Raw genomic sequence first — 144,179 nt, 5'->3', positions numbered from 1 at the left:
ACACACACATTAATTAACAGTAAAAGTGAAGCATACTTTTCATGGACTGTATGCTTCAATGTACCCAACACAATAAGAGTATAACGTGCGGCGCCGCTGTCCTGATCCGTAGTGTTCCTGCTGTCACAGGGCACGCAACGGCCACTATGACTGTGGCCACAGGAAGTTTTTCTGATGCTGAAACCAATTACCATAAAAGTCGGTATCCTGGATAATTTACTGCATTATGTCGCTACCGGGCCTCTTTACTGCATTCTACTATATGTCACTACAGGGCCTCTTTACTGCATTCTACTATATGTCACTACCGGGCCTCTTTACTGCATTCTGCTATATGTCACTACAGGGCCTCTTTACTGCATTCTGCTATATGTCACTACAGGGCCTCTTTACTGCATTTTGCTATATGTCACTACAGGGCCGCTTTACTGCATTCTGTTATATGTCACTGCAGGGCCTCTTTACTGCATTCTGCTACATGTCACTACAGGGCCTCTTTACTGCATTCTGCAATATGTCACTACAGGGCCTCTTTACTGCATTCTGCTATATGTCACTACAGGGCCTCTTTACTGCATTCTCCTATATGACACTACAGGGCCTCTTTACTACATTCTACTATATATCACTACAGGGCCTCTTTACTGCATTCTGCTATATGTCACTACAGGGCCTCTTTACTGCATCCTGCTATATGTCACTACAGGGCCTCTTTACTGCATTCTGCTATATGTCACTGCAGGGCCTCTTTACTGCATTCTGCTATATGTCACTACAGGGCCTCTTTACTGCATTCTACTATATGTCCCTACAGGGCCTCTTTACTGCATTCTGATATATGTCACTACAGGCCCTCTTTACTGCATTCTCCTATATGTCACTGCAGGCCCTCTTTACTGCATTCTCCTATATGTCACTACAGGGCCTCTTTACTGCATTCTGCTATATGTCACTACAGGGCCTCTTTACTGCATTCTGCTATATGTCACTACAGGCCCTCTTTACTGCATTCTCCTATATGTCACTACAGGGCCTCTTTACTGCATTCTCCTATATGTCACTACAGGGCCTCTTTACTGCATTCTGCTATATGTCACTACAGGGCCTCTTTACTGCATTCTGCTATAGGTCACTACAGGGCCTCTGTACTGCATTCTGCTATATGTCACTACAGGGCCTCTGTACTGCATTCTCCTATATGTCACTACAGGGCCTCTTTACTGCATTCTCCTATATGTCACTACAGGGCCTCTTTACTGCATTCTGCTATAGGTCACTACAGGGCCTCTGTACTGCATTCTGCTATATGTCACTACAGGGCCTCTGTACTGCATTCTGCTATATGTCACTACAGGGCCTCTTTACTGCATTCTCCTATATGTCACTACAGGGCCTCTTTACTGCATTCTGCTATAGGTCACTACAGGGCCTCTGTACTGCATTCTGCTATATGTCACTACAGGGCCTCTTTACTGCATTCTGCTATATATCACTACAGGGCCTCTATAAATTGTGTATAGACAGATAAAGTGACAATGGCCGCAATTCACTAAGCTCGTCTCCTGTCTTTAATAATGATTCTAAGATGTTTTTACTGTTATCACCATGGTGATAAAGCATGTAGTATTCACTAAGCAATGTACCTCATACAAACCTTAAAATAAGGATTATGTTCTTAAGTTAAGGAGTGATTTCTAAAGGTAAGGTTTTGATACTTAAAATAATGACCAAATTCCAAAGTTAAAGACAGGATGTCAATTCGGAAGAGAGAAATGCAAGTGATAACAACTGTAAAGTGTGTGAGGAATTATCACCTGGCCTTAGCTGTCATTATGGAGTGTTACTACAGTTACAATGTAAAGTGAAGCATTCTGAGCTGTCTGCTTTATTTTTACTAGTTTATGCAGAAGGGAACACACACACACACACACACACACACACACACACACACACACACACACACACACACACACACACACACACACACACACACACGCAGCACACAAACACAACAGCAGCCTCTCTCTCCTTTCCTGGCTGTCCTACACAGGCTAACTGTAATCATCCTGGCAGCAGGAGGGGTGGAACTACATCTTGCCTGTGTGTGTGTTCCTCCCCTCCCTATCTACTGCATGTGAGAACAACTACAGAGGTGATGACTTAAAGAGAGTCTGAAGTGAAAAAAATTGCTAAATTTACCTTTTCATTCGCTTCAGAACTCTCACCAGCGCATCCCCAGTGAAAAACGAGGGCTGCAGACCCCCCAAATCCCACTGGTGCTTCCTGGAAGGGGCAGAGCTCTCTGCTGCAGCTCTGCCTCTTCTAATGCCAATTGCGGCGGATTCTTCACAGAGAGGGGCGGGGAGAGGCGGTGATCTGCGCGGCGATTGACAGCAGGAGAGGCAGAGCTACAGCTCATAGCTCAGCCTCTCAGGGATGTTTGCCCGGGGATTTGTGGGGTCTGCAGCACTAGTTTTTCGGCGGGGATGCGGCGGTTTGCCAATGATGAGACTTCTGAAGCGAATTTAAAGATAAATATAGCAAAAAAAATTGCTTCAGAGTCTCTTTAAGGACTGGAGAGATAAGACAACACTCTCGCCATGAAAACTTATCACTACTTGTAATAAAGCAAGCTTCTTTAGTAAATTAAAGGGGCCCATACACTGGTCGATTTCAGCCATCGATCAATCGATTTGCGGCCAATTTCGATAGATTTCCAATGATTTGATCTATCTGACAGGATGGAAAATCTAGGTTGATCTGCTGCTGGCAGCAGATCGATAGCCCGTAGAGTTGCATTGGATCTAATGGTGCAATAATGCATTTAGATCAATTTCCAATAGATTTCCAATAAATTTAATTCTGAAATCTATTGGAAATCTATTGGAAATCTTTACCTAGTGTGTGGCACACATCAGATAGATTCCTGCCAGATTCGACTTGACAGGCATCTGACAGAAATCTATCTGATGGTCGACTCTGCTGCACATCTATAAGTGTATGGCCACCTTAACGCTTAAAATACCGATTGATGTGTGGTGATAAGTTTTGTCTTGCCTTATTATCTCCAGCATGATCTTAATGAATTGTGGCCAATAGAACTAGAATCCTTTACAGCAGACAGTGACAACGCTGTCGGCCGTTTAGCAACTTCTCTCATTTCTGTTAAAGTAATAAGGAAAACCCACTGCGTTCCGTAGCTACTGCCATCATCCTCAGAGTTATACTTGTAAGATGACACCTATAAACCGCCAGTCCGCCGTTTAGCGAGCACGGCCCCGTCACGGAAATCAGCCCGCTCTCTCCTTCAGCGATAAGTGTTCCGGGGAGAGGTGAATTCTGGATGATAACAGGCTGGAAGATTTTCTGGCTGGAACAGGAAAGTGCTGCAGTATAATTAGCCTCCTCCGCTCCGCAAGACCCAACCGAGAGGAAATTGCATTGTAAAAATGGCAAAACAGTCCGCCGGGACCGCGTCCAGCCGGCTGAGGTTATCTCCGCCGCATCAGAAGAAAATTAAGGCAACGTGCGGCCGCTGTGACGAGCGGAATCAGGGACGCCGGCGCGCCACCGAAACGCTTCCTACCTTAATGCAGAGAGTGTTAAGATTGCAGGTGATTACGGGTTCCGTCTCCAGCCGTACAGTCACTTATAATGAGTCTGTAATTAAGGGAAATTGCTCCTCTGGATATAACACACACACGTATAAAGATCAGTCCATGTTATTTAACGTGGAGCCAAACAAAGAACTTCCTCTCTGCTCTAAAAGATTAGCCATGGCTTGAGAACCTTTTATGGAAAACAAAATCTTTATAATTTATGGAAATCCTAAAAAAACCCTGAAGTTTTACTTGGTTTCACTTTGCTGGGAGCACTGAAAGGGTTAAAGGATAACTGTAGAGAGAAGAATATGGAGGCTGCCATATTTATTTCCCATTAACCCTTTCCCTGCCAAGCACGCACTAGGAACGTTTATTGGCAATTTGACCCCCGGCAAGTAGCGGGGAGGGGGCCGACATCATTTCTCCCTCCACATGGGGTCCCCCTCCTCTGCCTCCCTGTATGCCTGGAGCAGCGGTCGGAGTGTAATTACACACCCGATTGCTGGCTCCATGTTTCATGTGCAAATATTTCCTATCTCAATTGGAAAAAAACATGTGCATTGATAGTGTCCCTTTAAATGCTTCTGGGATGGAGCGGATGGAGATTTCCTGATTGGGTGTGGCAGGGAGTTCCAAAGTGTAGGGGCAGCATGACAGAAGGCTCTGTCTCTAAAGGTTTTGGGGTGGGCTCTGGGGGGGGGGTGACCAAGTTATTATATTCGTTTGATCTAAGATTGTGGGGGGTGTGATGCAGTTGCAACAAATCCTAGAGGCTGGGAGCACACTAGGCAAAGCAGCAGAAACCATGTGTTTTCTGCACTGTGTGTTTTTAATTCTTTTGGTGCGCTTTTGTGTGTTTTTGAATGCGTTTGTAATTGCGTTTCGTTTGCGTTTTACTGCAAGTCTTTATTAAGTTCTAAAGAATAGCAATTACACACAATGACTTAGAGTAATTAAACTGGTTTTCATATACAAATTATGCAAAGAAGAAGAAACATCCAGATATTTATGCAGTTATCTGAAGAAAAAGAGATATTGTTCAGTGAGAGAACAGCAGTGTAAGGTCATAACCGTAAGGCCCCGTTCACACTTTCGGTTCGAGTCCGCAAGTGTCCGGGGGGCCGGGTCCGGGGGCCGCAAAGAGACCGTACGGGTCTCTGCAGTGGCCACAAGTTGCCACCAGTTGCGGATCCGGAATGTATCAGTTCCGGCTACAATAAAGTAGCCGGAACTAGATACATTGCAGTGCCAGAAAGGCACCGCAAGCATGGGGGATACCGGCGTGTAGTCCGGGCCCCCCAAGTGGCATAGGACCGGTGCTGGAAGCATCCGGTCCTATTGCCAGTGTGATGAGAAATATCAGTTTCTCATTGCACAGCATGGCCGCATGTTTGGGTCAGGATCCGGTCCGGGTGCGTGGGCCGGATGATCCGGACCGAAAAATAGCGCATGTTGGAAAACTGTCCGGAGTCCGGATCCGATCTGGCTCCGTTCTGTACGGAACGGACGCATGTGAACGTCCGCATAGACTTTGCATTGCTATGCGGAACGTACGTCCTGTTTGTACAGTATACGGTCCGGATCCGAGCAGGCGAATCCGGGCAGCGAACGCTAATGTGATCCAGGCCTTAGGCCGTATTTCCTGGAGTCATGAGACCTTGGCATCAGCTTAGACTGAAGTAGCAATACAGACCAAGTATTTACTGAGGTTGGTAAAGCTAAGTCTTGTATAACATTATTTTTAAGTCATTAAAAACTATTAAACAGAGCTGAAACGAATAAAACATGCTCAGGGGGTTCACAAATTATCCACTTACTGGAAAATAATAAACACCCGAAGTGAGGTTATCCAAAACCACAGGAGGCTTTACCCACCCTGGCGTTCTATTAAGATCGCCAGGGCAGCTGCGGGAGGGTTTTTTTTAAATAAAAAAAAAACTATTACATGCAGCCAACTGAAAGTTGGCTGCATGAAAACCCACTAGAGGGCGCTCCTGAAGCGTAATTCCGATCGCCTCTGGTAATCAGAATTAACAAGGAAGGCTGCAATGAGCGGCCTTCCTTGTTTTGCTTGCCTCGTCGCCATGGCGTCAGCCGCCTCCGATCCAGCCCTTAGCGCTGGCCGGAACTATTTGTTCCGGCTGCGCTGGGCTCCGGCGGCTGGGGGGACCCTCTTTCGCCGCTGCACGCGGCGGATCGTCGCGCTGCGGCGGCGATCAGGTAGCACACGTGGCTGGCAAAGTGCCGGCTGCATGTGCTGCTTTTTATTTGAAGAAAATCGGCCCAGCAGGGCCTGAGCGGCAGCCTCCGGCGGTAATGGACGAGCTGAGCTCGTCCATACCGCCAGGATGGTTAAAGGGAATCTGAAGTGAAAATAAACTTATGATATAATGCATTCTATGTGTAGTACAGCTAAGAAATAAAACATTGTTAGCACAGGTATGAGTCTCCTATTGTTTCCAGTGCAGGAAGAGTTAAGAAACGTCAGTGGTTATCTATGCAAAAGAGCTTCTCTGAGCTCTCCGACCCAACTTGGGTATGAGACAGTCCTGTTTTCTGAAGAACTTATACATCAAAGAAGCAGTGACACACGGCTTCAGATAAGCTTTTACTGCAGGGGTCATTAGCTCTGCTCTCTTTAATAGTTTAAAACCTAGGTTCTCAACGTGTGGTACACACACCCCAGGGGGTACTTCCGATGGTTCAAGGGAGTACCCGGGATTGATATACTTAACTAAGAATAACACAGTTAGGGCTTGATTCACAAAGCCGTGCTAACACTTAGCAGTTAGCATGGCAGTGGAAAGCCGCTTTGCACGTGCTAACATGCGCGCAAAGGTTTGCATGCATAAAGTTTTGCGCATAAAGTATAGTGATCTGCAGTGACTTCACATGATAATGATACTTAGCTCACAAAGTCACTGCAGATCACGCGAGCGGAATGTATATCTTCATTTATTACTGTATATATTTCATTTTGCAACGCGCATAAGACTTTGCGCACGCCGTGTTACAGTACCGCACATGTTAATGTAAGCAGCATTCATAACTTCATTACCAAACTCTATTTACTGAGCGGGCGAAGCGCCATTGATTTCAATGGCATACCGCACTTAGCAACGCCGTTCGCGCGTTAAAACTAAAACGGCATAAACTTTGCACATGCAAACTACTTAGCACGCTGGTTTGCACATGCAAACTACTTAGCACGCTGGTTTGCACATGCAAAGCCATAACACCTGATAACTGCATTATCACGGTTTGGTGAATGAAGCCCTTAGAGTTTTAGCAAGTGATAAATCTTATTTAAACAACACTAAATTAGTGTTTTAGCTCATTAAAAGCAATAATAAATGCTTGGAAATTGTTTAGAACCAATTATTATGTACTACGATTAAATATACAGTGGTGTGAAAAACTATTTGCCCCCTTCCTGATTTCTTATTCTTTTGCATGTTTGTCACACTTAAATGTTTCTGCTCATCAAAAACCGTTAACTATTAGACAAAGATAACATAATTGAACACAAAATGCAGTTTTAAATGATGGTTTTTATTATTTAGTGAGAAAAAAAACTCCAAATCTACACGGTCCTGTGTGAAAAAGTGATTGCCCCCCTTGTTTAAATAACTTAAATAACACCTGAGTTCAATTTCTGTAGTCACCCCCAGGCCTGATTACTGCCACACCTGTTTCAATCAAGAAATCACTTAAATATGAGCTATCTGACATAGAGAAGTAGACCAAAAGCACCTCAAAAGCTAGACATCATGCCAAGATCCAAAGAAATTCAGGAACAAATGAGAACAAAAGTACTGTAATTGAGATCTATCAGTCTGGAAAAGGTTATAAAGCCATTGGGACTCCAGCGAACCACAGTGAGAGCCATTATCCACAAATGGCAAAAACATGGAACAGTGATGAACCTTCCCAGGAGTGGCCGGCCGACCAAAATTACCCCAAGAGCGCAGAGAAAACTCATCCGAGAGGCCACAAAAGACCCCAGGACAACATCTAAAGAACTGCAGGCCTCACTTGCCTCAATTAAGGTCAGTGTTCGCGACTCCACCATAAGAAAGAGACTGGGCAAAAACGGTCTGCATGGCAGATATCCAAGGCACAAACCACTTTTAAGCAAAAAGAACATTAAGGCTCGTCTCAATTTTGCTAAAAAACATCTCAATGATTGCCAAGACTTTTGACAAAATACCTTATGGACCGACGAGACAAAAGTTGAACTTTTTGGAAGGTGTGTGTCCCGTTACATCTGGCGTAGAAGTAACACAGCATTTCAGCAAAAGAACATCATACCAATAGTAAAATATGGTGGTGGTAGTGTGATGGTCTGGGGTTGTTTTGCTGCTTCAGGACCTGGAAGGCTTGCTGTGATAGATGGAACCATGAATTCTACTGTCTACCAAAAAATCCTGAAGGAGTATGTCCGGCCTTCTGTTTGTCAACTCAAGCTGAAGCGATCTTGGGTGCTGCAGCAGGACAATGACCCAAAACACACCAGCAAATCCACCTCTGAATGGCTGAAGAAAAACAAAATGAAGACTTTGGAGTGGCCTAGTCAAAGACCTGACCTGAATCCTATTGAGATGTTGTGGCATGACCTTAAAAAGGCGGTTCATGCTAGAAAACCCTCAAATAAATCTGAATTACAACAATTCTGCAAAGATGAGTGGGCCAAAATTCCTCCATAGCGCTGTAAAAGACTCGTTGCAAGTTATCGCAAACGCTTGATTGCAGTTATTGCTGCTAAGGGTGGCCCAACCAGTTATTAGGTTCAGGGGGCAATTTCTTTTTCACACAGGGCCATGTAGGTTTTGAGTTTTTTTTCTTACTAAATAATAAAAACCATCATTTAAAACTGCATTTTGTGTTCAATTATGTTATCTTTGACTAATAGTTAACGGTTTTTGATGAGCAGAAACATTTAAGTGTGACAAACATGCAAAAGAATAAGAAATCAGGAAGGGGGCAAATAGTTTTTCACACCACTGTATATTTGTCAAGGGGTACTTGTGATAATGTTTAGTATCCTAGGGGCTACTTGGTGAGTACAGGGTTTACAAGGGGTACATACCACTAAAATGTTGAGAAACACTGGTTTAAAATACAGTGTGTGGTTTGTAATCGCAAATACGACAGAATGACGCAATGTTATAAAAAAAGCTATATAACTGAAAATAAAAAATATGAGACTCTTTTCTTTGCTTCTAATGTTCTATTAATAATCCGTACAATTCATTTATATCATACTTTTTTTTTTTGCTGTTTTTTTTTTTGTTTTTGTTTCTGTTTTTGCTTTAGTGTCACTTTAATTCAGGGGTGATTCAAAGTGAAAGGTGAGAGGGAGGGGCCTTGATACAAAGGAGGGAGTATTTCCTGGCTGGTGGTGATGTCATTAATTTCTTAGCAGGAGGCGGGGCCAGGACACAGAGAGCTGCGGAATCTCATGCTTTGAAAAGTGTGGTCACACTCGCTACTCCCCGCAGCACAGCCACTATGGGACAGTACAAACCATGTGCATCATGTTAAACAACCTTCATCGAGAAAGAACAAAATAAGTGAATATTTGAACCTTCTGACTTTTCTTTTACAGTTGTTTTCCTTGTGCTATTCTCCTCTGTGTCCTGTGGCGGTCCCCCCAATCACAATACAGCAGCTGTAATATGTTTTTATGGCGTACGTATATCTTGCGTTTACGGCCGGCGTTTTATGGGCAGCTCTGGCGGGAAGGAGGAGGAAGACGTGGAAGATTTTAGTTGGGAGATACATGGAATGCAATCCTGGACTCTGCCTCATTCGCTCTCCCCCACAGGGCCTGCAAGCAAGACACGCCATTGTGAGGACACAATAAACCCACAAGTGCTCTCCAGATATGATTTCAGAAGGTCAAACCATGTTTATGCAAGCCGGGCGAGCTCAGCGATACAGCCGCAGAATATGAAAGTCTGAGAAATAAAAAAAAGGGAATATAGCAAGAGAAAAAAACAGACATCAAACAGGAGGACGGCAACAAAAGACTGCAGAGCTGAGAAGCAGGGAAGATGGGGGGGGAAGGCAGCAGAGAGTTGGGTGGAGATGGTGGACGATAGGTGAAGGCGAGGCATGGGGGGAAATACATATGACTGGAGGGATGGGGATGAAAGGTGGTAATTTCATGTAGGGCTGATTAATGCCACAGTGGAAAGAGCTACGTATTTGTAATTAACAGACTTAAATGTCAATTAAACCTCCGGGGATGGAGCTGTCCAGAATGAGGAGATCCATGATGTGGGCCCGGGGTGTCCAGCTCTAGTCCTTGGGAGCCCAGGTTCAACTCCTAACACATTTTTGGCACAGCTCACTGAATCAGGAAAGGTGTGGAACACCAAGTACTACACATTTCTCCATTTCTCTAGCCCAGGGCCGGTGCTTCAATAGAGGTAAAGGAGGCCCCAGTGCCTGGAGGGCCCCCCGAAGTGTCCCCCAACACAACTTAAAGAGAACCCGAGGCGGCATATTGAAATTCTAATAGTCCGTGGCTCCTCTGTCAGTCTGTGGCTCCTCTGTCAGTATGTGGCTCCTCGGTCAGTCCGTGGCTCCTCTGTCAGTCTGTGGCTCCTCTGTCAGTCCGTAGCTCCTCTGTCAGTCCGTGGCTCCTCTGTCAGTCCATGGTTCCTCTGTCAGTCCGTGGCTCCTCTGTCAGTCCGTGGCTCCTCTGTCAGTCTGTGACTTCTCTGTCAGTCTGTGGCTCCTCGGTCAGTCCGTGGCTCCTCTGTCAGTCTGTGGCTCCTCTGTCAGTCCGTAGCTCCTCTGTCAGTCTGTGGCTCCTCTGTCAGTCCATGGTTCCTCTGTCAGTCCGTGGCTCCTCTGTCAGTCCGTGGCTCCTCTGTCAGTCTGTGGCTCCTCTGTCAGTCTGTGGCTCCTCTGTCAGTCTGTGGCTCCTCTGTCAGTCCGTGGCTCCTCTGTCAGTCTGTGGCTCCTCTGTCAGTCCGTAGCTCCTCTGTCAGTCTGTGGCTCCTCTGTCAGTCTGTGGCTCCTCTTTCAGTCCATGGCTCCTCTATCAATCTTTGGCTTCTCTATCAGTCTGTGGCTCCTCTGTCAGTCCGTGGCTCCTCTGTCAGTCTGTGGCTCCTCTGTCAGTCCGTAGCTCCTCTGTCAGTCTGTGGCTCCTCTTTCAGTCCGTGGCTCCTCTATCTATCTTTGGCTTCTCTATCAGTCTGTGGCTTCTCTGTTAGTCCGTGGCTCCTCCATAAATGTTGTTTTCAGAAAAAAAGAAGAAATAAGAACAGCATGGGGGACCCCTTTAATATTCCCACCAGCCCCTTATCCAGGCATGCAGCCTGGGTGGCCAAGTAAAAGAGTGGGCAGCAAATGTGTGTGTCCTCCAACCCCTAAACCAACAGTCACAGCTCTTACGACTTTAGGACAGCCCCGACTTTGAGGTCCTGTCACTCGAGTTTGTGTTCAAATTTGGGAAATATAGTTCGGAAACCCAAATTTTCCCGCACACCACATTTCAGCACCCGAAGAAGTGGACAGGGTCACATGGAAGTCACTCACGCCGTGCTTCATGTGGCTCTGATGCCTCCTCCTTCCAAGCCAGAAGGAGGAAGCATTGGGTTCATGTGAAGTGTGGCATGAGTGACCTCCTCGTGAACTTGTCAGTATAGAAGAGAAAAAGGAAAAACCCGCAGGGTACCAGGAGCCCTCTTGGTGTATTATCCTCAGATAAGGAAGTTAAAATTTATGAATAAATATACTCACAAGTGTGGGTTGCTTGAAGGCAACCACTTGTATCGGCATGTGGGGAAGTCCCGTCCCCACTCGGTCTTTACATTCGCTGGTCGCTGCTCCTCAGAAAAAGGCTTCGCTTCTTGTAAGTCACGAAGAACCCCACAAGTGTGGTATACGAGATCGTTTTCCAACAGGAATAGGAGGCGCCCGTGTGGTGTATTGGGTGTTCTCTTTGTACAAAGAGACTCCACTCGATAAAAAGTTACGAAGGTTTATTTTAGCACAAAAGACAACGCGTTTCGCGGTCCAAGCCGCTTCCTCAGGTCAATAACAGGTGCCTGAATGGCTTTCCATATATTGATTCTCCCCCTGTACCAGTGCCTGTTGGATCACCACCCTGAACAATGAATTCAGGTACAACTCTGTGGAAAATTGTATTATCATAATAACCTTCCAAGCAAAGTTGGACAAAGTTGCGGCAAGCTCTGGGGGCTTCTTTAGACCACAATTCAATATCAATTTCTCCAGCTGTCGTCTTCAGTAAAACCTTGCCGTTAGTGGGCGGCTCCTGGATGGCTTGGACCGCGAAACGCGTTGTCTTTTGTGCTAAAATAAACCTTCGTAACTTTTTATCGAGTGGAGTCTCTTTGTACAAAGAGAACACCCAATACACCACACGGGCGCCTCCTATTCCTGTTGGAAAACATCCTCGTGAACTTGTCCACTTCTTCGGGGGTGTCCTCGTGGGACCATCCCGCAATAAGGCGCCTACTGTGGGCCTCAATGAGATCTAGTACCTCGTTGTTCTACCTGTGCCCTTCATGGTCTAAATCTGTTTTGCTATGGATGAGGAGGGGGCTTCCCCGCTGATAATTATATAAATAAGCACACTTTTATTGTCACTTTTAGTGATTTTTTTGCTTTTCCCCTTACAGAAAAAGTAATTAGTCCGTGTCAATTAATAATGTCAGCGACAGCTGCAAAAATAGCGACACCTACAGGCTATGAATAAATTAAAAAACCGGGTGAAAAGATAACCTGTCCTGATAATTACAGCGGTGCTTTAATCAGGGCAGATTTATGATGTGTGCTTTTGGGCACCTAAAGGATAATGAAATCAAGTCCAGGGAGCATGGATACTTTTATTCGCTTAAAAAAAAATTGTGACTAATTGGGATCGCGCCCTTCCCCCGCTGGCGCGCTGATCTTTCCACATGGGGGAGGACGCGGTGATTGTGCCCCAGAGGTGCAGCTCGTACCTCTCTTCCGAGACGTCCAGAGCGCCACCCGCCACCGCCGGGACTCTACCGGAAGAAGAAGACAGGGCCTCTAAAAATAATTAAGCTGGGAAAGTAATTGCGCCCTTCAGCTACTCGGCAGAGGTGTTGCTGTAACATTTCTGAGACCTACAGGAGGGGAGAGAGAGAGAGAAAAAAAAAGTCATTTTCCCAGAGAAGAACCCGTCAATTTTCCGTAGGATCATGAACTTTCTCCGCATGGTGCGCTCCAGGCCACTCCGCGATATCCAGGATCGCAGATGGCACTATAAATACCGTTCACGACTTTTTACACAGACAGGAAAAGACACCTTGCAACTTCACAGACGCTTACAAACTTTGCTTGTTTTAAGGCTCAACTCCTCCGGAAGGAACTTTTTATCGTAGCTCAGAATAGAAGGAATGGGATCAGGTCGGCCTTTGGATCTTTATTGCTGTTTTTGTCCCTCTCATTTCCTGTCTTGATGATAAATAATGTGTTTTCTCTGGCTTATTACCGGTAGTGTTGTCCGGATCATGAACGATTCGGATCTTTGAGCCGAATCTATTTTATGAGTCGATAATCCGAATCATCAAAATGAGTGATTCGGATCGCAAAAGGGGCGGGGCCAGGAGCGACACGCCCCCTCTCAGCGGGCAGCGGGGTCCTGGAAGCAGAGCAGGGATGGATCGCTCTGTTGGAAGGGAGGCAGCCTTGCAGGGAGACAGGTAGATGAGAGAGAGGGGACATGGGTGCCACTGCCAGATATGTGTAGAGCCCACATACTGGCTGCAATGTGCTGCCCATTATAGGCTGGCTGTTCCGTAGTGCTGCTCAGTGAACACATTGGAAGCTTTTGGCTCAGCACAGCTCAGTAACTTTGCAGACAGTGTGATTGAAAGGCAATATAATCCTCCTGCACTGGCACTAAACAGCTGCACTTATCTTCTGGGAATGCTTTCTTTCACTGTGCGACCTTTTCTTTCAAAGTGTACAGATGAACATATAGGTGAAATATATGTAAAGCATATGACTTCAGCATGTGGGTATTACGTGCAAACATTTCTGCTCTCTGCTCGTCCCTCCTCCCTTCCCTGTCCACTCCCTGCCCTCTGTCCATCTTCCCCCCTTCTCTGTGTGTCCACCCCCCTCCCCTTCTCCTGTCCACAGACCTGTCCTGCTGTTCATTTCACCCCCGAATGCTTCCGGTAGTAAAAAGATCCGGATCTCTTCAATGATCCGATTCGAATCATCCGGATCATTGAAAAGATCCGAACTTCCCATCTCTAATTACCGGTACAATGACACTTAGAAAGCCTCTGGTCCATTCTGTGGTGCTGGAAGGCAATGGGATGGGATAAATCTGCCCGGTAACCAATAAGCAGTAACCATGTCTTATTATTCCCAGCACAAACCCCCAGCAGGGCTTCTCTGTGAATGATGACGCTTATAGTTACTGCTGTTACCCAGCTCTCCACCTGCCCAGTCCACCAAGGGACCCCAGTGTAGTCAGGGCCCCTTAGCAATAGTCTGCTAGGTCCATAGCTTCATCCCGGGTTAGACTTCAGCTCCATTTTCTAGTGAAAAGTTACAGAACAGAAGACTTGTAATCACCGAAAGGGCCGCAGCGACAGGACTCAGCAGTCTCCCTCCCATTCACCGAAATTAAACAGATGTAAAATCTTTAATGGCAGCTACTTAATGTTAGAATTCCGTGGATTAAATGCAGACAGGGCTCTTAGCTGATATTAAGTATTAAACATGCCCGTCTGACACAGCACCGCGCGGCCCTCCCCCCTCATTTGCATGGGCCTGCGGGGAATTAGCCGCTGCGCTTAATACGCATCAATTCATTGGCTATGTAATGGCACAGATTAAAGAGTAATCTTTCTCATCGGAGGACCCAGACCGCCGTAATACCTGCCACCGCTCAGGTTTAAAGGCAAAATCGTGATAGCTGACAAGATGGCGGAACCATCGCTCAGACTTGGGCGCTTTCATGTCGTCTGAAGTCCGTGGCAAAACTTATTACCCAAAATCCCTTTCAGCCGAGATGTCGTACAGGCAGGGCTGAGAGACAAACGCACTTATCTTAAGAGGAAATTCAGGTACCGAGATGGAATCAGCTTTCGCGTCACGTGCGAACGACGCGGCCGGATTGTCGTAATCTGAATCCTCTGTCTTACCTGTCGCCGGAGATAGGATGGGGGAGGGGGAGATCGACGTTCACCATTTAATTTTCTTGTTAAATCTCTTTAATTGCCGATTCACACAGATGACTGCCAGAACCTCGTATAGCCGATGTCAAACGCTGTTCTACTACTGAGCAAAGTAGCGGTCGTCATAATTTCCCAATAATGTGTCCAGGTGTCACATTTTGGCGTACTTATTAGTTCACCGCCGGTGAGCTGGGCGCAGGGTTAGCCAAATGACTGCTCTCCTGCTGCCGCTCAAAGCCCCGGTGGCAATAAATACTATTCCCCCTCCAAAGCCTAGATACTTAGAGAGAGATGTAATTTGGGGTCCAGCCGAGCAATCACCAGAACTCCGTATTACCTTTACGCACTCTGCGCACTATATCATTACTGCTATTGTGGTGCCTAGTCTTGGCGCTCGGCGCTGGATGACGTGTGCCGAAACCTAATGCTTCAACATTTTTTTGAGCCCCTAGGGGTACATGGAACCAGTGTCATCCAGAGGGTCCATAAGTGGAGGGTGCTCAAATTTATAAAATTGGGTGTCATGTGGGTTTTAAATGCAGGTACTTTGGGTGCGGGTACTGGTTAAGAGGATGCTTGGTGCAGATAGTGGGGGCCATGTGGAGGCTGTGTGCAGGTGTGAGTACTGGGTGCAATGTCAGGCCTGGGTAAACGTACTTGGTGTTATGTGAGTGTGAGTACTAGGTGCCAGCTATGGGGGGTGTGGGTTAATGTTGAGAGAAGTAGAGGTCAGTGAGTAGGTGCTGCAGGAAGGGGAAGTCATTGGGGGTGCTGGTGGGGGGAGAGGTCAGTATAGATGCTGGGGGAGGTCACTTTGGGAGCTGCTGGACATAGGAAGGGTGCTGCTGGGGGAGGGAAAGGTCAATGTGGGTGCTGGGGGAGGGAGAAGTCAGTGTGGGTACTGGGAGGAGCAGGCTCACTGCAGTGCTAATGCCAGGGAGGGAGAGGTCAGTATGGGTCCTAGGTGGAGGTCACTATGAATGCTGGGGGGTGGGGAGGGTCACTGCTGTTAGTGAGACACCATCTTACCTGCTCCCACACCGCTGTGGGGATGGTTATACTAGGATTCCTGTATGGCACCTCTTTACTCCAAAGTGTCCTAGATAGGGGAGGAGCTTCCAGTGTGTGGTGGGCGAGGCTTCTCACATGCAGTGGGTGGAGATTATTGCGGCCAGGGTTGGAGCTTCCTTTTCGCAGCCAAAGGGGCCTTTTTATAAAAATTTGAAAAAGAGGGGGTTCTTGGGCACCCAGAGCCCCCCCTTCCACCTCCCCCCTTTTAATACATACAAACAAAGTTCTCTCCATGTACTAATTATACATGACTGTTTTTGTTATCACATATTTTTGTTGCTCTAGAACGTTCTAATTCTCAAAACGATAATTATTACGCACCCAATTTTTCTGCTTATTGCCGATATTTGCATTTGCGCCTACGCCGCGCCCAAATTGTCCATTAGCTGCGGGCTTCCAAATATCACGCTCCAGTTTAAGGGTGCGCAATCTCAGTAAATGTCATAAGTCAAAAACGGTCAACTCCGGGACTCCCTGAAAGGAGAACATTTTTTCTTTCTTGTGGAGAAATATTTTATAGGCACAGTAACCATACACATATTACAACATTTGGTCATATAAAGGCATTTCAACCGGTTCTATGCCATTTTGAAAAATAAGCAGCTAAATAGTTGAGCTTAAAGAGAGTCTGAAGCGAGAATAAATCTCGCTTCAGACCTCAGAGTTAGCAGGGGCACGTGTGCCCCTGCTAAAACGCCGCTATAGCGCGGCTTAACGGGGGTCCCTTCACCCCCAAATCCCCCTCGATACACCCGGGGAGCGCTTCCTGGTTGGGGCAGGGCTAACCGCCGCAGCCCTGCCCCACGCGCGTCTGTCAGCGCGTATCTCCGCCTCTCCCCCGCCCCTCTCAGTCTTCCTTCACTGAGAGGGGCGGGGGAGAGGCGGCGATGCGCCGCTGACAGACGCGACTGGAGGCAGGGCTGCAGCCGTTAGCCCTGCCTCCAGGAAGGGAAATTCTGCGACCTTTCTACGACACACTTTTGCGGGGGGTGGGTTGGGGGTGAAGGGACCCCCGTTTAGCGGCGCTATAGCGGCGGTTTAGCAGGGGCACACGTGCCCCTGCTATTTATGAGCTCTGAAGCGAGATTTATTCTCGCTTCAGAGTCTCTTTAATAGTTAATAGTTGGATGCAAATAGTGAAATATATCACATCAGATTATTAATGCTTAAACTTAATTATATTAACAAACAGAATAGAATAAACAAAAAAACAAACAAACAAAAATAGTTAGAACATTCATTTGCATTATGAAACATTCCTCATATTTTTTGTAATATCCAATTTAAGTTCCCGTTCCTATGTTCCGGGCTGTAGTGTGCCATAATACTGATGTTCTATTCTATCTAGCCGAACATTTTAACAAATTTGTGGAATGGCCGGAGAACAGCACAGAAAAAGTAGCCATGTCCTCCTTATGCTGGACGCCTGGTCACCCTAACTCAGCCTTTCTCAAACTTATTACCCCGGAGGAACCCTGCAAATAACTTTTGGATCTCAAGGAACCCTTGCAAACATTTTTTGGATCTCAAGGAACTCCTGCATTCATTCAGGTCTTTAAAAGTAGTTGTGGCTGTTTATTTCACTACCCCCTATTACAGCTGCCACTCAATATACTGCTTCCTTATCCTAGTGCTTGTTAATAATGTACTCGTTATTATTCTGACCTCCAATTTAGTGCGGATTTTTACAGTACCTCCTATTATAGTGTGCTCTATAATACTTCCTCACCGATGGGGGAAAATGCAGAGTTCTCAAGGAACCCCTGCAGAGTTGCGGGGGAACCCTGGTTGAGAAAGCCTGCCCTAACCCTTCCATGCCATAAACACAAGACTATATCAGAGCTGAGATTTTCTGTGGTCATAAATGTCAAACATGGAGGCTGAATAGATACAAAACCTGATCTTATGACATCACACGGACCCGCGTCTTGGTGAGTGAGGCCTGAGGGTATGGAAGAGCGGATCCCAAACACACGAGCAGATGTGCTGCATCCATCGAATGCTACGGTCTTCCTGCGCAGTATGTAATCTCTACACACCCCATGGTAGGAATGTTGGACTTGGCAATAACTGCGAGAGATTAGATCTCTATCCATAATAATAATAATAATCTGCCAACAGGAGACAGAATGTATTCATTACTCAGGAAGACCAGATTTTAATTAATAAGAAAAAAAGAGACACATGGAGCAGCTGTCGTCAGTACAGAGAGGAGAACGCTGCAGCCTGATCCTTATTACACAACGTACAGAACACACATCATCCGCCGAGGGGGGAGGCCTGGGAGACAGAGACTTCCAGACCGCTGCCGTCCACACACTGAGAGCTACGGTGCAACCACTGTGCAGGACTAAAGTGTGAGCTCCTCTGAGGACAGTCAGTGACATGACTATGTACTCTTTAAAGTGCTGCAGAATATATCAGTGCTATATAAATACATAATAATAATATGGTAGGACATGACTATGACTATGGTAGGATTAGAGTGTGAGCTCCTCTGAGGACAGTCAGTGACATGACTATGTACTCTGTTATGTGCTGTAGAAGATGTCAGTGCTATATAAATAATTACATAATTATAATATGGTAGGACATTAGACTGTGACTATGGTAGGATTAGATTGTGAGCTCCTCTGAGGACAGTCAGTGACATGACTATGTACTCTGTAATGTGCTGCAGAAGATGTCAGTGCTATATAAATACATAATAATAATATGGTAGGACATTAGACTATGACTATGGTGGGATTAGAGTGTGAGCTCCTCTGAGGACAGTCAGTGACATGACTATGTACTCTGTTATGTGCTGTAGAAGATGTCAGTGCTATATAAATAATTACATAATTATAATATGGTAGGCCATTAGACTATGACTATGGTAGAATTAGATTGTGAGCTCCTCTGAGTACAGTCAGTGACATGACTATGTACTCTGTAATGTGCTGCAGGAGATGTCAGTGCTATATAAATACATAATAATAATATGGTAGGACATTAGATTATGATTATGGTAGGATTAGATTGGGAGCTCCTCTGAGGACAGTCAGTGACATGACTATGTACTCTGTAAAGTGCTGCAGAAGATGCCAGTACCATATAAATACATAATAATAATATGGCAGGACATTACACTATGACTATGATAGGATAAGATTGTGAGCTCCTCTGAGGACAGTCAGTGACATGACTATGTACTCTGTAAAGTGTTGCAGAAGATGCCAGTACCATATAAATACATAATAATAATATGATAGGACATTAGACTATGACTATGGTAGGATTAGAGTGTGAGCTCCTCTGAGGACAGTCAGTGACATGACTATGTATGCTGTACAGTGCTGCAGAAGGTGTCAGTGCTATATAAACACATAATAATAATATGGTAGGACATTACACTACGACTATGGTAGGATTAGAGTGTGAGCTCCTCTGAGGACGGTCAGTGACATGACTATGTACTCTGTAAGGTGCTGCAGGAGATGTCAGTGCTATATAAATACATAATAATAATATGGTGGGACATTAGACTATGACTATGGTAGGATTAGATTGTGAGCTGCTCTGAGGACAGTCAGTGACATGACTATGTACTCTGTAATGTGCTGCAGAAGTTGTCAGTGCTATATAAGTACATAATAATAATATGGTAGGACATTAGACTATGACTATGGTAGGATTAGAGTGTGAGCTCTGAGGACAGTCAGTGACATGACTATGTACTCTGTAATGTGCTGCAGAAGATGCCAGTACCATATAAATACATAATAATAATATGCTATGACATTAGACTATGACTATGGTAGGATTAGAGTGTGAGCTTCTCTGAGGACAGTCAGTGACATGACTATGTACTCTGTAAAGTGTTGCAGAAGATGCCAGTACCATATAAATACATAATAATAATATGATAGGACATTAGACTAGGACTATGGTAGGATTAGAGTGTTAGCTCCTCTGAGGACAGTCAGTGACGTGACTATGTACTCTGTACAGTGCTGCAGAAGATGTCAGTGCTATATAAATACATAATAATAATATGGTAAGACATTAGACTGTGACTATGGTAGGATTAGAGTGTGAGCTCCTCTGAGGACAGTCAGTGACATGACTATGTACTCTGTACAGTGCTGCAGAAGATGTCAGTGCTATATAAATACATAATAATAATATGGTAGGACATTAGACTATGACTATGGTAGGATTAGATTGTGAGCTCCTCTGAGGACAGTCAGTGACAGGACTATGTAGTCTGTAAAGTGCTTTACATCAGACTTGTGTCCAGCGTGTGCCTGTAAGTTATTCCTATATCTCTTACTAGCAGAGGGACAGTGTGCTGTAGAGATGGAACTCTCCTCTCGCCTCCCGTTTGTGAGCTGCGCCAAGCAGATTGCATTCCTGTAATTTCTCACAAATCACAATTTAATTTGTTTAGATAGAATTTCGGCGTTTCCTTGGAGTGGAGCGGCCTGTGAGGGGTGAGGAGGGGGTCAGGCCGTGTTTTCAGCCGGCAGCTGGCCCGGCGCAGGACTTAACTAATGTTCAGATCTCAGTGCTCCTTCTTCTTAACTCCCAACATTACTACCGGAAACAGCAGTAGAGCGATCGTCCGCGAGAACGCAACGCCGCGCCAAAGATGTACCGGAGGCCGTTACCAGCTTTATCATCCCAACTACTAATGTCAGAACGCCGGGTGTCTGCAGCAATAAGGGGAAGTTATGGAAATGTTCATTCCATTTCACAGATTTACCGCGCATCCTGAAAACATGTAGTATATTGAAGGGAAAAGTCCTCCAGCAGCACAGAGTATATCAGGAGAGGAGAGTCCTCCAGCAGTACAGAGTATATCAGGAGAGGAGAGTAAGATATAGGAAGGAGCAGAGTCCTCCAGCAGCACAGAATATATCAGGAGAGGAGGGTTAGAGGAAGGAGCAGAGTCCTCCAGCAGCACAGAGTATATCAGGAGAGGAGAGTTAGAGGGAGGAGCAGAGTCCTCCAGCAGCACAGAGTATATCAGAAGAGGAGAGTTAGAGGGAGGAGCAGAGTCCTCCAGCAGCACAGAGGATATCAGGAGAGGAGAGTTAGATAGAGGAAGGAGCAGATTCCTCCAGCAGCAGAGAATATATCAGGAGAGGAGAGTTAGAGGAAGGAGCAGAGTCCTCCAGCAGCACAGAGTATATCAGGAGAGGAGAGTTAGAGGAAGGAGCAGAGTCCTCCAGCAGCACAGAGTATATCAGGAGAGGAGAGTTAAAGGAAGGAGCAGAGTCCTCCAGCAGCACAGAGTATATCAGGAGAGGAGAGTCCTCCAGCAGCACAGAGTATATCAGGAGAGGAGAGTTAGAGGGAGGAGCAGAGTCCTCCATCAGCACAGAATATATCAGGAGAGGAGGTTTAGATAGAGGAAGGAGCAGAGTCCTCCAGCAGCACAGAGTATATCAGGAGAGGAGGGTTAGATGGAGGACGAAGCAGAGTCCTCCAGCAGCACAGAGTATATCAGGAGAGGAGAGTTAGAGGGAGGAGCAGAGTCCTCCAGCAGCACAGAGTATATCAGGAGAGGAGAGTTAGAGGGAGGAGCAGAGTCCTCCAGCAGCACAGAGTATATCAGGAGAGGAGAGTTAGAGGGAGGAGCAGAGTCCTCCAGCAGCACAGAGTATATCAGGAGAGGAAAGTTAGATAGAGGAAGGAGCAGAGCCCTCCAGCAGCACAGAGTATATCAGGAGAGGAGAGTTAGAGGAAGGAGCAGAGTCCTCCAGCAGCACACAGTATATCAGGAGAGGAGAGTTAGAGGAAGGAGCAGAGTCCTCCAGCAGCACAGAGTATATCAGAAGAGGAGAGTTAGATAGAGGACGAAGCAGAGTCCTCCAGCAGCACAGAGTATATCAGGAGGGGAGTTAGAGGAAGGAGCAGAGTCCTCCAGCAGCACAGAGTATATCAGGAGAGGAGAGTTAGATAGAGGGAGGAGCAGAGTCCTCCAGCAGCACAGAGTATATCAGGAGAGGAGAGTTAGAGGGAGGAGCAGAGTCCTCCAGCAGCACAGAGTATATCAGGAGAGGAGAGTTAGAGGGAGGAGCAGAGTCCTCCAGCAGCACAGAGTATATCAGGAGAGGAAAGTTAGATAGAGGAAAGAGCAGAGCCCTCCAGCAGCACAGAGTATATCAGGAGAGGAGAGTTAGAGGAAGGAGCAGAGTCCTCCAGCAGCACAAAGTATATCAGGAGAGGAGAGTTAGAGGAAGGAGCAGAGTCCTCCAGCAGCACAGAGTATATCAGGAGAGGAGAGTTAGAGGAAGAAGCAGAGTCCTCCAGCAGCACAAAGTATATCAGGAGAGGAGAGTTAGAGGAAGGAGCAGAGTCCTCCAGCAGCACAGAGTATATCAGGAGAGAAGAGTCAGATAGAGGAAGGAGCAGAGTCCTCCAGCAGCACAGAGTATATCAGGAGAGGAGAGTTAGATAGAGGAAGGAGCAGAGCCCTCCAGCAGCACAGAGTATATCAGGAGACGAGAGTTAGAGGGAAGAGCAGAGTCCTCCAGCAGCACAGAGGATATCAGGAGAGAAGAGTTAGAGGAAGGAGCAGAGTCCTCCAGCAGCACAGAGTATATCAGGAGAGGAGAGTTAGAGGAAGGAGCAGAGTCCTCCAGCAGCACAGAGTATATCAGGAGAGGAGAGTTAAAGGAAAGAGCAGATCCTCCAGCAGCACAGAGTATAACAGGAGAGGAGAGGCGGATAGAGGAAGGAGCAGTGTCCTCCAGCAGGACAGAGTATATCAGGAGAGGAGAGTTAGAGGAAGGAGCAGAGTCCTCCAGCAGCACAGAGTATATCAGGAAAGGAGAGTTAGAGGAAGGAGCAGAGTCCTCCAGCAGCACAGAGGATATCAGGAGAGGAGAGTTAGAGGAAAGAGCAGAGTCCTCCAGCAGCACAGAGTATATCAGGAGAGGAGAGTTAGAGGAAGGAGCAGAGTCCTCCAGCAGCACAGAGTATATCAGGAGAGGAGAGTTAAAGGAAAGAGCAGATCCTCCAGCAGCACAGAGTATAACAGGAGAGGAGAGGCGGATAGAGGAAGGAGCAGAGTCCTCCAGCAGCACAGAGTATATCAGGAAAGGAGAGTTAGAGGAAGGAGCAGAGTCCTCCAGCAGCACAGAGTATATCAGGAGAGGAGGGTTAGATAGAGGAAAGAGCAGAGTCCTCCAGCAGCACAGAGTATATCAGGAGAGGAGGGTTAGATAGAGGAAAGAGCAGATCCTCCAGCAGCACAGAGTATATCAGGAGAGACTTATGATTGACTTCCTGCTTAGTATTTATCTGTCACAGTTGTATTCCCATAATTAGTGGATATGAGAGGAGCAGGACTCCCTTGTTATGCCCCCCCCCCCCTCCCCAAGGGTCACGCGGGGTTCCGGCTGCTGCGATTGATGAGCGCTATGGACATGAGTGATGGCGCTCTGGGAGTCGCAGGCTGGTAATTAGCGGATGGGAGAAGCTGTAATTGGGAGACATAACTCACCTCTCCTTCCCTAATCTGCTCTCCCTCCCGACACCCCATTACATTTACATAACTAGCGGGACTTATGAGCCTCTCAGAACCTCGCGGAGTCAAAGAGGACCTGTCTATAAAAGGCAGGAGGTCTCCCGGGACACAAGCCCCCCTGTCTGGTGCCGTTAGCCCCGTGTTTGTGGCCGGTGATTCCCATAGATATCACCCGCGCCCTGACATGCCAGCCAATGCGACTTGTGTGGGGCTCATAACAGAAGGGAGTCAGATCTGCACCGGTATCTGAGGGCAGCACTGCCACCTGCTTGTGGGCACCTCACTGGGCACTGCTGAGGGGAACGACTGAATAAAGGGCACTTGGCAAAGCAAAACAATTAGGATGCCCATTACAGTGGCAGATGGGGCAGCAAATTCGATCGTCAGATAGATGGAATCTGATCAGAGCAGGCTGTATTGATGCCACACACTGCGCACAGATTTTTAATAAATGTCAGCATCAGGATGGGTACTGTGTGTGTGGGGGGGGGGGGGGGGCGGTTAGGGTTAGGCATCAGGAAGGGTGTTTGTGCATGGGGGGGGGGGGTGTATGTACACTTTAAAATCTAAGCATATCAGTAGATATTAACAAAATCAGGTACCCATTTTTCCTCGTGCCCCTATTTCATGCACGCCTGCCAGTGTTGTATACAGCCATAAAAATAAAGGTACCAACGGTACAATCTCCCGACCGATCAGCCACCCGATCCAATTGTTACAATCAAACAGAAATGATCATCAAGGTCCATTAACAGAGCTTAAATGATGAGCAATCCGATTGGATTTTTACAAAATTTGGATCAATGGAATAATTGATAAAACAAACTTTTGTTGTCGATTGACAACATTAACGGTATTCAAACAGTTGTATGGTTTATTGTTTTATTGTTTGAGATATTGCACAGTTAATGGGCACCTTGAGATTTGATAGAGGAGCAGTTTAAGGGTTAATTTATCTCATTGTTTCCTTTAAACAGACTGAAGTTAACTGGAACACAGTAGGAGGCAGAAGAGTAACAAATGACCACTCAGCGTCTTGGCTCCATCTCTGTTCACACTCGATACTGGAAAAAGGAGGTCAGTGATTTCTGCCAGATTTATCTGTGACTAATTGTCTAGGAGGATGACACATGAATGAGTGCAGAGTCAAGACACGGGCCTGAGAAGTGATTGCCAAGTCTGACTCCTGCCAGTTCCAATTTATGTCCAAGATAATCGCTGTCAGTAGACCCCCTGATTACGATGACAAATCCCTCCATCGAAAAACCGCAGCCCACTCCGCCAATTAGCCAACAGGTAGCTGAGGAACATCTGAAGAATGCCAGGCTTGAAGGTGACCCACACCTTGGAGGAGTCTGGAGTCTTGAGAACAAGCAGACCCTCACGAGGGGCTCTGGGAATGCCTGACCAGACTGGCAAAGGAAGGGCGGCCCTTGGTACAAAGTGGTACCACTGCATCACGAAGCTACCTCGAGATGTTTCCAACATTCCTTTTCCCACCCAAAGAGCAGAGGAGGATCCAGAGCAGACCACATGGCTGACAAGCTTAAATCCTACAAATGTGATTCGGGTTGCCGTTTCTCAGAGATGTGAGAAGAATATACAGTGGTGTGAAAAACTATTTGCCCCCTTCCTGATTTCTTATTCTTTTGCATGTTTGTCACACTTAAATGTTTCTGCTCATCAAAAACCGTTAACTATTAGTCAAAGATAACATAATTGAACACAAAATGCAGTTTTAAATGATGGTTTTTATTATTTAGTGAGAAGAAAAACTCAAAATCTACATGGCCCTGTGTGAAAAAGTGATTGCCCCCCTTGTTAAAAAATAACTTAACTGTGGTTTATCACACCTGAGTTCAATTTCTGTAGTCACCCCCAGGCCTGATTACTGCCACACCTGTTTCAATCAAGAAATCACTTAAATAGGAGCTATCTGACACAGAGAAGTAGACCAAAAGCACCTCAAAAGCTAGACATCATGCCAAGATCCAAAGAAATTCAGGAACAAATGAGAACAAAAGTACTGTAATTGAGATCTATCAGTCTGGTAAAGGTTATAAAGCCATTTCTAAAGCTTTGGGACTCCAGCGAACCACAGTGAGAGCCATTATCCACAAATGGCAAAAACATGGAACAGTGATGAACCTTCCCAGGAGTGGACGGCCAACCAAAATTACCCCAAGAGCGCAGAGAAAACTCATCCGAGAGGCCACAAAAGACCCCAGGACAACATCTAAAGAACTGCAGGCCTCACTTGCCTCAATTAAGTTCAGTGTTCACGACTCCACCATAAGAAAGAGACTGGGCAAAAACGGACTGCATGGCAGATATCCAAGGTGCAAACCACTTTTAAGCCAAAAGAACATTAAGGCTCGTCTCAATTTTGCTAAAAAACATCTTAATGATTGCCAAGACTTTGGGGAAAATACCTTGTGGACCGACGAGACAAAAGTTGAACTTTTTAGAAGGTGCGTGTCCCGTTACATCTGGCGTAGAAGTAACACAGCATTTCAGCAAAAGAACATCATACCAGCAGTAAAATATGGTGGTGGTAGTGTTATGGTCTGGGGTTGTTTTGCTGCTTCAGGACCTGGAAGGCTTGCTGTGATAGATGGAACCATGAATTCTACTGTCTACCAAAAAATCCAGAAGGAGAATGTCCGGCCATCTGTTCGTCAACTCAAGCTGAAGCGATCTTGGGTGCTGCAGCAGGACAATGACCCAAAACACACCAGCAAATCCACCTCTGAATGGCTGAAGAAAAACAAAATGAAGACTTTGGAGTGGCCTAGTCAAAGTCCTGACCTGAATCCTATTGAGATGTTGTGGCAGGACCTTAAAAAGGCGGTTCATGCTAGAAAACCCTCAAATAAAGCTGAATTACAACAATTCTGCAAAGATGAGTGGGCCAAAATTCCTCCAGAGCGCTGTAAAAGACTTGTTGCAAGTTATCGCAAATGCTTGATTGCAGTTATTGCTGCTAAGGGTGGCCCAACCAGTTATTAGGTTCAGGGGGCAATTTCTTTTTCACACAGGGCCATGTAGATTTTGAGCTTTTTTTTCTCACTAAATAATAAAAACCATCATTTAAAACTGCATTTTGTGTTCAATTATGTTATCTTTGACTAATAGGTAACGGTTTTTGATGAGCAGAAACATTTAAGTGTGACAAACATGCAAAAGAATAAGAAATCAAGAAGGGGGCAAATAGTTTTTCACACCACTGTATATATATTTTTAAAATGAGAAGAAACTTTTAAGGCCCGAATGCCAGAGCACTGAGTAAGTTGGAAATTCACCGCGAACAGTCTATTGTCAGACTGATTAAGCTGCTCATTCCCGTTCCGTAGCTTCGTCGCGGAGGGAGTTGGGTTCTCTTCGGGGCATGCAAAGAAAACGAAGTAATGAAGCTCTTGTGAAGTTGGTCGCCTCTCTCAGTCGTTAAACATCTCACTTGCGGGAAAGAAACTTTGAGAACTGTGAAGCTACACTGTTCCTCCAAATTGCTGCCACTTTCTCTCTTCTTTTCTTTTCTTGCTTCTCTTTTTTTTTGGCAGTTGCTTTGGAGTAAACAACAAGTTTAAGAGACGGTGTTCAGAAAGTCGCGCGTCGGTTGTGTTCGCGAGTCGCGGTTTATCCTAATGATGGAGAATCTCACCAGACAAAGAAGGATGATTGCTTCTTCGTCATATCAGTAACCGCAATTTATTGTTAAATACCTGCTATCCACCATGACAAAGCGAGGGGGATAGAAGGAAAAACAATTGCAAGAGTCTGTCCTCAGATGAAACCATCCAGCAGTGTGGATCGCGGGCGTAACCAGTCCTGGATTTACATCACAGAAGCCTATAGGCACAGATGTCCATGTCCTGGCACCTTAGGGCCTGTTCAGACTATGCGCTTTCCTAGACGTTTTCAGGGAATGTGTCTGGGTACCAAAAACGCATAGAAACGGCTCCTAATGCTTTTGAATGGGGTAGTTCACATGTATGCGTATGAGACGCATATGTTTCTTATCCGCATTGCTGCACGCAGTTCTGTGCGATACGCATAGAAACGGACGCAATGAAAGTCTATGGACGCGTATCAAAAACGCGTACTATTGCGTTTTTAGCGTCCGTTTCCCTCTGCGGTTCTCATAATTCTTTTTTTTCCCCTGGGTCACGTGTGTGTGCAAAACGCAATAGAATACGCATTAGAACGCAAGAAAAACGCATGCGTTTTTCAACTTGCGTTTCTTTGATTTTAAACGCGTGCTTCATACGCTGACAGTCTGAACAGGCCCTTAGACTGCATGAACCTACAACCCCCTGCCAAACTGCACCACAAGTGTGCTGGCTGGCCCAGCTGTCACCTCTCCCTTACGTCCCTTGCCCATCATAGGTAACTACAGCAGGTGTCCCTAAGTATTAGGTAACAAGAAGTACCCTCAGTATTAAGTAGCTAGAGGTGCCCTTAAAGTATAAGTTAGCTAGAGGAACCTCAATATTAAGTACCTAGAGGTGCCACGACTGAAGGGAGATCTTATCAGTGGAATGCTGAGAGTCTGCTCAGAACTCTGCAAAGGGAAGGAGGGAGGGAGGCACTCAAGGAGCAGAGTGAGCCGCCTTTCTGTTATCAGATGCCTGTAGGCACGTGCCTTATGGTAAATCCGGTCCTGGGCATAACAATGGCTGGGGGGCCCTGGGATTCTTCCATTCCTGTCACATGAGGGTGCAGGGACGTAAGTCACATGATTGGCTTTACAGTGCTTGAACACTGAAAAGGGCTAAAGAGGACCTGTTCAAACAGGGGAGGGAGGTAATGTATAATGCTCTGATCTGCGTTACCTATAGGAGCAGGCTCTCCTAGCGCCTGGTGATGGGGGGGGGGGGGGGGGGGACAGACAGACTGGAAGACAGATCTCAGTGAGGGGCGGGGCCCAGTCCATTGTAGTGACTCCCCTAAACCTGATGCATCGGGGCGCCATATACATGCGAGATTCTCACCAGAGGTTGTCCCCAAATGGCTTCCTTGACTGAGGAGCATCTAGTGGGTGTGAATCCTCAAAGTGCACCTCAAGTGAAAAATGTTATAAAAGTCACATACTTACTATGGGGGAGTTTTTCTAATGACTATTATAGATTTCAGTGAAGCAGTGTAACTCAACTCATCCTGCTCCCATGTGATCACTGCTGACTCCTCCCTCCTGATCACTCACACTGTCTTCTCTCCACCCAGACAGCGTGAGTCATCACTCAGAAGGGCGCAGGGGAACGAGGGTCACATGGCAGACAACAGCAGTCAGGCTAGACTGAGCTACATAGGAGGCAGGCTGGACTATCACAATAGAAACTAGTGATCGTGCTTTTTATACCTGAGTCTCATGACATAACTGTGAATTCTAATGCCTGGACTCAATACAGGTTCACTTTAAACTGGACCTGAACTCAGAACTTCCTCTCTGCTCTAAAACATATGCTTAATGACCTTTAAAGAAAAACCTCTCTTTGTTACATTTGATATAAATATTGCAATAAGTCTGATGTGTATCTACTTCCTGCTTTATTGGAAGCAGACATAGGGTTAACATCCTGCGTTTACAAATTAGCTGCTCTGCCATGGCAGCCAGCTGACCCAGCTGAGGGATCAAATTACACTTGCGACTAGGCACAGATGAGGGGGAATGACACGGGCTAAACTCTCTAAATACTTACAAGGTGCATTTCTCTATGTTTTCCTACTGTCCTATGCTAGAGTTCAGGTACACTTTAAGCCTGTATGGATAGGTGCACAGCTGCAGGCAAGCAGAGCTACACTAGCAGAGCTTTTAATTTTAAAATGTAATTTCCAAGGTTATAACTTATAATTGACGCTAGTCGATTGCCCTGAGAGTTTGTCTTGCTTGGTTTTGGGTTAAGTGGGGATTTTTAGTCACAACCACCTTCTCCAGCGCCTTGCCTCTGTCTCGAGTCGGGGTAATTATGTCAGACGTGACTCCGATAATCAGGAACAGAATAGGGCAGACGGGGGGAGCCGTTAAATTGACTCGGGGAACGGGGGCTACGGAAGGTAGAGCCAGACGACAAACCTATTTCCTGCTAAATGTCAAGCTGGAGAGACAAGAATAGACGCGGCGTTCTCCTAGCAGTCTGGCAGTTCCGTCCCACCGCTGGTGGCGGGGTGAGATCAGCGGATTCTATCCTCAGACAAAATCCACCGACTACGCCAACGCTATGCGAATCATTCTATATAGAGCTACAGAGGCAAACCGCACTTATCTGTTACTGCCGCGACACCTCTCTATCCCTTTGCCAAAGAGAACCTTTCCCTTGTTACTTATCTGTACCAATATCTCAATTTACCTTTTCTCCCTTCATAGCTTAAAGCTTACTGCTTTACTACTTAATTAGCCAATAAATGGTAACATCCTGATACAAAACTTCTTGCTTTTACTACATGGCTAACACGGTACAATACTGTACTGCTTCTCCCTTCCCTATGATAAGAATAAAGAGGCACTGCACTGACATTTTAGCAATTTTGCTCCGCCCCCCCTGCTCAGTAACATACAGTTTAAACTTGAGCCTATTTTTTTAATGCAATCTTGTTAAGCATTATATCCTAAGTGCCGCAATCCCACACCGCAAAACAAGAAAAAGCCCTGCAAAGTTCCTGGCCTTGCAGGGCTTTACTTCCTGGAAGAGGCAGAGCTTTGAGCTGTAGCTCTGCCTCCTCAGCAGTCAATTTCTGCCGATCTCCACCTCTCCCCGCCTCTCTTAGTCTTCTTTCAGGGAGGAGGCGGAGATTGGCGGAGATTGATTGCGAAGAGGCAGAGCTACAGCTCAAAGCTCTGCCTCTCCAGGGCAGCACAATCTGCGACATGCAAAGTTGTGGAACTTTGCAGATTGTTTTCTCTATTAAAAACACTCGTTTTGCGTCGGGATTGCGGCAATTCCACTTAGGATATAATGCTTAAAGATTAAATGAAAAAAAAAAACAGGGAAAAAATGAGACTTCACAGTCTCTTTAAAGAAAACCTGTAACGAAAAAAAACTCCCCTGGGGGGTACTCACCTGGGGTGGGGGAAGCCTCTGGATCCTATTGAGGCTTCCCCCGCCCTCCTCGGTCCCACGGTGGTGGCGATAAAGCTCCCCGAACAGCGGGGATGTAAATATTTACCTTCCCGGCTCCAGCACAGGCGCAGAAAGGTGGAAATAGCCGATCGCTATCAGGCCGCAAGTCTCCTGTGCCTGCGCAGTAGAGCGGACCCGACAGAGATCGACTATTTTTGCCCATCTCCGTGCTGAGAGCTGCAACAGCCAGGAAAGGTAAATAAATCAGCGCTTGTCAGGCTTGTCAGGGGAGGATTCCGGGACACTTCGGGGGAGCCAGCGCTGGACTGCCTGCAGCTACAGGGGAGGGGGAAGCCTCATTGGGACCCTGACGCTTCCCCCTCCTGATTTAAGTACCCCCCAAGGGAACTTTTTTTTGTTACAGGTTCTCTTTAACTGTTTCCAAGCTCCAGTAGCATACATTGAACAGGATAGGGTCTGTAAAAAAGTCTCCATGCCAGCCTCTGAGTCTATGCAGGTGTGAAGGAAACCAAAGGTCTTATCTATTTGCTACAAATACATCACAATCCTTGCAAGATCCCTTGTAATTAATGTATCTGATTGACACTTATTTTTGCAAAAACAAACAAACAAACAAACAAACAAACAAACAAACCCTTCTCTTGACCTCCTTCTGATTGTATGTTCTAACATTGTCAGTCAACAGGAAGAGCCTGAAGAAGGCTTACTAACTAAAAGCTTACTGGTTTTCTTTTAAATTAGCCAATAACTGGTATTATCTAGATTCAAAACTTCCTGTCTGTACAATGCAAGCTCTAGTTTGCAGCAATGCTTAACTACTAAGATAAGGAATTACACACACAGTGTTTCCCTCACTTCTGCCTCTTTCCCCTCCCCTTGCTTGTAGAGTTGCCAGACACAGGCTGGGGGCTGGAATGATTTGTCTGTGATCTGTCCACACAGGAGCAGCTTGCTAGCACGTAAGGATTAAAGCATGCCAGCAAACTAGCCAAGTACATCTGTAGGTAACATTTCTTCCATAATAGCACCATTATCTGGACAATCTGCTCTGCTCAAAAGCCTCTGAGTTCTGTCTGTGATGTTTACATTTGGTTCCTATCATTACTGAACTAGTTAGCATTCATGTTATCACCTGAGTTAGGCAAAATATATATCTAAAGCTCGCCATACAAACATCAGTTTTGATCACCCAAATGAGCCACACCAGCCAGCCAGCCAGCCATCGTGTCCCCCCCAAAAAAGTGAAGCTGGAGCCGCCACTGAACACAAAGGACTCTGGGTTATAGGAGGGTGGTCATGCTGCTCCAAGTAAGTCTTGCCTTCTGGAATTTGATTATATAATTACTCAACACCACCTCACTGTTATCAGTATTTGGCAATTATTAGAATAACCCCCAGGCAGTGCCAGTGACACCTCTCGCTCAGCGATCTCCAGTCTTCACCTCCAGCCCGTTACTTTGTTTGCTTTCCCGATAATATTTCAGCACCTCCAGACACCATTGACCTCCGGAGTTTATCTGAAGGAGGTGTGAGAGAGGCATGACAAGGGGTCAGCGTCAGGCGTCTGATTCTATTACACGTGAGCGCAAATACATTCCAAACAAATGAACAGAATAAAGAAACGAGGAGAGCCAGCGCTCGGGATTCTGGGAAGTGCGCTCTGAGCTGTCACCCGTAGAACCAGAACCCACCCAAGACGTTAGATTACTCCTGAAAAACTGTTGTTTATTTATTTCCAGTATTTCTATAGCGCAATGGAATTCCTCAACGCTTTACGGGGTGCATAGAATTACCCGCACCTGTCACCTTCACTGAAAGGGCTCAGAATATAGCATCCCGGTCATATAAACATGTGCTACAGGCAATCTGGTCATTCGCCAATTACTCTACCGGCGTGTTTTTTTAAGGAAGCCTTTCAGTTCACTCAGCCAAACACGAGGAGAACGCGGAACAGTCGTATACGTTTCAGATTGTACATCAGAATGGGCAAGCACTGACTAAATCATTTATAAATTAACATTGTAAAACATATAAGTAATTTTACTCATTACTTTATTTTCACCACAGGTCCTCTTTAAAGTAAAACTGAAGCGAAAAAAGAAAGTTAGATACTCACCTGAGAAAGGGGAAGACTCAGGATTCCATAGAGCGCCCCTCTCTCCAAGTCCTCATTCCACCGCAGTCTGCCCAGTAAAGTTCTTCTACCGGCTTGGTGGAATATACGTCCTCAGGCAGACTTTGGGAGTACCGAAGTCCCCAAATGTATGAGCAGCTCTGTACTGTGTGAAGCCCTGGGAGTACTCAGGGACACAGGTGGGCATAAGCCATCGTTATTACATGCCTTTTAGTATTCCCTGCTATTACTGGATATGACCCCGATAATGGTTGTACCTGCTGTCCACCCAGGGCCGGTTGTAGACTTTTTTCCCCCTTAAAGGAACTCTATCAAACCAAGTGTTCTAAAAGGACAATGTACAAATAATATCTAAGTAGCTGTGTAAACATTTTCCTACTTTTCATGTTAAATATCAGAGGCAAAAGCTTTAATTCATTGTGTGTAGATTTTAGCTACGATTGGAATGTCTCATTTGCAGAGGTGAATCTCTGCAGTCTGACATGCTAAGAACAGTGTAATATTGAAGCAGAGTTATATGAAACAAAAGCCTGTCAGGTATCAGGTTTCACACACTTCAGTCTTACAGATGTTTATGTTGCACATTAGATACATTTCCTCTGCTCTCTGTGAGAGAAAACTCTGCCTGTCTCTGACTGAGCTCTCTGCACACACAGGGTTAACAGATGCACTGTGAGGGAAGTCCCCCCTCCCCTCATGGCTGAGCCTGCCTTCAAAATTTCAGCAGACTGCCCAGAAAAGTGTGAAAGGGATTAGATAACAGTAAACAGAGAGATAAGGATTCAGATGTATACACCAACACTTAGCAGCACTTCCTAAACATTTCCTATCTCAATTGAAAAAAACATGTCAATCGATAGTGTCCCTTTAAGCAACTCATTGTGAGGACGCTCTTTCCTCCCATCCCCGAAGTGTGTGCAAAGCCGGACCAGAGAGGAGAGACACATCGGGCTGCGCATTGCAGGCCTCCCGCTGCTTCCTCCAAGACCTCCTCTCCTTCCTGCTAGCCCGCAGCATCTGATCCCCAGGATGCCAGGTATCTGCTGTACCCGCTTTCAGCAGATTAACGATGAGATCACCGGCCACACATGATGTCCAGCTTCCTCCCTGACTACAGCAGCGCCTCATGTGACCCGGCAGCATGTAACAGGTCACATGAGGCACCGCTGTAGCCATTGATACAGGACGCTGGATGGGCAGATGGAGATACCATCACTGGAATGCTGAAGGCAGATGAGAGAGAGGTAGACAGGGAGTGCGAAGGGGGAGACATTTTGGGAGGGAAGGGAAGCCACCTCTTGCTGCCCTCAAATTGTTGCCACTCTGTAGCACGTGATTCATGTTGCTTCATGGAAAAATTGCCCCTGTTGCCACCTAATAGCAGATGAAAATAATCCAGTCCAGGGTTCTGTCTCACACAGGTTCTGGATGGAACGCGTGGACCGGAGTCTCTGAAAGGACTGGACTTTTCTGCTCCAAAGATTTCGGCAGGAGAATTTTCACCAAGAAATCTTCACTAACGAGGGTTTAATCTGACATTCAAAATGCCGAACGCGATTCCAGCCGACACGACAGAAGATGGGAAGAAAAAAAAAACGATATTCCAGAGACAATTTGGATGTGAGAAGTTGTGCAGAGCCCCCCGCCGAGCCGGCACTTATATTTATGAAAGTAAACTTGTAGGAAGTTTGGAAGTGAGTTTCACGCTGCGGAGGACTAATTTCACCCCACCGCATGCAAATGAACATGATGCATTTTTTAATATTTGTTGGCGGGGCGGCACAAACCTTTAGAAGCCCGGAGAGGGAGATGGAGCACTCGACGCCTTCATTAAGAAGATCCTCTCCCCATGAACTCCAGATAATGATATTTTTTACGACGCTTTGACAAATACGAACCTGTGTTTTATAGAAAGTAATAACCGTCTTGCTTCCAGAGGAGGAGGGCGGGAAAAGCCGCGTTATCGGGACAATGGATGTGGAGAGGAGGGGCGAGGAGACTAGCGAGGGATTAATCACAACCTGATGGAACTCACGTGTACCCACCGGAGACTGAAGATCCGGCTTAGACTCAATCACCAGCCGGCAAACACACAATTAGAATTATTACCAGATTTTCTCAACTCTTCAGATACAAAAGCCTTTTTTCCACACGTTTGTACTACGTGAAACTCTGATACTTAGAGTAAGGCTCTTGTTAGGATTAATGGGGCATATTATTTCAAGCGGCTTACCTTTTATAATAAATTCACTAAATCACAATTCACCAGACGATCTACTTCAAGTTCCTAAGTCTAACCTACAAAGCTCTCCACAACTTCTCTCCCCCGTACAACTTGTACATCTCCTTAGTCCTCACCAGTTTCCAGAGATCACCCCAACTACAACCTCCACTACAATCTCCACTCTGCACATGGCCTTCTTCTGTCCTCCTCTAGAATCACCTCCTCACATTCACCTATACAGGACTTTTCACGAGTGTCTCCTATCCTCTGGAATACCTTTCCGAAGCACAGCAGTCACTCCCCAACCGTTGGAACCTCTAAAGGCTGATACACACCATACTAAATTCACTTCAGATCCAACTGTAACTGGTTTGGATATCTGGAATAGTTTGGATCCTCTAATGCTGTGAATTGATTTAGGATTTAGTATAATCTGTTTGGGCTTGTTCCCACCTAGGGCGTTTTCGTTTTTTTTTTTTTAAGTGCCGGCAATTTTGAAAATCACCCTAAAAATTATTGTGCAATGATTCCTTAGGAGGGAGTTCACATATGAGCGGTTCAATTTCGATCCGCTCCCCGAAGCACTGCCTGTACCATTTTCTGAGCGCTTTGGCTCAATGGCAGGTATAGGGAAATCGCTGAGCGCTTGAAAAAGCACTTTGAGTAGTGATTTCACCAGCGCTTTTCAGAATAAATACATTGTATTTATTCTTTTCCAGGTCAAAGAGTTCACTTCCTGACTGACATCAGGAAGTGAAAAAACGTACTTGTGTACGGTGGGCGGCACTGCAGGAAGAGATGAGCAGTGGAATGCAGCGCTGGAACATGGAAGGAGGTGAGTCATCTCTTCCCCGCCCGCTGCCTGATATTTGTACACTGCGCTAATAGCTGAAGGGAGCGCAGACGGGGGGACCCAGGTGAGGGAGGGGGGGGTCCGACCCCCACCGCGGTTCCTGCTGCCTCCCTTCCTGGCTGCTATCCCATCCAGCCTACCAGAGGTGCTCAGATACCCCCAATCACGTATTTGAGTGATCACGAATTTGACTCCGCCCACTTACGAATTGACTCGTGACGTGATCACGAGTAGAAAGGGATATCCGACTCGATTGCGGTTTTGAGTCGAATAACTACATGTAATCACTAATCACTAATCGGTATTCCTGATTAGCGAGGAGAGCGCCAGCGCATACCAATAAGGCTGCATCTGAAATGACAACCAGTTCATGTGTGCAGCACCTCTAATAGGCTTTCTGCACACTTCGCATTCAATTCAGATGCAAATCCTAGTGTAATAAATGTTAGCACTTGTTTTGGACGCAGGGCATGCATCTTTCAGTCTAATAGAGGCGCTGTATGCCTATGCGACTAACCATTCAATTGCAGCATGTGTTGAGGGATGCGCAGCCTTCCCCCCACTTTTTCTTAACTCTGCAGGTATTCCTGATTAACCTATTGCCGGCCGCGTCAAGGCCACGGCTGTGGCCGTGGCAGCAGCCCCAGGACCGCCTAACACCGTAAAGTCCTGGGGCTTGCTTTTGCAGGAGATCGTGCGCACGTTGCGCGCACATCTCCGCTTGGTAGGCGGAGCTGAGGTCCGCCTTCAGTCTCCCAGCGGCAATCGCCACTCGGAGACTATTAGATGGCGAAACCGCTGTCTAATTACCATGCACATCGCTGCCCCTCTGTAGGCAGGGACATGATTGGCTGTCATAGGCTGAATCCTATGACAGCTATACACACTGATTGGCTGGCGGGGGAGGGAGGGGGATTTAAGAAATAAATAAAACAGAAAGCTCTTTTGGTGGGGAGAAGGGTGGGGGGGAGGGTAAGGAAATCACTTGTTTGCTGTGTAGTGCGGCCCTGCAGCTAGGACGTAAAGCTGCAGTGGCCTATTTTACAAAAAATGGCCTGGTCTTAACACTGTGGTCCTCAAGAGGTTAAAACCCCACCGACTTTATCGGTTAATAGCAAAGCCCCCTTACATGCTAGAAACACCAAATTTGCCAGATGTGTTAAGGAGAACAGTGGGAACGAGAAGAACATTTTTTTTCAAAAAGACCTTATAGTTTTTGAGAAAATCGATTTTAAAGTTTCAAAGGAAAAAAGTATACATTTAAATGCGGTAAATGACAGTTAATGTATTTACTGCATTTAAATGTTTACTTTTTTCAAGTCGGCGGGTTTTGAATACTGACTCGTGATCACAAGCTTGTGATGAGCAGCACTGCTGTGCCTGCTGCCCCCCTTTCTGGCTGCTACCCCCCTCCAGGCTACCTATACTCGGGGCAATTATACTACCTACCGGTTCATCAACAACCCCAGAGGCCCTAGCATGGCCGATCTCAATGACATTTTAAATCTCCTCCAACCGATTAAAGCCGCTCTGTCTTCACCGATTGCTGTACCCCCCCCCCCCCCCCCCCCCCCCCCCCCCCCCCAGGCTACAGAAGACATCTGATAGTTTCCTCAATCCCCAATGGACAGGAATTCTTGCATGTGTGTATTTGGCTTCAGTCCTGCTCTACTCTATAGTTTAATTGTGTGTACATAGCGTTAAAGAGACACTGAAGTGAAAAAAATGATGATATAATGAATTGGTTGTGTAGTGTGGATAATTACTAGATCATTAGTAGCAAAGAAAATATTGTCACATTTTTATTTTCAGTTATATAGTGTTTTTATAACATTGCATCATTCTCTAATATTTGCAGTTTACACAACACTCAGCATTCTAAATGATTTTACAGAGCAGGCCAGTGAACGTTTGAGCTGTCCTCTGCAGAGAAAAAGAAAATACGACTGACACTTGAGATAATAAGCTTCAGAAGACAGAGCTCTCTGCCACCTTTAGGGCTCTTTCACAGTGCGATGCTAAAGTCGCACGTTAGAAAATGTTTTAACACAGACTAACGCACAGCAATACTAAGTCTGTGCGACACTCACAGTGCACACGTTGCGTTTGTGTATAACGTGTAGTGTTATTAGAGAGTGCTGCATGCAGTGCGTTATACACGTTATTAGCTGCGTTGGACTGTTTGCACATGCTCAGTAATGACCTGGAAGCATACTTGTCATTGCCTGTATGCTCTACTGTATGCGACCATAACAGGGCATAGAGTTGTGTTGTGTATAACGTGTAGTGTTATTAGAGAGTGCTGCATGCAGTGTGTTATACACGTTATTAGCTGCGGTGGACTGTTTGCACATGCTCAGTAATGACCTGGAAGCATACTTGTCATTGCCTGTATGCTCTACTGTATGCGACCATAACAGGGCATAGAGTTGTGTTGTGTGTAACGTGTAGTGTTATTAGAGAGTGCTGCATGCAGTGCGTTATACACGTTATTAGCTGCGGTGGACTGTTTGCACATGCTCAGTAATGACCTGGAAGCATACTTGTCATTGCCTGTATGCCCTACTGTATGCAACTGTAACGGGGTATTAAGTTGCGTCACGACTTTTTGGGGCGTTGCGTTTTAATTTGCGTTGTGACTTTAACGTTGCATCAAAACGCAACGTCCTACTTTGAAAGAGGCCTTAAAGTCGTAGAGCTCAATGGCTATTTGCGTAGATAACAACTGGAGTTTCTTAACTCTTCCTGTACTGGAAACAATATTAGACTTAGGTCTCTGCTCCTAATGTCTTATTTCTTAGCTGAACTACACATACAAATCATCATATCATCATTTCTATTTCGCTTCAGTGTCTCTTTAATAAACACTATGGCTATTAAGGTGTGTTTAGCCTGTAGGTATTTATATAATCCCTTCAAGTCCTTATGTTGTTGTTCATCTTGGCAAGTTCTACTGGAAGCTGCCAGCATAACTGTTAAACAACTGCCCATTACTTCTTCACTCTACAGACTGGTGACCTCGCGTACGTTAAAAAAGGGCGCCGGGAAAAAAGGGCGCAGGGTTTTAAACGATAAGCATGAATAACGTTAAAAAAAATTGTATTATATTTTGCTTAAAAATAATCTATATATATAAAATCGGATGTGTGTATGTGTGTGTGTGTGTGTGTGTGTGTGTGTGTGTGTGTGTGTGTGTGTGTGTGTGTGTGTGTGTGTGTGTGTGTGTGTGTATGTGCCGCGATCACGCGAAAACGGCTTGAGCGATTTGAACGAAACTTGGTATACAGATCCCTTACTACCTGGGATGATATGTTCTGGGGGTCTCGCGGCCCCCCTGCACACCTGGGCGGAGCTACAAACAGCAAATCAGATTCCACCCATTCATGTCAATGGGAAAAATGTAAAAGGCTGCCATTCTCACAGTAATCAAGTCAGAGTCCCCACACTTGGCACAGGCGGTCACTTGGTGACCGAGGTTACAAATCCAGGAAAAGTGGGCGGAGCATAAAACAGCCAATCACATTTCAGCCGTTCATTTTAAATGGGAAAATGTAAACTGCAGCCATTCTTAGACCGTTAATCGCAGGGTTCTCAAACTTGGTACACTTGGTCACTGGGTGAATGTGATTAAGATTCAAGAAAATGGGTGGAGCCTACAACAGCCAATCAAAATTCACCTATTGATTTTCAAGGGGGAATATTGAAACTACTGCTATTCTTACACTTTTAATGGCAGAGGCTTCAAACTTGCTACAGTCGGTCATTGGGTGACTGGGGTCCAAATTCACTAAAGAGGCGGGGCCGCATACAGCCAATCAGATTTCCTTGGTGGATAAACACATTTTTTTATGCCAGGAACCTGAAAGCTCCCAAACTTGGTAATTGAGTGACTGTGTGTCCAGGTTACAAAATGTGGGCGGAGCCAAAACAACTTTTACATAGAAAATATAAACTGCAGCCATTCTTACACCGTTAATGGCAGGGTTCTCAAACTTTGCACAAATGGTTATTGGGTGACTGAGATTAAGATTTTGGAAGGTGGGTGGAGCCTACAACAGCCAATAAAAATTCCCCTTTTGATTTTCAAAGGGAATATTACATCTGCTACCATTCTCTTATACTGTTAATAGCAGATGCCTCAAACCTGGTACAGTTGGTCACTGGGTGACTGGGGCCCAAATTCAGGAAGGGGGCAGAGCCACAAACAGCCAGATGTGTTTATTTTTCAATGGGAATATACAAAGTATTGATACCAAGGACCCCAAAGCTGATAAACTTGATAATTGAGTGACTGTATGTCAAGGTTAGAAAAAGTGGGCGGTGCCAACAACTTCATTTTTAACATGGCAGGGTTCTCATACTTTACACAATTGGCCACTGGGTCACTGGGATAAATATTCAGAAATGTGGGTGGAGCCTACAACAGCCAATCAAAATGTACCTATTGATTTTCAAGGGGAATATTCACATTGCTACCATTCTTACACTGTTAGTGGCAGAGGCCTCAAACCTGATACAGTCAGTCATTGGGTGACTGGGGTCCAAATTCACTAAAGGGGTGGAGCCACAAGCAGCCAATTAGATTTGTTAGATTGATTTCAGCCATTCTGTTATTGGCAGGGTTCTCAAACGTGACACAGTTGGCCACTGGGTGACTGGGACTAATATTCAGAAAAGTGGGTGGAGCCTACAGCAGCCAATCAAAATTCACCTTTTGATTTTCAAGGGAAATATTTACATTGCTGCCATTCATGCACTCTTAATGGCAGAGGCCTAAAATCTGCTACAGTCAGTCACTGGGAGACTGGGGTTTAAATTCTGAAGGGAGCGGGCCAAAAACAGCCAATCAGATTTGTTTAATTTTAATGGTAAAGTGCAACTTATTGATGCCAAAGACCCCAAAGCTCATAAACTTGGTCATTGAGTGACTGTATGTCAAGATTAGAAATAGTGGGCAGAGCCAGAAACAACCAACATTTTGCCTGGGAAAATGTAAACTGCAGCTTTTCTTACACTGTTAATGGCAGGGTTCTCAAACTTCACACAGTTGGTCACTGGGTGACTAGGATTAATATTCGGAAAAGCAGGTGGAGCCTACAAGAGCCAATCAAAATTCACCTATTGATTTTCAAGGGGAATATTGAAACTGCAGCCATTCTCACACTGTTAATAGCCGAGGCCTCAAACCTGCTACAGTCGGTCGTTAAGTGTCTGGGGTTCAAATTCAGTAAAGGGGCGGAGCCAAAAACAGCCAGATTTCTTTGCTGGATAAACTGCTTCCATTAGCACAATTTTGATGCCAGGAACCCAAAACCTCACAAACTTGGTCATTGAGTAGTGACTGTGTGTCAAGGTTACAAAAAGTGGGTGGAGTTAAAAACAGATTTTTCTGGGAAATTGTAAACTGCAGCCCTTCTTCACTGTTAATGGCAGAGTTCTCAAACTTAGCATAGCTGGTTACTGGGTGACTGGGATTAATATTCAGAAAAGTGGGTGGAGCCTACAAATGCCAATCAAAAATCACATGTCACTTTTCAAGGAGAATATTAAAATTGCTGCCATTCTTGCACTGTTAATGGCACAAGCCTCAAGCCTGGTACAGTCGGTCATTGGGTCACTGGGGATCAAATTCAGAAGAGTGGACAGAGCCACAAACAGTGAATCTGATTTGTTTCATTTCATGGGAGAATACAAATTATTGATGCCAAGGACCCCAAAGCTCACAAACTTGGGCATTGAGTAGTGACTTTGTGTCCAGGTTACAAAAAGTGGGCGGAGCCAAACCATTTTTTTACTGGGAAAGTAAAAAATGGCAGGGTTCCCAAACTTTGCCCAGGTGGTCACTGAGTGACTGAGATTAATATTCAGGGAAGTGGGTGGAGACTATAATAGCCAATCAAAATTCACCTGTTGATTTTCAAGTGGAATATTTAAATTGCTGCCATTTTTACACTGTTAATAGCAGATGCCTCAAACCTGCTACAGTTGGTCATTGGGTGACTGGGGTTTAAATGCTGGAGAGGGGCGGAGCCACAAACAGCCTATCTGATTTGTTTAATTTCTATGGGAGTATACAAATTATTGATGCCAAGGACCCCAAAGCTCACAAACTTGGTCATTGAATGTTTGTGTGTTAGGGTTAAAAAGTGGGCGGAGCCCACACCAGTCAAATACATACCCGGGCAACGCCGGGTCATCAGTGGGTGGAGACAAATACAAATTTTACTGGGAAAATGTAAACTGCAGCCATTCTTACACTGTTAATGGCAGTGTTTTTAACTTTGCACAGTTGGTCACTGGGTGACTGGGATTAATATTCAGAAAAGTGGGTGGAGCCTACAAAAGTGAATCAAACTTCACCTATTGCTTTTCAAGGGGAATATTTAATTGCTACCATTCTTGAACTGTTAATGGCACAGGCCTCAAACCTGGTACAGTTGGTCACTGGATAACTGGGGTTCAAATTCAGAATAGGGTGTGGAGCCACAAACAGCCAATCAGTTTTTTTCATTTCAATGCAAATTATTGATACCAAAGACCGCAAAGCTCACAAACTTGGTCATTGAGTAATTGTGTGTTAGGATTAGAAAAAGTATGCAGAGCCAACACCAGCCAAATACTGTACATACCCGGGCAACGCCAGGCAATCAGCTAGTGTTTTATAAAGTTATAAATCATTAAATAATGTGTATGAAATCAGCAATTGTAAAAACGTTAATCTTCCCTGTTTAAAAAGTGAAATGTATAATAACGTTTTATAAAAGATTAAGAATTTTACTAAAACTATACCTAACCCTACTCTCACACAGAACCCTCCCTGTACCTACCCCTAAAACCTAGACCCCCCTGGTGGTGCCTAACCCTAAGACCCCCCTGGTGGTGCCTAACCCTAAGACCCCCCTGGTGGTGCCTAAACCTAAGACCCCCCTGGTGGTGCCTAAACCTAAGACCCCCCTGGTGGTGCCTAACCCTAAGACCCCCCTGATAGTGCCTAAACCTAAGACCCCCCTGGTGGTGCCTAACCCTAAGCCCCCCTGGTGGTGCCTAACCCTAAGACCCCCTTGGTGGTGCCTAACCCTAAGACCCCCCTGGTGGTGCCTAAACCTAAGAGCCCCCTGGTGGTGCCTAACCCTAAGACCCCCCTGGTGGTGCCTAAACCTAAGACTCCCCTGGTGGTGCCTAACCCTAAGACCCCCTGGTGGTGCCTAACCCTAAGACCCCCCTGGTGGTGCCTAACCCTAAGACCCCCCTGGTGGTGCCTAACCCTAACCACCCCCCTGGTGGTGCCTAACCCTAACCACCCCCCTGTGATAAGCATTAATAACGTTTGTAAAAAAAATAGTGTGCTGTTTTACGTTTAAAAATAATGTTTAAAAAATTATAAATCATTAAATAATGTGTAATCATGAGAAGCAGTTATAAAACATTAAAAGTCTCCGGGCGCCGCTTGTAAAACGTTATTTTTCTCCGGTGCCCTTTTTTCCTGTTGGGCGCCCATTAAATGATATCTATTATGGGAGTGAATGGCGGCGCCCTTTTTGTCCACCTGCCTCATGTGCCCAAATTTCCTGCTTCCAGTGACCTCTGTGTCATCCGGTGGCTGAGCAGCCGACTCCCCCTGGTGGTTATGCCTTAAAGAGAACCCGAGGTGGGTTTGAAGAATGTTATCTGCATACAGAGGCTGGATCTGCCTATACAGCCCCGCCTCTGTTGCTATCCCAAACCCCCCTAAGGTCCCCTTGCACTCTGCAATCCCTCATAAATCACAGCCACGCTGCTGACAAACAGCTTGTCAGAGCTGGCTGTGTTTATCTCTATAGTGTCAGTCTGCTGCTCTCCCCGCCTCCTGCAGAACTCCAGTCCTTCTGATTGGAGGGAAGGGACGGGGGCAGGGACCGGAGCTCTGCAGGAGGCGGGGGAGCAGCTGAGACTGACACTACAGATGTAAACACAGCCTCACAGCACGGCTGGGATTTATGGGGGATTGCAGAGTGCAGGGGGACCTTAGGGGGGTTTGGGATAGCAACAGAGGCTGGGCTGTATAGGCAGATCCAGCCTCTGTATGCAGATAACATTCTTTACACACACCTCGGGTTCTCTTTAACCATACAGCTGTGCCTATACCGCACCATGAAATCGACCAATCCCAGAGCTCAACAAGAGAACCTGTCTTCATAGCATTCAGAGCCAGTAAATGAGAGATTGTGAACAGAAATGGTCAATTAGATGCCAATAATCCTGTCTTCCATGATACACATTTCATGCAACCTGTACACAGCTTACCACTGGGCCAATCGCGTGAACTTCCTGCCAGTTTTGATTGGCCCAGTCCCAGACTGCATACCATTTGCATTACATTTGTATGCAAACCAACATTATTAGCATCTGTTTGTAAAATATCTAATTTTTATGTTTTTCACAGTAAAATAAGATATTAAAGAGGGATTATCAGCCACAAAATCAAATTCCATTTACTCTGTACTCTGTGTTCATTATGCAGCCTGGAAACTTACCCTGCAGTGCAAGCACTCCAATCTATTCAGAAATGTTTCTGCTGTAATAAATCATATCTCAGTCAGACTGGCTCTATTTTTGACATTGCCAGGAAGAAGGAAGCTTGTCATCTCCACTCCCACTGTCCTGCTCCTCACTGATTGGCCGAGGGCAGTTCACTGTGACATGAGGCTGTAATCTGATCTATGCTGTGCGTGAGTGTTTACAAAGCAAGCTAGCTATGACAGTGCAGAGTCTAGGAGAAGAAAAAGTAAAGGGAGGAAATGATATCAGGATTGGTGTCAGTCAGAGGGAATCAAGATGGCAAATTCCAGGAATAGAATTCTCTTTATTTACTATATAAAATTCACTGAAATCAAACGTGGACAGTGCAATACATGTGTTATGTAACTAGAACAAGTTGTTATCTGCTTATATATGTGTGTTTTTCCCCTGGGATAGTATGGCTGCTCCTGGTGCTTTAAGAATGTTCAGAGACAATATCTGCAATTCCGAATCCCCCAATCGTCCCGCCGATTCGGTTGGCAAGACTCGTATGTGAAATATGTTGCCGGGATGAAGGATGAGCTATTAGACGGAATGTTATGAACGCTGAACGTTCCTCGTTTTCTGCATATCTCCCGGCCTTCGGAGTTAACTTCATGAAAGAAAGATATTCCACATAAGCCTCCGATTGCTTCGGGAGATAAACTGACGCCCATTAACAATATGATCTGCTTTACGCCGTCCGCAGCGGCAGCCGCTAAGTCTCCATCTCCTCCCTCGTAGAAGGGAACGCAGCGCGGACGACCTTGCTCTCACCGCCGTGCGAAACGCCTTTTATCACCGGCATAAAAGTCTCTACACAGCTGCACTCTGCTATGTGTGGCCCCAGAAAACTCATTTAGAACAGAGCCAATAAATATCTGTAATGTGGGGGCACTAAAATGAGAGAAAAAAAAAACGTAAGAAGGAGAGAGAAGCCGTTTGCGGAATAATCTCGTCTCCTCCAGCGCCGGAATTAGGAGACGTCGTAAAAGTTTACAGTATTGTGATGTGAGTCACACAGAGGCGCGATGAGTTTGCTTTGCATTAATGGCGGGGGGCTGTATGCAGAGAGGATGTAATTTATAACAGCAGTTTACGTGAAAATGGCGGCTTGGCTGCTACGCGGGCGTCACCTGCATCATCGCGAGCTGGAAACGCTGGCGTGCCAGTCACTCGTTGTTCTCATATGATTACATCTCTGCAGGATCCGGGCTAGTCAAGTATTCTCTCACTCCTCTGCACTAAATGGGAAGTTCTGGAATTAAATAAATCTGAAACTTTGAGATCTGTTATTAAAGGGAAACTTAACTGAGAGGGATATGGATGTTTCTTTTTAAACAATACCAGTTGCCTGGCAGTCCTGCTGAGCTCTTTGCCTGCAGTAGTGGCTGAATCACACACCTGAAACAAGCATGCAGCTCATCCAGTGTGACTTCAGTCAGAGCACCTGATCTGCATGCTTGTTCAGGGGCTGTGGTTACAAGTATTAGAGACACAGGATCAGCAGGAGAGCCGGGCAACTGGTATTATTTTAAAAGGAAAAATCCATAGTCTTCTCCGTTTAGGTTCCCTTTAAAGCAGCATGATCAGCCATACTATCCCAGAAAAACACATATAAAAAATTAGATAAATACTTGTTCTGCTTACAAAACACATGTATTGTACTGTCCACGTTTTCATTTCAGTGAATTTTATATTGTAAATAAAGAGAAAACTGTTCCAGGCATTTTCATCTTTGCTTCCTCTGACTGAAGCCAATCCTGATGTCATTTCCTCCCTTACCTCCCCTCCCCGCCCTAAAAACTGCACTGTCATATCTAGCTTGCGTTGTAGACACATGTGAGCACTAGAGATGTCGCGAACATCACATTTTCCGTTTGCGAACTGCAAACGTGAAATTCTGCAAATGTTCGCAAACATACAAACTCAGTGAACCGCTATAGACGTCAATGGGCAGGCGAATTTTAAAACCTACAAAGACTGTTTCTGGTCATAAATTGATGGAAAAGTTGTTTCAAGGGGTCTAACACCTGGACTGTGGCATGCGGGGGGGAGATCCATGGCAAAAGTCCCACCAACAATTATGGAGTTGACACAGTCGGGTTTGAATCACTAATGGGCAGAAATCACATTACATTCCTACAAATAATGCACTGGAGCACTCTGACACATACAAAGATAAATAAACACTCCTTCAAGCCTATGAGCATTTCAGTGCATGCTTTTCACCCTTCTCTTTGTATAACTAGGGTTATACAGGTGGCAGCCATTAGCAATTCCTCCTTTGCTGGACACCTCCTACTCCACCAGTGTGCCGGATTCTGTCCCGACAATATGAAAGGAAGGGAGGGGTTCCTCCAATAAATGTAAAATATTTTATATTTGTCATCATGCAGCTGAAAAAAGGCTGCTATTTATTATTATAATTTAGAAAATAGATTTCATTTCTGAAATATTGCATTTTTAATTTGGGTCCTGTAACGATTGTGGAATTCTCTCCATGATCAGCGCACAGGACATGCGCTGACACTGCGGAAATCCTCCACAAGCGTGTAATTTGAGGGAACCCAGCAAAAGGTGCAACGCACCTGTAGAGGGGAATTCCTGTCGGCAGGTGGAGCTGTGGAGTGCAGAGGAACAGATCCTCTGCCCTGCCACAGATGCCAGACAGGAATTGTACGAAGGGAAGAAACGCAGGGCAAGATAGCCCTGAAAGAGAGAGATCAAAGCGACAGAGGGTATGTGTGTCCACCAATCTAGTCGCCACCCTGCGACCATGAACACACAACCATGAATATCAGGTGAGAAGGCAATCGCCAGAGATGGCGATTGCTAACAGCGACACAAGACCGAATAAGCACAGATGAGGAATGTATGTATGTCCACCAATCTAGCTGCCAACCTGCGACGGCGGACACACAACGGAGGAAATCAAGTGAGAACGCAATCGCAAGAGAAGCGATTGCGAAAGAGAATGAGCACAGGGACAGAATGTATGTATGTGCCCCAATCTAGTCGCCAACCCGCGACGGTGCACACACAACAGCAGAAACGAAGTATGAACGCAATCGCGAGAGAGGCGATTGCCAGAGGTGACACAAGGCTTAAGCAAGACAGGGCATGAGAGTAGCAAAGGCACAGCAATCATGCAATGAGAAGATAAGGAAAATAACAAACGCTAACTAAACGCGAACACCGCACTCATTCGCAACAGCGAACGCGTTTACTGCGCGGTCTCCACGTGCTAAGCACAACAGAGACAAGCACGCCTAACTAACCACCGACAGACAAACATGAAACAGAGGACGCGAGCGCTTGCTTAACGGTTACTTCACCGAGCCTCCAGCAAGCGTTCGTAGCAGACAAGACAGATACACGAAAACAGGAATAAGTGAGAGATCCGATCCACTGCTCTTTCCGCCAGACCAAGTGCGATCCAAGTATAGAAACAGAGCGAGCCGGATCCACTGCTCTTTCCGTCAGAGCAAGTGCGATCCAAGTACAGCAAGAGAGTTGCAGACCAGAAGGATCCACAGCCGCTACTGCTAGAGGCTAGTGTGATCCAAGCACGACAGACAGACAGAACAGGCAATACAAATAATACAATCCTGACTGCTCTAGCAAGGATGCCTAGTGCAGTCCCAGGAATTACTCTAAGCTAATCTTCAAACAATAAGCATGGCTGACACTCCAGGAGTGTTTCACAGGACAACCCTTATGACCAGCGAAGGTCTGTGATATCACATGGTATATATAGAGCAAGCCTACAAAGGATGTGGCTAGGCAATTTGCATGACAAACGTATGCAAATTCCTCAGCAGCAGCAAGCTGCAAAACTGACAAAAGGTTTCTCTTCCAGAGACCTGCAGAATGCAGACCTGAACAGTGGTCAAAAAGCTGCCTGCCTGCGCAGGCAGCTGAGCGGATCATTACAGGTCCACTTTAATGTGGCCACAATAGAAGTAGTGTGCACAGCTCTGGGTGTCAGTGGGCTGTGGAGTGTCACACAGAGAGAAATGCAATCTATCTATATATATAAAATCGGATGTATGTGTGTGTGTGTGTATGTGTGTATGTGCCGCGATCACGCAAAAACGGCTTGACCGATTTAAACGAAACTTGGTATGCAGATCCCTTACTACCTGGGATGATACGTTCTGGGGGTCTCGGGTCCCCCCTGCACACCTGGGCGGAGCTACAAACAGCAAATCAGATTCCACCCATTCAAGTCAATGGAAAAATGTAAAAGGCTGCCATTCTCACAGTAATCAAGCCAGAGTCCCCACACTTGGCACAGTTGGTCACTTGGTGACCGAGGTTACAAATCCAGGAAAAGTGGGCGGAGCATAAAACAGCCAATCAAATTTCAGCCATTCATTTTAAATGGGAAAATCTCAACTGCAGCCATTCTTACACTCGCAGGGTTTTCAAACTTGGCACACTTGGTCACTGGGTGACTGGGATTAATATTCAGGAAAGTGGGTGGAGCCTACAACAGCCAATCAAAAGTCACCTATTGATTTTCAAGGGGAATATTTAAACTGCTGCTATTCTTACACTTTTAATGGCAGAGGCTTCAAACTTGCTACAGTCGGTCATTGGGTGACTGGGGTCCAAATTCACTAAAGGGGCGGGGCCACATACAGCCAATCAGATTTTTCCTTGGTGGATAAACTGCTTCCATTCACACAAATTTGATGTCAGGAACCTGACAGCTCACAAACTTGGTCATTGAGTGACTGTGTGTTGAGGTTACAAAATGTGGGCGGAGCCAAAACAACTTTTACTGGGAAAATGTAAACTGCAGCCATTCTTACACCGTTAATGGCAGGGTTCTCAAACTTTGCACAGTTGGTCATTGGGTGACAGATTAAGATTTTGGAAGGTGGGTGGAGCCTACAACAGCCAATAAAAATTCACCTTTTGATTTTCAAAGGGAATATTTCATCTGCTACCATTCTCTTATACTGGTAATAGCAGATGCCTCAAACCTGGTACAGTTGGTCACTGGGTGACTAGGGTCCAAATTCAGGAAGGGGGCGGAGCCACAAACAGCCAGATTTGTTTATTTTTCAATGGGAATATAGAAAGTATTGATACCAAGGACCCCAAAGTTGATAAACTTGATAATTGAGTGACTGTATGTCAAGGTTAGAAAAAGTGGGCGGTGCCAATTTCATTTTTTACATTGCAGGGTTCCCAAACTTTACACAATTGGCCACTGGGTGACTGGGATGAATATTCAGAAATGTGGGTGGAGCCTACAACGGCCAATCAAAATGTACCTATTGATTTTCAAGGGGAATATGCACATTGCTACCATTCTTACACTGTTAGTGGCAGAGGCCTAACATCTGCTACAGTCAGTCACTGGGAGACTGGGGTTTAAATTCTGAAGGGAGCGGGCCAAAAACAGCCAATCAGATTTGTTTAGTTTCAATGGTAAAATGCAACTTATTGATGCCAAAGATCCCAAAGCTCATAAACTTGGTCATTAAGTGACTGTATGTCAAGATTAGAAATAGTGGGCGGAGTCAAAAACAACAAAAAATTTTTACATGGGGAAATGTAAACTGCAGCTTTTCTTACACTGTTAATGGCAGGGTTCTCAAACTTCACACAGTTGGTCACTGGGTGACTAGGATTAATATTCGGAAAAGTAGGTGGAGCCTACAAGAGCCAATCAAAATTCACCTATTGATTTTCAAGGGGAATATCGAAACTGCAGCCATTCTCACACTGTTAATAGCAGAGGCCTCAAACCTGCTACAGTCGGTCGTTAAGTGTTTGAGGTTCAAATTCAGTAAAGGGGCGGAGCCAAAAACAGCCAGATTTCTTTGCTGGATAAACTGCTTCCATTAGCACAATTTTGATGCCAGGAACCCAAAAGCTCACTAACTTGGCCATTGAGTAGTTACTGTGTTTCAAGGTTACAAAAAGTGGGTGGAGTTAAATACAGATTTTTCTGGGAAATTTTAAACTGCAGCCCTTCTTCACTGTTAATGGCAGGGTTCTCAAACTTAGCATAGCTGGTTACTGGGTGACTGGGATTAATATTCAGGAAAGTGGGTGGAGCCTAAAAATGCCAATCAAAAATCACATGCCACTTTTCAAGGAGAATATTAAAATTGCTGCCATTCTTGCACTGTTAATGGCACAAGCCTCAAACCTGGTACAGTTGGTCATTGGGTCACTGGGGTTCAAATTCAGAAAAGGGACAGAACCACAAACAGTTAATCAGATTTGTTTCATTTCATGGGAAAATACAAATTATTGATGCCAAGGACCCCAAAACTCACAAACTTGGGCATTGAGTAGTGACTTTGTGTCCAGGTTACAAAAAGTGGGCGGAGCCAAAAAAACAAATTTCACTGGGAAAGTGTAAACTGCAGCCCTTCTTACACTGTTTATTTCAGGGTTCCCAAACTTTGCCCAGATGGTCACTGAGTGACTGAGATTAATATTCAGGGAAGTGGGTGGAGACTATAATAGCCAATCAAAACTAACCTTTTGATTTTTAAGTGGAATATTTAAATTGCTGCCATTTTTACACTGTTAATAGCAGATGCCTCAAACCTGCTACAGTTGGTCATTGGGTGACTGGGGTTCAAATGCTGGAGAGGGGTGGAGCCTCAAACAGCCTATCTGATTTGTTTAATTTCTATGGGTGTATACAAATTATTGATGCCAAGGACCCCAAAGCTCACAAACTTGGTCATTGAGTGTTTGTGCGTTAGGGTTAGAAAGTGAGCGGAGCCAACACCAGTCAAATACATACCCGGGCAACACCGGGTCATCAGTGGGTGGAGACAAATACAAATTTCACTGGGAAAATGTAAACTGCAGCCATTCTGTTAATGGCGGGGTTTTTAAACTTTGCACAGTTGGTCACTGGGTGACTGGGATTAATATTCAGAAAAGTGGGTGGAGCCTACAAAAGTGAATCAAACTTCACCTGTTGCTTTTCAAGGGGAATATTTAATTGCTACCATTCTTGAACTGTTAATGACACAGGCCTCAAACCTGGTACAGTTGGTTATTGGGTGACTGAAGTTCAAATTCAGAAAAGGGGGTGGAGCCACACACAGCCAATCAGATTTGTTTCATTTCAATGCAGATTATTGATACCAAAGACCGCAAAGCTCACAAACTTGGTCATTGAGGCAGGGAGCACACTTGACTTTCAGTTTTCCGCGCGCGTTTTTCTGCATACTTTTTCTGCACACCAAGTGTGTTTCCATGTAGGAAAACGCGCGCGTTTTTTCACAGCAGCTGATGTAAATGATAGAGGAAACTGCCAAAATGTGCAGAGTCATCATGCAGAATGTCAGTTTATTTTCTGTGTGCGAACAACATATTAAGTGTGTACTAGCACATTGATTAACATCAGTTCTCAGTTTTTCTATGCAGCACGAAAACAGTCAAGTGTGTTCCCTGCCTGAGTGTTTGTGTGTTAGGGTTAGAAAAAGTAGGCGGAGCCAACACCAGCCAAATACATATCCGGGCAACGCCGGGCAATCAGCTAGTATATATATATATAATAGAGTAAGTGCCTCAACCTTCAAGCAAGAAGAAGTAGCGCCCTGCCCCCAGGGCCGGTCCAAGCAAGAAGAAGGGGCCGGACCAAGCAAGAAGAAGAAGTAGCGCCCTGCCCCAAGGGCCGGTCCAAGCAAGAAGAAGGGGCCGGTCCAAGCAAGAAGAAGGGGCCGGACCAAGCAAGAAGAAGAAGTAGCGCCCTGCAACCCCCCCCCCCCCCCACCCCCACCCCCGGGCCAGTCCAAGCAAGAAGAAGGGGCCGGTCCAAGCAAGAAGAAGAAGTAATAATAGTAATTGCAGTATTTGTATAGCGCCTTTCTCCTGTTGGACTCAAAGCGCTTGCGAGGCAGCCACTAGAGCGCACTCAGTAGGCAGTAGCAGTGTTAAGGAGACTTGCCCAAGGAACTCCTTACTGAAATAGGTGCTGGCTTACTGAACAGGCAGAGCCGAGATTTGAACCCAGGTCTCCTGTGTGAGCCCTAACCATTACACTATCCAGCCACCAAGTAGCGCCCTGCCCCCAGGGCCAGTCCAAGCAAGAAGAAGAAGCAGCGCCCTGCCCCCAGGGGTGGTCCTACACTTGCCACCGAGCTGGAGGGGGTAGCGGGCAGGAAGGGGGTATTTGGCACAGCGGCGGGGAGGGGGGTCGGACCCCCCCTCACCTGGGTCCCTGATCTGCGCTCCCCCTCTAGCTCACCTGCGTCCCCAATCTGCGCTCAACCCTCCCTCACCTGGGTCCCCCATCTGTGCTCCCCCTCTAGCCCAAGTTCAGCAGCAGCCGCTGCTATTAGTAAGAGGCAGCGGGTGGGGATGACTCACCTCTTCCGCGTTCCAGGGTGCGTTCCACTGTTATCACTTCCTGCAATGCCATCCACTTACAATACAGCGGGCGGCATTGCAGGAAGTGATGACAGTGGAACGCACGCTGGAACGTGGAAGAGGTGAGTCATCCCCGCCCACTGCCTCTTACTAATAGCGGCGGCTGCTGCTGCTGAGCTTCAGCTAGAGGGGGAGCGCAGATGGGGGGACCCAGGTGGGGGAGGGGGGTCCGACCACCCTCCCCGCCACTGTGCCCAATACCCCCTTCCTGCCCGCTACCCCCTCCAGCTCGGAGTATGCTACTAGCTAGTAGTACTATAATAATATAATACTGCAACTTAATGTGCCAACAAATAGCAGTAGCGTGCACAGCTCTGGGTGTCAGTGGCTGTGGAGTGCCACACACACACACACACACATAAAATAAAAAAAACACAGGAGACCAATGTGCTAGCCCACAAAAGGGATATTAGGGCTTTAAACAAGTAGTCAGTTAGTAACAAGAACACAGGCCTAGCTAATGCTTTCCCTACCTATCTGTAGCAAATCTGACCCTGCTCTCACTGACAGTCAGCAGCCAACAGAGAATTAATCCAATATGGCCACCGCAACTGCTTTTTAATAGGTGGGTGGGTGGGTCAAGGAGGGGGTGCTAGATGATTGACTGCCATCTGTGGCATAGCTAAGGAGCTGTGGGCCCCGATGCAAGTTTTACAATTCGGGCCCCCCAAGCACTCTATACATAACAATTGATACGGTGCACCAAAACCTGCCAATGGCAACTACAGTGTCAGAGGTGCAAGAAGGGGATGGGGAACCGCTTGTTAATGATTACCACTGTTCAAAGTATCTATAGAAGTGATTATTATGAGCACAGGACCAATAGAGAGCTAATACTGTAGTTGAGGGAGGGCCCTTCGGGGCCCCTCTGGCCCAAGGGCCCTGATGCAGTCGCAACCTATGCAACCCCTATTGCTACGCCTCTGACTGCCATGTGTCTGCTGACTGTGAGGTAAGGGGTCAAAGTTTAGCTCAATGATGATGTATAGGGGGCGGGTCTAACACGCCAAATGTTCGCCGCAAATGCGAACAGCGGAAGTTTGCAGAATACTGTTCGGCTGCGAACAGTCCGGCCATCTCTAGTAAGCACATCATAGATCACATTTCAGAAGCTTCTGCAGAGGGTTAAGGTGTATTACCCTTCTCAGACTTGTGTCACACTGAACTGCCCTCAGCCAATCAGTGAGGAGTAGAAATGTGGGAGGAGAGATAACAAGCTTCTAATATACCAGAAAGGAGCCAGGCTGAATGAGATAAGATTCATTACAGCACATTTATTATTACATTAGAATGCTTGCAATGCAGACTGCATGTAGACCACATAATAAACACAGAGCAGTGGGTAAATGGCATTTGATTTTATGTCTGACAATCCCCTTTAACAATAACACGAGTGAGGCAGGTATATGCGGGTGCTGGCATGCTGGGAAAGGTGATAACAAGGATTTCGGAAACATATTGTTACATGGGAGTGTATGCACTAAACAATTGTAAAATGTACCTGTGCAGGCAGCAGTAGGATAAGATTTTGTAAACAAAAAAACAAACTTTTTTTTATTTTGTGGGGTAATTGTTTTCACCATTCACGATTGTTTAGCAACATGATCGTCTCTCTAGGGGTGAAGCATGTGCGACAACACGTTTATATTCCTCATGAATTTATTTTTAAAGTTATACTGACTCCAGATTGGCAACCATGGAGACCGCAAAGGTGCTGATTGGCCAGGAAGTGAACCACCCCTTCCTCAAAACAAAAACTCAGCAGCTGTGAAAGATAACCCAAAACTGCTATCCTCATTAGAGATCCCCCAGTGCGCTATACAGTCATGCCCTAAAAAACTCCACCATAGAAGTGTCCTAGTCCCTGGCAGCCTGCGGTACTGCCACCTGGTGGAGGAAGATGAAAACCGCTAGCAAAACAGAAGACACCCAGACAAAACTACATAATTCCACAAGCTTACTGTTCAACCATAATAAAATGACTCTTATATATGTCCACTTCTCTCCATCTCCTTCACCAGTGGTGGAATAACTATGAGATATCTACAACTCAAGTTATCAGTTTGTGAGGAAGGGTGTTTTTTCCTTCCTGTTTATCTTTCCTGGACTTCCTGTGACCTTTAGGGATGCCCCCACTCCTCCCCTCCCTAATATCAAAATAAATGGACAACCCTGAGGAGAAGATGGAAGCCTCATAAAGCAGAACTCAAACCAGAGCCAGCAATGCCCTTTATATCCTGGTTTACCACAGACACATATCTGGAGGGGTGCAGGTATGGCACGTGCCCCAAACGCCCTCCCTCTTCAAACAACAGGGGGGGGGGGGGCACAGTGCTGCTGACAGCATTCCTGAGTCTAAGGGAGTAACAATCATCCAGCAGCCTGGCCCTCTCAGTCTTTGTCATATATCTACATTAGAGGCTATTGAGAGGTGAGCTCCGAACTTTTCCCTCACTCCCTACCACACAGATCATGTCTCAGTCCCCTGAGATAGCAGCAGATGCTCCCGGTCTGGAGGTTACAGGGTCTCCCATTTATTCCCCTCTCTGGCATTCACACATTCCTCAGCCTTATCTCAATGTGCTGTTTACTTACTTTTATTTATGACACTCTCTGCACTTTAAAGAGACTCTGAAGCGAGAATAAATCTCGCTTCAGAGCTCATAGTTAGCAGGGGCATGTGTGCCCCTGCTAAACCGCCGCTATCCCGCGGCTTAACGGGGGTCCCTTCACCCCCAAATCCCCCCTTGCAAAATCTGGTCGTGGATTTTGCTCCTCCTGGAGGCAGGGCTAACGACTGCAGCCCTGCCTCCCACGTGTCTATCAGACGCGCATCGCCGCCTCTCCCCCGCCCCTCTCAGTTAAGGAAGACTGAGAGGGGCGGGGGAGAGGCGGAGGTACGCGTCTGATAGACGCGCGGGAGGCAGGGCTGCGGCGGTTAGCCCTGCCCCAATGCGGAAGCGCTCCCCTGCTGCACGGAGGGGATTTGGGGGATCAGGGACCCCCGTTAAGCCGCAGGATAGCGGCATTTTAGCAGGGGCACACATGCCCCTGCTATCTATGAGGTCTGAAGCGAGATTTATTCTCGCTTCAGAGATTTATTCTCGCTTCTTTAACCATTACCCTGCTGGCATCTCTGTGGCCAGTTTTAACAACGTCTCTCTTGTACCGTGTACCTCAATAGTTAAAATGCATTATATTTCTAGCTCAGTTTCTATCTACTGATATTTAATAGGTTGTCAGGCTTTCATTATGTTATAATCGTCACTGCAAATGTGTCATTGCTTTTATTCTTATGAGAGTGGTGGCTGCCATATTTATTTCCTTTTAAACAATACCAGTTGCCTGGAAGTCCTGCTGATCTTTCTGGTCACCTGAAACAAGCTCATCAAAAAAATGAAAGTTGTACTCACCAGGGGCTTTCTCCAGCCCAGTGCTGGTCGGGAGGTCCCACGCCGGCGTCCTGGCTCCTCTCCATGTCCCCACTCCGGAATGGCTGACAGGCCGCAGCCCGGGCGACACTCTCCCGAGTGTCGGGCTGCTTCTTCCGCATATGACGCGGATTACGTCACACGCCGGCCGCCTCGCGTCATCACGGCGGCCGGCGTGAAAGTACTGCGCATGCGCGATTAAAGCGCGCATGCGCTGTACTTTCACACCGGCCGCCGTGATGACGCGAGGCGGCCGGCGTGTGACGTAATCCGCGTCATATGCGGAAGAAGCAGCCCGACACTCGGGAGAGTGTCGCCCGGGCTGCGGCCTGTCAGCCATTCCGGAGCGGGGAGAAGGAGAGGAGCCAGGACGCCGGCGTGGGACCTCCCGACCAGCACTGGGCTGGAGAAAGCCCCTGGTGAGTACAACTTTCATTTTTTTGATGAGCTCGGAGTCACTTTAAAGTATTAGAGGCAAAGGATCAGAAGGATAGCCTCATTTATTTCATAGTGACTGTTAGGCCTCTTTCACAGTGGGACGTTAAAGTCGCACGTTAGAAAATGTTTTAACGCAGACTAACACACAGCAATAGTAAGTCTGTGTGACATTCACAGTGCACATTGCGTTATCAGTGTGTGTTGCGACTTTAACGTCACATCTAAATGCAACGCCCCACTGTGAAAATAGCCTTACATTCTGGTATTTGTGTGTGCACATGTGTTCTTTTTGCATGAACGGGTTACCATGTCCAAAAAAGGTTAGATAGGATGCTGTTGATTGTAGGTGTGTGACTGTGTGTGTGTGTGTGTGTGTGTGTGTGGGGGGGGGGGGCAAACTTTTAGTATTTGCCATGGGGCTGTCTTACCTAGATACGCCACTGGTTCACCATCACTGAACTAAGTATGAGGGCTCGTTTCCACCATAGCGAATCCGCATGCGGCGACGAGATGCGGATTCTCTTGTTACACTGAAGTGGCCGGGGCTGTTTCCACATGTGCGGCGTGCGGGAGCGATTTGGCGGCGGGCCAAATCTGCACGACGGGACCCACAGAATTCGCCTGCGTCGGGAATCTGTGCGAATCGCCGCTAATGTATTTAATAGTGAAAACGCATGCGTTTGTTACATGCGTTTTTACCCGCGATTTCGCGTGCGATTTCGCACCTTTCTCAATGTTATTTTGCCCTGGCAGTGTCATGGTTAATTTCGCATGGCACCCTGCCATGCGAAATCGCACGCGAAATCGCGGGTAAAAACGCATGCGGAAACGCATCCGCATGCGTTTTTACAAGCGTCGGAATGCCGGCGAAATCGCGTCGCAACAGTGGAAACGGGCCCTGAAACTCTAACTTCTCAAGTTCCACCCACAGACAGAGCCATAGTAATCCATGACTTGCACTGATGAGCACCAATTTAGCCTGAAACAGCTGTTTACAAGTTGGATTAGTCTGCCTCTGTAAAATGAAAAAGCTACAGGCACACTGCTGAGGAGCTGTTCTGAATGCGTGTCTCACTTCAATGGATATAAAGGGATGATTTGCATATACGGCAGTGAGTGGTGCATCATGGGAGATCCCTCATGCTCTTATAAAGCTAAACTATTGCAAATACCTTCTGTTTTAAGAAGGCACATACATGTTTAGCACTACAGTGTCCTTTAAGAGATACCGTGAACTGTTGAGTTGCTTGTACTCCACACAGTCCCCCAAACCCTGTACCATCAGACTAGAGCTTGTAAAATGTTGTTTCTTTGTATTTAGAGATGTTTCCTGGTATTCTCCGGCCCTTTCGTTAGACCGCAGTCAGGCAGAAGAGAAGATCAGTGAGCATTTCAGCAAGGTAACCTTGTGACAGACGCCCGAGGATGACTCTACAGATGCCAGTCCCAGTGCCCAAGGAGGCTGCGAGGGCCAGCAGATGTTACAGCGGCAAAAAGGTCCCTCTGCCCGAGCATCTGCATCCTGCGACATCTCCAACGGCGTCGTACCGCTGTGTGCCTATCAGAAGGGTTAATGTACCCTCTGCTGCCAGAAACACTAGCAGTGCTGAGCTGAAATGCCAATACTCTTTTGCCATTCATTTTCGTGAAAATAATAATAATAATAATTAAAAAAAATACTTTTAAAAGAAAATGTCTGAAAATAATTTTGTAATATGTTTGTGGTTTTTTTTCTTAAAAAGTGTAATTTGAGAACAAGAGATGAAGCACCCTCATGTATTTTACCTTATAAATCAGTGGGAACATGACAGTAAACACCTAATCTGCTCTTTGTTTCATTGTTCTCTGTTTAATCTGACTGTTATCACCTCTGATAAGAATCCCCGACTGAGCACTCAGTCTAGCTTTGCTATGGAAAGATTATGGCTGAGTCTGTCTTCTCTGGTGTCTTTTCAAGCCCAAGCCTGCCCCCTTGTGGCTCTGCTATAATGACTCAGCTATAATTATTCCTGGCAAAGCCAGACTGAATGCTCAGTCAGGGATTCTTATCACAGCTGATAACAGACACTTTTAGCAGTGAGGATGAAACAGAGAGCATGGCAAGTGTTTTCTCTAATGTTCTTACTGATATATATGGTAAAATACACAAGGGTGCTTTGTCTCAGGTTCCCTTTAAAGTGGACCTGAACTCTTGCACAGGACAGAAGGAAAACAGAGAGACATGCACCCTGTATGTATTTAGAGAGTTTAGCCTGTCTGATTCCCCCTCATCTGTGTCTAATCACAAGTTGCAATTCGAACCCTCAGCTGTGTCAGCTGACTGCCATGGCAGATAAGCTCATTTTTAAACACAGGATGTTGACAATATGTCTGCTTCCATGAAAGCAGGAAGTAGACGCACTGCAGATTTATTGCAGGATTTGTATCCGCTTTAGCAAATAAATGTTTTCCTTTAAAAGTTATTATGCTGTTGCGTATATTTTAGAGCAGAGAGGGAGTTCTGAGTTCAGGTCCACTTTAACTCAGCTCAAACGATATAGTACAGAGCGTGTTCTTGTCTCACACACGTGTGCATTGTGATTGGCTGCCTGTCAAGCGGAAGTGGAGTGCAAACTTTGCATCGGCAGCCAGTGCGGGTAGCAGCGTTTTCGCTACTACTTTTTTTAATACAGTATTCACTCTAAGTGACCATATCACAATAATACAGTGTATTTTCACTATTTTACTTGTGCTATTTTTGATGCAAAAATGACTTTGGGGAATATTTGTGAGCAAGACAAATAAACAGGGCATGGGGCTAGGCACGCATATCGTATGCCTTTTTTCAGACTTATGCTTCTTTGTCTTGTATTGTAAAAGCTTTGTTTCTATTCCTTATGAGTTCTTTGAGTTCTTTTGTTATCCATTGTTTTTGATTTTGGTAAACCATAATTATTTTGTTGACAGTGATGGTATCCACACAGAAATTAACATATGACAATACAGAGGAAGTACACCTATCCAGGTTTGTGTGATGAAGGAATACATTCCAATCTGTATGTTCAAAGCAATCTTGGAGCTGAGAGACAGCAGTCTCAGGCCAGACTTTAACAGACTTGCTAATTGGTTTAGCATTGTTGATAATGGCTTTGCATGCCAGAATAAGAAACAAAGATAGATGGTCAGACTGTCCCAGTGGGGGGCATGGGGTGATCTTATAGGCACCTTTTATGTTTGTACAGGGCTGGATTTATACTTTTTATCACCCTAGGCCACTGTCACCAGCCACCCCCCTTCAGTAGGTAGCAAGATGATGCCTCCCCTTCCCTCTAGTATAGGTAGCCTGATGACCCCTTCCCCCCCAAGTATAGGTAGCCAGATGACTCCTCCCCCCTTTCCCTCCAGTATAGGTAGCCAGATGACTCCTCCCCCCTTTCCCTCCAGTATAGGTAGCCAGATGACTCCTCCCCCCTTTCCCTCCAGTATAGGTAGCCAGATGACTCCTCCCCCCTTTCCCTCCAGTATAGGTAGCCAGATGACTTCTCCCCCTTTCCCTCCAGTCTAGGTAGTGAGATGACCGCTCCCCCATTTCCCTCCAGTATAGGTAGTGAGATGACTGATCCCCTTCCCTCTTGTATATATAGCCATATGACTCCTCCCCCTTTCCCTCCAGTATATGTAGCCACAGAGAGCAAGGTGGCTACTGCACAGGCGGCTAGCAGCAGAGTATCACAGTCAGGAGCTTGCCTAATCTCCCTGCATTGCAGCATTTACAACCTTGCAAATGCTGCACTAGTTTAGCCTGCTGATTTGGTGCCCTTCCTCCTGTGGTGCCCTAGGCCATGGCCTAGGCGGCCTAGGCCTAAATCCGGCCCTGTGTGTGTATGGACATGGTCTAATGGGTTTTCTCCTCTGGTTTTACAGTCCACGTGCTGATAAAATCTGGGAAATACCTTCTTAAGATTTGCTTGGAAAAATCTCCAGCTATGATGAAAATTGCATCAGGGTGTGAGTTCTGTTGCTTACTAATGACATCAAACAGTTGTTCATTTGCTGACTTAGTATTGGCATGAGGTGGAATGTACACTGCGATAATTATAATAACTGTATGTTCCCTGGGTAGGTAAAACGGTTGACATCTCAGCACTAGATATTCCACATCAGGTGAACAAGACTTGTTGATTATGGTTACGTTAGTGCACCAAGCATTATTGATATAAACACATAGACCTCCACCTGTTTTCTTGCCAGAATCATGCGTTCGATCAGCACGGTGAAGCGTGTGACCTGCAAGCTCAACTGCAGCGTCTGGTTTGGAGGGGTCCAGCCATGTCTCCGAAAAAATCAAAAGGCAACAGTCTCTCATAGTTTTATATGTGGCGATATCCAGTCGGAGCTCATCCATTTTATTTGCGAGGGATCTCACATTTGCAAGCAGTGCGCTAGGAAGAGGGGTTTTATGTGGAGTAGCTCTCAGTCTACTTAGCAGTCCTGATCGCTTACCTCTCTTTTGTTTCCTCTTGCTTCGCTTTCTGCCCCGTCTATTTCCGAGGATAGCAGTGGTTAACGAAAGTCCCGGTGATCTAAGAATCTCCTGCGATATTGATTCCGTGTTAAAGTAATCTCCTCTGCTGCTTGATCCGATCTGTAGAAGCTCCTGGCGATTGTAGTGGATGCTGGCCTTTGCTTGTGAGGCGGTGAAGGTCAGTAGGAAGAAAATTAATAGAAGAGAGCACCAATGTGGGTAGCATGAAGCCGCTGCATCTGGTTCATGTGCTGCAGATGATGGTTTGTGCTGCAGATGATGCTTAGCACATTCCAGACAATAGATGGTGTGGGAATGTCTTAAGGTTCTAGAAGGGAAAACTGTTCTGAAGTCCTGAGCTGGTGGGTTGTCATGAGCAACCACTTGCTGAGGCATGACAGCCCCCAGTCGAGCAACCGGTAAAGCACCTGACACAGCAGGCAGTAGTGCCCAGCCCTCCCCAGCAGCCAGTAAAGTGCCCAGCACCCAGGCGGCACCCAGAAAAGCACCCAGACCTCCCCAGCCAGCACTGGCTACCTAATTCTGATATATATGGGTACATGGCTACTTAATTGTTTTCTGGGGGACATGGCTACTTAATTTATGTGTAAAAGGCCCACTTAGCTACTTAAAGAGACACTGATGCGAAAAAAAATATATGATATAATGAATTGGTTGTGTCCTATGAATAATTACTAGAAGATTAGCAGCAAAGAAAATATTCTCATATTTTTATTTTCAGGTATATAGTGTTTTTTCTAACATTGCATCATTCTATAATATGTGCAGATTACACAACACTCTGCAGTCAAAATGATTCTTTCAGAGCAGTCTGTGAAGTAATGAACTCTCCTCTGGCAGAGGAAAAGTAAACAGTTCAATAACAGTTGAGATAATAAAAGTCAGATAACAGCCCTCTTCACGACTTTGAAAGTAGTAGAGCTTAATGGCTTTTTTGTATAGAGATAACAGCTGGAGTTTCTTAACTCTTCCTGTACTGGAAACAATTAGACTGATGTATCTGATCTTAATGTTTTATTTCTTAGCTGTACTACACATACAAATCATAATATCATCATTTTTTTTCCGCTTCAGTGTCTCTTTAATTCTTTTATTTTGACGTGCCTGACTATTTAATTTGTTTATTGTAAGGCACCCGGCTACTTAATTATTTTATCTGGAGGTGTGTGACTACTCAATATTTTTATTTAGTGGCATGTGACTACTTGATGAATTATCATGAGGCATGTAACTACTTGATTGTTTTATCTAAAGTGTATCTGGTCAGACCTGATCTCTGTGAATAACACCGCTACTTATTTTGTGTACTTTAGGGTCTGCCCATGACCCATAATGACCACACCCATGACCCATCATGACCACACCCATGACCCAAGGCATGGCCACACCCCTTTGTTTTGCTGTTGCACTCGCCACATGTAACCACCTCCCACAACACTGTGAATCCAGCATCTGCATAGCTCTGTCACGGACTGTCAGAAGAGCTCACAATCTATTCCTTACCATAGTCATAGACTAATGTCCTAACAATTATTATGTATTTATATAGAACTGAAATCTGTGCAAAATTAGTACATGCGTATGTGAGCTCAAAATAGGGGTAAAGGGGGGGCCATGCTGAAACTTTCCTGGTGGTCCCTCAGTGTCCCAGTCCAACCCTGGACTGCAGTGCTGTGTTCAATGGCATAGCAATAACCATAGCAGCCAATGCATCTGCTATGGGGCCCTGGAGCAGAGGGGGCCCAGAGGGTACTTAATGTATTCACCATTAACTTTCTTGTGTTTCTCCTCCCTCTGGTTTTGTCTCAGTGCCCATGAGCTATGTGCAGTGCTGATTGCACGAGAATGTAAGTTACCCAATTATCTCATATCCATAGGGGAGGCGCAGGTGGCATTGCTTAAGGCCTGGTGCACACCAAAACCCGCTAGCAGATCCGCAAAATGCTAGCAGATTTTTAAATGCTTTTTGTTATTTTTATGAGGCGTTTTGCTAGCGTTTTGCGGATTGCTGCTGCGGATTTCAGTATAGTAGATTTCATATATTGTTACAGTAAAGCTGTTACTGAACAGCTTCTGTAACAAAACCGCCTGGCAAACCGCTCTGATCTGTCGTTTTTCAGAGCGGTTTGCGTTTTTCCTATACTTAACATTGAGGCAGAAACGCATCCACAATCCAAAAAATGCCTCACCCAGGCATTTTTCGTTTCTGCAAAACGCCTCCCGCTCTGGTGTGCACCACCCCATTGAGATACATTGACCAAGCAGATCCGCAGCCGCAAGCGGATCTGAAAACGCCCAAAAAGCCGCTCGGTGTGCACCAGCCCTCAGAGTGGCTACATCTGAGGGCCCCATGAAAGTTTTGCTATGGGGCCCCATGATCTCTACCTATGCCACTGCACCTGATCACTGCATGTACCTACCTGTTGTGTTCAGTGAACCCACCTCATCACTGCATATACCTACCTGTTGTGTTCAGTGAACCCACCTCATCACTGCATATACCTACCTGTTGTGTTCAGTGAACCCACCTCATCACTGCATATACCTACCTGTTGTGTTCAGTGAATCCACTTCACTGCATATACCTACCTGTTGTGTTGAGTGAACCCACCTCATCACTGCATATACCTACCTTTTGTGTTCAGTGAATCCACCTCACTGCATATACCTACCTTCCATGAAAGAAGCAGAGGGAGCTCGTCCTCAGAAACAGCTGGGGGCAGTGTCTGGCGCCATGTATCACCACCTATGGACAGCCAGCCAACATGCCCTTCAACGTCAGCTGCTGAGGCCACCATAGTGCCCACATTTTTGATGTGTCTGCCTCAGATCGGAGTAAAGCCATCTGTTCTCTCTTTCTCCAAAAAATTGAGCCGTGGAAAGGCCAACACCCCCGTAGGGACAATTGCCTTACGAAGGCACATGGAGTAAAAGCACAAACTGCAATGGGAAGAGCACCTGAGCAAAAGCAGCACACAAAAGAAAAGCCACCCTCCTTCTCCTCTTCCTCCTTCAGGTGCATGATCTTCAGCCGCTTTCTCCCTTGCACCTTCACAGCCACCCTCCTCCACTCCGCCTCTGCCCTTGAGCGGTTCCCGCTCCTCTGCCCACAGCAGCCAGGTGTCCGTGAAGGAAATCTTTGAGCGAAAGAAGCCAATTTCTGCCAGTCACCCCCTTGCCCGGCGTCTAACAGCTGGCTTGGCGGAACTGTTAGCTCGCCAGCTGTTACCATACAAGCTGGTGGACTCTGAGGCCTTCCGTAAATGTGTGGCCATTGGGACACCGCAGTGGAAGATACCAAGCCGCGATTATTTCTCTAAAAAGGCCATACCCAAACTGTACCGTGAAGTAGAGAGGCAAGTGGTGTCATCTCTGGCACACAGCGTTGGGTCAAGGGTCCACCTGAGCACGGATGGCTTGTCTGCCAAGCACGGTCAGGGCCGCTACATTACTTACACAGCCCATTGGGTCAACCTGGTGACCGATGGCAAGCAGGGAGTACGTGGCTGCGCAGCGGAACAACTTGTTGTGACACCTCCAAGGCTTGCAGGCAGGCCTCCTGCCACCTCCTCTCCTTCTCCTCCTGCTATATCCTCTTCGCTGTCGTCCTCCTCCTTTTTGAGTGTCAGTTCAACTCTATTGGTGCTGCCATCTCCTCTCCAGCTACACAGCCCCATCTCCCCAGAGCCTATGCTGCATGCCAGGTACAGCTCTCCTGGCTGCTCTTAACAAACAGGTGGATCAGTGGCTGACGCCGCACCAGCTGGAGATCGGCAACGTGGTGTGTGACAACAACAGCAATCTCCTTTCCGCTTTCAATTTGGGAAAGCTGACACATGTACCCTGCATGGCACATGTGCTGAATCTATTCATTCAAACGTTTGTGTCAAAGTACCCAGGCTTAGCGGACGTCCTGAAGCAGGCAAGGAAGTTGTGTGGGTGATCTTACACGGCCATGGCACGCTTTGCGGACATTCACTGCTGCCCGGCAACTGCTCACTGCTGCCCGGCAACTGCTCACTGCTGCCTGGTAACTGCTCACTGCTGCCTGGCAACTGATTGCTGCTGTCTGTTAACTGCTTGCTGCTACCTGGTAACTGCTCACTGCTGCCTGGCAACTGCTCACTGCTGCTTGGTAACTGCTCACTGCTGCCTGGCAACTGATTGCTGCTGTCTGTTAACTGCTTGCTGCTGCCTGGTAACTGCTCACTGTTGCAGGGTAACTGCTCACTGTTGCAGGGTAACTGCTTACTGTTGCATGGTAACTGCATGCTGAGCTCACAGTTCAACTGCCCATGGAAAGAGCCCTAAGGCCTCTTGCACACTGCAAGCGATTCCGATTCTGTTTTTTAATCGGTTTTTACATCCGATTCATATTCCGATTTGCAGTGTGCAGGGAGAAAACTGCAAATCGGAATCTAAATTGGATGTAAAAACCGATTAAAAAGCGGAATCTGAATCGGAATCGCTTGCAGTGTGCAAGAGGCCTAAAACTGCTTGTGGAAAAAAGGCCTTAAAGGACAGGTGCGAGCTGAAAAAAAAAGAGATCTAATTACCTGTTGCTTTCTCCAGCCCCTGGCAGCCGATCTGTCCCTTGCCGCAGCTCCAGTGTCCCGGGATACCCTCCATTGCAGATGCCGACATCGCCAGGTCGGCATCTATTGCACCTTTGCAAGCGTACAGCAGCCATGCCTCTCGCCATTGCGCTTACGTGGCCTGGAGTGTTCTGCACAAGCTCAGAAGTACTGCACCTGTGAAGAACACTCCAGGCCACGTGAGCGCGATAGTGAGCAGAACAGCCACCCGCTAGTGCAGACGCAATAGATGCTGTACTAGCGATGTGGACATCTGCAACGGAGGGGACCTCAGGACACCGGATGTGCGGTGAGGGACAGATCGGCTGCCAGGAGCTGCGGCGAGGGACAGATCGGCTGCCAGGAGCTGCAGCGAGGGACAGATCGGCTGCCAGGAGCTGCGGCGAGGGACAGATCGGCTGCCAGGAGCTGCGGCGAGGGACAGATCGGCTGCCAGGAGCTGCGGCGAGAGACAGATCGGCTGCCAGGAGCTGCGGTGAGGGACAGATCGGCTGCCAGGGGCTGCGGCGAGGGACAGATCGGTTGCCAGGAGCTGCGGTGAGGGACAGATCGGTTGCCAGGAGCTGCGGTGAGGGACAGATCGGCTGCCAGGGGCTGCGGCGAGGGACAGATCGGTTGCCAGGAGCTGCGGTGAGGGACAGATCGGCTGCCAGGGGCTGCGGCGAGGGACAGATCGGTTGCCAGGGGCTGGAGATAGGAACAGGTAAGTAGATTTCATTTTATTTCAGCTCGCACCTGTCCTCTAGCCACTTCAGCCCGCAGGTGTTCTCACCTTCAGGATGGGAGCAATTTTCTCCCGTCAGTGCTCCTCCCATTCATTCCCCAATAACTTTTTCACTACTCATAATACATAAATTATCTACAGTGGTGTGAAAAACTATTTGCCCCCTTCCTGATTTCTTATTCTGTTGCATGTTTGTCACACTTAAATGTTTCTGCTCATCAAAAACCGTTAACTATTAGTCAAAGATAACATAATTGAACACAAGATGCAGTTTTATATGATGGTTTTTATTATTTAGTGAGGAAAAAAAACTCCAAATCTACATGGCCCTGTGTGAAAAAGTGATTGCCCCCCTTGTTTAAAAATAACTTAACTGTGGTTTATCACACCTGAGTTAAATTTCTGTAGTCACCCCCAGGCCTGATTACTGCCACACCTGTTTCAATCAAGAAATCACTTAAATGGGAGCCATCTGACACAGAGAAGTAGACCAAAAGCAACTCAAAAGCTAGACATCATGCCAAGATCCAAAGAAATTCAGGAACAAATGAGAACAAAAGTACTGTAATTGAGATCTATCAGTCTGGTAAAGGTTATAAAGCCATTTCTAAAGCTTTGGGACTCCAGCGAACCACAGTGAGAGCCATTATCCACAAATGGCAAAAACATGGAACAGTGATGAACCTTCCCAGGAGTGGCCGGCCGACCAAAATTACCCCAAGAGTGCAGAAAAAACTCATCCGAGAGGCCACAAAAGACCCCAGGACAACATCTAAAGAACTGCAGGCCTCACTTGCCTCAATTAAGGTCAGTGTTCACGACTCCACCATAAGAAAGAGACTGGGCAAAAACGGCCTGCATGGCAGATATCCAAGGCGCAAACCACTTTTAAGCAAAAAGAACAAAGGCTCATCTCAATTTTGCTAAAAAACATTTCAATGATTGCCAAGACTTTTGGGAAAATACCTTGTGGACCGACGAGACAAAAGTTGAACTTTTTGGAAGGTGCCTGTCCCGTTACATCTGGCATAGAAGTAACACAGCATTTCAGCAAAAGAACATCATACCAACAGTAAAATATGGTGATGGTAGTGTGATGGTCTGGGGTTGTTTTGCTGCTTCAGGACCTGGAAGGCTTGCTGTGATAGATGGAACCATGAATTCTACTGTCTACCAAAAAATCCTGAAGGAAAATGTCCGGCCATCTGTTCGTCAACTCAAGCTGAAGCGATCTTGGGTGCTGCAGCAGGACAATGACCCAAAACACACCAGCAAATCCACCTCTGAATGGCTGAAGAAAAACAAAACGAAGACTTTGGAGTGGCCTAGTCAAAGTCCTGACCTGAATCCTATTGAGATGTTGTGGCATGACCTTAAAAAAGCGGTTCATGCTAGAAAACCCTCAAATAAAGCTGAATTACAACAATTCTGCAAAGATGAGTGGGCCAAAATTCCTCCAGAGCGCTGTAAAAGACTTGTTGCAAGTAATCGCAAACGCTTGATTGCAGTTATTGCTGCTAAGGGTGGCCCAACCAGTTATTAGGTTCAGGGGGCAATTTCTTTTTCACACAGGACCATGTAGGTTTTGAGGGTTTTTTTCTCACTAAATAATAAAAACCATCATTTAAAACTGCATTTTGTGTTCAATTATGTTATCTTTGACTAATAGTTAACGGTTTTTGATGAGCAGAAACATTTAAGTGTGACAAACATGCAAAAGAATAAGAAATCAGGAAGGGGGCAAATAGTTTTTCACACCACTGTATATCTTGTTTTTTTTTGCCACAAATTAAGCTTTTTGGAGCGATACTAGTTTTCAGCAATTACTTTATTTTCTATGCATTTCATAGGCAAATACACAAAAAAAAAGAAAAAATACACTATTTCTCCAATTCCAACCCCTATAGTTTTAAAATAAGCTGTGCTACTATAAATAAAAACCACCCATTTTATTTGCCCATTAGTCCCGGCTATCACAACATTTAAACTATGTTCCTAGTACAATGTATGGCGACAATATATTATTTGGAAATAAAGGTGTAGTTTTTCTGTTTTTTTTTTTTTGTAACAATTGTAAGCCCTTATGTCCTAAAAAAACAGTAATATACCCGCATTACATACATTAAACAAAAGCTGAGTCCCAAAGGCAACTATTTATGTTTTGTTTTGTTTTTTTGGGCTTTTTTTTACTGTCTTTTTTTTCTTCATTTGTGTGCATGGTAACTGGGGTGGGTGTTGCAGGGAAGGGGGCATGAAAGGGGTTAATATTTATTTTAATATTTATTTTAATGAAAAAAATCTCTGGTGTTAAATCTCTGATATTTAATTTAAATTTCCGCCGCTAGATGGTGCTAGAAACACTCTCTGGATTACCAGGAAATGTTTTTTTTTTTTCTGTAGTTCATTCACGTACTTTATTATGAATGGACATGGCCCCTGATCGGGGTCATGTCCATTCATTACAGGCACTGCGAATGGTTCACGGAAACTTTGCTTCTCTTCCCTAATCGCCAAAATGGAAAACTGTTGGGGTGTGCAGGGCTACTGCCCTGCGACCATGTGGGTACCGCCGCTTACAATCTGGACGAGAATATTAGTCCAGTTTGCCTGTAGCCGCGCCCATCTGGACAAGAATACTCTTCTAGATAGGCTTAAGTAGTTCAGAAAGCAAAATTGTATATATATATATATATATATATATATATATATATATATATATATATATATATATAGTTACATAGTTATTTTGGTTGAAAAAAGACATACGTCCATCGAGTTCAACCAGTATAAAGTACAACACCAGCCTGCTCCCTCACATATCCCTGTTGATCCAGAGGAAGGCGAAAAAACCCTTACAAGGCATGGTCCAATTAGCCCCTAAAGGGAAAAATTCCTTCCCGACTCCAGATGGCAATCAGATAAAATCCCTAGATCAACATCATTAGGCATAACCTAGTAATTGTAGCCATGGATGTCTTTCAATGCAAGGAAAGCATCTAAGCCCCCTTTAAATGCAGGTATAGAGTTTGCCATAACGACTTCCTGTGGCAATGCATTCCACATCTTAATCACTCTTACTGTAAAGAACCCTTTCCTAAATAAATGGCTAAAACGTTTTTCCTCCATGCGCAGATCATGTCCTCTAGTCCTTTGAGAAGGCCTAGGGACGAAAAGCTCATCCGCCAAGCTATTATATTGCCCTCTGATGTATTTATACATGTTAATTAGATCTCCTCTAAGGCGTCTTTTCTCTAGACTAAATAAACCCAGTTTATCTAACCTTTCTTGGTAAGCGAGACCTTCCATCCCACGTATCAATTTTGTTGCTCGTCTCTGCACCTGCTCTAAAACTGCAATATCTTTTTTGTAATGTGGTGCCCAGAACTGAATTCCATATTCCAGATGTGGCCTTACTAGAGAGTTAAACAGGGGCAATATTATGCTAGCATCTCGAGTTTTTATTTCCCTTTTAATGCATACCAAAATTTTGTTAGCTTTAGCTGCAGCGGCTTGGCATTGAGTACGATTATTTAACTTGTTGTCGATGAGTACTCCTAAGTCCTTCTCCAAGTTTGATGTCCCCAACTGTATCCCATTTATTTTGTATGGTGCTAGACCATTGGTACGACCAAAATGCATGACTTTACATTTTTCAACATTGAATTTCATCTGCCATGTATGTGCCCATATAGCCATCCTATCCAGATCCTGTTGCAATATGACACTATCTTCCTGAGAGTTGATGATTCTGCACAATTTTGTATCATCTGCAAAAATAGCAACATTGATCACTACTGCATCTACTAGGTCATTCATAAATAAATTGAAGAGCACTGGACCCAGTACAGACCCCTGTGGGACCCCACTGCTAACAGTCTCCCATTTTGAGTACGATCCATTGACCACAACTCTTTGTTTTCTGTCCATTAGCCAGTTCCCTATCCATGCACACAGACTCTTCCCCAGTCCTTGCATCCTCAACTTTTGCACCAGACTTTTGTGGGAAACAGAGTCGAAGGCCTTTGCAAAGTCCAAGTATATCACATCTTCAGCATTCCCAATATCCATATTAGCATTCACTACCTCATAAAAGCTGAGCATGTTAGTCAAACAGGACCTGTCTTTAGTAAACCCATGTTGATGCTGAGAAATAAGATTATTTTCTACTATGAAGTCATGTATAGTATCTCTTAGTAACCCCTCAAATAGTTTGCATACAACTGATGTTAAGCTTACAGGTCTATAATTTCCTGGATCAGATTTTTTGCCCTTCTTAAATAATGGAAAAACGTGGGCTGTACGCCAATCCACTGGGACTCTGCCAGTTGCCAGAGAGTCACAAAAGATAAGATAAAGGGGTGTAGCTATAACTGAGCTTAATACCCTTAGGACCCGAGGATGCATGCCATCCGGGCCAGGTGCCTTGTCTATTTTTAATTTATTTAGTCTTGCCTTCACTTCTTCCTGTGTTAAGTATTTATTATTACAGTTAGAAGATTGAGACTCTTCTGCCTCTGTAATTTGCAACAGTGCTGTTTCCTTTGTGAAGACAGAAGCAAAGAAAGCATTTAAAGAGAAACTCCAACCAAGAATTGAACTTTTTCCCAATCAGTAGCTGATACCCCATTTTACATGAGAAAGACAATGATTTTCACAAACAGACCATCAGGGGGCGCTGTGTGACTGATTTTGTGCTGAAACCCCTCCCACAAGAGGCTCTGAAGACCGCGGTACTGCTGGCAAACTGCTACAATGTAACAATGTTCAGAGACAGGAAATAGCTGTTATTAGCTGTCTAACAGACAGAGCAGCTAGAAACAGCTAAATAACCTGCCCACAGTAACAATGTCACCATGTAATAAATGTCAGAATGTTAATCTGGGAGAGGAAAGATTTTACAATGAGCAAACACTGACTAAATCATTTATACATAATTATGGTAAAAAATGAAGCACTTTTTTTACTACATTATTTTCACTGGAGTTCCTCTTTAATAACTCTGCCTTACCTTGGTCATCCACCATTGAGTCCCCATCCTCATCCTTTAGGAGTCCTATACAGTCAACCTTTCTTTTTTTAGAGTTGATGTACTTGTAAAACTTTTTTGGGTTAGATTTGATATCCCTAGCGATTTGATTTTCAGCTTCGATCTTTGCCAGCCTAATTTCTTTTTTACAATTTTTATTGCACTCCTTATAATTGCTTAGTGCAGCCTCGGTCCCCTCCTGTTTTAGGACCTTATAGGCATTCTTTTTCCTCTTCATTTTATCCCTAACCTTTCTATTCATCCATAGAGGCCTTTTTTTTATTCCTAGACATTTTGTTTCCATATGGGATATACATACTACAATATTGATTGAGAATAAGTTTAAAAGCTTGCCATTTCCCTTCAGTGTCCTCCCCTTGTAGTACATTATCCCAGTTCACCAAACTTAGTGCCTGCCTAATTTGATTGAACTTTGCTTTTCTAAAATTCATAGTTTTAGTGGTCCTGCTGCCCCGTGTCCTATCAGTCACCAGATCAAATGTTATCATGTTGTGATCACTATTTCCCAAATGTTCTTGAACCTGCACATTTGATACATTATCTGGTCTATTAGAAATGATCAGATCCAGTAACGCATTCCCCCTAGTTGGTAACAATAGTAACAATAAATGAGGATTTCAGGATATAACGATTCAGGACAGAAACCAGGAATTGTCCCTGGAAATCACAGATAAGTAGTAATTACTGGACAATCAGCCAATCACAATCCTCTCCCTGTGATGTCACCAGTGGGTGGAGCTCTCACTTTCCCTGATTCCCCTAGATATCTTTATACAACCTCTCCATACATATAACTTAGCATGGAGGGGCTCAGTGAAGGTGGCAGTGAAGGTGTGGAGGTGTCTGATGGGGTCACACAGGGCATAAAAGGAGATCTGTCCGGCCTCATAATCCAGATATATCCTGACTCTATCACTGAGGATCCCATAAGGTAACTGGATCTCTTTATTGTCATGCATCATTGAGCACTGATTATCCCATCCCCTGCGCAAACCCCAGGACTTTTTATTACACCCAATCATTGGCTTATTGTATCCTATCCTGTCTATACTGGGGTAACACATCCCGACTCTCCAGTTATCTGATCCCCCAACATCCACTTCCCAGTAATGTCGCCCTGAGGAGAAACTCCGGCTGCTCAGCACCTGAGAACACTGAAATCTCTCTGGTGTTTCTGGGCAAGAGTTTGCGTTCCTAAAACAGAAAGAATTTGCGATAATTCAGGTTGGAGTGAGCTCGAGATGTCTCCCAGGCACCACTGCTGAATATATGCAAATTAACCATTGTACCCTTGGAAGCTAAACACACCTCCAGAACCGCTGGAATGCAATGATGTGTCAGCTTGTTAATATGTACAGAGCCATAATAATCCAACATGCATACAGACTGTTTCGGATTGTTTGATCCTCATCAGTGCATGGCATGGATTAATTTGGCTCTATGGAGTAGGGCTTGTAAATCCGAGAGGCACAGACTAACCAGCAAGCTCATGGTGACCCAGAACTCATTGGGGTGTGTGAGGGACTACAATGGTCCTAAAAGCCCCCTTACTAAGATGTTAAGAAAAACAAAAGTTTGCTTTCCTAAAACAGAAAGAATTTGCGATAATTCAGGTTGGAGTGAGCTTGAGATGTCTCCCAGGCACCACTGCTGAATATATGCAAATTAACCATTGCATATATTCAGCAGTGGTGCCTGGGAGACATCTCGAGCTTACTCCAACCTGAATTATCGCAAATTCTTTCTGTTTTAGGAAAGCAAACTTTTGTTTTTCTTAACATCTTAGTAAGGGGGCTTTTAGGACCATTGTAGTCCCTCACACACCCCAATGAGTTCTGGGTCACCATGAGCTTGCTGGTTAGTCTGTGTTTCTGGGCGACTCAGTGTTGGTGACCAGGAGGCAGCTTTCCTGTCATCTGATATATGTAGCCCATTACCAGCTGTATTTACGTCCAGTAATATGTCTGCAGGCTGTATATAGATCCCCCCAGTTACCCCAGACATGATATCAGCCAGTCCTGTGTGTAATGTGTGTGAGATAGTGATGGGAATTCCGGCTCTTCTCAGAGAATCGGCTCTTCTGAATCGGCTCCCATTAATGAGCCGGCTCTTACGGCTCTGAATCGGCTCTAAATTAAAGATCACTAGACACCACTCAGAATCGGAGTAAAAGCCCCGCCCCCATCTCCATGACAACTCCAGACTGCTAATCTGACTGGGGCAATCCCTCCTGCTACTGCTCTGCTCCGCCCCAAACACTCCTATAAGCTGCAAGAGGAGGACTACATCTCCCAGAATGCCTCAGCGCCCTTTATTACAGAGCAAAGCAGAGCTAAAAGGGGCGGCGGAGGCATCGGCTCTTCTCAGAGTGAGCATCGGCTCCTCTGATTCACTTCAAAGAGCCGGCTCTTAGAGCCGGCTCGTTCGCGAACGACCCATCACTAGTGTGAGATGCCGGGCACATCCAGATCCCCTCCATCATGGAGCTGCTTATCATGTCTGTCCTCCGTGTCACACAAGTCACCTGTGTCTGATTCCTGTAAGACAGTCAGTGGATCAGTCATGTGACACAGCTCCTCAATGTGACGCATCTTCCTGGACAGCTCCTCCTTCCTTATCTCCAGATGTCTGATGATGTCATTATACCATTGTACCCGCCTTGTGATGTCACTCAGGAGGCTCTCCTCCAGCTCCTCCAGCCGTCTCCGGAGGTCTCTAAACAGGGCAGTGACTCTCTGCTTCACCAGCTGCTTTTTCTTGTGCTTCTCTCCTGCATTCCTCCAGACTCTGGACTCTTTTTTCAGCCTTCTCTGTCTCAGCCATCAGTGTCTGCAGATCATTTCTCAGCTTCTCCTTCTTTTCCTCAGAGGCCTCATCCAGTGACATCATTGTATGTCCTACATGTCCCCCGATCACATAGCAGGACACGCAGACACAGGCAGCATCCTCAGTGCAGTAATACTCCAGGACCTTCTTATGGATGGAGCATTTCTTCTTCCCCAGGTCAGTGGTGGGAGGCAGTAAAGTGTGTCCCCCTGACCTGTCATGTTTCCTAAGGTGATCGTCACACAAGGAGGTCTCACACTGCAGACAGGAATTAGTAGAAGAGCAATGAAAATTAGGGCTAGGTTTGTACTTTGAACCACCCAACCCTACCTTGCTCATTCCCCCATCCCAAGTCCAATGGAGCCAGCATCTCACACAAGTCAGTACACCTCTCACAATTTTGTACATATGTTTTTTCATGGTACAACACTGAAGATAGGACACTGTAATATAATGATACAATGTAAAGCAGTCAGTGTACAGCTTGTATCACAGTGTAAATATTGTATGATATCTTCTCATGGGACAGCACTGCAGATGTGACACTGTGACACAATGTAAAGCAGTCAGTGTACAGCTTGTATAACAGTGTAATATTGTATGATATCTTCTCATGGGACAGCACTGAAGATGTGACGCTGTAATACAATCTAAAGCAGTCAGTGTACAGCTTGTATCACAGTGTAAATGAATGTATGATAACAGTGTAATATTGTATGATATCTTCTCATGGGACAACACTGCAGATGTGACACTGTGATACAATGTAAAGCAGTCAGTGTACAGCTTGTATAACAGTGTAAATATTGTATGATATCTTCTTATGGGACAACACTGCAGATGTGACGCTGTGATCACAGTGTCACATCTGCAGTGTTGTCCCATGAGAAGATATCATACAATATTTACACTGTGATACAAGCTGTACACTGGCTGCTTTACATTGTATCACAGTGTCACATCTGCAGTGTTGTCCCATGAGAAGATATCATACAATATTTACACTGTTATACAAGCTGTACACTGACTGCTTTACATTGTATCACAGTGTCACATCTGCAGTGTTGTCCCATGAGAAGATATCATACAATATTTACTCTGTTATACAAGCTGTACACTGACTGCTTTACATTGTATCAAAGCGTCACATCTGCAGTGCTGTCCCATGAGAAGATATCATACAATATTTACTCTGTTATTGTAACGATTGGTGTCAGCAACACAGATTTTTCTGATTATTGGTGATCTGCAGTATCACCAATAATACAGATGCTATACCTGATTATGTGGTGATCTGCAGAATCACCAATAATACTAGTATAGCTAGACAAAGGACACCCAATGTGGTATAGTGTTTTGTGCAACAGTAATCGGAGAGGTTATCTCCCGAGAGGCGGGAGATACAGACAGTACTGCAGCCAAGGATTCCCTGAGAGGCAGGGAATCGGACTGTACTGCAGCCAGTGGATACCTGAGGGGTAGGGACCACTGATTGGAGTGATATGATGCGGATTGGTCTGCAGCTAGAGATTCCTTGATGAGCAAGGAATCAGACTGTACTGCAGCCAAGGATTCCCTGAGAGGCAGGGAATCAGACTGTACTGCAGCCAGTGGACCTAGAGAGGTAGAGATCCACTGACTATGCTGCACGATGGCCTCCAGAGGAGCTGGTGACCATAGGACTGAAACAGCAGCTAGTAACCACCTGAAGAGCAGGTGTCACAGGTGTACAGTAAGGCTGTTCACCCAAGAGCTAGATGACAGCCAGAAAGGTCAGACAAGCCAAGTCGGCAACACACGGACAAAGTACAGAAGCGGAAGACTGATTCGGTATCCAGGTACAGGCAATGTTGGCAACAGATAATCAGATGGGCGGAAGTACCGAATGAGAGGACAGGAGAGTAGTCAGGAAAGCCAAAGGTCATAACAGGTAACAAATAATGTGTCACAGTCCTAGACTTAGGTGTGAGCTCCTTGGTCTCAACATCTGGGAACTAGTCTAACAGATAGGCAGTGACAATGTAGTAATCTCCTAGTCTTAGGTGTGAGGTCCTTGGTCTCAACACCCGGGAACTAGTCTAACGCATAAACTGTAGCAATGTAGTATCTCCTAGTCTTAGGTGTGAGGTCCTTGGTCTCAACACCCGGGAACTAGTCTAACACATAAACAGTAGCAAGCAATAGTACTTTAAGCTATCAATGGAATCTGACTCAGTGTGAATTCCCAGCTCCGTCTGGTTCTAACACACTGTAGGATCTGACTGAGGTCTGAGCGCTAACACGTAACTATTCGCAACAGCAGACAACTTGCAAGTGACAGGCAAGTCCTATATATACTAAAAGCGCTCCACAGCGCCGCCCCAGTCACTCAGCCAATCCAGAACATAGCTGGAGTCAGCTGATCGGCCTGATCAGCTGACTCCCCTTCTAGCAGCATAAAGCATGGGCAAGCGGCATGGCGGCTATCTCCGCGTCTCAGCCAGCGGCTGCTGCCACGCAGCAGCGTGATATTGCTTTGCCTGGTCCTTCTAGTGCACACAGATGGAGAGCTACGCGCGCACCAGCTCTCCATCTGTGTGCACTAGAAGGACCAGGCAAAGCAATATCAGCCGCTGGCTGAGACGCAGAGATAGCCACCATGCCGCTTGCCCATGCGGCGGCATCTCCGCTATTCATTACAGTTATACAAGCTGTACATAAGCTGTATACAAGTCATCTGACCAGAACAGGCACAAGACTGAATGGTAAAATTGTTAGTTTTATTCTAAAACTACATACACACAATTATACTTACAACCAACTGATAAATATATCTGTCCGGCGGAACAGATTGGGTTGATAGAAATGAGTAGAGGTGAAAAGGAAGCAGAATGTCTTAAAATACAGTTCAAAATACCTTTATTGGTAATCCAGGCAGCAATCGAAAGTCCTTGGCGAAAAGTCCAAGATGCGGCCAGAGGCCTTTGTGAGAAGTAATCCAAACAATTTGCCAGTGTCCAGCTGGCTGTCAATTGATGGTAATTTGACGTCAGATTAAAGGTATAGGACGCTGAGCTCCTGTTTCATTGTGTTTTAACCCTCACTGTTGCTGGGAGGGGTTGTGACACGTACAAGTCCAGCCTCATGAGATTTGAATAGGGACAGTTCCTGCCCCAGATACACAAAATCTGGCAGAACCCTGGTTCTGTCAATTTTCCAGCACCGATAGATCCGACAGAGACATAAGATGGATATTCATCCGCAACATAAATTTACGAATCTTCTGATACTAAACATGAGGACTATTGATGACTCATAACTAGAGATGGCCCGAACTGTTGAACTTTGGGTGGTTCGCGATCGCTTGCGAACTTTCCCGGAAGTTCGGTTCACCCCCATAGTGCACCATTAGGGTCAACTTTGACCCTATATATCACAGTCAGCAGGCCCATTGTAGCCAATTAGGCTACACTATCTCCTGGAGCCACCCCACCCCTTATATAAGGCAGGCAGCGCCGGCCACTACACTCACTCGTGTCCCTGCAGTAATTAGTGAAGTGAAAGCTGCTGGCAGACTCTCATAGGGGAAGATTAGTTAGGCTCTTGTAAGCTTGTTAGCTTCCTAAAATAGCACCCCACATACCTCCTCCTCCTCCTGTATAGTGGTGAGCATAGCTGCCTTCCAAGCAGTTGACCTGGGTTCGATTCCTGGCCAATGTATGTGAGCTGGCTTTTGACATCCTACAAATCCCTAAGCAAGCTCATTTTTCTCTTGGGTATATCACAATGGTACATGCTAGGCTGGCTTCAGCATGTAGTGTTGGTTGTATAGTGGTGAGCATAGCTGCCTTCAAAGCAGTTGACCTGGGTTTGATTCCCGGCCAATGTATGTAAGCTGGCTTTTGACATCCTACAAATCCCTGGAAGACAAGACAAGAGAGGAGGAGGAGGAGGAAGGAATGGATTACACTCCCTGATTGATGTTTGCACATGCAAGATGGTATAAAGCAGTTTAGGCCTGCAATTCAGCATTCAATGTGATTTCTGCCCTTAAAACACTGCTTTTTTTCTGGGACTTTTGATGTCTATCCCACTCAACCATGTCTCCCTCCAGGTATTAGACCCCTTGAAACATCTATTCCATCACTCTTCGGGCCGGCATAATTTTTTCTAATTTTCCAAGTTCGCCTCCCTATTGAAATCTATTGTGGTTCGCAAAAATTCGCGCGAACCGAAGTTTTGCAGAAGTTCGCGAACCCGTTTCGTGAACCGAAAATCCGAGGTTAGGGCCATCTCTACTCATAACACAGTTTTTTACGTGTAGCACCCTTTGTAGCACTGGTTCTGGAAAATCCAGTTTGTTGAAAATCTCTCAGGACCAGTGTCACGTGAAGTGCAACACACTTTGTGAATGTGGAGGACCTGGTAGTAGGGATGATCGTAAAGTGCAATTTCCGATTCCGCGGAATTCCGTCAGAGTGAAATTCCGAAACCGTTACATTCCGTCAGAATTTTGCGGAATTCCGTGGAATTCCACGTACCGGCATTAAAATTTCAGTAATGTCAATTGTAACCTCGTTTTTGATACATTGTAGGCCATGGGACCTAGTGGCTGTTCCACCGGTCTTTTTCTCTTTTTTTTGCAGCAGGAGTTGTCGCGTAAGCCATGGGACCTAGAGGTGGTTCCACAGCGGTCATTATAAGTTTGGTTTGGATCAGCAGGAGTTGTCGCGTAAGCTATGGGACCTAGAGGTGGTTCCACGGCGGTCATTATAAGTTTGGTTTGGAGCAGCAAGAGATGTTGCGTAGGCCATGGGACCTAGAGGTGGTTCCACGGCGGTCATTATAAGTTTGGTTTGGAGCAGCAGGAGTTGTCGCATAAGCCATGGGACCTAGAGGTGGTTCCACGGCGGTCATTATAAGTTTGGTTTGGAGCAGCAAGAGTTGTTGCGTAAGCCATGGGACCTAGAGGTGGTTCCACGGCGGCCATTATAAGTTTGGTTTAGATCCGCAGGAGTTGTTGCATAAGCCATGGGACCTAGAGGTGGTTCCACGGCGGTCATTATAAGTTTGGTTTGGAGCATCAAGAGTTGTTGCGTAAGCCATGGGACCTAGAGGTGGTTCCACGGCGGTCATTATAAGTTTGGTTTGGAGCAGCAGGAGTTGTCGCGTAGGCTATGGGACCTAGAGGTGGTTCCACGGCGGTCATTATAAGTTTGGTTTGGAGCAGCAGGAGTTGTCGCGTAGGCTATGGGACCTAGAGGTGGTTCCACGGCGGCTATTATAAGTTTGGTTTGGAGCAGCAGGAGTTGTCGCGTAAGCCATGGGACCTAGAGGTGGTTCCACGGCGGTCATTATAAGTTTGGTTTGGAGCAGCAGGAGTTGTCGCGTAGGCCATGGGACCTAGAGGTGGTTCCATAGCGGTCATTATAAGTTTGGTTTGGAGCAGCAGGAGTTGTCGCGTAAGCTATGAGACCTAGAGGTGGTTCCACGGCAGTCATTATAAGTTTGGTTTGGAGCAGCAGGAGTTGTCACATAGACTATGGGACCTAGAGGTGGTTCCACGGCGGTCATTATAAGTTTGGTTTGGAGCAGCAGGAGTTGTCGCGTAGGCTATGGGACCTAGAGGTGGTTCCACGGCGGTCATTATAAGTTTGGTTTGGAGCAGCAGGAGTTGTTGCGTAAGCCATGGGACCTAGAGGTGGTTCCACGGCGGTCATTATAAGTTTGGTTTGGAGCAGCAGGAGTTGTCACGTAAGCCATGGGACCTAGAGGTGGTTCCACGGCGGTCATTATAAGTTTGGTTTGGAGCAGCAGGAGTTGTCGCGTAGGCTATGGGACCTAGAGGTGGCTCCACAGCGGTCATTATAAGTTTGGTTTGGAGCAGCAGGAGTTGTCGCGTAGGCTATGGGACCTAGAGGTGGTTCCACGGCGGTCATTATAAGTTTGGTTTGGAGCAGCAGGAGTTGTCGCGTAGGCTATGGGACCTAGAGGTGGTTCCACGGCGGTCATTATAAGTTTGGTTTGGAGCAGCAGGAGTTGTTGCGTAAGCCATGGGACCTAGAGGTGGTTCCACGGCGGTCATTATAAGTTTGGTTTGGAGCAGCAGGAGTTGTCACGTAAGCCATGGGACCTAGAGGTGGTTCCACGGCGGTCATTATAAGTTTGGTTTGGAGCAGCAGGAGTTGTCGCGTAGGCTATGGGACCTAGAGGTGGCTCCACAGCGGTCATTATAAGTTTGGTTTGGAGCAGCAGGAGTTGTCGCGTAGGCTATGGGACCTAGAGGTGGTTCCACGGCGGTCATTATAAGTTTGGTTTGGAGCAGCAGGAGTTGTCACGTAAGCCATGGGACCTAGAGGTGGTTCCACGGCGGTCATTATAAGTTTGGTTTGGAGCAGCAGGAGTTGTCACGTAAGCCATGGGACCTAGAGGTGGTTCCACGGCTGTCATTACAATTACAATTGGTGCTGAAATAATTCCGATTTTCATGCAGAAATCCTGTTGGTTGGTTTTTGTTAAGCCTCTAATTGGTGCTGAAATTCCGATTTTCATGCAGAAATCTTGTTGTTTTCACTGTAAGCTTCTTCTAGGGTCTTCCTTGTGATTGGCTTTAAAAAATCCGCATTCCGACGGAATTACGCATAGCAATTCCGGAATTCCTTCGGAACGCTATAGCAATTCCGTTCCGATGCAAAATTGCCAATTTCCGACAGGAATCACGGAAAGCGGAATTCTGCGGAATGCGGTGAGAATCCCTACCTGGTAGCTTTGTAACACTGGAAATATGACAAATAAAGAAGGTTATGGATTATTATAGACATGTAAGGATTACTGTAGGGTCATCTGTTCTCTGGGCTTAACCAGCAACCATATGACAACCCCTGCTGAGAATGAACCCAAAATGTCTGAGACTAGGTACCTTAAATTGGATTTGTCAAACTCATATCTGACCTGATCTGATGGATGGGACTAAAAACCTTCCAGAGGGTCCCATTTGGCTAGTAAAACAGCTTTTTACACGTGGGTGATAGGTTCCGTAAATTACAAATTGTCAGTGATTGCAGAGTCAGGGAGAAGGGGGGGGGGGGTGGTTGATTTAAAAAAATGTCATTTTGGTATTTGCAATGAAAGTTTGTGACTCAAATGGGACATTCATGGTTTTCTCAGGAGCATCGACTGAGTCACAAGGAGTCTTATGATTCATCCTGAATTATGTGGATAAATTCAAGCATTCACAGCAGAGATCTCACAACCTAAACCCTCGCCAAGCCGGACACGTCCAAACCGGGGTACGGGCTGAATGATCTTACAGGGGTACCCCGACACAGGACATGACTGGGGGGATGTGACCTACCTGACAACTGACTTTAAAGAGAATCTGTAACAAAACAAACATCTCCTATGGGGTATTTACCTCAGGAGGGGAAGCCACTGGATACTAATGAGACTCCTTCCGTCCTTCTAAGCCTCAGGGATCCAGTGCTGTCTACCCCGAAAACACAGGATGTTGGCTGTAGACCAGAGGTCAGGAACCTTTTTGGCTGAGAGAGCCATAAACGCCAAATATTTTAAAATGTAATTCTGTGAGAGCCATACAATATGTTTCAAACTGGCACAGTGTGCATGCGCAGCATAGGGCCGTCCCTGTTGCTATGGTGATGTGTATACAGTTGATTCGCCGGACAGCGGAAGTGTCAGACACGTCTTCAACTTGTCTTGGGTTTCAGCAACATCAGCAATTTCCCCGAGAGCCAGACAGGAGAAATACTGACTAACAGCTTGTACAATTAGCTAGCTGACTTAGGGGTAGATTCACTTTGTAGGACGAGATCCCTGAATTTTGGCCCAGTAGGCTGCTTGTAAAGTGACAGACAGCTTATTGGGCCAATCAAAGTGCGGGGATTTTGTCCTACAAAGTCACTGGACCTGACGGAATCCAGGGTTGGACAATTGGAGTGGCCGTTAGTTTGGGGGGGGGGGGGGGGGAGAAGGGGGGAGTACGTTAGTAGTGCATGCCACAGCAGCGTGCCTACTTTGAACATTTTACTTGCGCTGTCACACTAAGCTGTGATGCTTGAGCCGTGTAGCTTAGTGAATCAACCCCTACTGATTTGTATGTAAGCCAGATGTAGCCATCAAGAGAGCCACATCTGCCTCCCGAGCCATAGGTTCCCCATACCTCCCAACTTTTTGAGATGAGAAAGAGGGACATTTAAGCCACACCCCTGATCACGCCCCCATCACACCCCCTAGTCATGCATACCATAAATATTTTAATAGAAAAATATTTTGTTTTATAATCAAACCACACTGGTTCTTTCTATCCTGGTTCATTTTCCTTCATGTTAACATTTTAAAATTAGTAATATATCAATTTAAAGGATGGAAATAAGGGTTAGAGTCAATCAAACACTTTTTTTAGTAGAGAAATATATATATTTACATAGAAAGAGGGACAAAGTCCTGAAAGAGGGACAAATGAGGAGGAAAGAGGGACAGAGGGTGAGGGCTCCGAAAGAGGGACAGTTGGGAGCTATGGGTTCCCTACCCCTGCTGTAGTGGCTGCAATATTTACCTACCGCGATCCTGTGCAGGTATAGTAACGGCTTTCCGGCTCATATCTGCTTGAGCCAGATCGGAAAGCCTCTACTGCGCTTGCACAGGATTGCGGTAGGTAAGTGTTTACCTTGCCAGTGTTTGGGGGTTGTTAGTGCTGGATCCCAGAGGGTGAGGAGGATAAGGGGGGGGGGGGGGGACGGGACATCATTACGATCCAGAGGCTTTCCCCTCCTGAGGTAAGTATATCATCACCGGGAAGGGGGGGGGGGGGGGGGGGAGTTGTTGCAGATTATTTTCTTTAAAGTGAACCTCAGATAAATGAATAGGCTGAATAGGCTTCCTCCAGCCCTGTGATGTGGGTGGGGTCTCTCACCATCCTCTTCTGTTGTTCCGTTCTCTCGCTATGTCACCTGGTAATCTGGCCGGCTGTGATCTTCTGCACATGCACGGCTCGGCCACACACATGTCCCCTGTCGCTCTCCTGCAGCCGGGAGCGTTCTGCATCTGCCCAGTAGTACTGTGCTAGGACAGAATGCTCCCAGGTGCAAGAGCGCAATGGGGGTGCGCGTGGCTGAGCCGTGCATGTGCAGAAGAGGACGACTGCCCACAACTGGCCAGATTACCAGGTCAGATAGTGGCAGAACAGAGCAGACGGAGAGGACCCCACCCACCTCATGGGGCTGGAGGAAACCCCAGGTAAGTATAAATACAGCCTACTCATTCATCTCAGGTGCCCTTTAAGAATCAACATGTGCAAATTTTCGCATGGAATTTTTACTATTTCCCTATGCCTTGTGAGTGCAAACATGTGCACTGCATTTTTAAAGCTATAACTTCCCTACCCTGTATTTTCTGTGGTGCCCCCAGTATATATAGCCATGTATATGTGCCCCCAGTATATATAGCCATGTATAGGTGCCCCCAGTATAGATAGCCATGTATAGATGCCCCCAGTATAGGTAGTCAAGTAAGGGGCCCCCAATATATATATCCATGTATATGTGCCCCCAGTATATATAGCCATGTATAGGTGCCCCCAGTATAGATAGCCATGTATAGGTGCCCCAGTATAGGTAGTCAAGCAAGGGGCCCCCAGTATATATAGCCATGTATATGTGCCCCCAGTATATATAGCCATGTATACGTGCCCCCAGTATAGATAGCCATGTATAGGTGCCCCCAGTATAGGTAGCCAGGTATAGGTGCCCCCAGTATATATAGCCATGTATAGTTGCCCCCAGTATATATAGCCAGGTAAAGGTGCCTCAAGTATAGGTAGTCAAGCAAGGGGCCCCCAGTATATATAGCCATGTATAGGTGCCCTTAGTATAGATAGCCAACTATAAGTGCCACCAGTATAGATAGTCAAGTATAGGTTTCCCCAGAATAGATAGCCAGGTATAGGTACCCCCAATATAGCTAGCAAGGTATAGGTGCCCCCAGTATAGGTTAGCCAGGTATACTGTAGAAGCATCCAGTATAGGTTAGCCATGTATAGTTACCCCAATATAAAATATCCAGGTAGGTGCCCCCAGCCAGCCTGTCCCCCCTCCCTCCTCGACCTCCATTTGTTTACCTTCTCGAAACAAGCAGCAGCCGCCTCCTGTAGGGCAGTCTCCTGAACCCTCTCGCTTGGCTACTAGACCTCTGATCAGCAGCGAGTGCAGCGCCGCAGTGAAGAATGGTTGCCCTGGTAATGATGCATAAACCAGATGTAAATACCAGTGGTGCTCATCAGAGCTAGGATATCCGAGGTACTCGGATATCCTAGCTCTTTTTTCACTATTCGAGCTCGAATACCGAGCTCGAATAGTATTAGCTATCCGGGCTGTGCTATCCAAGCGCACTCGGATAGCAAGCAGCTATCCGGAGATATCCTAGCTATCCGAGCTCGGATAGCGTCACGAGCTCAGATAGCGTCACGACAGACGTCACCTCGAGTCCTCACAAGAGAATCAGAGGGCTCCCAGCCCTCTGACTGCAGCCAATCACAGAGGGGGAGCCCGGCCAAGCCCCCCTCTATAAATAGTGGACGCCATCTTGCCTCACTCGTCCTGCTTGCGACTTACTGACTGATTGTACTGAGAGACTGCTCCAGTGCTTTTTGTCTGTGTGCAAGTGCATTTATATTGTTCTAAACCTAACGTTTTTACACTCCAACACTTGATATTCAACTGTATTGCTTTGTATTGTAGATAGATTGTATTTTAGGCAGTTTAGTTTGTGTGATTACTAGGGACTAGGGAGGGAAGCTGTCACTGGTGCTGCAGCTGCAGCCAGCAGCTAGGCCCTGTGCCTAGGCAAGGCAGCCTGCCCTGCTCTGTGCTCTAGTCTCTACCTTACCTGTGCTCTCACCTGTCCTACTCTACTCCTGTACTACTACTTCTGTGTTAGATAGATTATTGTACTATTTTGTAGTTAACAAGGCCCAGCTTTACTGCTATACCTGTCCTGCTGTATCTGCTCTCTGTGATCTAGTCACACCTGTTCTATTATTTAGCTAGATTCTTCTATTGTTTAGTTAGTAGTCTTGTAGTGTACTGTACTCTAGTCTGTGTATAGGGACCGTCCGTCACCGCGTTACCTAGGGTCTTTGTGTGCGCAGTGCACGTCTGCGCTGTCCGCACCCTCTCGTTAGTGCTACACCCGTCCTATTGTTTATATATTCATTCTATTGTGTATTTGCTGACTTGTACTGTACTGTAGTCTGTGTATAGGGACACTGTCAGTCAGCGTCAGCTAGGGTCTTTGTGTGCGCAGTGCACGTCTGCGCTGTCCGCACCCTCTCGTTAGTGCTACACCCATCCTATTTTTTTTCTATTACTTCTGTTGTGTATTTGCTGACTTGTACTGTACTGTAGTCTGTGTATAGAGACACCGTCAGTCAGCGTCAGCTAGGGTCTTTGTGTGCGCAGTGCGCACTCTCTCGTTAGCGCTACACCGATCTCTGCTGTAGTGTACACCTGTCCGTCACCTCACACACCCACCACCACCAGTCCCACCCCATTAAAGTACCTCACTTGTCCCACCCGCCTTTACATACATAAGTTTTTTTTTTCATTTGTATAATATTAAAAATATACGATGTCTGGCACTGGCAGCCCCGGTTTGGGCAGGGGCAGCAAGGGCATCGCCAAGAGAGGAGGTCGTGGGCGTGGCAGCCGTGCCACCGTCGCGTGCGTCAGCTGAACGGCTTGCTGGCATGGGCCATGTGCTCCCAACTCCTGCCTTATTCTCTTGTGCAGGAGGGGAGCGACATGTGTGCGCTCCAGATTTGTGCAGCCCCCGATTGGCCAATCCCCAGCCGACATTATTTTGCACGCACGGCCATCCCTGCACTTCACCGCTCTGTGATGGCCAATGTCGGGAGAGGGCTGGATCACGCGGTGGGTCAACGGGTCCACGTCACCATGGACTCGTGGAGCAGCCGGTTTGGGACAGGCCGCTATCTGTCCTTCACCGCGCATTGGGTCAGCTTGGTGGAAGGGGGTGAGGAGGGGGGAGCAGCATCGGGCACTGTCAGAGCAGCAGCACCAACAACGCAGTGGGTGGTGCCACCCCGCAGGGTCAGGGGAACTGCAGCAGGTTCCTCTGATCCGCTTCCATCCTCCGGCACACCAGCCCAACCCCCCCGCCTCAGCAGCAGCGTGAAGCCCCGCCACTGCCAAGCACTGCTGGAATTGGTCAGCTTGGGGAAGACCAAACTGACGGCGAACCACGTCCTGGCCAAACTCCGAGAGCAGGAGAGGAATTGGCTGACCCCCAGAGGCCTCAGAGTCGGTGAGCTGGTGTCCGACAATGGGGCAAACCTTGTTGCTGCCATCAACAAGGGAGACCTGACCCACATCCCCTGCCTGGCGCACGTCCTGAACCTGGTAGTCCAAAAGTTCCTGCGGACCTACCGGGGATGGACCGACTCCTTGAGGCAGCAAGGAAGGTTGTGCGTCATTTCCGGCACTCGCCTGCAGCCGTGGCTAGCCTGGAAGAGGTGCAGAAGGAGCTGCACCTGCCACAGCACCGGCTCATGCTCGATGTTCCAACTCGCTGGAACTCCACCCTGGCGATGTTGGAGCGTCTGGTTCAACAGAGGCAGGCTGTCAGCCAGTACGTTGCACAAGCAACAGTTGCCTCCCTCATTGCAACTGGGCGTGCCGCCACCAATCTCCATCATCTCCACGGAGGACTGGGGGCACATGCAGCAGGTGTGCTCAGTCCTGGCACCCACCAGAAGTGGGCTTTAAATTGCTTCTAAAACGTTTTTCAGGGTACATGAGGCATGTAGCATCATGGTTTTTTTTAAAGGGAAACGCTAATAGATTATGTGGGGACTTAAATCCCCCCCCCCCCAAAAAAAAAATTGGCTGTCAATTAACATCAGGACTAGGTTCCAGACAGCGGTTGTGCAGCCCACATTGTGTCCAAAGTCCAACCGCACAACTGGGACATGACAGTTTTTAGCCAAGACCAGTGCTGGGCCGAAATTACGCATGAGCGTAATTACGCATCGTAATTCAATGTAAATTTACGCGTAAGCGTTACGCGTAACTTACGGTCTTACGCGTAATTATTTACGCGTAAGACCGTAAGTGGTATCGTAATTACACTGTCTACCGTAATTGCTAGGCATGCGTAATTTTACGAACACTTACGCGTAATTTTACGCGTAATTACTAACGTAAAATCTCCCATTTTCTAAGAGTAGCCAATCAGTCAACATCCTAAGCAACCAATAGTATCTTCTCCCGCCCTTCAGTATAAGCGTACGTTTTGACGCATACGAATGATATGTACGCAATAACTGTCACATTGACGGCTATTGCGTACATATCGTCCGCATGCGTCAAAAAATACGCATTAATGGGTATTACGGCACTACGCGTAACATCGTAGTGTAAGCGCCTTCATTACGGTATCCTTACGCGTAATTGCGTAAGTTTACGCGTAATTACAGTGATGTACCGTAGATAATTTCCTACGCCGTAACCGTAATTGCGTAATGCGTAATAGCGTAAAATTACGCGTAATGATCCGTAAGCGTAGATTTTTCCATTACGAGCAGCACTGGCCAAGACACCTCCCAAAAAATTACGCAACAATTGTGTTTTGGGTTAAATATAGGTGGTATCAGTGGCCTGTGGCACCCTGGCCTGGTGGTGGGAGCTGCACAGGCAGCAGGAACAGGGCAATGCAGCAGCAACAGGTGTAACCAGTGCTGCTCATCAGGATTCCTGATATCCGAGTAGACCCGGATATCCAAACTTTTTAGGCCTATCTGACCGGATCCAGATTCCAGATAGCTGGGCCCAAATTCGGAATGCAAACCACGGATAGTTGGTCGCATGCCCGGATATCCGCGGATATCATGTGGATATCCAGATCCGGGTACTGTTACCATGGTGATGACGTCCATGACGTCATTCAGTCAATCAGAGGGCTCCCAGCCTAAGCCCAAGCAACCAATCACAGAGGGGAACCTTGGCCAGTCCCTCCTGTATACATACCTCCCAACTTTTTGAGATGAGAAAGAGGGACACTTAAGCCCCGCCCCTGCCACACCCCTGATCACACCCACGTCACGCCCCTAGTCACGCATATCAAACAGATTTCATAAGAAAAATATGTTGTTTTCTAATTCAAACCACACTGGTCCTTTTTATCCTGGTTCATTTTCCTTCATATTAACATTTTAAAAATTAGTAATATATCAATTAAAAGGGGAATAAAGTTTAGAATCAATCAAACACATTTTTTAGGAGACAAAGTCCTGAAAGAGGGACAAATGAAGAGGAAAGAGGGACAGAGGGACAGTTGGGAGCTATGTGTATAAAAGGAGGGGGCCATGATGAGAATCTCATCCTTGCTTGACTGACACTGAGAGAGACACTCCAGTGTGTTTGGCTGAAGCAAGCGCATCATCTGAGTGATAAACCCAGCGTTTTTACACTTAAACACCTTCTGTACTCTATTGTTTTACTGTGTTGTAGTTAGCTAGTCTGTGTATAGTTTGTTAGTGTCAGTCTGTCAGTCAGTCTTTCAGCTGCAGCAGCTGCCTGTGCCTGCTAGTTAGGTCCTGTGTCTGTGTCTGTGTGTTGCTGCTGTGTGTGCACACAGTCCAGGCTCCTTGCTGCTGGCTGGCCTGCTATTAGCCTTAGTAGTTAGGTAGTTAGTATTACTGTGTTATATATATTGTGTAGTTAGTGCAGTGCTATTAGTTGTTGTTAGAGAGTGAGAGTAGTACTGTGTTCGCTGCTACTGCAGATTATTGCAGTGCTGCTGTGCTGCTGACTGAGCAGTGTCAGTGTATCTTGTTGTACTCTGCTGTCTGTCACTCCGTGCTGATTCACAGTTCAAGCCCGCCGCCGCGAATAAAGTACAAGTACCCCACACACATCATCTGTGACGTCATCAACAGTCTTGTACTATGTCTGGTACTGGCAGCCGGGGAAGGGGCAGCAAGGCCAAGAGGAGAAGGAGCAACATTGCGACCTCCAGCAGTTCTGCCACATCAGTCTCCATTCCGCCGCTACCCACTGGCCGTCCAGCTGGTAGGGGGAGTCACCCTGCAGAGACGCAGCAGCGTGTTGCGGACATTTTCAAGCAGGGTCAGCGGCGCAAATTGGAGGAGAAAGACGCCGCACCTGTGATGCAGCTGATGGCGGATGACGACGAGCAGGCCAGTGAGGCCACCACCAGCCCTAGAGAAAACATTCTGAGCAAAATTGGCTTTGCGGAAGAGTCTGAGAATGGTGACAGTAATTGTTAGGGGGGTTACCCCGTTCATGATGTGTCAGCAGAAGAGGAGTTTGAGGTGGGCTCATCATCCCAGCAGTTGTTTGAGGAGGGGGAGTTTGATCTTGATGATGAGGTGAAGGACCTGGACTACCATGGACTGGAGGGGGATGTCAGCTCTGACTCTGAGGAGGAGGATTCATTGGGTCTGGCACGCAGGATCAGCATTGCAGGGATTGGCAGGAGCAGCAGTGGGCATGGAATGCGTGACCCACAGCCTGCCGCTCCATCTGCCAGTGGCACTACTAGCTCACAAACTTGGTCATTGAGTTACTGTATGTCAAGGTTAGAAACAGGGGCAGAGCCAAAAAAAACTAGCTTTTTACATGGGAAAATATAAACAGCAGCCATTCTTACACTGTTAATGGCAGAGATCTCAAACTTGACACAGTTAGTCACTGGGTGACAGGGATTGATATTCAGAAAAGTGGGTGGAGCCTATAACAGCCAATAAAAATTCACCTTTTGATTTTCAAGGGGAATATTGAAACTGCAGCCATTCTTACACTGTTAATGGCAGAGGCCTCAAACCTGCTACAGACGGTCATTAACCTCCTTGCCGGTCTAAAAAATCCGGCAAGGAGGCAGCGCCGCACATTTTTTTTTTTTTTTTTTAAATCATGTAGCGAGCCCAGGGCTCGCTACATGATAGCCGCTGCTCAGCGGCATCCCCCCGCCCTCTTCGATCGCCTTCGGCGATCTCCGATCAGGAAATCCCGTTCAAAGAACGGGATTTCCTGGAGGGCTTCCCCCGTCGCCATGGCGACGGGCGGGATGACGTCACTGACGTCGGGACGTCATTGGGAGTCCCGGGCCTTCCCTCGGCGCTGCCTGGCACTGATTGGCCAGGCAGCGCACGAGGTCTGGGGGGGGGGGCGCGCGCCGCATCGGATAGCGGCGATCGGGCGCGCGGCGGCGGCAATCGGGGTGCTGGCGCAGCTAGCAAAGTGCTAGCTGCGTCCAGCAAAAAAAAATTAAACAAATCGGCCCAGCAGGGCCTGAGCGGCACCCTCCGGCGGCTTACCCCGAACTACGTTCGGGATTACCGCCAAGGAGGTTAAGTGACTGGAGTTCAAATTCACTTAAGGGACGGAGCCACAAACAGCCAATCAGATTTCTTTGCTTGATAAACTGCTTTCATTCACACAATTTTGATGCCAGGAACCCGAAAGCTCACAAACTTTGTCATTGAGTGACTGTGTGTCAAGGTTACAAAAACTGGGTGGAGTCAAAAACAGATTTCTCTAGGAAAATGTAAACTGCAGTCCTTCACTGTTAATGGCAGGGATCTCAAACTTAGCATAGCTGGTTACTGGGTGACTGGGATTAATATCCAAAAAAGTTGGAGAAGCCTAAAAATGCCAATCAAAATTCACCTGTTGATTTTCAAAGGGAAATATTAAAATTGCTGCCATTCTTGCACTGTTAAAGTGAACCTAAAGCCTGTTAAAAAAAAATGAGATGAACTCACCTGGGGCTTCCCTCAGCCCCCTGCAGACGATCGGTGCCCTCGCAGCTCCGCTCCGATGCCTCTGGACCCGCCGGCGACGACTTCCGGTTTGGCCGTCACCGGCCGACAGGCATGGGAACGCGAGTGATTGTTCGCGTTCCCAGCCTGTATATCGCCCCCTATGCTGCTATTGCGACCTCCTGGCCGCAATAGCAGCATAGGGGGCGATATACAGATATATGCCCATAAGGAAATCCCGTTCCGCAATAGCAGCATAGGGGGCGATATACAGGCTGGGAACGCGAACAATCACTCGCGTTCCCATGCCTGTCGGCTGGTGACGGCCAAACCGGAAGTCGTCGCCGGCGGGTCCAGAGGCATCGGAGCGGAGCTGCGAGGGCACCGATCGGCTGCAGGGGGCTGAGGGAAGCCCCAGGTGAGTTCATCTCATTTTTTTTAACAGGCTTTAGGTTCACTTTAATGGTACAAGACTCAAACCTGGTAAAGGAGGTGGAGCCACAAACTGGTAATCAGATTTGTTTCATTTCACTGGGAAAATACAAATTATTGTTGTCAAGGACCCCAAAGCTCACAAACTTGGTCAGTGAGTAATTGTGTGTTAGGGTTAGAAAAAGTGGGCAGAGCCAACAGCAGCCAAATACATACCCGGGCAAGGCCGGGCGTCCAGCTAGTAGGAAATAAATATGGCAGCTTCCATATCTCTCTCACTACAGTTGTCCTTTAAGCAGTAATCCCAAAACCTCTACAGCTTTAGAAAGTTATTTAAAAAGGCATTATAGATAAATGGTTATAAAGCATTGTGTCCTAATTGTTCGTGATCGCTGTAGGCAAATCCTGGGTCGTATCAAGATGTAATGGTGGCTAGAAAACCATTATTAATAAATATTTTCTTACAAAACAGCATATTTTGCTATTTGGTGGTGGTCACTGCTGCCATGGCATGGGTCATATCAGATTACAGAAATGGCCGGGGAATGCTTATGTTTGTCAGATATGAGAACGTATTAGAAGGTGTTTTCTAGTATAATGGGCAGTCACCACTCCTGCTGGACCACTAATCACTACTGAGAAGTGCTGTTTCCATACATCTGGCCTCAGTGTGCAGAGCATGCTGGGTTTCCTAATAATAAAGCCCAGCACAGCCTGCATGCCACGGGATACTGTCTATGACTCTGAATAAAGGAGGCCAGAGTCCAGCACTACTGGGAGGGTCATGTCCCTCCTGTGTAAGTCAGTCTGCAGTGCTGTGCTATCTCATTGCAAAACTACAGCTGATAAATAAGGCTATGCATACCTATAAGAGAGTAAAATACCCCAGCCACCCCCACCTCTCCCTAGTTGGACTCCACAAATATAACACATGCATGAATTATGCTGGCTGTTTATTTCCTTTCTTTTTTTTTTTTTTTTTTTAGAATTATAGAATATAAAAAGAAAGATAATAATTTGTTTAAGTCGATTTACAGGCTGCTCACCAAGGGAAGAAATAGAGATAGTCAGAAAGTTTGACACCTGAAGGCTAATTAAAATTAAATGATTACAAAGTGACAGAATATCGAGATCACTCATGGTAAACGTTGGCGCCCTCTTCCACTAGCCATGATCTGCTGAAAAGCGCATTGCCGGCGTTTTGCCGATTGCTATTGCGCCGTGATTTACATGTAAATCACGATGCGCTTTTTCCATTGGTGGGTTTCGATTTTTTGCTAATCGCAATCGTAGTGCTGAGCAATGATTGTTGCGATTGCGTTTCGCTCCTGACGGTTCACGTCACAATCTCGTTGAGTGGAAAAAGAAGCTTTTTGTGACAGAGCTTGCAAGTGGTAAGGAGCCTTAAAGGAATCATCTGGGAAAAGTAACAAAATGAGCTTTAATTACCCGTGGCTTCCTCCAGCCCCTGGCAGCTGACATGTCCCTCGCCGCAGCTCCGGGGCCCCTCCAGTGCAGATGCTGACCTGGCATCTACTGCACCTTCGCGGGTACCGCTGTCAAACACTCATACGTGTCTGGAGTATTCTGCGCCGGTGCTGTAGTTCTGTGCCTGTGCCAGGGGCTGGAGGAACCCCCTGGTAAGTAAAGCTCATATTGTTACTATTCCCTGATGATTCCTTTAAGAAGGCAAAATTGTATTTATATATAAGGTGACAATAAATGTGTATTTCAAGATATAATTATTCAGAACAGAAACCAGGAATTGTCCCTGAAAATCACAGCTAGTAAGGATTGGCTGGACAATGAGCCAATCACAATTCTCTCCCTGTGATATCACCAGTGGGTGGAGCTCTCACACTCCCCGATTCTCCCCCCCCCCTCCCCCGCCCCCAGATATCTTTACAAAACCTCTCCTTACACATAGCACAGCATGGAGGGGCTCAGTGAAGGTGGCAGTGAAGGTGTGGAGGTGTCTGATGGGGTCACACAGGGCAAAAAAGGAGATCTGCCCGGCCTCATAATCCAGATATATCCTGACTCTATCACTGGGGATCCCATCAGGTAACTCAATGTCTTTCATGTCATGTCTCACTGAGTACTGATTACCCGAATACCTGCACAAACCCCAGGACTTGTCATTATATCCAATCCCTGACTGACCTCTCCTGTCTATACTGGGGTAACACATCCCGACTCTCCAGTTATCTGATCCCCCAACATCCACTTCCCAGTAATGTCGCCCTGAGGAGAAACTCCGGCTGCTCAACACCTGAGGCCAATGCTTAAATCTCTCTGATGTTCCTGGGCGGTTCTGCTTTGGTGTCATGGATGCAGTTTTCCTGTTATCTGATATATGTAGCCTATTACTAGCGGTGGTTACATCCAGTAGTATGTCTGCAGGCTGTATAGGGATATATATCTCTCCTGTTACCGCAGACATGATATCAGCTAGTCCTGTGTGTAATGTGTTTGAGATTCCGGCCACATCCAGATCCCCTTCATCATGGAACTGCTTATCATGTCTGTCCTCCGTGTCACACAAGTCACCTGTGTCTGATTCCTGTAAGACAGTCAGTGGATCAGTCATGTTACACAGCTCCTCAATGTGACGCATCTTCCTGGACAGCTCCGCCTTCTTTATCTCCCGCTTCCTGATGATGTCATCATAGTATTGTACCTGCCTCATGATGTCACTCAGGACTCTCTTCTCCAGCTCCTCCAGCCTTCTCCTAAGGTCTCTAAACAGGGCAGTGACTCTCTCTGTTTCACCATCTGCTTTTTCTTGTGCTTTTCTCCTGCGTTCCTCCAGACTCTGGACTCTTTTCTCAGCCTCCTCTGTCTCTGCCATCAGTGTCTGCAGATCATTTCTCAGCTTCTTCTTCTTCTCCTCAGAGGCCTCCTGTAGTGTCTCCATCTGGTGTCCCCGATGTTCTCCATCCAGTCTGCAGGTTACACAGAGATATGAGGCATCCTCAGTGCAGTAATACTTCAGTATTTCCTTATGGACGGAGCATTTCCTCTTCCCCAGGTCAGGGGTGGGAGGCAGTAAAGTGTGTTCCCCTGACCGGTCATGTTTCCTCAGGTGATGGTCACACAAGGAGGTCTCACACTGCAGACAGGATTTAGTAGCAGGAACAGGAAAGTCACAGTAATTACAGAAGACCCCTGTCTGCTCCTGATCTGTCTCTGTAGCATGAAAAGCCTCACAGATATTATGTAGCCTTGTGTTCCTCACCAGCTGAGGCCTGTTCAAGTACCTTTTCTGACATTCAGGACATTTATATTCCTGTAGATCCTCCTGATGGTCCCAGGCTTGTGTGATGCAGCCCCGGCAGAAGCTGTGGCCACATGGCAAGGTCACAGGATCTCTATAGATATCCATACAGATGGTGCAGCGGAGCTCAGAAGTCACATCAGCAGACGCCATTGTCACACCTGTAATCAGAAGACTGAAGGTGAAGGTATTCCTGGTCACATGCCAAGTAAGGTGCAGTTTATTACACATTTAATGATTAACAGTATGAAACACTTAGAAACTCCTAGCTTGCTGGTACATAGCAGAAAGTCAGGGTCAGGGACTGTAAGCACCAGATGGAGGGTGTCGAAGAGTAATAAAACTTAGGGCTAGGTTTGTACTTTGCACCACCCAACCCAACTTTCCTCATCCACCCATCTCAAGTCCAATATATCCTGCACTTACACTATCTCACAGAAGTCAGTACACCTCTGACATTTTTGTAAATATTGTATTCTATCTTTTCATGGGACAACACTGAAGACAATGTAGAGCAGTCAGTGTACAGCTTGTATAACAGTGTAATATTGTATGATATCTTCTCATGGGACAGCACTGCAGATGTGACACTGTGACCCAATGTAAAGCAGTCAGTGTACAGCTTGTATAACAGTGTAATATTGTATGATATCTTCTCATGGGACAGCACTGCAGATGTGACCCTGTGATACAATGTAAAGCAGTCAGTGTACAGCTTGTATAACAGTGTAAATATTGTATGATCTCTTCTCATGGGACAACACTGCAGATGTGACACTGTGATACAATGTAAAGCAGTCAGTGTACAGCTTGTATAACAGTGTAAATATTGTATGATATCTTCTCATGGGACAGCACTGCAGATGTGACCCTGTGATACAATGTAAAGCAGTCAGTGTACAGCTTGTATAACAGTGTAAATATTGTATGATCTCTTCTCATGGGACAACACTGCAGATGTGATGCTGTGATACAATGTAAAGCAGTCAGTGTACAGCTTGTATAACAGTGTAAATATTGTATGATCTCTTCTCATGGGACAACACTGCAGATGTGATGCTGTGATACAATGTAAAGCAGTCAGTGTACAGCTTGTATAACAGTGTAATATTGTATGATATCTTCTCATGGGACAGCACTGCAGATGTGACACTGTGACACAATGTAAAGCAGTCAATGTACAGCTTGTATAACAGTGTAAATATTGTATGATATCTTCTCATGGGACAGCACTGCAGATGTGACGCTGTGATACAATGTAAAGCAGTCAGTGTACAGCTTGTATAACAGAGTAATATTGTATGATATCTTCTCATGGCACAGCACTGCAGATGTGACACTGTGACACAATGTAAAGCAGTCAGTGTACAGCTTGTATAACAGTGTAAATATTGTGTGATATCTTCTCATGGGACAACACTGCAGATGTAACACTGTGACACAATGTAAAGCCGTCAGTGTACAGCTTGTATAACAGTGTAAATATTGTACGATATCTTCTCATGGGACAGCACTGCAGATGTAATGCTGTGATACAATGTAAAGCAGTCAGTGTACAGCTTGTATAACAGTGTAAATATGGTATGATATCTTCTCATGAGACAACACTGCAGATGTGACACTGTGATACAATGTAAAGCAGTCAGTGTACAGCTTGTATAACAGTGTAATATTGTACGATATCTTCTCATGGGACAGCACTGCAGATGTGACACTGTGATACAATGTAAAGCAGTCAGTGTACAGCTTGTATACCAGTGTAAATATTGTATGATATCCTCTCATGGGACAGCACTGCAGATGTGACACTGTGATACAATGTAAAGCAGTCAGCGTAAAGCTTGTATAACAGTGTAATATTGTATGATATCTTCTCATGGGACAGCACTGCAGATGTGACAGTGTGATACAATGTAAAGCAGTCAGTGTACAGCTTGTATAACAGTGTAATATTGTATGATATCTTCTCATGGGACAACACTGTAGATGTGATGCTGTGATACAATGTAAATCAGTCAGTGTACAGCTTGTATAACAGTGTAATATTGTATGATATCTTCTCATGGGACAACACTGTAGATGTGATGCTGTGATACAATGTAAAGCAGTCAGTGTACAGCTTGTATAACAGTGTAATATTGTATGATTTCTTCTCATGGGACAGCACTGCAGATGTGACACTGTGATACAATGTAAAGCGGTCAGTGTACAGCTTGTATAACAGTGTAAATATTGTATGATCTCTTCTCATGGGACAACACTGTAGATGTGATGCTGTGATACAATGTAAAGCAGTCAGTGTACAGCTTGTATAACAGTGTAATATTGTATGATTTCTTCTCATGGGACAGCACTGCAGATGTGACACTGTGATACAATGTAAAGCGGTCAGTGTACAGCTTGTATAACAGTGTAAATATTGTATGATCTCTTCTCATGGGACAACACTGTAGATGTGATGCTGTGATACAATGTAAAGCAGTCAGTGTACAGCTTGTATAACAGTGTAATATTGTATGATATCTTTTCATGGGACAGCACTGCAGATGTGGCACTGTGATACAATGTAAAGCAGTCAGTGTACAGCTTCTATAACAGTGTAATATTGTATGATATCTCTTCATGGGACAGCACTGCAGATGTGACACTGTGATACAATGTAAAGCGGTCAGTGTACAGCTTGTATAACAGTGTAAATATTGTATGATCTATTCTCATGGGACAACACTGTAGATGTGATGCTGTGATACAATGTAAAGCAGTCAGTGTACAGCTTATATAACAGTGTAACTATTGTATGATATCTTCTCATGGGACAACACTGTAGATGTGATGCTGTGATACAATGTAAAGCAGTCAGTGTACAGCTTGTATAACAGTGTAAATATTGTATGATCTCTTCTCATGGGACAACACTGCAGATGTGATGCTGTGATACAATGTAAAGCAGTCAGTGTACAGCTTGTATAACAGTGTAAATATTGTATGATCTCTTCTCATGGGACAACACTGCAGATGTGATGCTGTGATACAATGTAAAGCAGTCAGTGTACAGCTTGTATAACAGTGTAATATTGTATGATATCTTCTCATGGGACAGCACTGCAGATGTGACACTGTGACACAATGTAAAGCAGTCAATGTACAGCTTGTATAACAGTGTAAATATTGTATGATATCTTCTCATGGGACAGCACTGCAGATGTGACGCTGTGATACAATGTAAAGCAGTCAGTGTACAGCTTGTATAACAGAGTAATATTGTATGATATCTTCTCATGGCACAGCACTGCAGATGTGACACTGTGACACAATGTAAAGCAGTCAGTGCACAGCTTGTATAACAGTGTAAATATTGTGTGATATCTTCTCATGGGACAACACTGCAGATGTAACACTGTGACACAATGTAAAGCCGTCAGTGTACAGCTTGTATAACAGTGTAAATATTGTACGATATCTTCTCATGGGACAGCACTGCAGATGTAATGCTGTGATACAATGTAAAGCAGTCAGTGTACAGCTTGTATAACAGTGTAAATATGGTATGATATCTTCTCATGAGACAACACTGCAGATGTGACACTGTGATACAATGTAAAGCAGTCAGTGTACAGCTTGTATAACAGTGTAATATTGTACGATATCTTCTCATGGGACAGCACTGCAGATGTGACACTGTGATACAATGTAAAGCAGTCAGTGTACAGCTTGTATACCAGTGTAAATATTGTATGATATCCTCTCATGGGACAGCACTGCAGATGTGACACTGTGATACAATGTAAAGCAGTCAGCGTAAAGCTTGTATAACAGTGTAATATTGTATGATATCTTCTCATGGGACAGCACTGCAGATGTGACAGTGTGATACAATGTAAAGCAGTCAGTGTACAGCTTGTATAACAGTGTAATATTGTATGATATCTTCTCATGGGACAACACTGTAGATGTGATGCTGTGATACAATGTAAATCAGTCAGTGTACAGCTTGTATAACAGTGTAATATTGTATGATATCTTCTCATGGGACAATACTGTAGATGTGATGCTGTGATACAATGTAAAGCAGTCAGTGTACAGCTTGTATAACAGTGTAATATTGTATGATTTCTTCTCATGGGACAGCACTGCAGATGTGACACTGTGATACAATGTAAAGCGGTCAGTGTACAGCTTGTATAACAGTGTAAATATTGTATGATCTCTTCTCATGGGACAACACTGTAGATGTGATGCTGTGATACAATGTAAAGCAGTGAGTGTACAGCTTGTATAACAGTGTAATATTGTATGATTTCTTCTCATGGGACAGCACTGCAGATGTGACACTGTGATACAATGTAAAGCGGTCAGTGTACAGCTTGTATAACAGTGTAAATATTGTATGATCTCTTCTCATGGGACAACACTGTAGATGTGATGCTGTGATACAATGTAAAGCAGTCAGTGTACAGCTTGTATAACAGTGTAATATTGTATGATATCTTTTCATGGGACAGCACTGCAGATGTGGCACTGTGATACAATGTAAAGCAGTCAGTGTACAGCTTCTATAACAGTGTAATATTGTATGATATCTCTTCATGGGACAGCACTGCAGATGTGACACTGTGATACAATGTAAAGCGGTCAGTGTACAGCTTGTATAACAGTGTAAATATTGTATGATCTATTCTCATGGGACAACACTGTAGATGTGATGCTGTGATACAATGTAAAGCAGTCAGTGTACAGCTTATATAACAGTGTAACTATTGTATGATATCTTCTCATGGGACAACACTGTAGATGTGATGCTGTGATACAATGTAAAGCAGTCAGTGTACAGCTTGTATAACAGTGTAAATATTGTATGATATCTTTTCATGGGACAGCACTGCGGATGTGACACTGTGATACAATGTAAAGCGGTCAGTGTACAGCTTGTATAACAGTGTAAATATTGTATGATATCTTTTCATGGGACAGCACTGCAGATGTGACACTGTGATACAATGTAAAGCAGTCAGTGTACAGCTTGTATAACAGTGTAATATTGTATGATTTCTTCTCATGGGACAGCACTGCAGATGTGGCACTGTGATACAATGTAAAGCAGTCAGTGTACAGCTTGTATAACAGTGTACATATTGTATGATATCTTCTCATGGGACAGCACTGCAGATGTGACACTGTGATACAATGTAAAGCAGTCAGTGTACAGCTTGTATAACAATGTAATATTGTATGATATCTTCTCATGGGACAGCACTGCAGATGTGGCACTGTGATACAATGTAAAGCAGTCGGTGTACAGCTTGTATAACAGTGTAAATATTGTATGATATCTTCTCATGGGACAGCACGGCAAATGTGACGCTGTGACACAATGTAAAGCAGTCAGTGTATAGCTTGCATAACAGTGTAATATTGTATGATATCTTCTCATGGGACAACACTGCAGATGTGACACTGTGATACAATGTAAAGCAGTCAGTGTACAGCTTGTATAACAGTGTAATATTGTATGATCTCTTCTCATGGGACAGCACTGCAGATGTGACGCTGTGATACAATGTAAAGCAGTCAGTGTACAGCTTGTATAACAGTGTAATATTGTATGATATCTTCTCATGGGACAACACTGTAGATGTGATGCTGTGATACAATGTAAAGTAGTCAGTGTACAGCTTCTATAATTGTGTAATATTGTATGATCTCTTCTCATGGGACAGCACTGCAAATGTGACACTGTGATACAATGTAAAGCGGTCAGTGTACAGCTTGTATAACAGTGTAAATATTGTATGATCTCTTCTCATGGGACAACACTGTAGATGTGATGCTGTGATACAATGTAAAGCAGTCAGTGTACAGCTTGTATAACAGTGTAATATTGTATGATATCTTCTCATGGGACAGCACTGCAGATGTGACACTGTGATACAATGTAAAGCAGTCAGTGTACAGCTTGTATAACAGAGTAATATTGTATGATATCTTCTCATGGCACAGCACTGCAGATGTGACACTGTGACACAATGTAAAGCAGTCAGTGTACAGCTTGTATAACAGTGTAAATATTGTGTGATATCTTCTCATGGGACAACACTGCAGATGTGACACTGTGACACAATGTAAAGCCGTCAGTGTACAGCTTGTATAACAGTGTAAATATTGTATGATATCTTCTCATGGGACAGCACTGCAGATGTAATGCTGTGATACAATGTAAAGCAGTCAGTGTACAGCTTGTATAACAGTGTAAATATGGTATGATATCTTCTCATGAGACAACACTGCAGATGTGACACTGTGATACAATGTAAAGCAGTCAGTGTACAGCTTGTATAACAGTGTAATATTGTACGATATCTTCTCATGGGACAGCACTGCAGATGTGACACTGTGATACAATGTAAAGCAGTCAGTGTACAGCTTGTATACCAGTGTAAATATTGTATGATATCCTCTCATGGGACAGCACTGCAGATGTGACACTGTGATACAATGTAAAGCAGTCAGCGTAAAGCTTGTATAACAGTGTAATATTGTATGATATCTTCTCATGGGACAGCACTGCAGATGTGACAGTGTGATACAATGTAAAGCAGTCAGTGTACAGCTTGTATAACAGTGTAAATATTGTATGATATCTTCTCATGGGACAGCACTGCAGATGTGACAGTGTGATACAATGTAAAGCAGTCAGTGTACAGCTTGTATAACAGTGTAATATTGTAGGATATCTTCTCATGTGACAGCACTGCAGATGTGACACTGTGATACAATGTAAAGCAGTCAGTGTACAGCTTGTATAACAGTGTAATATTGTATGATATCTTCTCATGGGACAACACTACAGATGTGACGCTGTGATACAATGCAAAGCAGTCAGTGTACAGCTTGTATAACAGTGTAATATTGTATGATATCTTCTCATGGGACAACACTGTAGATGTGATGCTGTGATACAATGTAAATCAGTCAGTGTACAGCTTGTATAACAGTGTAATATTGTATGATATCTTATCATGGGACAACACTGTAGATGTGATGCTGTGATACAATGTAAAGCAGTCAGTGTACAGCTTCTTTAATTGTGTAATATTGTATGATCTCTTCTCATGGGACAGCACTGCAAATGTGACACTGTGATACAATGTAAAGCGGTCAGTGTACAGCTTGTATAACAGTGTAAATATTGTATGATCTCTTCTCATGGGACAACACTGTAGATGTGATGCTGTGATACAATGTAAAGCAGTCAGTGTACAGCTTGTATAACAGTGTAATATTGTATGATTTCTTCTCATGGGACAGCACTGCAGATGTGACACTGTGATACAATGTAAAGCGGTCAGTGTACAGCTTGTATAACAGTGTAAATATTGTATGATCTCTTCTCATGGGACAACACTGTAGATGTGATGCTGTGATACAATGTAAAGCAGTCAGTGTACAGCTTGTATAACAGTGTAATATTGTATGATATCTTTTCATGGGACAGCACTGCAGATGTGGCACTGTGATACAATGTAAAGCAGTCAGTGTACAGCTTCTATAACAGTGTAATATTGTATGATATCTCTTCATGGGACAGCACTGCAGATGTGACACTGTGATACAATGTAAAGCGGTCAGTGTACAGCTTGTATAACAGTGTAAATATTGTATGATCTATTCTCATGGGACAACACTGTAGATGTGATGCTGTGATACAATGTAAAGCAGTCAGTGTACAGCTTGTATAACAGTGTAATATTGTATGATATCTTTTCATGGGACAGCACTGCGGATGTGACACTGTGATACAATGTAAAGCAGTCAGTGTACAGCTTATATAACAGTGTAACTATTGTATGATATCTTCTCATGGGACAACACTGTAGATGTGATGCTGTGATACAATGTAAAGCAGTCAGTGTACAGCTTGTATAACAGTGTAAATATTGTATGATATCTTCTCATGGGACAGCACTGCAGATGTGACACTGTGATACAATGTAAAGCGGTCAGTGTACAGCTTGTATAACAGTGTAAATATTGTATGATATCTTTTCATGGGACAGCACTGCAGATGTGACACTGTGATACAATGTAAAGCAGTCAGTGTACAGCTTGTATAACAGTGTAATATTGTATGATATCTTCTCATGGGACAGCACTGCAGATGTGACACTGTGATACAATGTAAAGCAGTCAGTGTACAGGTTGTATAACAGTGTAACTATTGAATGATATATTCTCATGGAACAACACTGAAGATGTGACGCTGTGATACAATGTAAGGCAGTCAGTGTACAGCTTGTATAACAGTGTACATATTGTATGATATCTTCTCATGGGACAGCACTGCAGATGTGACACTGTGATACAATGTAAAGCAGTCAGTGTACAGCTTGTATAACAGTGTAATATTGTATGATATCTTCTCATGGGACAGCACTGCAGATGTGGCACTGTGATACAATGTAAAGCAGTCGGTGTACAGCTTGTATAACAGTGTAAATATTGTATGATATCTTCTCATGGGACAGCACGGCAAATGTGACGCTGTGACACAATGTAAAGCAGTCAGTGTATAGCTTGCATAACAGTGTAATATTGTATGATATCTTCTCATGGGACAACACTGCAGATGTGACACTGTGATACAATGTAAAGCAGTCAGTGTACAGCTTGTATAACAGTGTAATATTGTAAGATATCTTTTCATGGGACAACACTGTAGATGTGATGCTGTGATACAATGTAAAGTAGTCAGTGTACAGCTTCTATAATTGTGTAATATTGTATGATCTCTTCTCATGGGACAGCACTGCAAATGTGACACTGTGATACAATGTAAAGCGGTCAGTGTACAGCTTGTATAACAGTGTAAATATTGTATGATCTCTTCTCATGGGACAACACTGTAGATGTGATGCTGTGATACAATGTAAAGCAGTCAGTGTACAGCTTGTATAACAGTGTAATATTGTATGATATCTTCTCATGGGACAGCACTGCAGATGTGACACTGTGATTAGTGTTGGGCGAACAGTGTTCGCCACTGTTCGGGTTCTGCAGAACATCACCCTGTTCGGGTGATGTTCGAGTTCGGCCGAACACCTGACGGTGCTCGGCCAAACCGTTCGGCCATATGGCCGAACTAAGAGCGCATGGCCGAACGTTCCCCGAACGTTCGGCTAGCGCTGTGATTGGCCGAACGGGTCACGTGGTTCGGACCCGAACGCGCTCTGATTGGCCGAACTGTCACGTGGTTCGGGTAAATAAATACCCGAACCACGTCATATCTCCGCCATTTGTCTGTGGGTTTAGCTTTGGGTAGGCAGGCAGGGTAGTTCGCGCTCCAGCCACGCTAGCCAGGGTCCCCCCCAGTCATTGTGTGTCGCTGCTGGGAATAGTAGTACACCGCTCGCTCAGCATTCTGTTTACTGCCACTCTGTGTACCTCGCTCAGCCACACTATATAGCATTCTGTTTACTGCCACTCTGTGTCTGCTGGGAATAGTAGTACACCGCTTGCTCAGCCACACTATATAGCATTCTGTTTACTGCCACTCTGTGTACCTCGCTCAGCCACACTATATAGCATTCTGTTTACTGCCACTCTGTGTCTGCTGGGAATAGTAGTACACCGCTTGCTCAGCCACACTATATAGCATTCTGTTTACTGCCACTCTGTGTACCTCGCTCAGCCACACTATATAGCATTCTGTTTACTGCCACTCTGTGTCTGCTGGGAATAGTGGTACACCGCTCGCTCAGCCACACTATATAGCATTCTGTTCACTGTTCTGTGTCTGCTTGGAATAGTGGTACACCGCTCGTTCAGCCACACTATATAGCATTCTGTGTACTGTTCTGTGTCTGCTGGGAACAGTAGTACACCGCTCGTTCAGCCACACTATATAGCATTCTGTGTACTGTTCTGTGTCTGCTGGGAACAGTAGTACACCGCTCGCTCAGCCACACTATATAGCATTCTGTTCACTGTTCTGTGTCTGCTGGGAATAGTGGTACACCGCTCGCTCAGCCACACTATATAGCATTCTGTGTACTGTTCTGTGTCTGCTGGGAACAGTAGTACACCGCTCGTTCAGCCACACTATATAGCATTCTGTGTACTGTTCTGTGTCTGCTGGGAACAGTAGTACACCGCTCGTTCAGCCACACTATATAGCATTCTGTGTACTGTTCTGTGTCTGCTGGGAACAGTAGTACACCGCTCGTTCAGCCACACTATATAGCATTCTGTGTACTGTTCTGTGTCTGCTGGGAATAGTGGTACACCGCTCGCTCAGCCACACTATATAGCATTCTGTTCACTGTTCTGTGTCTGCTGGGAATAGTGGTACACCGCTCGCTCAGCCACACTATATAGCATTCTGTGCACTGTTCTGTGTCTGCTGGGAATAGTGGTACACCGCTCGCTCAGCCACACTATATAGCATTCTGTTCACTGTTCTGTGTCTGCTGGGAATAGTGGTACACCGCTCGCTCAGCCACACTATATAGCATTCTGTTTACTGTTCTGTGTCTGCTGGGAATAGTGGTACACCGCTCGCTCATCCACACTATATAGCATTCTGTTCACTGTTCTGTGTCTGCTGGGAATAGTGGTACACCGCCCGCTCAGCCACACTATATAGCATTCTGTTCACTGTTCTGTGTCTGCTGGGAATAGTGGTACACCGCTCGCTCAGCCACACTATATAGCATTCTGTTCACTGTTCTGTGTCTGCTGGGAACAGTAGTACACCGCTCGCTCAGCCAGAGTATATAGCATTGTGTTTACTGCCACTCTGTGTACACCGCTCAGCCAGACTATATACCATTGTTTACTGACACTCTGTGTACACCGCTCAGCCAGACTATATACCATTGTTTACTGACACTCTGTGTACACCGCTCAGCCAGACTATATACCATTGTTTACTGCCACTCTGATTCTGCTGGGAACAGTAGTACACCGCTCGCTCAGCCAGACTATATAGCATTGTGTTTACTGCCACTCTGTGTACACCGCTCAGCCAGACTATATACCATTGTTTACTGACACTCTGTGTACACCGCTCAGCCAGACTATATACCATTGTTTACTGAAACTCTGTGTACACCGCTCAGCCAGACTATATACCATTGTTTACTGCCACTCTGATTCTGCTGGGAACAGTAGTACACCGCTCGCTCAGCCAGACTATATACCATTGTTTACTGACACTATATAGCAGACTATATAGCATTGTGTGTACACCGCTCAGCCAGACTATATACCATTGTTTACTGACACTCTGTGTACACCGCTCAGCCAGACTATATACCATTGTTTACTGCCACTCTGATTTTGCTGGGAACAGTAGTACACCGCTCGCTCAGCCAGACTATATAGCATTGTGTTTACTGCCACTCTGTGTACACCGCTCAGCCACACTATATAGCATTGCGTACTCTGCCAGTCAGTGTGTATATTGCTGGGATCAGTAATACTCCACTCACCGTCAACCACTATATGAGCTCAACATGAGTTCCCCAGAGACCTCCGCTGTGAGCAGCACTCCCAACAACAGCAACAGCCAATGCCCCACGCAAGCTATAACATCCACCCCAGCAGCCAGTGGTCAGCAGCAGCCCTCCCCGGAGGAGAACGTTGTGTCCATCAGTCCGTCGCCAGAGCGATTAATGAGGGCTGCCATTGAGGAGATGATGGGGCCTGATGTGGAGGAGGAGGTCTGGCTCAGGCCAGCATCCCAAGTTAATGTTGAGGACGATGAGGGGTCTGTGTCTGGGGATGTTGGGGTGGCAGAGGTGGTGGGTGGGTCAGACTCAGGAGAAGAGTTGTATGATGAGGATGATGATCGGGACCATCTGTATGTGCCTCAGAGTCCGACCCCGGAAAACATGTTGTATCGTGTGTTTAGGTACTAAAATCTGCGTTCCCTCCCAGTAGTGTTGGGCGAACAGTGTTTGCCACTGTTCGGGTTCTGCAGAACATCACCCTGTTCGGGGTGACTATATAGCAGACTATATAGCATTGTGTTTAATGCCACTCTGTGTACACGGCTCAGCCACACTATATAGCATTGTGTTTACTTCCACTCTGTGTCTGCTGGGAACAGTAGTACACCGCTCACCCGCCACTGTATAGCATTGTGCTCTGTGTCACTGCTGACAATAGTGGTACACCGCTCACCCACCACTGTATAGCATTTCTGTACTGCCACTGTACTGCTGCCAGTCAGCGTGTACTTTAAGGATAAGTGAAATGAGGAAGAAATCCGGTGAAAGAGGGAGGGGCAAGGGAAGAGGTGTTTCCCCTGACGGTTCACGTACAGGCCACAGGGGAGCACCCAAGAAAACCCACTCAATACTGCCCATGTTGTCCAGGACAACAACCCTCACAGATCCAAAAGAACAGGACCAGATAATTACTTGGATGACCTCTCAAGCGTCCAGCAGTGGGTTAAGCAGCACCAGCACATCACGCACGAGGTCCGAGTCCTCAGCCAGTTAAAGTCTGGGCTTTCTTTGAAGACTGCACTGAGGATGTTACCATGGCGATTTGCAAGGTGTGCAAGACCCGCCTGAGCAGGGGGAAAAGTATTAACAACCTCTCCACCACCAGCATGAGCCGCCACATTCTATCCAAACATCCCACTCTGTGGGCAAACGCGGCAGGACAGGGTACCACCAGCAACACTGCCTCCCTTGGGTTCACCAGACTCACCACCAGACCCGCCTCAGCAGCAGCAGTAGCCCAGCCATTGCGTGGTTCACAACATTCACAAACATCAGACGATGCTGACACTGTCACTTTCCGGACTAGTGCTCTTGAGGTCTCCCAGTGTTCATCAAACACAACAACCAACAGCCCTTCGGTGTGCAGCGCTACGGTTGAGTTGTCTGTCTCTGAGATGTTTGAGCACAAGAGGAAATTGCCAGCAAATGACCCCCGGGCCGTGGCAGTAACAGCCAGCCAGCATAGCCAAGCTTCTGGCCTGCGAAATGCTGCCATATCGAGTGGTGGAGACAAACAGCTTCAAGGGCATGATGTCAGTGGCCATCCCACGTTACGTTGTTCCCAGCCGCTACCACTTTGCGCGCTCTGCAGTGCCTGAGTTGCATGAGCACGTGGTCAGCTAAATAACCCGAAGCTTGAAGAATGCCGTTGCCTGCAAGGTTCACCTCACCACTGACACCTGGACGAGTGCGTTCGGCCAGGGTCGATACATCTCCCTTACCGCGCACTGGGTGAACCTTGTGGAGCCTGGCAGCGATTCCTCACCTGCTACGGCGCGGGTGTTGCCCACGCCGCAAACAGCTGGATAACAACAGCAGCACCTACCTCTCTGACTCCTTCTCCTCCAACGCATCTCAAAGCTGTACCTCATCCGGAAATGCTAACCCAGCACCAGCAGCAGTAGGATCGTGGAAGCAGTGCAGCACAGCTGTTGGCATGCGTCAGCAAGCGTTGCTGAAGCTGATCTGCCTTGGGGATAAGCAGCACACAGGGGAGGAAATTTGGAGGGGAATAAAGGAACAGACGGATTTGTGGCTGGCACCGCTGGACCTGAAACCGGGCATGAAGCTAGACACCTGGCACGAACTGGCAATGTACGCAATAGAGGTGCTGGCTTGCCCGGCAGCCAGCGTTATGTCGGAACGCTGTTTCAGTGCTGCCGGAGGCATCATCACAGATCGGCGTATCCGCCTCTCCACAGAAAATGCAGACCGTCTGACTCAAATTAAAATGAATCAATCCTGGATTGGAAACGACTACGCAACACTCCTGGACCCCAACCAAGTAACATGACCGATGAACATCTGGGATGGTTTAGCGTTTCCGGTCCCTGTTTATTGAACCTCTCATCTGTATTACATTTATGACTGCATGGCGGCAAAAAGCATTGCTGCTATATCCGCACGCTTTTTGTCCTCATGCAAGGCCTGGGTTGTTGTGTCTCACAAAGCGTGGCCTTCTCCTCCTGCGCCTCCTCCTGTTCCATCACGTGTGCTGCTGCTGCTGCTGCTGCTGCTGGGTTACCGTTGCCGGTCCCTGTTTATGGAACCTCTTATCTTTATTACATTTATGACTACATGGCGGTACAAAGCATGCTATCCGCACGCTTTTTGTCCTCATGCAAGGCCTGGGTTGTTGTGTCTCACAAAGCGTGGCCTTCTCCTCCTGCGCCTCCTCCTGTTCCATCACGTGTGCTGCTGCTGCTGCTGCTGCTGCTGGGTTACCGTTGCCGCGTGGTCCCTGTTTATGGAACCTCTTATCTTTATTACATTTATGACTACATGGCGGTACAAAGCATGCTATCCGCACGCTTTTTGTCCTCATGCAAGGCCTGGGTTGTTGTGTCTCACAAAGCGTGGCCTTCTCCTCCTGCGCCTCCTCCTGTTCCATCACGTGTGCTGCTGCTGCTGCTGCTGCTGGGTTAGCGTTGCCGCGTGGTCCCTGTTTATTGAACCTCTTATCTTTATTACATTTATGACTACATGGCGGTACAAAGCATGCTATCCGCACGCTTTTTGTCCTCATGCAAGGCCTGGGTTGTTGTGTCTCACAAAGCGTGGCCTTCTCCTCCTGCGCCTCCTCCTGTTCCATCACGTGTGCTGCTGCTGGGTTAGCGTTGCCGCGTGGTCCCTGTTTATTGAACCACTTATCTTTATTACATTTATGACTGCATGGTGGTACAAAGCATGCTATCCGCACGCTTCTTGTCCTCATGCAAGGCCTGGGTTGTTGTGTCTCAAAGCGTGGCCTTCTCCTCCTGCGCCACCCTCCTCCTGTTCCATCACGTGTGCTGCTGCTGGGTTAGCATTACCGGTCCCTTTTCCTGGAACCTCTTATATGTATTACATTTATGACTGCATGCCGACAAAAAGCATGTTACCTGTGCAAAGAAAACAGACATTTCCCGCATTTAAAAGACAGTTTTCCCTTTGAAACTTTAAAATCGATTTTCTCAAAAACTATAAGCTCTTTTTGCTAAATTTTTTTTTCCTCTTGTACCCACTCCCAAGGTGCACATACCCTGTAAATTTGGGGTATGTAGCATGTAAGGAGGCTTTACAAACCACAAAAGTTCGGGTCCCCATTGACTTCCATTATGTTCGGAGTTCGGGTCGAACACCCGAACATCGCGGCCATGTTCGGCCTGTTCGGCCCGAACCCGAACATCTAGATGTTCGCCCAACACTAACTGTGATACAATGTAAAGCAGTCAGTGTACAGCTTGTATAACAGAGTAATATTGTATGATATCTTCTCATGGCACAGCACTGCAGATGTGACACTGTGACACAATGTAAAGCAGTCAGTGTACAGCTTGTATAACAGTGTAAATATTGTGTGATATCTTCTCATGGGACAACACTGCAGATGTGACACTGTGACACAATGTAAAGCCGTCAGTGTACAGCTTGTATAACAGTGTAAATATTGTATGATATCTTCTCATGGGACAGCACTGCAGATGTAATGCTGTGATACAATGTAAAGCAGTCAGTGTACAGCTTGTATAACAGTGTAAATATGGTATGATATCTTCTCATGGGACAGCACTGCAGATGTGACACTGTGATACAATGTAAAGCGGTCAGTGTACAGCTTGTATAACAGTGTAAATATTGTATGATATCTTTTCATGGGACAGCACTGCAGATGTGACACTGTGATACAATGTAAAGCAGTCAGTGTACAGCTTGTATAACAGTGTAATATTGTATGATATCTTCTCATGGGACAGCACTGCAGATGTGGCACTGTGATACAATGTAAAGCAGTCAGTGTACAGCTTGTATAACAGTGTAAATATTGTATGATATCTTCTCATGGGACAGCACTGCAGATGTGACACTGTGATACAATGTAAAGCAGTCAGTGTACAGGTTGTATAACAGTGTAACTATTGAATGATATATTCTCATGGAACAACACTGAAGATGTGACGCTGTGATACAATGTAAGGCAGTCAGTGTACAGCTTGTATAACAGTGTACATATTGTATGATATCTTCTCATGGGACAGCACTGCAGATTAGACACTGTGATACAATGTAAAGCAGTCAGTGTACAGCTTGTATAACAGTGTAATATTGTATGATATCTTCTCATGGGACAGCACTGCAGATGTGGCACTGTGATACAATGTAAAGCAGTCGGTGTACAGCTTGTATAACAGTGTAAATATTGTATGATATCTTCTCATGGGACAGCACGGCAAATGTGACGCTGTGACACAATGTAAAGCAGTCAGTGTATAGCTTGCATAACAGTGTAATATTGTATGATATCTTCTCATGGGACAACACTGCAGATGTGACACTGTGATACAATGTAAAGCAGTCAGTGTACAGCTTGTATAACAGTGTAATATTGTATGATCTCTTCTCATGGGACAGCACTGCAGATGTGACGCTGTGATTCAATGTAAAGCAGTCAGTGTACAGCTTGTATAACAGTGTAATATTGTATGATATCTTCTCATGGGACAACACTGTAGATGTGATGCTGTGATACAATGTAAAGTAGTCAGTGTACAGCTTCTATAATTGTGTAATATTGTATGATCTCTTCTCATGGGACAGCACTGCAAATGTGACACTGTGATACAATGTAAAGCGGTCAGTGTACAGCTTGTATAACAGTGTAAATATTGTATGATCTCTTCTCATGGGACAACACTGTAGATGTGATGCTGTGATACAATGTAAAGCAGTCAGTGTACAGCTTGTATAACAGTGTAATATTGTATGATATCTTCTCATGGGACAGCACTGCAGATGTGACACTGTGATACAATGTAAAGCAGTCAGTGTACAGCTTGTATAACAGTGTAATATTGTATGATATCTTTTCATGGGACAGCACTGCAGATGTGACACTGTGATACAATGTAAAGCAGTCAGTGTACAGCTTCTATAACAGTGTAATATTGTATGATATCTCTTCATGGGACAGCACTGCAGATGTGACACTGTGATACAATGTAAAGCGGTCAGTGTACAGCTTGTATAACAGTGTAAATATTGTATGATCTATTCTCATGGGACAACACTGTAGATGTGATGCTGTGATACAATGTAAAGCAGTCAGTGTACAGCTTATATAACAGTGTAAATATTGTATGATATCTTCTCATGGGACAACACTGTAGATGTGATGCTGTGATACAATGTAAAGCAGTCAGTGTACAGTTTGTATAACAGTGTAATATTGTATGATATCTTTTCATGGGACAGCACTGCAGATGTGACACTGTGATACAATGTAAAGCGGTCAGTGTGCAGCTTGTATAACAGTGTAAATATTGTATGATATCTTTTCATGGGACAGCACTGCAGATGTGACACTGTGATACAATGTAAAGCAGTCAGTGTACAGCTTGTATAACAGTGTAATATTGTATGATATCTTCTCATGGGACAGCACTGCAGATGTGGCACTGTGATACAATGTAAAGCAGTCAGTGTACAGCTTGTATAACAGTGTAAATATTGTATGATATCTTCTCATGGGACAGCACTGCAGATGTGACACTGTGATACAATGTAAAGCAGTCAGTGTACAGGTTGTATAACAGTGTAACTATTGAATGATATATTCTCATGGAACAACACTGAAGATGTGACGCTGTGATACAATGTAAGGCAGTCAGTGTACAGCTTGTATAACAGTGTACATATTGTATGATATCTTCTCATGGGACAGCACTGCAGATGTGACACTGTGATACAATGTAAAGCAGTCAGTGTACAGCTTGTATAACAGTGTAATATTGTATGATATCTTCTCATGGGACAGCACTGCAGATGTGGCACTGTGATACAATGTAAAGCAGTCGGTGTACAGGTTGTATAACAGTGTAACTATTGTATGATATATTCTCATGGAACAACACTGAAGATGTGACACTGGGATACAATGTAAGGCAGTCAGTGTACAGCTTGTATAACAGTGTACATATTGTATGATATCTTCTCATGGGACAGCACTGCAGATGTGACACTGATACAATGTAAAGCAGTCAGTGTACAGCTTGTATAACAGTGTGGATATTGTATAATATCTTCTCATGTGACAACACTGCAGATGTGACACTGTGATACAATGTAAAGCAGTCAGAGTACAGCTTGTATAACAGTGTAATATTGTATGCTATCTTATCATGGGACAACACTACAGATGTGACACTGTGATACAATGTAAAGCAGTCAGTGTACAGCTTGTATAACAGTGTAATATTGTATGATATCTTCTCATGAGACAGCACTGCAGATGTGACACTGTGATACAATGTAAAGCAGTCAGTGTACAGCTTGTATAACAGCGTAATATTGTATGATATCTTCTCATGGGACAGCACTGCAGATGTGACACTGTGATACAATGTAAAGCAGTCAGTGTACAGCTTGTATAACAGTGTAAATATTGTAAGATACAGTATCTTCTCATGGGACAGCACTGCAGATGTGACGCTGTGATACAATGTAAAGCAGTCAGTGTACAGCTTGTATAACAGAGTAAATATTGTATGATATCTTCTCATGGGACAGCACTGCAGATGTGACGCTGCAACACAATGTAAAGCAGTCAGTGTACAGCTTGTATAGCAGTGTAAATATTGTATTATATCTTCTCATGGGACAACACTGCAGATGTGACACTGTGATACAATGTAAAGCAGTCAGTGTACAGCTTGTATAACAGTGTAAATATTGTATTATATCTTCTCATGGGACAACACTGCAGATGTGACACTGTGATACAATGTAAAGCAGTCAGTGTACAGCTTGTATAACAGTGTAAATATTGTATAATCTCTTCTCATGGGACAACACTGTAGATGTGATGCTGTGATACAATGTAAAGCAGTCAGTGTACAGCTTGTATAACAGTGTAATATTGTATGATATCTTTTCATGGGACAGCACTGCAGATGTGGCACTGTGATACAATGTAAAGCAGTCAGTGTATAGCTTCTATAACAGTGTAATACTGTATGATATCTCTTCATGGGACAGCACTGCAGATGTGACACTGTGATACAATGTAAAGCGGTCAGTGTACAGCTTGTATAACAGTGTAAATATTGTATGATCTATTCTCATGGGACAACACTGTAGATGTGATGCTGTGATACAATGTAAAGCAGTCAGTGTACAGCTTGTATAACAGTGTAATATTGTATGATATCTTTTCATGGGACAGCACTGCAGATGTGACACTGTGATACAATGTAAAGCAGTCAGTGTACAGCTTATATAACAGTGTAAATATTGTATGATATCTTCTCATGGGACAACACTGTAGATGTGATGCTGTGATACAATGTAAAGCAGTCAGTGTACAGCTTGTATAACAGTGTAAATATTGTATGATATCTTCTCATGGGACAGCACTGCAGATGTGACACTGTGATACAATGTAAAGCGGTCAGTGTACAGCTTGTATAACAGTGTAAATATTGTATGATATCTTTTCATGGGACAGCACTGCAGATGTGACACTGTGATACAATGTAAAGCAGTCAGTGTACAGCTTGTATAACAGTGTAATATTGTATGATATCTTCTCATGGGACAGCACTGCAGATGTGGCACTGTGATACAATGTAAAGCAGTCAGTGTACAGCTTGTATAACAGTGTAAATATTGTATGATATCTTCTCATGGGACAGCACTGCAGATGTGACACTGTGATACAATGTAAAGCAGTCAGTGTACAGGTTGTATAACAGTGTAACTATTGAATGATATATTCTCATGGAACAACACTGAAGATGTGACACTGTGATACAATGTAAAGCAGTCGGTGTACAGCTTGTATAACAGTGTAAATATTGTATGATATCTTCTCATGGGACAGCACGGCAAATGTGACGCTGTGACACAATGTAAAGCAGTCAGTGTATAGCTTGCATAACAGTGTAATATTGTATGATATCTTCTCATGGGACAACACTGCAGATGTGACACTGTGATACAATGTAAAGCAGTCAGTGTACAGCTTGTATAACAGTGTAATATTGTATGATCTCTTCTCATGGGACAGCACTGCAGATGTGACGCTGTGATTCAATGTAAAGCAGTCAGTGTACAGCTTGTATAACAGTGTAATATTGTATGATATCTTCTCATGGGACAACACTGTAGATGTGATGCTGTGATACAATGTAAAGTAGTCAGTGTACAGCTTCTATAATTGTGTAATATTGTATGATCTCTTCTCATGGGACAGCACTGCAAATGTGACACTGTGATACAATGTAAAGCGGTCAGTGTACAGCTTGTATAACAGTGTAAATATTGTATGATCTCTTCTCATGGGACAACACTGTAGATGTGATGCTGTGATACAATGTAAAGTAGTCAGTGTACAGCTTCTATAATTGTGTAATATTGTATGATCTCTTCTCATGGGACAGCACTGCAAATGTGACACTGTGATACAATGTAAAGCGGTCAGTGTACAGCTTGTATAACAGTGTAAATATTGTATGATCTCTTCTCATGGGACAACACTGTAGATGTGATGCTGTGATACAATGTAAAGCAGTCAGTGTACAGCTTGTATAACAGTGTAATATTGTATGATATCTTCTCATGGGACAGCACTGCAGATGTGACACTGTGATACAATGTAAAGCGGTCAGTGTACAGCTTGTATAACAGTGTAAATATTGTATGATCTATTCTCATGGGACAACACTGTAGATGTGATGCTGTGATACAATGTAAAGCAGTCAGTGTACAGCTTATATAACAGTGTAAATATTGTATGATATCTTCTCATGGGACAACACTGTAGATGTGATGCTGTGATACAATGTAAAGCAGTCAGTGTACAGTTTGTATAACAGTGTAATATTGTATGATATCTTTTCATGGGACAGCACTGCAGATGTGACACTGTGATACAATGTAAAGCGGTCAGTGTGCAGCTTGTATAACAGTGTAAATATTGTATGATATCTTTTCATGGGACAGCACTGCAGATGTGACACTGTGATACAATGTAAAGCAGTCAGTGTACAGCTTGTATAACAGTGTAATATTGTATGATATCTTCTCATGGGACAGCACTGCAGATGTGGCACTGTGATACAATGTAAAGCAGTCAATGTACAGCTTGTATAACAGTGTAAATATTGTATGATATCTTCTCATGGGACAGCACTGCAGATGTGACACTGTGATACAATGTAAAGCAGTCAGTGTACAGGTTGTATAACAGTGTAACTATTGAATGATATATTCTCATGGAACAACACTGAAGATGTGACGCTGTGATACAATGTAAGGCAGTCAGTGTACAGCTTGTATAACAGTGTACATATTGTATGATATCTTCTCATGGGACAGCACTGCAGATGTGACACTGTGATACAATGTAAAGCAGTCAGTGTACAGCTTGTATAACAGTGTAATATTGTATGATATCTTCTCATGGGACAGCACTGCAGATGTGGCACTGTGATACAATGTAAAGCAGTCGGTGTACAGCTTGTATAACAGTGTAAATATTGTATGATATCTTCTCATGGGACAGCACTGCAAATGTGACGCTGTGACACAATGTAAAGCAGTCAGTGTATAGCTTGCATAACAGTGTAATATTGTATGATATCTTCTCATGGGACAACACTGCAGATGTGACACTGTGATACAATGTAAAGCAGTCAGTGTACAGCTTGTATAACAGTGTAATATTGTATGATCTCTTCTCATGAGACAGCACTGCAGATGTGACGCTGTGATACAATGTAAAGCAGTCAGTGTACAGCTTGTATAACAGTGTAATATTGTATGATATCTTCTCATGGGACAGCACTGCAAATGTGGCACTGTGATACAATGTAAAGCAGTCAGTGTACAGGTTGTATAACAGTGTAACTATTGTATGATATATTCTCATGGAACAACACTGAAGATGTGACACTGGGATACAATGTAAGGCAGTCAGTGTACAGCTTGTATAACAGTGTACATATTGTATGATATCTTCTCATGGGACAGCACTGCAGATGTGACACTGATACAATGTAAAGCAGTCAGTGTACAGCTTGTATAACAGTGTGGATATTGTATAATATCTTCTCATGTGACAACACTGCAGATGTGACACTGTGATACAATGTAAAGCAGTCAGAGTACAGCTTGTATAACAGTGTAATATTGTATGCTATCTTATCATGGGACAACACTACAGATGTGACACTGTGATACAATGTAAAGCAGTCAGTGTACAGCTTGTATAACAGTGTAATATTGTATGATATCTTCTCATGAGACAGCACTGCAGATGTGACACTGTGATACAATGTAAAGCAGTCAGTGTACAGCTTGTATAACAGCGTAATATTGTATGATATCTTCTCATGGGACAGCACTGCAGATGTGACACTGTGATACAATGTAAAGCAGTCAGTGTACAGCTTGTATAACAGTGTAAATATTGTAAGATACAGTATCTTCTCATGGGACAGCACTGCAGATGTGACGCTGTGATACAATGTAAAGCAGTCAGTGTACAGCTTGTATAACAGAGTAAATATTGTATGATATCTTCTCATGGGACAGCACTGCAGATGTGACGCTGCAACACAATGTAAAGCAGTCAGTGTACAGCTTGTATAGCAGTGTAAATATTGTATTATATCTTCTCATGGGACAACACTGCAGATGTTACACTGTGATACAATGTAAAGCAGTCAGTGTACAGCTTGTATAACAGTGTAAATATTGTATTATATCTTCTCATGGGACAACACTGCAGATGTGACACTGTGATACAATGTAAAGCAGTCAGTGTACAGCTTGTATAACAGTGTAAATATTGTATGATATCTTCTCATGGGACAACACTGCAGATGTGACACTGTGATACAATGTAAAGCAGTCAGTGTACAGCTTGTATAACAGTGTAAATATTGTATAATATCTTCTCATGGGACAACACTGCAGATGTGACACTGTGATAGAATGTAAAGCAGTCAGAGTACAGCTTGTATAACAGTGTAATATTGTATGCTATCTTATCATGGGACAACACTACAGATGTGACACTGTGATACAATGTAAAGCAGTCAGTGTACAGTAGTGTTGGGCGAACAGTGTTCGCCACTGTTCGGGTTCTGCAGAACATCACCCTGTTCGGGTGATGTTCGAGTTCGGCCGAACACCTGGTGGTGTTCGGCCAAACTGTTCGGGGTTCGCCCGAACTGCAGAATGCATGGCCGAACATGGCCGAACAGGGCCCCTGTTCGGCCGAACAGGGCCCTGTTCGGCCGAATACTGCCCCCCTATGCCCCCTATGGGGTCGCAGGCATAAGGGGGGAGCATGCCCCGATCGCGGGGGGGGTCGGAAATTCCCCCCACCCCCTCCGCTAGCGCTCCCCCCTCTGCCCGCTTCCCCATACAAAAAGTTTGAAACAAGTTCAATAGTACCTGGGCTGGTGGCACTGGCTGGCAGTGGAGTGAGGAGGAGTCCGAGTAGCAGAGTGACGTTGAGGCCGGGCAGCGGGCGGTTCAGCGCTAGTACCCTTGTGGTACTTCCGCCCTTTCTCTGACCTCACGTCCTCTGCATACGAGGGTACGCATCACGCGTACCCTCGTATGCGTCATCACGCAGAGGACGTGAGGTCAGAGAAAGGGCGGAAGTACCACAAGGGTACTAGCGCTGAACCGCCCGCTGCCCGGCCTCAACGTCACTCTGCTACTCGGACTCCTCCTCCTCCTCACTCCACTGCCAGCCAGTGCCACCAGCCCAGGTACTATTGAACTTGTTTCAAACTTTTTGTATGGAGAAGCGGGCAGAGGGGGGAGCGCTAGCGGAGGGGGTGGGGGGAATTTCCGACCCCCCCCGCGACCGGGGCATGCTCCCCCCTTATGCCTGCGACCCCATAGGGCCCCCAAAATGGGCATGTTCGGGGGTCCCATTGACTCCCATTGAGTTCGGCGTTCGGGCCGAACATGCCGAACATCTGGCCCATGTTCGGCCTGTTCGGCCCGAACCCGAACATCCAGGTGTTCGCCCAACACTAGTGTACAGCTTGTATAACAGCGTAATATTGTATGATATCTTCTCATGGGACAACACTGCAGGTGTGACACTGTGATACAATGTAAAGCAGTCAGAGTACAGCTTGTATAACAGTGTAATATTGTATGATATCTTATCATGGGACAACACTACAGATGTGACACTGTGATACAATGTAAAGCAGTCAGTGTACAGCTTGTATAACAGCGTAATATTGTATGATATCTTCTCATGGGACAGCACTGCAGATGTGACGCTGTGATACAATGTAAAGCAGTCAGTGTACAGCTTGTATAACAGTGTAAATATTGTATGATATCTTCTCATGGGACAGCACTACAGATGTGACGCTGTGACACAATGTAAAACAGTCAGTGTACAGCTTGTATAGCAGTGTAAATATTGTATTATATCTTCTCATGGGACAACACTGCAGATGTGACACTGTGATACAATGTAAAGCAGTCAGTGTACAGCTTGTATAACAGTGTAAATATTGTATTATATCTTCTCATGGGACAACACTGCAGATGTGACACTGTGATACAATGTAAAGCAGTCAGTGTACATCTTGTATAACAGTGTAAATATTGTATGATATCTTCTCGTGGGACAACACTGCAGATGTGACACTGTGATACAATGTAAAGCAGTCAGTGTACAGCTTGTATAACAGTGTAATATTGTATGATATCTTCTCATGGGACAGCACTGCAGATGTGACACTGTGACACAATGTAAAGCAGTCAGTGTACAGCTTGTATAACAGTGTAAATATTGTATGATATCTTCTCATAGGACTGCACTGCAGATGTGACACATAATGTAAAGCAGTCAGTGTACAGCTTGTATAACAGTGTAATATTGTATGATATCTTTTCATGGGACAGCACTGCAGATGTGGCACTGTGATACAATGTAAAGCAGTCAGTGTATAGCTTCTATAACAGTGTAATACTGTATGATATCTCTTCATGGGACAGCACTGCAGATGTGACACTGTGATACAATGTAAAGCGGTCAGTGTACAGCTTGTATAACAGTGTAAATATTGTATGATCTATTCTCATGGGACAACACTGTAGATGTGATGCTGTGATACAATGTAAAGCAGTCAGTGTACAGCTTGTATAACAGTGTAATATTGTATGATATCTTTTCATGGGACAGCACTGCAGATGTGACACTGTGATACAATGTAAAGCAGTCAGTGTACAGCTTATATAACAGTGTAAATATTGTATGATATCTTCTCATGGGACAACACTGTAGATGTGATGCTGTGATACAATGTAAAGCAGTCAGTGTACAGCTTGTATAACAGTGTAAATATTGTATGATATCTTCTCATGGGACAGCACTGCAGATGTGACACTGTGATACAATGTAAAGCGGTCAGTGTACAGCTTGTATAACAGTGTAAATATTGTATGATATCTTTTCATGGGACAGCACTGCAGATGTGACACTGTGATACAATGTAAAGCAGTCAGTGTACAGCTTGTATAACAGTGTAATATTGTATGATATCTTCTCATGGGACAGCACTGCAGATGTGGCACTGTGATACAATGTAAAGCAGTCAGTGTACAGCTTGTATAACAGTGTAAATATTGTATGATATCTTCTCATGGGACAGCACTGCAGATGTGACACTGTGATACAATGTAAAGCAGTCAGTGTACAGGTTGTATAACAGTGTAACTATTGAATGATATATTCTCATGGAACAACACTGAAGATGTGACGCTGTGATACAATGTAAGGCAGTCAGTGTACAGCTTGTATAACAGTGTACATATTGTATGATATCTTCTCATGGGACAGCACTGCAGATTAGACACTGTGATACAATGTAAAGCAGTCAGTGTACAGCTTGTATAACAGTGTAATATTGTATGATATCTTCTCATGGGACAGCACTGCAGATGTGGCACTGTGATACAATGTAAAGCAGTCGGTGTACAGCTTGTATAACAGTGTAAATATTGTATGATATCTTCTCATGGGACAGCACGGCAAATGTGACGCTGTGACACAATGTAAAGCAGTCAGTTTATAGCTTGCATAACAGTGTAATATTGTATGATATCTTCTCATGGGACAACACTGCAGATGTGACACTGTGATACAATGTAAAGCAGTCAGTGTACAGCTTGTATAACAGTGTAATATTGTATGATATCTTCTCATGGGACAACACTGTAGATGTGATGCTGTGATACAATGTAAAGTAGTCAGTGTACAGCTTCTATAATTGTGTAATATTGTATGATCTCTTCTCATGGGACAGCACTGCAAATGTGACACTGTGATACAATGTAAAGCGGTCAGTGTACAGCTTGTATAACAGTGTAAATATTGTATGATCTCTTCTCATGGGACAACACTGTAGATGTGATGCTGTGATACAATGTAAAGCAGTCAGTGTACAGCTTGTATAACAGTGTAATATTGTATGATATCTTCTCATGGGACAGCACTGCAGATGTGACACTGTGATACAATGTAAAGCAGTCAGTGTACAGCTTGTATAACAGTGTAATATTGTATGATATCTTTTCATGGGACAGCACTGCAGATGTGACACTGTGATGCAATGTAAAGCAGTCAGTGTACAGCTTCTATAACAGTGTAATATTGTATGATATCTCTTCATGGGACAGCACTGCAGATGTGACACTGTGATACAATGTAAAGCGGTCAGTGTACAGCTTGTATAACAGTGTAAATATTGTATGATCTATTCTCATGGGACAACACTGTAGATGTGATGCTGTGATACAATGTAAAGCAGTCAGTGTACAGCTTATATAACAGTGTAAATATTGTATGATATCTTCTCATGGGACAACACTGTAGATGTGATGCTGTGATACAATGTAAAGCAGTCAGTGTACAGTTTGTATAACAGTGTAATATTGTATGATATCTTTTCATGGGACAGCACTGCAGATGTGACACTGTGATACAATGTAAAGCGGTCAGTGTGCAGCTTGTATAACAGTGTAAATATTGTATGATATCTTTTCATGGGACAGCACTGCAGATGTGACACTGTGATACAATGTAAAGCAGTCAGTGTACAGCTTGTATAACAGTGTAATATTGTATGATATCTTCTCATGGGACAGCACTGCAGATGTGGCACTGTGATACAATGTAAAGCAGTCAGTGTACAGCTTGTATAACAGTGTAAATATTGTATGATATCTTCTCATGGGACAGCACTGCAGATGTGACACTGTGATACAATGTAAAGCAGTCAGTGTACAGCTTGTATAACAGTGTAATATTGTATGATATATTCTCATGGAACAACACTGAAGATGTGACGCTGTGATACAATGTAAGGCAGTCAGTGTACAGCTTGTATAACAGTGTACATATTGTATGATATCTTCTCATGGGACAGCACTGCAGATGTGACACTGTGATACAATGTAAAGCAGTCAGTGTACAGCTTGTAAAAGAGTGTAATATTGTATGATATCTTCTCATGGGACAGCACTGCAGATGTGGCACTGTGATACAATGTAAAGCAGTCGGTGTACAGCTTGTATAACAGTGTAAATATTGTATGATATCTTCTCATGGGACAGCACTGCAAATGTGACGCTGTGACACAATGTAAAGCAGTCAGTGTATAGCTTGCATAACAGTGTAATATTGTATGATATCTTCTCATGGGACAACACTGCAGATGTGACACTGTGATACAATGTAAAGCAGTCAGTGTACAGCTTGTATAACAGTGTAATATTGTATGATCTCTTCTCATGGGACAGCACTGCAGATGTGACGCTGTGATACAATGTAAAGCAGTCAGTGTACAGCTTGTATAACAGTGTAATATTGTATGATATCTTCTCATGGGACAGCACTGCAAATGTGGCACTGTGATACAATGTAAAGCAGTCAGTGTACAGGTTGTATAACAGTGTAACTATTGTATGATATATTCTCATGGAACAACACTGAAGATGTGACACTGGGATACAATGTAAGGCAGTCAGTGTACAGCTTGTATAACAGTGTACATATTGTATGATATCTTCTCATGGGACAGCACTGCAGATGTGACACTGATACAATGTAAAGCAGTCAGTGTACAGCTTGTATAACAGTGTGGATATTGTATAATATCTTCTCATGTGACAACACTGCAGATGTGACACTGTGATACAATGTAAAGCAGTCAGAGTACAGCTTGTATAACAGTGTAATATTGTATGCTATCTTATCATGGGACAACACTACAGATGTGACACTGTGATACAATGTAAAGCAGTCAGTGTACAGCTTGTATAACAGTGTAATATTGTATGATATCTTCTCATGAGACAGCACTGCAGATGTGACACTGTGATACAATGTAAAGCAGTCAGTGTACAGCTTGTATAACAGCGTAATATTGTATGATATCTTCTCATGGGACAGCACTGCAGATGTGACACTGTGATACAATGTAAAGCAGTCAGTGTACAGCTTGTATAACAGTGTAAATATTGTAAGATACAGTATCTTCTCATGGGACAGCACTGCAGATGTGACGCTGTGATACAATGTAAAGCAGTCAGTGTACAGCTTGTATAACAGAGTAAATATTGTATGATATCTTCTCATGGGACAGCACTGCAGATGTGACGCTGCAACACAATGTAAAGCAGTCAGTGTACAGCTTGTATAGCAGTGTAAATATTGTATTATATCTTCTCATGGGACAACACTGCAGATGTGACACTGTGATACAATGTAAAGCAGTCAGTGTACAGCTTGTATAACAGTGTAAATATTGTATTATATCTTCTCATGGGACAACACTGCAGATGTGACACTGTGATACAATGTAAAGCAGTCAGTGTACAGCTTGTATAACAGTGTAAATATTGTATGATATCTTCTCATGGGACAACACTGCAGATGTGACACTGTGATACAATGTAAAGCAGTCAGTGTACAGCTTGTATAACAGTGTAAATATTGTATAATATCTTCTCATGGGACAACACTGCAGATGTGACACTGTGATAGAATGTAAAGCAGTCAGAGTACAGCTTGTATAACAGTGTAATATTGTATGCTATCTTATCATGGGACAACACTACAGATGTGACACTGTGATACAATGTAAAGCAGTCAGTGTACAGCTTGTATAACAGTGTAATATTGTATGATATTTTCTCATGGAATAACACTGCAGATGTGACACTGTGATACAATGTAAAGCAGTCAGTGTACAGCTTGTATAACAGCGTAATATTGTATGATATCTTCTCATGGGACAACACTGCAGGTGTGACACTGTGATACAATGTAAAGCAGTCAGAGTACAGCTTGTATAACAGTGTAATATTGTATGATATCTTATCATGGGACAACACTACAGATGTGACACTGTGATACAATGTAAAGCAGTCAGTGTACAGCTTGTATAACAGCGTAATATTGTATGATATCTTCTCATGGGACAGCACTGCAGATGTGACGCTGTGATACAATGTAAAGCAGTCAGTGTACAGCTTGTATAACAGTGTAAATATTGTATGATATCTTCTCATGGGACAGCACTGCAGATATGACGCTGTGACACAATGTAAAACAGTCAGTGTACAGCTTGTATAGCAGTGTAAATATTGTATTATATCTTCTCATGGGACAACACTGCAGATGTGACACTGTGATACAATGTAAAGCAGTCAGTGTACAGCTTGTATAACAGTGTAAATATTGTATGATATCTTCTCGTGGGACAACACTGCAGATGTGACACTGTGATACAATGTAAAGCAGTCAGTGTACAGCTTGTATAACAGTGTAATATTGTATGATATCTTCTCATGGGACAGCACTGCAGATGTGACACTGTGACACAATGTAAAGCAGTCAGTGTACAGCTTGTATAACAGTGTAAATATTGTATGATATCTTCTCATAGGACTGCACTGCAGATGTGACACATAATGTAAAGCAGTCAGTGTACAGCTTGTATAACAGTGTAATATTGTATGATATCCTCTCATGGGACAGCACTGCAGATGTGACACTGTGATACAATGTAAAGCAGTCAGTGTACAGCTTGTATAACAGTGTAAATATTGTATGATATCTTCTCATGGGACAGCACTGCCGATGTGACGCTGTGATACAATGTAAAGCAGTCAGTGTACAGCTTGTATAACAGTGTCAATATTGTATGATATCTTCTCATGGGACAACACTGCAGATGTGACTCTGTGATACAATGTAAAGCAGTCAGTGTACAGCTTGTATAACAGTGTAAATATTGTATGATATCTTCTCATGGGACAGCACTGCAGATGTGACACTGTGATACATTGTAAAGCAGTCAGTGTACAGCTTGTATAACAGTGTAATATTGTATGATATCTTCTCATGGGACAGCACTGCAGATGTGACACTGTGATAGATTGTAAAGCAGTCAGTGTACAGCTTGTATAACAGTGTAAATATTGTTTGATATCTTCTCATGGGACAGCACTGCATATGTGACACTGTGATACAATGTAAAGCAGTCAGTGTACAGCTTGTATAACAGTATAATATTGTATGATATCTTCTCATGGGTCAGCACTGCAAATGTGACGCTGTGATACAATGTAAAGCAGTCAGTGTACAGCTTGTATAACAGTGTAAATATTGTATGATATCTTCTCATGGGATAGCACTGCATATGTGACACTGTGATACAATGTAAAGCAGCCAGTGTACAGCTTGTATAACAGTGTAATATTGTATGATATCTTCTCATGGGACAGCACTGCAGATGTGACTCTGTGATACAATGTAAAGCAGTCAGTGTACAGCTTGTATAACCGTGTAAATATTGTATGATATCTTCTCATGGGACAACACTGCAGATGTGACGCTGTGATACAATGTAAAGCAGTCAGTGTACAGCTTGTATAACAGTGTAATATTGTATGATATCTTCTCATGGGACAACACTGCAGATGTGACACTGTAATACAATGTAAAGCAGTCAGTGTACAGCTTGCATAACAGTGTAATATTGTATGATATCTTCTCATGGGACAACACTGCAGATGTGACGCTGTGATACAATGTAAAGCAGTCAGTGTACAGCTTGTATAACAGTGTATATATTGTATGATATCTTCTCATGGGACAGCACTGCAGATGTGACACTGTGATACAATGTAAAGCAGTCAGTGTACAGCTTGTATAACAGTGTAAATATTGTATGATATCTTCTCATGGGACAGCACTGCAGATGTGACGCTGTGATACAATGTAAAGCAGTCGGTGTACAGCTTGTATAACAGTGTAAATATTGTATGATATCTTCTCATGGGACAGCACTGCAGATGTGACACTGTGATACATTGTAAAGCAGTCAGTGTACAGCTTGTATAACAGTGTAAATATTGTATGATATCTTCTCATGGGACAGCACTGCAGATGTGATGCTGTGATACAATGTAAAGCAGTCAGTGTACAGCTTGTATAACAGTGTAAATATTGTATGATATCCTCTCATGGGACAACACTGCAGATGTGACACTGTAATACAATGTAAAGCAGTCAGTGTACAGCTTGCATAACAGTGTAATATTGTTTGATATCTTCTCATGGGACAGCACTGCAGATGTGACACTGTGACACAATGTAAAGCAGTCAGTGTACAGCTTGTATCACAGTGTAAATATTGTATGATATCCTCTCATGGGACAACACTGCAGATGTGACACTGTAATACAATGTAAAGCGGTCAGTTTACAGCTTGTATAACAGTGTAATTATTGTATGATATCTTCTCATGGGACAGCACTGCAGATGTGACACTGTGATACAATGTAAAGCAGTCAGTGTACAGCTTGTATCACAGTGTAAATATTGTATGATATCCTCTCATGGGACAACACTGCAGATGTGACACTGTAATACAATGTAAAGCAGTCAGTGTACAGCTTGCATAACAGTGTAATATTGTATGATATCTTCTCATGTGACAGCACTGCAGATGTGACACTGTGATACAATGTAAAGCAGTCAGTGTACAGCTTGTATAACAGTGTAAATATTGTATGATATCTTCTCATGGGACAGCACTGCAGATGTGACACTGTGATACAATGTAAAGCAGTCAGTGTACAGCTTGTATAACAGTGTAAATATTGTATGATATCTTCTCATGGGACAGCACTGCAGATGTGACACTGTAATACAATGTAAAGCAGTCAGTGTACAGCTTGCATAACAGTGTAATATTGTATGACATCTTCTCATGGGACAGCACTGCAGATGTGACGCTGTGATACAATGTAAAGCAGTCAGTGTACAGCTTGTATAACAGTGTAAATATTGTATGATATCTTCTCATGGGACAGCACTGCAGATGTGACACTGTAATACAATGTAAAGCAGTCAGTGTACAGCTTGCATAACAGTGTAATATTGTATGACATCTTCTCATGGGACAGCACTGCAGATGTGACACTGTGATACAATGTAAAGCAGTCAGTGTACAGCTTGCATAACAGTGTAATATTGTATGACATCTTCTCATGGGACAGCACTGCAGATGTGACACTGTAATACAATGTAAAGCAGTCAGTGTACAGCTTGCATAACAGTGTAATATTGTATGACATCTTCTCATGGGACAGCACTGCAGATGTGACACTGTCATACAATGTAAAGCATTCAGTGTACAGCTTGTATAACAGTGTAATATTGTATGATATCTTCTCATGTGACAGCACTGCAGATGTGACACTGTGATACAATGTAAAGCAGTCAGTGTACAGCTTGTATAACAGTGTAAATATTGTATGATATCTTCTCATGGGACAGCACTGCAGATGTGACACTGTGATACAATGTAAAGCAGTCAGTGTACAGCTTGTATAACAGTGTAAATATTGTATGATATCTTCTCATGGGACAGCACTGCAGATGTGACACTGTGATACAATGTAAAGCAGTCAGTGTACAGCTTGTATAACAGTGTAAATATTGTATGATATCTTCTCATGGGACAGCACTGCAGATGTAACACTGTGATACAATGTAAAGCAGTCAGTGTACAGCTTGTATAACAGTATAATATTGTATGATATCTTCTCATGGGACAGCACTGCAGATGTAATGCTGTGATACAATGTAAAGCAGTCAGTGTACAGCTTGCATAACAGTGTAATATTGTATGATATCTTCTCATGGGACAACACTGCAGATGTGACACTGTGATACAATGTAAAGCAGTCAGTGTACAGTTTGTATAACAGTGTAATATTGTATGATATCTTCTCATGGGACAACACTGCAGATGTGACACTGTGATACAATGTAAAGCAGTCAGTGTACAGTTTGTATAACAGTGTAATATTGTATGATATCTTCTCATGGGACAACACTGCAGATGTGACACTGTGATACAATGTAAAGCAGTCAGTGTACAGTTTGTATAACAGTGTAATATTGTATGATATCTTCTCATGGGACAACACTGCAGATGTGACACTGTGATACAATGTAAAGCAGTCAGTGTACAGCTTGCATAACAGTGTAATATTGTATGATATCTTCTCATGGGACAACACTGCAGATGTGACACTGTGATACAATGTAAAGCAGTCAGTGTACAGTTTGTATAACAGTGTAAATACTGTATGATATCTTCTCATGGGACAACACTGCAGATGTGACACTGTGATACAATGTAAAGCAGTCAGTGTACGGCTTGTATAACAGTGTAAATATTGTATGACATCTTCTCATGGGACAAGGCCACAAAAAGAACCCCCCCAACCCAGCCAGTATGTGTCGCACACATAATTTAAAAGATCAAAAATTGACCACACCTAAAGTTAGCAAAAGTATGAAAATTTATTAATGAATATAGATATCTTCTAGAATTTGTCTACAAAAACATGAGTCAGTGGATGTCATACCGGCCGCAAGATGCGTCCACATTACCCATCCCATCAATAAAACAACAGTTGGCCTCAATGCGGATCACACTGGCATCCTCAAGACCTCTAATAACCCATGTGAGATGCGCTTGGTCAAACCAATAGGCCATATGGCCAAGCAAAATCAGTCAAAAAATCTCACACAGAGGTCAGGAAAAAGAATTGAAACCAGTGTGAACCCGCACATAAGGCCGCCAAGCCAGCCATAAACATACAGCACAATCAGCAGTTCATTCACACATCTGGGTCCATTCAGAGAACCAATAATATGATAGTCCTATGCCAGCATACAACTAGCAATAGGCGACTTCAATGGTACCATCTGAAAAAAGCTTAAGTCAATCTTGAAAAAAAAAAAAAACTTTTATATAGCATGCTATTCAAAAAATAGTTCCATCATATCCTGGATAGATATTCCTATTTCAATTGTAGAGGTGGCATCAAAGAATGCATTCAAGTGGTATCTTCGCTGCACCAGCTAAACTCCTGTTACTCGTATCCACTTATAAGCTCCTTATGGTATTTGTGCCACATATGGTGCTATAGATCACAAGATACAGCCACTGCATGTATCAATAAGGTACTATCAACAGTCACTTAGCCATAACAGGTATCTGCACAGCAAAGTTCAATGTCCCCCTGTCCACTCGCAACAGGGATCTCCACATCTAATATATCCAGAATTGAAGCGTATACTTATCAGATTTGCTGTATTTTTCCTCTCAACCAAGTTCACTGGGCCCAGGTAGAATGTATCATCCAATGATGCTAATCCCACGCTGGCATGGCGGCCTAGCGTGCGGATGTAGTAGTCAGATGCGCTAATGCATTTCGCCCCGCCCCCGGAGCTTCGCCAGAGCGTGTATCACGTGATTCCGCATGGGTTCCGTATTTATAGCCGTATAGCGTGACGTAATTCCGTATGTTACGTAATTCCGTATAGATTCCGTATGGGTACACGTAATTCCGTATCGATTCCGTATTTCCAGAAAGACATATCACCATCTAGTGGTCAAAAAGGTTAGCACATCTTAGTTTTTCAATAACGGAAATTCAGCTCCATCTTGTGGAAGTCTTGCTAAATACACTTATAAATTAGATGGAAACTGTTTTTATCGATCAATAACCCTATATACAGTGCCAAACCTAACCCACACATGAATCTACACATTTTAGTGGTTCTCATTATTTTAGAAATCCAATCATACATCAGTCACGAAATAAATTTATACCATGGCCATAGAACCCCGCCACATGAAAGCCGAAGGTCCCCTCTAAAGCACACAATCCCAACGTAGGACAATCCTACAAACATTACAAAAATACCTTTAGATTCAAATCAGTATTAAGACCCTTAGGGCTCAAGGTATCCAACACATAAATCCAGTAACTCTCCTTTTTAAATAACTGAACATCAGTATTGGCATATCTAGTACTAGGGTTCAAGTGATAGATAGCCTTTACCCTTAAATTTGAAGGGTCTGCATTATGATACTCCAAAAAATGCAACGCAACTGGAGTTTTTTCTTTTCCAGCATTTTCCTCTTTACCTGCATCCACAATATTTCTAACATGTTCCTGTATGCGTGATCTCATCTCCCGCTTTGTCTTGCCAATATAGAATTTTCCACATGGGCAAGTTAGTTGATACACTACATTTTTGGTTTTACAGGTCATGGGATGCCTAATGTCATAAGTCTTTGTTCTAGATGAATTCACAAATGAATCAGTTACGTCCACTAGGGGGCATATAGAGCAATCATTACACCTATACATACCATTTTTTCGCTTGAGAAAAGTATGATGGGGAGTATGTTTAAGCTCAGAGGCAGTTAATAAATCTGCTAAGTTTTTATTACGTCTTGCTGTCAGTGTAGGTCTAGGTCCCACTATTTTTGCTAGTCTCTTGTCCCTTTCCAATATGGGCCAAAATCTATGCAATGTGTTCTTCAGTCTGCCCCAATGGGGTCCGTAGGTAGTGATCAGTCGTGGTGTAGAGCTACGGTTCTCTCTGTTCTTTTTTGTCAACAATGAATTTCGATCTGTTTTCAAAGCTCTATATAGGGCAGATTTTAATAATTTATGAGGATAGCCCCTAGCTCTAAGTCTTTCTTTTAGCTCATGGGCCTCGACCCTAAATCTCTGAATGTTACTACAATTCCTACGAAGTCTGAGGAACTGCCCTATAGGGACAGCTCTTTTTTGTGATTCAAGATGTGCACTATCATAGTGAAGCAGCAAATTACCTGCCGTTGGTTTACGATAAGTTGAAGTTGTCAAACTATTTCCTTCCTTATTAATAGTTACATCCAAAAATTCTATGGTTTGTTGATGCATTTTATATGTCAAATAGATATTATATTGATTGACATTTAAATTCTGAATAAACAGTTCCAAATCACTTTGACTCCCTGTCCACAACATAAAAATGTCATCCACATAGCGGAGCCATAGGGGGACGTACTCCCGGAAACGCGGGTCACCATAGACGATCTCCTCCTCCCATGCGCCCAAATGGAGACACGCGTATGCCGGAGAGCACGCCACCCCCCATGGCCACGCCTCTCCTCTGTCTATAATATTTTCCGTCAAACGAGAAAAAATTGTTGTCGAGAATAAATTTCAACATTTGGCCCACAAAATCATTGTGGGCCTCCTCACATGGATAATATTTGTACAGATATTTCTCCACAGCTCTTAGCCCCACTTCATTCGGAATAGACGTAAACAATGATTCAACATCCAGACCTACCAAGAATGCTGACTCAGGGACATGTACATTGTGTAATTTATCCAACAATTGCATTGTATCAAGAACAAATGACGGCAATCTCTCTACCATAGGCTTGAGTTTTAAATCAACATATTGAGCCACTTTTTCAGTTGGCGCATTAATTGCTGCAATTATAGGGCGGCCTGGAGGTCGTAAAATATTTTTATGAACTTTAGGTTGCATATATAGTACAGGCACTACAAATTGATCCACTGTCAAGGCCTTAAGTTCTCGCTCCGTAAGGACATTATCCAAATATCCCCACTGTAGTTTTTTATTAAGCTTTTCTTTAAGGTTAGTAAAAGGGTTGACCAATATACGTTCATAACATTCCCTATCATTGAGCTGGCGAAGGGCCTCTTCTAGGTACATCTCCCGCGGCCACAGCACTATATTATCTCCCTTGTCACTACGTTTTATTAGAATATCCTTCAAATTCTGTAATTTTTTAACGGACTGTCTTTCTCCCATTGTTAAATTATCGTACTCAAGGGCCATTTCTCCCCAGGAGGTAATTTCACTCATTAGACATTCATTAAAAGTTGATATATATTTATTTTGCTGGATAGAGGGCATATAAATTGATTTGGGACGCATATCTGTATGTAGTGGTAGTTCAACTAAACCCATCTCCTCTTCCTCCATCCCCTCAATCAGTTCAAAATCATCTATATCTGTTTGTCCCATCAGATCATAGTCCAGCCCCATTTCGTCATCTCGATAATACTTTTCTCTAAGTAGCACTTTTCTTAAGTATAATTGAATGTCCTTATAAATTTCAAACTGATGTACCATATTTGACGGACAAAATGTAAGACCCTTGTTCAGCAAGGATATATCATTTTTGTCTAAAACTATTTGGGACAGATTGATTATGTTGCCCTTATCATTAGAAGGATCATGATTATTGTTCAGTTCTACTTGTACTTGCTTCCTTTTTCCCCTTCTTGTCTTATGGGGGGATTTTTCTCTAAAAAAGCACTTTGACGTGTAACCACGCCCTCAGTTTTTCTTAGGATACCCTTCTGTTGATATGGGCGTTTTTTGCTGTGGCCGTGGGGAGAGGGACCCCCCCAGAGACCCCTCATCCTGCGATTCACCTGATGATGCCCAACTGATCCTACGCCATCGTGAACGGCTTCTACCACGTGGGGCTTGTTGAAAATCCATAAATACATTGCCTGTAGAGAAATCATCCACATCTCGCTGATATTTTTTCAATTTATTGGCCATGGGACAACACTGCAGATGTGACACTGTGATACAATGTAAAGCAGTCAGTGTACAGCTTGCATAACAGTGTAATGTTGTATGATATCTTCTCATGGGACAACACTGCAGATGTGACACTGTGATACAATGTAAAGCAGTCAGTGTACAGCTTGCATAACAGTGTAAATATTGTATGATATCTTCTCATGGGACAGCACTGCAGATGTGATGCTGTGATACAATGTAAAGCAGTCATTGTACAGCTTGTATAACGGTGTAAATATTGTATGATATCTTCTCATGGGACAACACTGCAGATGTGACACTGTGATACAATGTAAAGCAGTCAGTGTACAGCTTGTATAACAGTGTAAATAATGTATGATATCTTCTCATGGGACAGCACTGCAGATGTGACACTGTGATACAATGTAAAGCAGTCAGTGTGCAGCTCGTATAACAGTGTAAATATTGTATGATATCTTCTCATGGGACAGCACTGCAGATGTGACACTGTGATACAATGTAAAGCAGTCAGTGTGCAGCTCGTATAACAGTGTAAATATTGTATGATATCTTCTCATGGGACAGTGTAATGAAACGCGGAAAAGCCGCGGCCTAGCAAGGTGAGGTGGCTGTTTCCGCGTCCAGCAGGACGCCACAACGCGGAAAAAACGCTGCATGCCGCTCAGGCAGAGCGGCGGAATCCGCACTGGAAACGGCGGAATCCGCATTGGGAACGGCGGAATCCGCATTGGAGGCGGCTCCCGCACTTGGTTCACTAGATACATTGCAAGACAGTACTGGTGTGGCTGGGACTAATAGTCCACCAAGATTCAGACTTACACGCGCGCGAGCACAGAGGCAGAGTTTAAATAGCAGTTAGAAGGGAGTCGGCTGACCAGCTGGGTCAGCTGACAAATTCCACTGCTCTCATTGGACCAGCAATTAGGGAGGTCCTGGAAAGGTCCTAGAGTATATATACTGCTGGTTGTTCACTTGCTCTTTGTCTGGCGTTGCGATCACATATGTGGGAGCACCCAGATCTGTAGTCAGATCCATAAGTGTGCCGGGACCAGCTGGAGCTGTAATCCTACACTTAGCTAGATTTTGATAGCTAAAGTATTAGTTTGATTGTGATTATCTGTTATGACTTTTGCCTGCCTCGACTATTCTCCTGAACTCTGACCTTGTACCTCGTTATTTCTGATACTCTGCTGCCGAACCCCGGCTCGTACTTTGACTCCGCTTCTGCCTCCTGATTCTGTACCCCGATATATCTGATACCCCGTTGCTGAACCCTGCCTGTACTTTGACTCCGCCTCTGCCTCCTGATTTTGTACCCCAATATATCTGATACCCCGTTGCTGAACCCTGCCTGTACTTAGACTCCGCCTTTGCCTACTGAATTTGTACTTTATCTGTCCGTCTGTATACGACCTGTCTTGTCCGACCTCGAGAACCGACCTCACGTTTGGAGGCGGTTCCCCGTCCTGTTAGTGACACTTCCTCCTGAGTGTCACTCTCGGACTTCCCTTCCTACTGTCAGTCTGACTCCTCTGAGTTACTGTCGCACCAATCACTACACTCTACTCCGGTGAACAGAGGTTAGCTAGTATATTGGATTATCGGTGATACTGCAGATCACATATAATCTGGTATACGTCTGTATTTCCCGTGATACTGCAGATCACCGGTAATCAGACCTCTCTGTGCTTCACCGATCGTTACAGACAGCACTGCTGATGTGACACTGTGATACAATGTAAAGCAGTCAGTATACAGCTTGTATAACTGTGTAATATTGTATATCTTCTCATGGGACAACACTGCAGATGTGACACTGTGATACAATGTAAAGCAGTCAGTGTACAGCTTGTATAACAGTGTAATATTGTATGATATCTTCTCATGGGACAGCACTGCAGATGTGACACTGTGATACAATGTAAAGCAGTCAGTGTACAGCTTGTATAACAGTGTAAATATTGTGTGATATCTTCTCATGGGACAGCACTGCAGATGTGATGCTGTGATACAATGTAAAGCAGTCAGTGTACAGCTTGTATAGCAGTGTAAATATTGTGTGATATCTTCTCATGGGACAGCACTGCAGATGTGACACTGTGATACAATGTAAAGCAGTCAGTGTACAGCTTGTATAACAGTGTAATATTGTATGATATCTTCTCATGGGACAACACTGCAGATGTGACGCTGTGATACAATGTAAAGCAGTGTGCAGCTTGTATAACAGTGTAAATATTGTATGATATCTTCTCATGGGACAGCACTGCAGATGTGACACTGTGATACAATGTAAAGCAGTCAGTGTACAGCTTGTATAACAGTGTAAATATTGTATGATATCTTCTTATGGGACAGCCTTGCAGATGTGACACTGTGATACAATGTAAAGCAGTCAGTATACAGCTTGTATAACTGTGTAATATTGTATATCTTCTCATGGGACAACACTGCAGATGTGACACTGTGATACAATGTAAAGCAGTCAGTGTACAGCTTGTATAACAGTGTAATATTGTATGATATCTTCTCATGGGACAGCACTGCAGATGTGACACTGTGATACAATGTAAAGCAGTCAGTGTACAGCTTGTATAACAGTGTAAATATTGTGTGATATCTTCTCATGGGACAGCACTGCAGATGTGATGCTGTGATACAATGTAAAGCAGTCAGTGTACAGCTTGTATAGCAGTGTAAATATTGTGTGATATCTTCTCATGGGACAGCACTGCAGATGTGACACTGTGATACAATGTAAAGCAGTCAGTGTACAGCTTGTATAACAGTGTAATATTGTATGATATCTTCTCATGGGACAACACTGCAGATGTGACGCTGTGATACAATGTAAAGCAGTGTGCAGCTTGTATAACAGTGTAAATATTGTATGATATCTTCTCATGGGACAGCACTGCAGATGTGACACTGTGATACAATGTAAAGCAGTCAGTGTACAGCTTGTATAACAGTGTAAATATTGTATGATATCTTCTCATGGGACAACACTGCAGATGTGACACTGTGATACAATGTAAAGCAGTCAGTGTACAGCTTGTATAACAGTGTAATATTGTGTGATATCTTCTCATGGGACAGCACTGCAGATGTGACACTGTGATACAATGTAAAGCAGTCAGTGTATAGCTTGTATAACAGTGTAAATATTGTATGATATCTTCTCATGGGACAGCACTGCAGATGTGACACTGTGATACAATGTAAAGCAGTCAGTGTACAGCTTGTATAACAGTGTAATATTGTGTGATATCTTCTCATGGGACAGCACTGCAGATGTGACACTGTGATACAATGTAAAGCAGTCAGTGTACAGATTGTATAACAGTGTAATATTGTATGATATCTTCTCATGGGACAGCACTGCAGATGTGACACTGTGATACAATGTAAAGCAGTCAGTGTACAGCTTGTATAACAGTGTAATATTGTATGATATCTTCTCATGGGACAACACTGCAGATGTGACACTGTGATACAATGTAAAGCAGTCAGTGTACAGCTTGTATAACAGTGTAATATTGTGTGATATCTTCTCATGGGACAGCACTGCAGATGTGACGCTGTGATACAATGTAAAGCAGTCAGTGTACAGCTTGTATAACAGTGTAAATATTGTATCATATCTTCTCATGGGACAACACTGCAGATGTGACACTGTGACACAATGTAAAGCAGTCAGTGTACAGCTTGTATAACAGTGCAAATATTGCATGATATCTTCTCATGGGATAACCCTGCAGGTGTGACACTGTGATACAATGTAAAGCAGTCAGTGTACAGCTTGTATAACAGTGTAATATTGTGTGATATCTTCTCATGGGACAACACTGCAGATGTGACGCTGTGATACAATGTAAAGCAGCCAGTGTACAGATTGTATAATAGTGTAAATATTGTGTGATATCTTCTCATGGGACAGCACTGTATGTAACGATTGTGGAATTATCTCCGTGGTCAGCGCACAACTTGAACGCTGACACTGCGGAAACCCTCCACAAGCGCCTGGATAAGGGAACCCAGCTTTGGTGCAAATGCACCTGTAGAGAGGAATTCCAACCGGCAGATGGAGCTGTGGAGTACAGAGGAACACGGTCTCTGTACAACCACAGGTGCCAGATGGAGATTGCACGAGGTGAAGCAATACAGGGCAAGATAGCCACTCGAGAGAGAGTGAGCACAGAGACAGAATATATGTATGTCCACCAATCTAGTCGCCACCCGGCGACGGTTGACATACTACAAGCGAAGACCAAAGTGAGAAAGCAACTTTGTTCGCACCAGACAAAAGCTCTGGCCCACACTCCAGGAACATAGGTCAGAAGGATCCACCGCCTCTACCGCTAGGGCGAATGCGATCCAAACAGACAAACACATGGAGCAACCAGTAGCAACCGCTGCTCTGGCTTACACTCCAAGACAGAGTACAGAAGGATCCACTGCCTCTACCGCTAGGGCGAATGCGTAAATATTGTATGATATCTTCTCATGGGACAGCACTGCAGATTGTGACGGATTGCGGAGAAACCGCTGCGCCTTCTGACAGTCAGGCGGCGGTTTCCGCGCACAGAGCGGCGGTTTCTCCGCAGCAACATGAGTCTGGTTTTGCTGGACCTAGTAGTGCACACAGATGGAGAGCTACGCGCGCGCGCGCGAAGCAAGACAGGCTCTTTATACCAATAGGAGAAGGGTCAGCTGATCGAGGCGGTCAGCTGATCCCAGCTCAGTTGCTGATTGGTTGATGGGAGCTGGGTGGCGCTGGAGAGCGCTCCACTATATATATCTCTTTCTGTTCAGTTGCTGGTTGTCTGGCGTTGCGAATACTTATGTGTTAGCACTCAGACCTAGTCAGATCTTTCAGTGAGGTGGAACCAGGAGGACCTGGGAATCCACACTTAGCCAGTTTTCTGTGTATTATCTGTGTTATTCTTTAGACCAGTTCCAGGGTGTAGAGACCAAGGACCTCACACCTCAGACTAGGAATACTGTGTGTCATCTGTGTTATTCCTCAGGCTAGTTCCAGGGTGTAGAGACCAAGGACCTCACACCCAGACTAGGGAACTTGTGTTATCATTCTGTTATACATCAGGCTAGTTCCAGGGGTAGAGACCAAGGACCTCACACCCAGACTAGGGAACTTGTGTTATCATTCTGTTATACTTCAGGCTAGTTCCAGGGTGTAGACACCACGGACCTCACACCCAGACTAGGCATTGTTTGATATCTGTTATGACCTATTGCTTTCCTGACCACTCCTTTGCTCTTTGATTCGGTACCTTGCATTTCTGATATACTGTTGCCAAACCCTGCTTGCCTTGGATACTGAATCAGCTTACTGTTTTGTACTTTATCTGTCAGTGTGTTACCGACCCGGCCTGTCCGACCTTTCTGGCTGTTACCCACCCCTTGGGTACTCAGCCTCCCTGCAGGGGCCCTCTGCCTCATAGAGGGGGCACTGCTGCTAAACCAGTCAAAGTCTCCTTTCCCTGGAGTCTTTGTCTGCAGTAGAGTCTGTCTCTACTTATTGGACCACCTGCTAAACCGGTTGTCCAATTTCTACTGTTACACCAAACACTCACACGCTTCAGGTGTCCAGAGGTTAGCAATATATCTGATTATCGGTGATACTGCAGATCATCAATAATCAGGTATATATCTGCATTCTTGGTGATACTGCAGATCGCCAATAATCAGATTCTCTCTGCGTGCTGACACCGATCGTTACACAGATGTGACGCTGTGATACAATGTAAAGCAGTCAGTGAACAGCTTGTATAACAGTGTAAATATTGTATGATATCTTCTCATGGGACAGCACTGCAGATGTGACACTGTGATACAATGTAAAGCACTCAGTGTACAGCTTGTATAACAGTGTAAATATTGTATGATATCTTCTCATGGGACAGCACCGCAGATGTGACACTGTGATACAATGTAAAGCAGTCAGTGTACAGCTTGTATAACAGTGTAAATATTGTATGATATCTTCTCATGGGACAACACTGCAGATGTGACACTGTGATACAATGTAAAGCAGTCAGTGAACAGCTTGTATAACAGTGTAAATATTGTATATCTTCTCATGGGACAGCACCGCAGATGTTACACTGTGATACAATGTAAAGCAGTCAGTGTACAGCTTGTATAACAGTGTAAATATTGTATGATATCTTCTCATGGGACAGCACTGCAGATGTGACACTGCTACAATGTAAAGCAGTCAGTGTACAGCTTGTATAACAGTGTAAATATTGTATGATATCTTCTCATGGGACAGCTCTGCAGATGTGACACTGTGATACAATGTAAAGCAGTCAGTGTACAGCTTGTATAACAGTGTAAATATTGTATGATATCTTCTCATGGGACAACACTGCAGATGTGACGCTGTGATACAATGCAAAGCAGTCAGTGTACAGCTTGTATAACAGTGTAATATTGTATGATATCTTCTCATGGGACAGCCACGCAGATGTGACACTGTGATACAATGTAAAGCAGTCAGTGTACAGCTTGTATAACAGTGTAAATATTGTATGATATCTTCTCATGGGACAGCACTGCAGATGTGACACTGTGATACAATGTAAAGCAGTCAGTGTACAGCTTGTATAACAGTGTAATATAGTATGATATCTTCTCATGGGACAGCACTGCAGATGTGACACTGTGACAATGTAAAGCAGTCAGTGTACAGCTTGTATAGCAGTGTAAATATTGTATGATATCTTCTCATGGGACAACACTGCAGATGTGACACTGTGATACAATGTAAAGCAGTCAGTGTACAGCTTGTATAACAGTGTAAATATTGTGTGATATCTTCTCATGGGACAGCACTGCAGATGTGACACTGTGATACAATGTAAAGCAGTCAGTGTACAGCTTGTATAACAGTGTAATATTGTATGATATCTTCTCATGGGACAGCACTGCAGATGTGACACTGTGATACAATGTAAAGCAGTCAGTGTACAGCTTGTATAACAGTGTAATATTGTATGATATCTTCTCATGGGATAACACTGCAGATGTGACACTGTGATACAATGTAAAGCAGTCAGTGTACAGCTTGTATAACAGTGTAATATTGTATGATATCTTCTCATGGGATAACACTGCAGATGTGACACTGTGATACAATGTAAAGCAGTCAGTGTACAGCTTGTATAACAGTGTAATATTGTATGATATCGTCTCATGGGACAGCACTGCAGATGTGACACTGTGATACAATGTAAAGCAGTCAGTGTACAGCTTGTATAACAGTGTAAATATTGTATGATATCTTCTCATGGGACAGCACTGCAGATGTGACACTGTGATACAATGTAAAGCAGTCAGTGTACAGCTTGTATAACTGTGTAAATATTGTATCATATCTTCTCATGGGACAGCACTGCAGATGTGACACTGTGATACAATGTAAAGCAGTCAGTGTACAGCTTGTATAACAGTGTAAATATTGTATCATATCTTCTCATGGGACAGCACTGCAGATGTGACACTGTGATACAATGTAAAGCAGTCAGTGTACAGCTTGTATAACAGTGTAATATTGTATGATATCTTCTCATGGGACAGCACTGCAGATGTGACACTGTGATACAATGTAAAGCAGTCAGTGTACAGCTTGTATAACAGTGTAATATTGTATGATATCTTCTCATGGGATAACACTGCAGATGTGACACTGTGATACAATGTAAAGCAGTCAGTGTACAGCTTGTATAACAGTGTAATATTGTATGATATCTTCTCATGGGATAACACTGCAGATGTGACACTGTGATACAATGTAAAGCAGTCAGTGTACAGCTTGTATAACAGTGTAATATTGTATGATATCGTCTCATGGGACAGCACTGCAGATGTGACACTGTGATACAATGTAAAGCAGTCAGTGTACAGCTTGTATAACAGTGTAAATATTGTATGATATCTTCTCATGGGACAGCACTGCAGATGTGACACTGTGATACAATGTAAAGCAGTCAGTGTACAGCTTGTATAACAGTGTAAATATTGTATGATATCTTCTCATGGTACAGCACTGAAGATGTGACACTGTGATACAATGTAAAGCAGTCAGTGTACAGCTTGTATAACAGTGTAAATATTGTATGATATCTTCTCATGGGACAGCACTGCAGATGTGACCCTGTGATACAATGTAAAGCAGTCAGTGTACAGCTTGTATAACAGTGTAAATATTGTATGATATCTTCTCATGGGCCAGCACTGCAGATGTGACACTGTGACACAATGTAAAGCAGTCAGTGTACAGCTTGTATAACAGTGTTAATATTGTATGATATCTTCTCATGAGACAGCACTGCAGATGTGACCCTGTGATACAATGTAAAGCAGTCAGTGTACAGCTTGTATAACAGTGTAAATATTGTATGATATCTTCTCATGGGACAGCACTGCAGATGTGATGCTGTGATACAATGTAAAGCAGTCAGTGTACAGCTTGTATAACAGTGTGTATATATTGTATGATATCTTCTCATGGGACAGCACTGCTGATGTGACACTGTGATACAATGTAAAGCAGTCAGTGTACAGCTTGTATAACAGTGTAATATTGTATGATATCTTCTCATGGGACAGCACTGCAGATGTGACACTGTGATACAATGTAAAGCAGTCAGTGTACAGCTTGTATAACAGTATAATATTGTATGATATCTTCTCATGGGACAGCACTGCAGATGTGACACTGTGATACAATGTAAAGCAGTCAGTGTACAGCTTGTATAACAGTGTAATATTGTATGATATCTTCTCATGGGACAGCACTGCAGATGTGACACTGTGATACAATGTAAAGCAGTCAGTGTACAGCGTGTATAACAGTGTAAATATTGTATGATATCTTCTCATGGGACAGCACTGCAGATGTGACACTGTGATACAATGTAAAGCAGTCACTGTACAGCTTGTATAACAGTGTAATATTGTATGATATCTTCTCATGGGACAGCACTGCAAATGTGACACTGTGATACAATGTAAAGCGGTCAGTGTACAGCTTGTATAACAGTGTAAATATTGTATGATCTCTTCTCATGGGACAACACTGTAGATGTGATGCTGTGATACAATGTAAAGCAGTCAGTGTACAGCTTGTATAACAGTGTAATATTGTATGATATCTTCTCATGGGACAGCACTGCAGATGTGACGCTGTGACACAATGTAAAGCAGTCAGTGTACAGCTTGTATAACAGTATAATATTGTATGATATCTTCTCATGGGACAGCACTGCAGATGTGACACTGTGATACAATGTAAAGCAGTCAGTGTACAGCTTGTATAACAGTGTAATATTGTATGATATCTTCTCATGGGACAGCACTGCAGATGTGACACTGTGATACAATGTAAAGCAGTCAGTGTACAGCGTGTATAACAGTGTAAATATTGTATGATATCTTCTCATGGGACAGCACTGCAGATGTGACACTGTGATACAATGTAAAGCAGTCACTGTACAGCTTGTATAACAGTGTAATATTGTATGATATCTTCTCATGGGACAGCACTGCAAATGTGACACTGTGATACAATGTAAAGCGGTCAGTGTACAGCTTGTATAACAGTGTAAATATTGTATGATCTCTTCTCATGGGACAACACTGTAGATGTGATGCTGTGATACAATGTAAAGCAGTCAGTGTACAGCTTGTATAACTGTGTAAATATTGTATGATATCTTCTCATGGGACAGCACTGCAGATGTTACACTGGGACACAATGTAAAGCAGTCAGTGTACAGCTTGTATAACAGTGTAAATATTGTATGATATCTTCTAATGGGACAGCACTGAAGATGTGACGCTGTGATACAATGTAAAGCAGTCAGTGTACAGCTTGTATAACTGTGTAAATATTGTATGATATCTTCTCATGGGACAGCACTGCAGATGTTACACTGGGACACAATGTAAAGCAGTCAGTGTACAGCTTGTATAACAGTGTAAATATTGTATGATATCTTCTCATGGGACAGCACTGCAGATGTGACACTGTGATACAATGTAAAGCAGTCAGTGTACAGCTTGTATAACAGTGTAATATTGTATGATATCTTCTCATGGGACAGCACTGCAGATGTGACACTGTGATACAATGTAAAGCAGTCAGTGTATGTAACGATTGTGGAATTATCTCCGTGGTCAGCGCACAACTTGAACGCTGACACTGCGGAAACCCTCCACAAGCGCTTGGAAAGGGAACCCAGCTTTGGTGCAAATGCACCTGTAGAGAGGAATTCCAACCGGCAGATGGAGCTGTGGAGTACAGAGGAACACGGTCTCTGTACAACCACAGGTGCCAGATGGAGATTGCACGAAGTGAAGCAATACAGGGCAAGATAGCCACTCGAGAGAAAGTGAGCACAGAGACAGAATATATGTATGTCCACCAATCTAGTCGCCACCCGGCGACGGTTGACATACAACAAGCGAAGACCAAAGTGAGAAAGCAATCGCAAGAATGGCGATTGCTAACAGAGATACAAGACTGAGTAGAGACAGATTATAGAATGAATAAAGCAGGGCAGTTTCTAGGCTAAATTTCACCCAGTTCGAGAGTAAAAAAAAAATCACCCCCCCCCCCCCCTCCTTCCCCAAAATCAAAGCTGCTAAGTGAAATCATGTCAAAAGGTTTCTTGAAACCAACTCATCATTTTTATTTTATTTATTTATTTTTTTTCACTACCCCTCTTCCATGGGCTTGCTCCCGGCTGGCTTTGGCTTCCTGCGAGTCTGCTAGTCTCTGGACTGACTCAGGCTGAGAGGTTCTGCGAGTGCGACGCAGTCACACACTGCGTATTTATGGCTGCCTGCGGCCACCCTACTCTTGCTCGCTGTCGTCGGCTCCTCCCCCCGCCAAGCCCAAGCGTGAGGTGGGCTGCCTGTATCTTTCCCGTAGCGTCGCGCAGCCTGCCAGTGTTGCCAACCTTTTATTTATTTTTTACTGACAAATACCTAAAAATTTACTGACAAAAGATTTTTACTGTGATGATTCAAGTGGCTTAATGGCGCTCCTACCACCCCCAATTCAGTGGGTCTCCCTCCAATAAAAATAAAAATGATAACACACTTAATTGCAATACATAAATAACAGCTCCAAAAGTCCAGCAATGATATAAATGGATCGCCACACACTTAGGGGGGTATACCCCTTATGTACAGTTTCTAGATAGAGTGTGCAGGCGCTCAACACCAGTTAATGATTTAAAACTTTTTGGATAAAGATCTTTTTCAGCAACAATATCCGCACAGTATACTCTCACCATAAAGGGTGGCTGATTAAATGACAGATCAGCAAATACACAATTCAGCAGACTCTTGTCTCCGGATATCTTCAAACTGACTGAATCTGGAACTCAAAACAGACAAGAAC

General features: G+C 44.7%; 1 protein-coding gene across 1 annotated transcript; it reads right to left on the bottom strand.

Moving 5' to 3' along the window:
• Positions 1–74,117: 74,117 nt before the first annotated feature.
• On the bottom strand, positions 74,118–133,593 carry LOC137528472 (E3 ubiquitin-protein ligase TRIM39-like). Its single transcript, XM_068249761.1, has 3 exons — positions 133,562–133,593; positions 93,377–94,893; positions 74,118–74,486 (listed from the first exon to the last, which is right to left on the bottom strand). Exons 2-3 carry the CDS (start codon positions 94,883–94,885, stop codon positions 74,118–74,120), a joined length of 1,878 nt encoding a protein of 625 aa, XP_068105862.1. The 5' UTR covers positions 94,886–94,893; positions 133,562–133,593.
• Positions 133,594–144,179: the final 10,586 nt, after the last annotated feature.

The sequence above is a fragment of the Hyperolius riggenbachi genome, chromosome 8 (genome assembly GCF_040937935.1).
Source record: "Hyperolius riggenbachi isolate aHypRig1 chromosome 8, aHypRig1.pri, whole genome shotgun sequence".
Taxonomy (NCBI): Eukaryota; Metazoa; Chordata; class Amphibia; order Anura; family Hyperoliidae; genus Hyperolius; species Hyperolius riggenbachi.
Note: the sequence above shows the minus strand (reverse complement) of the source record. Positions and strands in the feature narration are given on the sequence as shown.

What these genes read in the sequence shown, in the direction of transcription:
- LOC137528472 (XM_068249761.1), bottom strand. Translation starts at nt 94,885, where the DNA reads ATGGCGTCTGCTGATGTGACTTCTGAGCTCCGCTGCACCATCTGTATG. An exon ending in CCCTCCATGCTGTGCTATGT is followed by an intron (nt 74,487 to 93,376) that starts GTAAGGAGAGGT and finishes TCCTGTCTGCAG; the next exon opens with TGTGAGACCTCCTTGTGTGA.